Source organism: Grus americana, chromosome 1, assembly GCF_028858705.1.
Source record: "Grus americana isolate bGruAme1 chromosome 1, bGruAme1.mat, whole genome shotgun sequence".
NCBI lineage: Eukaryota > Metazoa > Chordata > Aves > Gruiformes > Gruidae > Grus > Grus americana.
The window spans coordinates 79,186,832-79,313,811 of NC_072852.1; the positions used below are offsets into that span (position 1 = coordinate 79,186,832).

A 126,980-nucleotide genomic window follows, 5' to 3' on the forward strand; every position below is an offset into this window, starting at 1 on the left:
ACATCTCCAGGAAGCCAAAGACATATCAAAGAGATGTCAGAACTGCACAATGGAACCAGGCCTCCATTTGGCCTTTGTGCAGCAGATCTTGTGAGACATGAATCTCCTACTGCCTTGAAGTGGAAAGACTGGGAAGACTTTGAGAGAGAGAAATGTCAGGAGAGGTATTTCACTTTGTTGTGGTTTAACCCGACCGGTAGCTAAAAAAACCATACAGGTCTAACTAACCAGGTGGCCTTTGCTAAATGTGTGTCCCAATGTTTGAAGGTCACAGAATCATAGAATCACAGAATGGTTTGGGTTGGAAGGGACCTTAAAGATCATCTAGTTCGAACACCCCTGCTGGGGGAAAGCAGGGACACCTTCCACTAGACCAGGTTGCCCAAAGCCCCATCCAACCTGGCCTTGAACACTTCCAGGGAGGGGCAGCCACAACTTCTGCGACCAACCTGGTCCAGTGCCTCACCACTCTAACAGTAAAGAATTTCTTCCTAACATCTAATCTAAATCTTCCCTCCTTCAGCTTAAAGCCATTACCCCTTGTCCTGTCACTTCACGCCCTTGTAAACAGTCCCTCTGCAGCTTTCCTGTAGGCCCCCTTTAGGTACTGGAAGGCTGCTAGAAGGTCTCCCTGGAGCCTTCTCTTCTCCAGGCTGAACAACCCCAACTCTCTCAGCGTGTTTTCATGGGAGAGGTGCTCCAGCCCTCTGATCATGTTTGTGGCCCTCCTCTGGACTTGCTCCACAGCTCAATGTCTTTCTCTGGGTTCTTGTCCCACCACCCATTGCTCTCAGTGTAGTCTTCAATGGCCCATTGTATCATTTGATTTTCCTGGAGGCTGGTGCATGACAGGGGATGTGATACACCCACTCAATGCCCAGGTGGCTCTTTGGCCCAGGTGTCTATGAGGTTGTTTCGGAAGCAAGTCCCATTGTCTGTCTTAGCTCTTTCTGGGGTGCCATGTCACCACAGGACTTGCTTTTCAAGGCCCAGGATAGTGTTCCGGGTGGTGGCATGGGGCACGGGATGTGTTTCCAGCCATCCAATCCTTGCTTCCACCGTTGTAAGTACATAGCACTTGCCTTGGCAGGTTTGTGGGAGTGTGATGCAATCAGTCTGCCAAGCCTCCCCATATTTATATTTCGGCCATCATCCCTCCATACCAGAGAGGCTTTAACCGCTTGGCTTGTTTGATTGCAGTGCCTGTTTCACATTCATGGGTGACCTGTGCAATAGTGTCCATGGTTAAGTCCACTCCTTGATCATGAGCCCATCTATATGTTGCGTCTCTTCCTTGATGGCCTGAGGTGTCATGGGCCCACCGAGCTATAAATAATTCACCCTTATGTTGCCAGTCCAGATCCACCTGAGCCACTTCAGTCTGATGGTTGTTTCGATGTTCCTCAGTGGCCCAGCTCTTGGGTACATGGGCAGCTACAAGATGTACTTTCACAACCAGCTTCTCTAGCCGGGCAGCAATATGTTGCCACAGTGGGGCAGCCCAGATGGGTTTGCCTCTGCGCTGCCAGTTGCTCTGCTTCCATTGCTGTAACTGCCCCACAGGGCATTGGCCACCATCCATGAGGCAGTACAGAGGTCGAGCATCGGCCACTTTTCTCTTTCAGCAACGTCTAAAGCCAGCTGGATTGGCTTTCACTTCCGCAGACTGGCTCCATTCACCTTCTCTTTCAGCAGCTTCTGCAGCTCATCATGTAGGACTCCATACAGCAGCCTTCCACCTCCGATGCTTTCCCACAACGCGACAGGACCCACCAGTGAACAGGGCATATGGCTTCTCATTTTCCCGCAGTTTATTATACAGTGGGGTCTCTGCAGCACGTGTCACCTCCTCTTCTGGTGATATTCTGAAATCTTTGCCTTCTGGCCAGTCCATGATCACTTCCAGAGCTCCTGGGCGACTGGGGTTTCCTTATTTGAGCCCGCTGTGTGATCAGCGCAACCCACTTACTCCATGTAGCATCAGTTACACAACGTGTAGAGGGGACCCTCCCTTTGAATATCCAGCCCAGCACTGCCAGTCGGGGTGCCAAGATGAGCTGTGCTTCAGTGCCAACCACCTCTGAAGCATCTCAAACCCCTTCATATGCTGCCAATCTCTCTTTTTCAGTTGGAGTGTGGCGGGCCTCGGATCCTCTGTATCCCTGACTCCAAAATCCCAGGGGTTGACCTGGTGCTTTCTGCCAGAGACTTCAGGTAGGGCCACTCTCCCCAGCTGGGTGTAGAGCACGTTTCTAACATTTGGTCCTGCCTGGACTGGCCCAAGGGCTACTGCATGAACTATTTCCTGTTTGATTTGTTTAAAGGATTGTTGCTGCTTGGCACCCCATTTGAAATCATTCTTCTTCCATGTCACTTCATAAAGAGGGCTTACAATTAGACTGCAACTTGGGATATGCATTCTTCAGAAATCCACAGTGCCTAAGAAAGCTCGTGTTTCCTTTTTGTTAGTTGGTGGAGACATGGCTGCTATTTTGTTGATCACATCCATTGGGATCTGACAGCATACATCTTGCCATTTTATTCCTAAAGACTGGATCTCCTGTGCAGGTCCCTTGACCTTACTTTGTTTTATGGCAAAATGGCCTTTCAGAAGAATTTGGATTATTTTCTTCCCTTTCTCGAAAACTTCTACTGATATGCTGCCCCATACAACAACAGAAGGGTCCTCTGAGATCACGGGCAAGGTAGACAGGTGTTTTATTTCCTCCATCTCCAAGGCAGCTATGCCAGAACCCCACCAGTACCCTTTTGGGTCCTTGAAATACCCTCTCCAGAGGTAGTCTATGCCCAGGATGCACGGAGCCTCTGGGCCAGTCACAGTGGGCTGCTTTTGCCACTCATTCCCAGTTAGACTCACTTTGGCCTCCAGTACAGTTAGCTATTGGGATCCCCCCGTCACTCCAAGAAATACAGATGGGTTCTGTCCCTTCATGGCTCAATGTCATTAGAGTACACTGTGCACTGGTGTCCACTAGAGCCTTATACTCCTGTGGATCTGATGTGCCGGGCCATTGGATCTACACAGTCCAATAAATGCAGTTGTCCCTTTCCTCAACCTGGCTGGAGACAGGGCCCTCTAATCGTGGTCATAGTATTTGTTACTTCTTGTAAAAATGACTTAGAAGTCCCTTCAAGAGCATCATAACTGTGATCAGGCCTTCCACTCTGTCTGGGGAACTGCCCACTGGAAACCGGAGCAATTTTTTCCTGGAAGAATCCCTTTTTGTAATTGTTTTCCCTTGCAACTCATGTACTCATGCCTGTAGGGTCAAGGTAGGTTTTCCATCCCACTTCCTCATGTCCTCTCTGTGGTCACGCAGGTAAAACCACAGAGTGCCTCGTGGTGTGTACCCTCTATCTCTTCTCTCTTGAGTGGAGGAATGTTTACTCCTAATAGCTGATACTGGTCTGTACAGGTGGGGAGTAGGACATATCCTCTCTGAATTGCTGGAACTCCTGGCACAGTTTCTCCACAGCCGAGATGAGGGAGGAAGAGAGACTTTCTTTGCATTGCTGGAGCTGGCCAGCCACTTCATCCACTGTTCGTGCCTCTTTGTCTTCCCAGTCCATCACTGCCAATCAGTTGGTGTACGACAATGATGTGCCCCGTACAAACTTTTGCCATGTGGGTCATGTGCACTGGACTTCATCAGGATCTGTGGGTAACTGCATGTTGTCTGGGTCATAATAAACCATCTCCTTCACGGCTAATTCCCTCAGGTACTGGATACCACCCTCTATGGTGGTCCACTTGCCTGAATGACATATAACATCTTCTTTGAAGGGATACCTTTCCTTCATGCCTGACAGAAGTCACCTCCAGAGGCTGAGGACTTGTGTCTTGTTTCTAATCACCTTGAAATGCCCGCTTCCCTAGACAAGGATCCCAGCTGCTTGGCTTCTAATTCCAGGCTACTGGCCCTGTTATCCCAGCATTGGAGCAGCCAGGTGACAATGGGCTTGCCTGGATGGCAGCTGAAATCCTTTCACATAGCTCGCAGCTCACTCAGGGATAGGGTGATTACCTCTGGTTTTGCCTCTTCTTCCTGTTTTCATGATGGTTCATCATCATCCCTTATTAAGCAAACTGATTTTTTGTGTCTTGCTTCTTCTGTACAGGGGCAAATGATACCAGCACAGGTTCATTTTTTGGTTCAGCCACAGTCCCTGTCACCAGGGTTGGAGTAACTGCAGTGCCTGTCATTTTGTTGTCAGATCCCCAGAGACCTTCTCTTCCCTTTGAGGATACTGAGTAATGTTGAACAGAGCTCGGTAGGCATGGACCAGGCCCCAGCACATCGCAGTGGTTTGTGTCTCTCTGGAATTGCCAGGGTGACACCATGCTTTTTCCAAATATTCGACTGGCTTTTCAGGATTCTGCACTTGGTCAGGGGTGAAGTTCCAAAACACTGGAGGTGCCTACCACCCTAGGCATTTGGTCATTCTATCCCACACACCTTGCCACTCATAACTATCCAGCCTCAGGGCAGATCTTTGGGTGATATTTTTAAATAGCTGTTTAACACTATACAAGACCTGAAACACATACAGGTTGCATAGCAATAGGAACATGCTGATCTGAACATCCCAAGGATATTCAAAATTCTCAAGAGCTATTGTAACCAGCCTGAAGGAGAAAGGGAAGGTGAAGGTGAAGGTGAAGGTGTTCCCCTCTGTCTCCCCCATAGATGGGTTCTCTGTGGAAAAAAATTAGAGACTGTGATTCCTAATAATTCCCGGGAGATAGCACCTAATGTATGGAAACGACAGCAATGTTGAATACACAGACCACATCATTCTCATGACCAATAATGTTATCTTATCATAAGCAACTAGTACACGGTACAGCAAAAGGAACATTCTCATTCACCTCCCAGAGGTGATAAACAGCACTGTAGGTAATACACAATGCAAGTAAAGACTTACATGACACAACCATGTGAACAAATAATACAACATTGTGTCCAGCAACTATTAAACTAACATAATGAATGGAAAACAAATTTGTTTTAACACTCTCTGGTCAGATCTGTCATTATCTCAACCCTTTGTGCTCCATGTTGGGTGCCAAAAGTACTCTTGTGGTTTAACCTGGCTGGCAACTAAAACAACCACACAGCTGTTTGCTCACTCCCCCTGCTCAGTGAGGTGGGGGAGAGAATCGAAAAGGAAAGAAAAAAAAGTAAGACTCATGGGTTGAGATAAAACCAGTTTAATAGGACAGAAAAGGAATAATAATAATAATATGCAAAATAAGTGATGAACAGCACAATTTCTCACCACTCGAAGCCAATGCTCAGCTAGTTCCTGAGCTGCCCTGCCTCCCAGCCAGCTCCCCAGTTATATACAGAGCATGATGTCATATGGTATGGAATGTCCCTTTGGCCAGTTTGGGTCAGCTGCCCTGGCTGTGTCCCCTCCCAGCTTCTTCGGCGCCTCACACCTTCTCGTTAGCAGGGCAGTGTGAGAAGCTGAAAAGTCCTCGACTCCTTGGCAACAACTAAAAACGTCAGTGTGTTATCAACATTATTCTTATCCTAAATCCAAAACACAGCACTAACCAGCTGCTAGGGAGCAAATTAACTCTATTCCAGCCAAAACCAGGACACACCTCCTGCTTCAGTGAGGAGTTTTATCCCTGGATAAATGGGAAAATTATCCCTTTTCTCTGTAGCCTTATGATATAAATACAGTGCAGTAGTGACTGAAAGTTACTTACCATTAGGTTAAAGTTTCCATTGCCGGGATAGCTTGGATTTCCAGACACTGCCTATGACAATCTGTTACTAATACCAGCCCCAGAACAAACACTTCTGAAGTCTGTAGTAGCTGACCAGTAACTTCTTTGCATAGATTTTTTGGTTTCAGTGCCACTCTCAGATGGACAGATGTTCTTATCATAACTGCAGTACTACAGCTGCTTCCCTTGTGATTAACATCTGCAGACCAGAAGAGGTGGTTATAGTTCCTGCCAGATCACATCTGAAGGACAGTGACTGGACAGGAGGAAAACCTTTTCCATTGTTTTTCAAATTGTCCTCACTTTCACAATATTTTATAATGCTGCATCTCTGTACTTCCTCATTTTTAACTGTCAGCTCTCCACCACTCTCCCAAACCTTGGTGACCTGGTTTATGACCTTTTTTTTAATCATCTCTGTGTTCTCTTCCAGATATTCCATATTCATGGAATGCTTTTAAAAAATTAATTCATAAAGCCATTAATCCTCTCCTCTTTCAGCTCATTCCTCAAGGTCTACACCCACGAGGCTCTCTGCAGGAAATTACAAGCTAATAATAGCTATGCAGTCAAAGCACTTTGAAATGGATTCTATGTTTTATTCGTCTTTCTCACCCTTTGGATTAGATTCTCTCTTGAATGGTAGATGTCACCACCAGTTTTTTTAATCTCTTTATTAAACACTGTAATGTCTCTCCATGGACCTGGGCTTGCAAGTTGCCCATAAATTTTAGCCCATGCAGTGGACCAGAGAGATGAAGCACAGCAGAGTATGGAGGGTTATCCCCACTAAGCCCACAGCCAAGCATGTAAAAAGGTTTGGACTTCAGATCCTGGAGGGTTCCATACATTTCACGGCCTTTCAGGACTTCAGGCTTCATCCTCCTCAAACCCTTATGGGCTTCCCCTAGCCCTGGAAAGCCAAGGCTATGGGCAAGTTTTGTTCTCACAGAGCCATCACTCCAAACTGACTCTGGAAGCTTCTATGAATTACTCCAAAATTGCCCACAAGGTAACACAGAGCAAGAAAATTGGTGTTGTTGCTTAAACGAAGACATAGGAATGTACACTGATTTCTTCTTTTGCGCTTCTTTCAGGAACACAGTAATTATACTGAGGTTAAGTTTGTTCATGGTAACATCCTTTAAATCCAGACCAGCTCCCCTGACTTCATTGGAGTTAATATGGATTTACACAAGTGTAAGCAAGGATGAGATCTGGTCCCAATTTAGGACACATCTGCTAGCACAGATGGGGCTGAGAGAGTTTGTTGTCATGTTAATTTTCTACCTTTGTTTGAGATTCTTCTGAGCATGAAACAAATCCAACAATTTTGAAATCTTGCAACACAGGCAATGTTATTCCCCCTTATTGTGGCTGGTGAATTCCACCACAGCACAAGATGGCCTTGTACTCAAAAAAATCATGATGGCTTAAAAAAATAGCCTCATGAAAAATAATGGCTAAAATTTTCATCCTATAACCATTCTGAAAGATGATTAACATTCTGTGATGAGCAGCTCTATTGACATACTCCTGGCTGTTGTAAAATTAATTGCCTGAGCAACAGTTTACATGACTCTAACCCAAGGAGCAGTTTACCACACTTCATCCAGGCAAGGCTCCAAGAAGGTCATGCAGAGTTTTGCCTGAGTAATAAGTGCTGAATTTATTGCTTGATGACTGTGAATAAAAAAAAAATAAAAAAAATAAAAAAATTGCTACCTTTAAATAAAAAATGTTGTTGTGAATCTGGGCCTTACTCTGTTGATTTTAAAATTTATACTCTTTTCTGTCATCTGTTTTGATGCTTTAGAAAGTGAATGAGGGAGCAGTGCTTTCTTATAAAACTTGGAACAGTATTCTGTAGCACATGCAAGTGGCTTTCTTTTACTCTGCTATCCAATATGTCCTGGTGTCTATTTTTTCTTAATTAGGCAAATAATGTCTCTATGTTCTGTCTTAAGGGAAAAAAAAAAAAACAAACCACTGCTGGTTGCTCTGGAAGGGTTACCTGTCTAAAGAATTCAGGATCTGATTTTACAGGAATCACTGTTTGGAGAAAGAATTTTTTATGATGGAGAAAGAGATCTTGTTGTTCTTAAGCTCTACTTTTACTGTGGAGTCAGAAACCTTACAGGTTTTGTGCATTATTATATTGCTTTAAGGGATAAAAACACTCTTGAACAGATCAGTACCAAGTTTGTACAACCCCTCTAGTGTAAATGTTAAAAATCAGATTCCTAGGAATAAAAGACAGAAGGGTAAGGTCTTTTCTGTCTTAATCTGATTTACCTGAGTATTTATGCCAGCACAGGCTTAGAGTGCACTGTAGAATGAGAAGAAATGATACAACTCACTCTTATTCTATAGCGGTCCAAATCTAGGGTAACTCCTGTATTCAATATTCTCCCTCAAAAACAGTGTGAGAAAAAAGTCAAACCAAACACACTGAAGATGACATGCAGAATTTGAAACACAATGAGACACATATGGGGAGGAAATTGCATTATAATCATTTGATTACATATTTCAAACAGATTTCTGGGACCCATGGCATATCCATAAAGGAGATGGATTCAGTAATGTAACCGTAGCAATATTAGTGTAAATCTGGAGTTGCTGCAGTGACATCATGTTAGCCCCATTAATTCTGTAAAATCTTCCTGATACTTATTTTTTCCCTTCAGCCTATTTTAAGTGGGTGATTAATACTTTTGTAATCTGAGCTCTTATGTAATAGCAATTACTCATCAAGAACATTCTCAGCTGAACAATTTGGTACAACAGGCCAGATTCAGATTTCCCAGTGGTTTGTTCTTCATGTAGTTGCCCCGAATCACATTAGGGTTAACCAGAAGCAGAAGGCTTATGTTTTTCAGGATGTAACCCAGGAAACACAATTCAGAAGGCAATTGTAACCTCTGTTAAGGCTGCCCAAATTTAGAGCTCTGAATCACAACCATCCATGATGCAGACTGGATGCAGGGTTCAGATATTCAGGCCCAAATTTTCCCTATATGAGAGATTTCAAAAGACTTTAGACAGAAGAAGGTAAAGAACAAATCAACAACACAGGTGGAAAAAAACCTCTTTTTACACCCATAGCACTGCAGTGAGCTACACTAGTGCCCAATATCAGGTGGAAATCAAAGCTAGAACACCCTTCCTCACCTGGGAGCAAATAATAGCTGGGGGGTGGTGGTGACACCTGAGCAGGAGGGGCAATAAGTATATAGGGAGGTGCTGAGGGGGTAGGCAACTCCTCACCATAGGGACCTTGTGGAAAAGAGCAAGTGTGTCTGACTTCAGGGAGGGAGTGGATGTGGGAGCTCTTCAGTGGGGGCTGCCTCCCAGAATTGTTTTTCCTTTTGTGGCAGGTTTCTGGAGGTCTCAAGCATGTGCAATTGTTGGGTTGTATTAGCCTTTTGCTGCTTGGGACAGCTGTGTGCAGGTAAGGGGCATCTATCTACAGTCTCTTTTTTTTTTTTTTTTTTTGTTGCTTGTCTCTTTGTATCTCTGCCCTTGCTGTTTCTCTTAGAGTTTTTTTGTTTTGTCATTGGTATCAGCTTTCTGCTCTAGGATTTGTATTGGAAGGGGAGTTTAATGCTTCAAACATATATTCTGCTGGAAGATTGCTAAAGTGTCTGTATTGCAGCTAGGCTGGGAAGGAGGAGGAGCTGCTGAATCTCTCTCTTAGTCTTCCCCAGGTGACTGGAGGTGAAATGAGCTTGTGTAGGGAGGGTGGCAGTGCCTGATACAAACTTTAAACTTTATCCTAATACCTCTTGCTCTCTCCAGGGCCTCTCCCAGACAGCTTTCCTCTCTGCTAAATCTCTCATGCTGTAACAAGCCTGGTCTTAAAACCCTTATTAAGGCTCCTTGCTGCTAAAGGATTCAAGAACTGACAGTACTGCTTCTGGTGCTGCCACTGGAGGGGGGAGGCTGTATGTGGGACCCTAAAGACAGAGGTTCGAGTTTCTCCTATAATGAGGCTTTGCCTTTGTCCTTCTGAGGTGATGTGACCAGTATGTTTGAGGAGCAACATTTCTTACCTCTCTCCCCAAATCCCTGCATTTTGTATTAAAGCAAAACCCCTAACTCTCAAACTTTCACAGGGTAGGTAGGCTATTTCCTGCTCAGCTGCAGTTCACATCCCTCTTTTATCTTTTAATGTTGTTTGTTAGCACTGCCAGATCCTCCCTTTTGAGTCAGAGCTTGCGGGGGGAGAGGTGAAAGATTTTATCATATGCTTTTTTGGTAACTTTCTCTTCTAGATCAAAACCTGAAGCCTCAGATTGCAGCCCCCCAGCTTGCTACAAACAATCCCACTCTCACTACAGTTGCTCTAGAAAAACCTTTCTGTATGTTTGACAGCTCACTGTCTCCAAAGAAATCTTATGTCATCTACTTGTACGCAATGAAGGAATCAGGTGAGTATCCAGCATTATACCTCTCTGAAAGATAACTACGAGATGTGTATGTTGCATGCAATTCTTCCAATTTGATGGGGTGGGCCCAAATGGGGGAAAAAAGAAAAATCTGTAGCTGTAAGCTATGTACAAGCTGAGCCTCTGGTCCCAGTTTTCTCCAGGGTATTATAAAATATAATATAAATAACCATATTTCCATGGGGCTAATTAACGATAGCCAGTGCTAGTACTGTGTTACCTGATGCCCAATAGGTGTGGAGCAGCACTATTAGCTATAAACACTTGCCCAAATCTTGCTAATGAAATCAAGTGGTCCACAGTCTGATACCTTATCTTTGTCTAAACACCAGTGTCTTGTCTAAAACCCTGAATTCCCCTAAGTAAACCTGCTGAGAGAAACTGGGTAACCCCTGCTGTTTGCTTCATAGTTAGGGTAGCCAGCCCTTGCAAGGACTACATTTCTTGTAGACAAAGGTAAGTCATGCTAGACTTGTAGTCAAAGATGCCTGGCCCATAGGTTCATTCATAAAACGAATTTCATAACTGCTTGGCAATGAAACATTGCTGGCAGTGACCAAGAGCTGCCTTCTCTGTTCCCTGCTGCTCTGGCAGACTGTTCTGAATGCCAGCTAGAGCTACTCTGTAAGCTGACAGAAATAAATTACTTCCTTATATCATGCCTTCTCCCCTGAAGGCTGTATGCAGCCTCCTTTTCTAAGAAGCACAGAGAAGAGAACTTGAGGGGGGGCCAGTAGAAAAATTGGCCAACAAACAAAATGATCTAAAACTTCCTCTGCTTATTGTTGCCACTTTGGATGAGGTGGAAGGAGGCGGCCTTGGACAGGTAGAAGCCATAACCAGAGACACCATTCCATGCAGCTAACACAGACAATTGTGAATGCATGGCCTTCTGAGAAAACATTCCATGACTGATGTGCACATCTTTATATGTCTAAACCAGACTATAAGTGCATTATAATTATATAAAAGGGTACTGATACTTAGTTATACCTGCAAATGTGATGTTCTGTGTTCTAAATTACATCAACTACCCCATCTTCTGCAGATTCTGTGGCAAAAACTTCCTATATAAATGGGTGAATCTCTACAAAAGGAGTTATATACGGACAAATCTCTTCTCCTTTTAAGGCAAGCAGATGCAAACTTGTTACTTGGCAGACTGGGAGGAATTTTGTTTGGATTTGTCTCTGGTCTGCAGAGAAGCACGTTGGCTCACCCTTGGATGCCTCTTAGAGCAGTGAGAAGGGAAATTTAAGTGAATTTAATTTTCTTAACACCTTACATTCAGCTCTGGTTGCAAAAACTCTGCTCCAGGAGCAGAGCAGAACACTTCCAAACTGCAGTAGTTACCAATGTACCACAGCTTTGGAAAAATTGGTATTCCTTTGCTGCTAACAGCACTGAACAGCTGCAAGGGGGTCCCCCCCTCAAAAAAACCCACAAAACTAACGCGCAGTTGCAGAGCTTGTGAGTATCTCTTGGGACTTGTGCCTTGGCTTTGCAGCAGGAAAGGTTTGAGAGCTGCAACTGATCTTCCAAACTATGCTGTAGGGCTGGGCACAGATCCACACTTTGCTTGAAGCTGTGAGGACTTTCAGACTTTGTGGCATGCTATTTGGAAGTACTGGCATGCCTGGCTGGCGAGACATGTAGATACTGCATCTGTTCATACAGCCCCTACACACTGGTCTGCATACTGTGCGGTCCTGGGAGGTCCAGCTGTTGCATGACCAGAGGTCTAAGGGTTTCTGCTCTGGGAGACAGGAGAGTTGTGGCTCTCTAGGAACTCAGCCTTGGCTATAGTATCAAAGCTGAAATGGCAGGATTTTGTGGATGTTTATTGGCATGGTGGAAGAGCAGCCTTTGCCACCCCTCTTCCCACTCCAGCAAATTCTCCTTGGAAAAGAGGAATTTGGGGAGCATGGTTACTAAAAAGTACTGCTCTGAGATACGCTGTGGATCCTTCACAGTTTCTGAGGGACAAGTGGCAAGAGCTTTATCAACAAATAAGGAGGAAGGAGTAGGATCACTACACGGCCAAAATGGTAGCAGATTTTTTATACTGGTGTTTTGGAGTAGAAAAGCAAGTTGCCAAGTAAATACAGGGTGAATGGAAAGGGCTGCACTACTAACAGCCTTGTTAAAAAGCATCTCTCCTGCAGCAAGTGCAGTAAGCTCCCTGGTGACTGACAACAGCAGCAAACCACTCAACAGCACGTTCCAACAAACAAGTGGGGGACAGCTTGGACCTTACAAGGCTGCCTTGTTCAACGTACCCAACTGTGCATCACCTCCCAAGCTTGCTGATGTAGGAGATGTCAACAAAGTTTCTGATGTCCTGAAACAATACCTCTTCAGAGTTGGGGATGATGGGACCTGTTTATATGACCCAAACTTCCTAGCTGTCTGTAACCCACCTCTTGCACCAGACACAACATACAGGTATAATTCTTATTTCTTACAAGGTGATTGCTGCTCTTAATCATAGAATCATAGAATTGTTTAGGTTGGAAAAGACCTTTAAGACCATCAAGTCTAACCATTACCTTAGCACTGCCAAGTCCACCACTAAACCATGTCCCTAAGCACCCCATCTACACCTATTTTAAATACCTCCAGGGATGGTGACTCCACCACTTCCCTGGGCAGCCTGTTCCAATGTTTGACAGCCCTTTTGGTGAAGAAATTTTTCCTAATGTCCAATCTAAACCTCCCCTGGCACAACTTGAGGCCATTTCCTCTCCTCTTATGGCTTGTTACTTGGGAGAAGAGACCAACCCCCACCTGGCTACATCCTCCTTTCAGGTAGTTGTAGAGAGCAATAAGGTCTCCCCTCAGCCTCCTTTTCTCCAGGCTAAACAATCCCATTTCCCTCAGCTGCTCCTCATAAGACCTGTTCTCTAGACCCTTCTCAGCTTCGTTGCCCTTCTTTGGACATGCTCCAGCACCTCAGTGTCTGTCTTATAGTGAGGGGCCCAAAACTGAACACAGTACTCGAGGTGCGGCCTCACCATTGCCGAGTACAGGGGGATGATCGTTTCCCTAGTCCTGCTGGCCACAGTATGTCTGATACAAGCCAGGATGCTGTTGGCCTTCTTGGCCACCTGGGCACACTGCTGGCTCATATTCAGCTGGCTGTTGACCAACACCCCCAGGTCCTTTTCTACCAGGCAGCTTTCCAGCCACTCTTCCCCAAGCCTGTAGCATTGCATGGGGTAAACACAAATAAAGCACAATAGGAAGCAAAATTGAGTCTGCAATAATTCTTTGTTAATTGTAGGATGTGAATTACCAGTCCCTAACTGAAGTCTCTATTGCAAGAGTAGCTATGAAGGTGGCTTGGCACTAGCATCCCACAGATGCTGCTCTAGCAATGGTGAGCAGGTTAAATTCATGGATCGGTAGGAAAATTCATGTATGAACTGCTGGATCTTTACGTATGTTGGAGTAGGTAACCCAGTGACAGCATCTGATTAGAAACTGCTGGAAGAACAGGATTTTGACTGGAAAATCGTGTTGAGATTATTCACCACGTATTTTGTGTTAGATGATTCTGCCAAATTGAAGACATGTACCTGGCTCTGCTTGCTTTGCGTTGATGGGATTCTGGGGAACCAAAGTTCTCCTTGGTCTCCAGCTCCAGGAAGCCCCTAATGTGACTGGAAACTTCCCAGTGAGGGCCAGATGGCTTGCAGACTTTTCTGAACCCTGTTGTCTGGGGAAGCTGACCATCTGGGGAATTTGGACAACCTGACAGCTGTTACCCAAAACACTTGTTTTACTGTTGCCAGCTATTTAAAAGTGGTAGTAAAAATGGCAATCACATGGAGCCATATCTACTCCTGAAACAAAATACTATGGGTTCTCAGTTTTGCAAAAACTGTCTTGCCTCTTCTGTCTCTTTAGGACATTTCTGAAAACTCAAACTATTGTGGAATGGAAACTTAATTTCTTTGCCAAATCCAATATAGATCTGTCTCTTTGGTGCTCTCCTCTAGCAGGGAAAGTGCCAAAGATCTCTATTGTTGGACAAAATCTTTGACTTCCATATGGAAATCAAAACCACTTGCTGTCCTAAATAATGAGGCTCTTCACAACTGGGAATAGCAAGCTTGGAAAAACTGTTGTTGGAAAGCTCACAAGAATGCTTTTCCATGATTAATTCTATTTGCTCTTCATAAGGTCTCTGGAAATAGTTACCTTTGACTGTCTCAATCTAATGCTTTGACAAAACCTGAAGTCTCACCAGCTAATCTAGTAGCTTAAAAATGCTAGTACAGTAGTACAAAGCTCTAATTTGAAATATCTAATTTAACACTTCTCCCCCACAGGTTTAAATACGTTTTGGTAGAAAGCACTGAAGGTATAATGAAAGCCCAAACTCTCTGGTCTGATCCAATCAAAACCAGAAGAGGTAAGTCCGTGGCTTTGCTCAGGTCTTCTGAGTAGCTGTGCTTGCCTTAGGACACTATTGCTCTATGAGCAACACTCAGTCTTTTCCTGAAGTTTTAACAGTTTTGTCAGCCTTTCAATACTGGAATAGCAGGCTTAAATATGGAATAATTCTCTAATTTTGTGTACTTCAAGTGAAGATGAATTTGTACATGTGGTTTCAGGTTTGATGCATGTTATGGTATCTGCTGCTGTTGACATTTCTCAGTAATACAGATACTTGTCATACTGTCTAACCTGCTGAGGAAAGCTTATAAACTCCAAATGCTGATACTGAGTCTTAAACATGTTTCCCATAAATCATCTAAAACTTCAGGTATAGACATAATCAGTTTGGCTCTCCTAAATCACCAGCTTTCTCCTATTTGGTGGATGTGTTCATAGTCAAAAATAGATCATAGGAACATTCTTTTTTTTTTAGTTAAACTTCCCCTGAAAATTGATACCTGGCCTGGTCGAAGGAGTGGAGGCATGATTGTCATTACATCGATTCAAAGCGTTCTTGTGTTCCTTCTGCTTGCTGGCCTTCTTGCTTCTGTGTCCTCTGCTGTCATGTAAGTACTGCTACACCTTACCACTTCCAGTAAGATTACTTAGTCCCTCAGTCACTAGACTTCTTTCCTGTGACTCCGAGGCACTGTTGCTGGTCTTGTTTGAGATGATAGACCCGATGGTATCCTCCAAATTTTGAAACTGGTAATGGGGAAAAGATTATTTTATCATAATCTTCCATAAGATGAGCAACTCTTGTAATTATTACACAGCCTTAAGTTTACTAGCTGCCAGACTTTTGTAAGGACTACTGAAAAAAAACCCAAAATGGTAGAGTTGCACGTACTTAAAGCCTGTATATTCTTACATATTGCAGCTTTTCATTCAGGAGGTTGGAAACTGTCTCAAGGAGTGCAGGCATTTGTAAAGATTACATAATGTCCTAATTAATGCCTTGATTTTAATTTATTTGCCTCCTCCCCAGGAGAAATAAGTTACCCCTTTGAATTAATAAGTGAGGCTTTGCTGGAGCTGCTTAACTGAACTAGTATAAGCATGTTCCGTAGTCTTCTATGCCCCTTGCCCTGGGAAAACAATGAGGCCTGACTGATTCCTGGTTGAACTTTTGAGGGAATGAACTGAATTTTAGAAATTGTGGGTATTAGGGCTGCTAAAACCCACTTCTTTCATTCATTGAAAATGATACAAGTGTTCTCTCTATTCAGTCAGCTCTGCCAGGCTTTCCTGGATTAAAGATGTGGAAAGCAAAAACTGCATTGCAAATGATTATTTTAAAAAAATCTAGGGGCTTCTCTGATGCTAAATGATTTAACCATCCTTTGCAAAATGTTGTGACAGTAGGCTCCACTCAGTCTCTACTGGAGCTTAATAAAACCTTTTACTTGCCCACCAGGGGATCAGAAGATTCTTCTGCAGAGACAAGGCACGTGTCTCAGACTATTCAACAAAGTGAACCGAGACCACAGTTAAGCTCTGAGTGAACAACCTGATTCAAGTCAAGGATGGAAATGCAACTGAATTGCTACATGTGCTACACCTACAGGACTGTCTCTTCTACTCAACCCTAGTCCAAAACACGCTATAGTACACAACCAGGCAACTGAAGATGAATGGAACAGATGAAATAAGAACATCTTTTCTGAAGTCTTGCAGTACACGATATTGTGTTTCGTCCTAATGAGATTTGATTTAGTTAATTGCCTTGTATAGCACAAATCTAATGTCTGGACTGAAGAAAGAATCTTTGAGATCCTTTAGCTTCAGTGGTGTGATCAGAGGTTGTCTAGTATATGCATCTCATCTGGAGTAAGCATTTCTGCAGACCTCTGATCTGCTGCTCACAATCAGATGAACATGATGCAGCCATTTGTGTCTCAACCTTTCTCTAGAGTATCCGATGGGGAATTAAAGAAGATCAGGCTGCTTTAGAAAACGATGTTCTTCGAGAAAACTAGGGATTAAAAGCTAGACAACAAGGAACCACTGCTGCTTCCTCAGGAGTCAGTGACAACTTGTGTCATAAGAATGCCCCTTTTTCCTCTCCTTCCCTAAAAGCAAGCAAGCAAGTTTCAATTGCCCTGTGTGTAGCAGAGTAATTCTGATCTCAAATACTTAAATACCCTCAAACAGCTTTGCAGGAATGAAAGCTAACAAAATTGCTTCAAAGAAGATGTGTTCTTTCCGAGCTCTGTATAATTTGTTGGTGGGCTAGTAAAGGGGAGATGCTGTTTTAGTGGCAAACATTAGTATATTCACTACTGTCAGGCTTAGCCTCATTTCTGACCTTTACCTTAGGCAGCAGCAAGCCAGCACTCTTTGCATCTTAGTATCTAGGTTGGTGAGGTTTTTCTGAGCTAATTCCCTTCCTTCATTTCATGGTCTCAGTTGGTGATTAGAAATAAATCTTTGCCCCAGATTTGAGTTATGTACTGCTTTTTTCCATTGATGCCAACTTCCATATACAGTTTTGTCTCTACAAAAGACTTGAGGAAGATCCAACTTCAAAGCCCAACCTTATACCTCTTGAGTGTGTGGAAGCAACTGTCCTACTGTAGCAAGCACTTGTGATGAGCACAGAGCTATCACTGGTTACTATTGATGTTTTCCTAGTTTATCAGTAAATTTGCTAAACTGTCTCAGATTATAAATAAGGATTCTGTTTTGACATAAGTAGTTCACTATCACTGTCACGACTAGATGATCTTGCACTGACACTTATTTCAGGGAGTGGGATTTACTCTCTTCAGATTATGAAAACTAAAAAGTTTTGTGTAAAGTCAAACATTGCCAGGATGGAGTGTTGAGACTGTAGCTTGGTGATTGCAAAGTTTGCCATTTTAAACTTCAGGACTTAGGTCCAAGAGATTTGTATGTAAACTCCCAGTGTTTTGGTATTCCAACTACAGCATGTTAAAGCTTGCCTGCTCCATCTTGGTTTCAGCTATGCAAGGGCTGGCAGAATGAAGAGAGAAAGTACTTTGAGAGATATGGGTGCTGCGCCTTCTGGCTAAAAATGGATGCTGAAGTACCTGGAATTGTATTTTTCTGGTTTTTGGCTATTGGTACCTTTCCTGTAATTTTCTGCCATACAGGCTGCTCCAAACACTGTTCCAAGGTGCTTTCTCAGTATTGGGTGCTAACTTGGAAGCAATAGATATCTGAAGAAAAAGGGAGTACTAATTATAAGTGTGCAGCGCAGAACATCAGAGTACATGAGAGTTCCTTGGAGTGTTTGCCTCCTTTATAAAGTCAGAGTAGTACTTCATTGTTATAGAGGGCTCTAATTCCTTGCTCTGGACTCAGTGGAAAAACAGGCTATGTAACAGTAGGAACAGTAAAATTAATAAAGCCAAATATGTATACTTTCAATTTCAGACAGTCAATACCTTATATTGGATGCCATATCAGTTAATTCTATTACAGGAATAAGTTCTCCTTCATTTTGTTTAAAGGAGTTGCTTTAGACTGTATATCAGCATATACAGCTATCATTTAAAATACAGCACTAGAATAATCCACTCTCTTTTCTACCAGTATCTATTAAGACATTCACATCAAGCAGTTTGTCTCTTCCCTCAACAGATAACTGATTTTAGCTTAACCCTGCTACTGGGTCTAGTTGAATAGCTTGTATTTCTTCTTGTACTTCTCTTACATCTTGTATTTAGAAGATCTTTATTTCTTTATGGAAAAATTCAGAATGGATTATTTTTAGGTTTGGGGGTTTTTTTCCCCCCCCCCCAAATGAAGCAGAATTAACTGTCTCAGTTGTTCCTATATCACCATGCATACAAGCTTTGTTTTTTTTTTCACTTTAGATTTTCAAAACTTCCTCAGTGTTCATAAAGTTTGTGTGAAAAATAATTCTCCCTTTCACCAGCTTCAGATCTTAGGATGTTTCTTTTTCAATGAACATGGAAAGGAAGAGAAACTCTAACATATTATGATTTTTATAAAAATTCCCTGTTGGCATATTGTGTTGAAAATGACAACTCAAATGACTTTTTCTGTGCAAGCCTGCTTTTAGACAGAGAAAACTATGCTTGGAACAGCTTTAGATTTTCACAAGATTTTACATGTCAGTACCTGTTCATTATGTTATGAACTGTATTTCAGGACTGTGCCCTGTTGAAACAGTCATGATAAATACCAGAACAGGGTCACAACTACTTTTGCCTCTCAATATTGTATTTTCATTGATCTAAATACTGACTTCTTTTTCTGCTCTGCTTTTGACTCCTTACTGAAGAAAGGGTGTGGAAATTCCTGTTTGGAGCCTATCAAAGGTATGTCCTGATTCTGATCCTGGTCATGCCGAAGAAATATAAAGTATCAATGATTAACAGCATTTCTTTAGTACATAGACTTAAACAGAAAGGTTGGGGGCACTGCTTAATTTTTGAAGGAATGGGGGTGCAAAAAGACTATATCAGGCTTTTTCAGGAGTTGTTGCAAATCTTGTCCGTATTTTTGTTCAGATACGCCTTTCACAGTCAGCCTGCCACACCGAAGGAAGGGAGTATGTATGGATAAAACAAAAAGTTCCTGAGCCTTATGTGTATTTACATTAAAAGCATCAACAGAAATGAGACAAAACTGAAATGTGATATTTGCTAGGTGTTTTCTAGATATTGTACATCTACTACTAGCTGTTGCTTTGGGTATTGAATGGTAGTTATCATTCCTTCAATGACCCCGAAAAATGTATTGAAAATGCTGGTTGCAAGTGCTGCTATGTGGTAGAAAATGAAGATAAAAATCACATCTATGGAAAGAGTCCAGGAACCACTACAGAAGTCCTGCTTACATGTAAGACTTCAAGGTTGTGCTTAGGTTTTATCAATGTTACATGTGATGATTGTGAACAGGTTGAATTTGAGATCTTTCTTCAAGAGAAGCTCTAAGATGACTTTGACCCAGGCCTGCTGGTCTGCACTGAGATGAATCTAGCCCTAATAGCGTTAAGTTGCCAAGAGTATAGTTGTATACTCCATTTCTGGTATGTTTTACTTGGGTCCTGGTATTTCTCTGGGCAGAAAATAGTAAATAATACAAACCGTGCTGTGGAAAAACTAGCGCTGGGATGAGGTTATTGCACATATTTTCACCTGTACTCTAGGTTAAGCTTCATATGCCTGGTCTCTAGGACTGAAAAAACAATTTGCATTCAATTCTCTTCGCATCGCTCATTACAGCGTGTTCTTAGCTGAGGCCCTGGCAGAAATGCTGCTTTAGGCCTGTTTAGCAGATGGACTGACTGCACTAAGATTCAGTACAGTTGAATGCTGAAGTTGTCCACTAGCAGCTACGTGACCAAACTTGTCTGTGGAGCTGCTTGAGCTTGGATGTAGAAGGAAAGTGGTAAAAAGAGTGAGAGCTAGACAAGATTTGTGTGGTTTCAAGCACTCTGTTGCTTGTGTGGTTTATTTGGTCCTGGGGCTGTCTGCTGCTTAAAACATGGCTATGCAAATCTTGAGTTGACTAAAAGATTCCTTTCTGTGCCAACTGTAATAACTTGTGTGAGGCATTTATAAGCATAGTGTTAAACTGTAGCATACCAAATAAACATAACTTTTTAATGAGGGATAAATGAGCACAAAGATTGTAAAGACATGAATATGGAGAGATGTTATGTTGCATTTTTTGAATATGGTGTGTTCATGAAGATAATGCCCTCTGCAACTTCAAGTCTTTTCTGCTCTACTTTCACCAGGACAAATGCATCATTAATCAGAATTAATACATGGGCAGGGTGAGGGAAGAGGTCATTTTCTTCATAACTACTTGTCTTTTATTCAGTAAGTGATTCTGCAGATTATTTAACTGACTGGTCATTAGTAACATTAGAGACTTTAAAAAAAATCCCTTCTTAGATAAAGGAGGAAGCAGCTCATTTGATTGTAACAGGTGATGTTTTGGGACAGCCTACAGAAAATTAGCCTTCTCAGAAGCTCCTGGTAAGAAACTACTATACTCTCAGTTGTATGAGAACTGGGCTGGGAACCTGGGACATGCAATATTTAATATTCTTTTTCAGTTAAGTTAGGGCACTTAACATTAGGTTGTCTGGATGCTGAAAGAACCACGGCCAGTTTACTGAATTAGCTTTGCTTTTGTTTAGTTCGGGCATATATGCAGATCACTTGCTAGATATATTTGGAACTGGGGAATGAACTTGAGGAAAAGGATGTTAGTGAGAGCCATACTGTAAAGCAGTCACAGTACTTTTTATCGATGTTTGTGATAGGTCTGGTCAGCTGTGATCAGGAAACCTACCTCAAGATCAGGACCAAATTGCAAAAGGCAGTTATCAATGCCTAATGGTACTGAGCATTGGTACAGTGCTGGATGTTTTTACTAACAAGTAAAGAACCTGACATTTCCTACTAGAAAGAATTTACAGTCTTGTTCACAAAAGAAAAACAATCAGACAACAGAGTTTTCCTCCTGTGGGAGGAAAACTTGCTCTAGAAATTACGTATCCAAAAATCAATAGCATGATTTTTGAAGCATTCTGAGCACTCAGGAGCTCTTAATTCCTTATGGTTTTACCAATGAAATGTAAAAACCCCTCCAAAATATTTTGGGGTTTTTTTGGTATATGGTACTTTCTCAGAAAAGTACTGACTTCTAAGCGGAGCCTGTTGTTTCCAAGACCCTTGTATATTTTTATCTTACTTAGATGCATGGGCCTATCTCTGGGAAAAAAAACTTAGTGCTGTTGCAATATAAACTATAACAGTGTGCTACGGAACTACTGGCACTAGTTTTTCTACTTGGTTACAGTTTAATTCTGTCTTTGCGAGGTCACAGTCTGATGAGAGAACAAGACATCTAGCAACTACAGAGAAAGTGTTAACAGTATAGCACCAACACCCTCCAAATTTAAATGCTAATCAACTGTAGAAATGAGGTTTGGACCTAAGTAAGCAGCTGTCTTCTCCCCTCCCTTCATGCACCTTGTCCTTTTTTTACATCATCTGCCTGGGTAAGCTTGACATTTAGCTGTCCTGGAGAAAAAAAGCATGCTGGATATTATCTGACTGTGAAAAATAGTAACAGGCTGGCAATTCTTTCATGTACAGCTCATGTATGGCTGAAGCTAATTGTGACCAAAAAATACAATCACCTGCCTGCTTTTCTGGGAAACAAGTTGGAGTTTCAAGCCATTCCCAGTTGAACAAGTGTGCATATACTACACATGCTCTCCTGTAATTAGTACCATTTTCCACTTTCACTGGCAAAAAGTTAAGGCGCTGGATAAGGAATAGGTTGGATGGTTGCACTCAATGGTTGTGGTCAATGGCTCGATGTCCAAGTGGAGACCAGTGACGAGTGGTGTCCCTCAGGGGCTGGTATTGGGACCGGCGCTGTTTAACATCTTTGGTGACATGGACAGCAGGATTGAGTGCACCCTCAGCAAGTTTGCCGATGACACCAAGCTGTATGGTGTGGTCGACATGCTGGAGGGAAGGGATGCCATCCAGAGGGACCTTGACGGGCTTGAGAGGTGGGCCCGTGCAAACCTCATGAAGTGCAACAAGGCCAAGTGCAAGGTCCTGCACGTGGGTTGGGACAATCCCAAGCACAACTACAGGTTGGGTGGAGAATGGACTGAGAGCAGCTCTGAGGAGGACTTGGGCGTGTTGGTGGATGAGAAGCTCAACATGAGCTGGCAGTGTGCACTTGCAGCCCAGAGAGCCAACTCTATCCTGCATCAAAAGAAGCGTGGCCAGGAGGTCGAGGGAGGTGATTCTGTCCCTCTACTCCGCTCTGGTGAGACCCCACCTGGAGTACTGCGTCCAGCTCTTGGGTCCCCAGTACAGGAGAGACATGGACCTATTGGAGCAAGTCCAGAGGTGGGCCATGAAGCTGATCAGAGGGCTGGAGCACCTCTCCTGTGAGGACAGGCTGAGAGAGTTGGGGCTGTTCAGCCTGGAGAAGAGAAGGCTCCAGGGAGACCTTCTAGCAGCCTTCCAGTATCTGAAGGGGGCCTACAGGAAAGATGGTGAGGGACTGTTTATCAGGGAGTGTAGTGACAGGACAAGGGGTAATGGGTTTAAGCTGAAGGAGGGAAGATTTAGATTAGATGTTAGGAAGAAATTCTTTACTGTTAGAGTGGTGAGGCACTGGAACAGGTTGGTCGCAGAAGTTGTGGCTGCCCCCTCCCTGGAAGTGTTCAAGGCCAGATTGCATGGGGCTTTGGGCAACCTGGTCTAGTGGAAGGTGTCCCTGCCGCCCTGGTAGGGGTGTTGGAACTAGGTGATCTTTAAGGTCCCTTCCAACCCAAACCATTCTATGATTCTATGAAAAGTCTCAGCAGAATGACCAACATTCAAATGATTTCTAAATGGCATTCAAACCTTCTTTGGCTATGCTTGGTAAAATGCACTGGCCTCCACGTATGATTTCTTACCAGTTGTGACTCTGACAAAGTCATATATGATAACTTTCAATTCTAATATTGACAGTGCTCCCTGAAGAAATGCTCTGACCTTTTACACATTTGCCTGCAGGGGCTACGTGCCTATCTAAGCAAAATAACTGAAGAGTGATCATATCTCACAGGGTGATTCAGCTTTCACAGTAGGTGAGTCAATATATAAACAGCTTTTGAAATTGGATTAAAAAACAAGTTTGGTGTAGGCTGAATGCTAGGTAGAGTTTTTTCCCCTTCATATATTATATAAATTCAGGGATAGAACTCTGGTTAAATTCAGCCTGTTCTGATTCCTTGTTCTAAAGGGAAGTTTGCAGCAAGCATCTCTATACTAAGCCAGTTAAGACTTAATGACAGAAAAAGGAGGGCAGTATCAACACACCAAGATCACAATTACTGTACATGTCCTTTGATCTGACATCATAAGGGTGATTTTAAGTCACGGTCTCATGTCTTGAAGTTAAAATGTATGAACAAACTTTGCCAACAGTATTCCAGATGTTATGTCTACACAAACTTTTTTGCTTTCCTGAGAGATATGACATGAACCACGTAATTAAAAGTTGCTCCAAATCTGGGAGGATGAAAGTTTACCCGGACAAGGGGAACAATCAGAATAAACTGTGGCCATCTGGATCTGTTAAACAGACCAGTTGCTCGCTCACTGTGTTCATCCACTCAGGGATACTGAGTGGAAGGCTTTGCATTAGAAAACAGTATAAAAAAAACCCCATAAAACAAATTTTCTTTCAGAGGCCCTTCACAGGGTATTGTAGAATGAGGTGCAATGTAGTAGACATTCCTTGTTGGCACCATTACAATGCATTGGACAGCAGCTTCCCAAGCATGCAAGACCTATAGAGTGAAACTACAAACCACTTTGCAATGAAAGATCATCAGGCTTAAATTTGCTGGTGTGATGTTTACCACATATAAAAATTACCCAAGCATTACCCTCCTCTGTGGGTTTGTTGACTCGTCTTCTATCAGGTTGTCACTTCCTCAGGATAAAGACTTTCGGTAGCATATTAGCACAATATACTGCCATTTCGCAACTGGGCATACCGTGATGCATAACTATAATGTTGTTAATACTGTCAACAAGTTTTAATACTCCCAGATGAATTTGCCTTAGCAGAACGTAAGTATTTAGGAGTTATCTGGTGAGGGCATTAGTTTTATGCTCCCATCCTGTGACATTATGTTCTATTTGACTGCAAATAATAGCATGTCATTTACCATCATTCACTTTCTCAACCTCCAGCACCAACGTTTTCATCTAATGCTTTGTCTGCACAGCTCTAGACCTAGCCAAGTTTTAGTAATGTTAATAAATAAGTCTGGAATGTCTGATTTTTATTTTCTGCTTTCCTTCCGTATAGATCTATTTTAGAAATCTATACTATTGCTTCCCATGCCTCCATCAGTATTTGAAGGCTGAAGTTATTTGCTATCTCCTCTTCCTCAAGCCTTCTAACATGCAACAATGTTCAAAGATGCCAGAAAACATGACTTTTCTCTAACAGAGTTGACTACATTATCTGCATTACTACTATAACCGAAAGCTGGATGTAAAAAAGAATGCAGAAAGTCTCCCTAGAAACTTTAATGTATCATATTTAGGAAAAACCTCCTGAATATTAGATGGATTTTGCCACATCTTTGGCTGATCCACTGATTGCTAACTATCTTCCACATGTGCATGTGGCAAATAAAACCGGAAGTATACAACCCTGATCAGAGGGTAATGGGTTGTTTTCTTATATCTAATTGATAAGGACCTTGTTATATTAGTCATCTTGTGATAACCCTGGTTCTTTCCAGGATAATATTCTTAATCCCTTCTTTGCGTAAATAGTGCACAATATTTGGAAAGAGAAAATGGATGCCATACTTCTACCAGAATATTATACTTCTTCCCTACAAACTGTACAGACTCAGCTCAAGTTTTCTTCAGTCAAAAAGTAGTAATCAGGGAACTACAGAATCTTTTACCTCTGTGTCTTGTCTTTTCCTTCCCATGAATGCACTTCTTGGTGAGATTTTTTTACTTCAGAATTTTGGATTGTCTGATTCTTGAAACTGGATGTGGCATCTTAAAAGCAAATGCTTTCTGTTAGGCTGAATTGGTTTCATTTTAAAAAGAAATGGGATTCTGGCTTCTGCTATGACATGGATCTGTTATTGGAGTATTGTTTACTGTGAATTATTGAACAAAAGTTTATTAATTTCTGAGTCAACCACCTTTAGCATTTAATATCAAAACTAAGTTTTCTGTTAAAGGCCTACATGTGATAAAAACTATTATCTTAACAAGTATGTACATCAGTATTTTCTCTTTCCCTTTTTTTAAAAATCTTCCTTCTTTACTTCTATCAATGAATGCAAATCTGTCCCTCTCTCCCATGATGCCAAGTCATCAGCCTCAGAACTACCTCTCAGCTGATGGACAAGCTGGACTACTTCCCCCACTGTGCCTTGGAATAGGAAGGGCTGTTCATTTTAGACAAAGTCTGCAGGTGTCCTTTTGTCATCTCAGCAGTAATAAATAACATTTGGGGTTTATACCGTACTATACACCAAAATACTATTTGGGAGTTTGTTAAAGAATGTGTTGTAACAGAATACTTGAAATCTAGAGAATGAGGAAATGGCAATACTTAGTTTTATATTCTGTAAACTTACATACCTAGTTCTGTTTGTGTCTATAGTTGTATAGACAGCTGTATTAGAAATTACAATTTATTTCCATTGAAAACACTTATTTGTAAGACAGGTTTGTATGCATTACAGATTTCACATACAACCAAATTCTAAGAAAATAGATCTGAAGTATTTCTACTGATGTCAAATTAACTAGCAAGCTGAAGAAGAAATTCTAGCATATATTTAAAAAGTAACTTGTACAATCATTTTCATGGTTGCTTCTGATGGTGTTAAAAATATAAATAGTATTCAATTAATTTAATTTTTCCAGCTACATCCAGCTAGAAGGCATATTGATCTTTCAAACTGCTAATAATAGCATACCCACTGAAGAATACAAAAGGACTGAGATGCCATCACATGTGACTAAAAAGAAACCATAAAAAAAATCTTGTACTTTCCTAATAACTATATTAATTTGGCCTGAATACAGGAATTTCTTCCTCCTGAGGTAGCTTGCAAGAGTAAGCCTGGGAAAAGCATGTGCTGCCACATAACCATTTTCCCCAGTTTGAGCAGAATTCAGCAGTAGAGATCTGAAGGTTTAAAAGCATTGGAGTAATTTTCCCCATGATGAAAGAAGGCAAAAAGGAAAGTTTACAATCCCTACTTCTAAGGATTCATCATGCATCAACAGGTTCAAGACTGAAAGTGCATACAGAGGTATATGGGCATAGCATGTAGGTTTGCTATTTCTATTCACCTGAATAGTTTTATTTGTGATTTTAATATGAGAGACACAGAGATGGTATTATATTCTAGAAGTGTGGTATTTTTGAGGGTAATGCTTTGTTTCCTCATTTATCCACAAGCTAGTATTCACAAGTAGGATCTTTCATTATTGCACTTAGTCATATGGTGCTTTATGGCTTAAATGAAACACCAGCTGAATTTAGTTAGTCTTTCCCTTGATTTTTTTTTTTAATAGCTCTTGTATCATGACTTTGGAAAATGATATATATTTTCTTCAAAACATTGTAAATTCTTTCTGGATGAAAGGAGTTATTTAAATACAATGGATTGTTATTATTTCCTTAATGGCATGAGTAACATTGGGATAGATTCTGTTCCACGTTTGCCAGCTTAATCCAAGCCAAATCCATTGAAGCCTGCCCATTTTCTCTGCGTTTACACAAGCATAGCTTAGCAGCAGAATGCATTCCAGGACTGCAGCCCTTTCTCAGGAAACATCCCACTGAGATTTGCCTAACGTTTGAAAGATTATGCACACTTGGAATCAGTTTATCGATACATGATTCCTCCCACGTCTCCTCCCACCCCCTGGCATCAGCACAACTGGCCAGAGCCCAGCTAGAGAGCATAAGGACTAGTCCCATAGAAGAACCATCACTCTGCAGTCACACTGAAATGGTGGATCTGCTCTTGGCAGCCATAGGAGAACCCTAGGGTTTATCTCAAATTTGGCGCAGGGGGAGGAATTCTCAGCTTAAATGTCAGTAAAAATTCATGCATTGCTGATTGCATATGAGGCAATTGCAAGAGAACATGATAGGGCTAATTCTACGTGTTCTTGTATCACTTTTAAACTCCAGTTTAATTGAGAGTTTGAGACTGAATCTAGTTTTAAGCATGTGAGTTATGGAAAAAGACTTTTCAATTCACAGGGTTCTAGCAAAAGATATAATCAGAAATGTGTTTTCACAGGGGAAAAAAACAAACTTGAAAAGTGTCAATGAACATCAAAACACTTTATCCATGTTGTTTGGGTTGTGGGGGGTTTTTTGTTGTTGGTTTTGGTATTTTTTGGAAGGGGGGCATAAATAATTTCCTAACCAGCTGAAACAGATGTTATACTCATCTTTTATTAGATTTCCCATCCATCACACATTTGTGTGGAAAAGAATTCGCTATAATGTCTCTTATTTTCTGTCCACTAATGAACAAAATTATAGCACCAAGAATGGTTATTTCTTACGTTGGTCATATTCCCAGGAGTATTTCCCCCCCCCTCTTCAGTTTATACCCAACACCATCAGCAGCAGTAGCTATTCTTGGAGATTCAATTGCTGCACCAAGTACCTCATGTTTGTCCTATTTATTTTTGGATTTGCAGGTGATTTTGCACTTGTTGGAGCATTGCTGATCAGAAAAATGGAAAAGTATTGCCACCCTCATAAACACATTTCTGATCTTCACTGAAAGTCAAGGCAATGGAAGTGTCATCTTTCTTCCTCATCTATGACTTCTAGCAGATCGCCTCTATACGGAAAAGGTTAGTTCAATGACTGTGTCCATCACACCTTGCTGCTTCAAAGGATTTAAGAGCTAGTTATAATTTGACAGATTTCTTGCATACAGTTTGCTGTCTGCCAGGAACACAATGAAAACTATTTAGATACTTTCAGACATTAATGCCTTCCCCTCGTTCCCAGTAGTATTCCCAGGCAAGCTTTAACTAAGAACATGCCCTTAAGACTCTAGTCACCTACAGTGTACTATTCTGAGGTATCTACAGCTAAAATCATCACACTCTGTAAGAAGACTGTGGGAGCATATCAAAGGCTAATGTCCTCATGTTTAACCCAGCCCTTTTTAATGTATTGGTCACCAGTCACCTCACCTTCCATCTTGGGATCAGAATAGGTCTGTCTATGTATGTCTCTTCTTCATTTTTAGCATTAAAATGCACAGTTAAACTAAGTTAACAGTTAACACCCTGCAATCTTTCAAAAAAAAAAAAAAGGAACAGATGGATGCTATCAGAACAACAGTGACTGTATGTCTTAACCTGTTGGAGCTGCAAGCAGATGACTAGATCACTTATTAGGTCCTGGCCTGAGGTTAAACTCACTCAACCAGATGTGAGAAGCTACTGAACATGACCTAAGAAATTGCTGGACAGATAATGACATGAGAAGCTGACAAATTTACAGGTACTTCTGTGAGGGGTGGCTGGATTTCACATGTGGTTAAAGGGGGAGTTATATATGAAATGGACAAGCTTCATTGGCGATTGGAGAGCAGTGCTGGGGACCTTTAGGGGAGCAGAACCTTGCAAGGTCATCTCAGTAATATCTTAAGGCCAAGATACCTAGGAAATCATACCAGAAATTACACATTTGGGTATATGTGTAGCAAAACTGGGACCAGTAGGGAAAAGTGAGACTACTTATTCAGGAGGGGGCTGAGCTGGAGAAAGGGATGGCTAAGAAATACAAAAAGGTCACTAAGGCACACAGATACTCTAACTAGGGCTGTCCATAGCTCACAGGCAGCATTGTGTTTGATCATCACAGCTTGAAGCAGGACAATAAACCAAAGCTGTTCTGATGTTCCCACACTTGTCAAGCCTGCTTCCACAGTTAGGAGGGCTGCAGCGCCTACCCTTGCTAGAAAGGAAACAGACAGATACAAGTTATCACTGTGTAGGAGCCCTTTCCAGGCCTGACAGCACCACCCTGATACTCACCGTCTGGATTACGCTTTTCCTGTGTCAGCAGGGATGTAACACGTGACAGCTATCTTCAGCTGGCTTCCCTCCTTGTGCCAATGCTTACTCAGGCTCTGTTTGTGTCTTGGAGGAAAAAAAAAAAATGTATCCCAAGGTACACTGCTTCCCCTCCTGCTTTGACACCCTCAGTGTCTACGCAAAAGACCTCTTCTTACAGCTGGCTTTTCCTGTCAGCTTCACTGCAATTTATGTTATGTTACATCCTGAGCTAATGCTTTCATAGTATAGTATAAATATTTTGTTGTGCCTCTCCAATTGCACAGTTAACACTTTTGTTTCCTGCTATTCTTTGCAAGCCATGAAGGATGTGAATCAGATCACATCTGTGCATAATTACTATACAAATATACTTTTGGGGAGAATCCTAGTGTCTGTGTTATAGCAGTTAGGGATTTTTTTTTTTTAAATGGACATTTGTGGCAACTATAAAGTGAGCTTATGACTTACAAGCTGTTAGGTGGGGCTCTTCCACAATCACATCCTTAAGTCATTATAATTTAAATGTATTGCATCAGCCAAATCAAATAATAATAATTGTTTCATTTAACTTGTTTAGAAGCTTTCACCTCTTAAAAAAATAACTCTTACGTTAGTACTGATGATAGGAAGGTACAAGGTTTTGTGGTAGAGTGGTGTTATCTACTTGCCTAAAACTAAAATGTCTTTTCCTGATTGCATTCAGTACTTACATAGAACTAGATGTACTAGAGAATTATAGGTACAATGAGTTCACAGGCAGTAACTTTAGCAAAACTAAAGAACTGATAGTGACAGAGATAGTTCATTCTTAAAATCAAACAGCTGTGTTCTTGCTCTACAGTCACCAATCTATATCTGAACACTCAGTGCTCATGTTTTACTATGTGACTAGGATATGCATTGTTTTTCATGTTGCACCATTGCAAGTAAGTCTAAATTCCATCCAGAATGTCATGCATCAGCTTCACAAACCTCTCACTTTTGTCAAATACCACAAGTAACAGTTTCCAATTTAAAGCGTGTGAGATTTACAGCCTAATTCCAAACACACTAAAGTCTATAGAAGTCCTTCTTATGATGGATGGCTTTAGACCAGACTCTGAAAGTATCTTGCTGGTAGAGTATGAAAGGGCTTCATTTAAATGGACAAAGCGAATATACTTAGGATAAACTCAAAAGCATAGGTACAGATTTAGGCTAAGTTTGAAAGTAAAACCAAGCATTTCTTAACAGGATAAGAAATAGTGACAAATCTAACCCAAATTCTGTTTCCTAAACTCTTTCCTCTGAACAATGGTAAATTGAATCCTGCGGAGGGCTTTGAACTAGTTTTTTCAAGTGACAGTATCACATGGTCCTGCCCTTTTCAGTCTTCCTCTATTAAAGCAATATTTATTACTGTTTGGACTGGAGCAACATAATATATAGAAAAAACATAATGCAGAGCTAATGAATAAAATAGAATATGTTAATTTCATAGGACTGTACTAAAGTGTACTCCTATTAGTCTTTCCCAGGGTTAAGTTTTTATTTTGGATGAAGGAGCTACAATAAGGAGCTACAACTAGTGCTCGCACAGATTGGCCAGTCTTCAGGACGATAATGTAATCTTTAGCTGTGCTCATCAATTCTCTTTATTTGCTCTTACCTTGCACTAACCCCTCCCACACAGTACTGAAACCTTTCTTTAAACAATAACCTTGCAAAATTTCTACCACTCTGTTACATTTCACTTTGCGTAACTGTTTACATGTGTACTATATCCAAATGGCAATATTTATTTACAAGTGGAGTCAGATCCCTGGCTACCTCCATACTGGTAAAATAAAACAGATCACAACTTTTTCTCTGGCCTTGAGGGTGAGACAGCACAGCTCACTTCCACATGGCTAAATGCTTTCCTCTTGAAATAGAGTGGCCTTGTCCATACTGCTGTTGGGAATGACACCTGGCTAGTGCTGTCCCCCAGATTCTGTCTGGGCATTGATTTTTTTTTTTTTTTTTTTTGAGAGTGTTAGTTGTCATAAGCCAAAACTCTGCTGGGAACTAGCCTGACCGTAGAACAGTATGGACAACCATGGGGCAGGGATTGGGTCCATAATTTGCTCCTGCTTATTAGGAAAGTCATAACTGGTAGTTATGACTGCATTTATATCCAGCATTGATTACTGCCCACCCAAGCTGGTATGAGCTAAATTAACATACTACAGACTGCGTCACAGCTCCTACTGCAGCTTAGATCAGATGCAGAGGCCTTTTAGGAGTCACTTTCTCTTTTCTGGCTGCCTTTGTTCACAGAAAATAGCCTCTGTGTCCAAGTTGTAAGGCCCAGCTACATCCTGCTTTATGTTGAGGTGAGACAAATACCCATCCACTCCTCCCATCTTTCATTTCTGCAGAAAAGCTGCAGTGTGCCTTGCCAGTTCACCAGTCTGTGGGATGAGAAACCATGAGTGTGTCCTGGAAAACACATCCTTCATGGCATAAATGTAGGCAGTGAGAGAAAAGCTGTGGAACAACATAAAAGGAAGGCAAGAGCTGGAGGACTTCACAGGCTCAAGAGGTGTCCCGTGCCCTGGAAAGCTGCAGACCCAAGACAGTGAAGAGCAGGACTGGAGAGTGAGCGCTAACAAAAATATATAGACATTCTGAACAGCTTCTGCATCTCGGCAAGATTGCTCCAAAGGATTGATATGAAGAGACTGAACTTGCAAGACACGCACAAAAAACCACACACACATATACATATGTATATACGTGGCAAACTTTTCTATCACAGTAGACTTCCCTTAGAAGTCTGTACTGTAATTGGTTTAAGAGATAATAAAACTCTGTTTTTCAATACGTTATTGATCTAACATTGTTCCCCAGACATCTAAAAGCTTACCTGCACGCAATATATTACATTGGCTTAATTATACAGATTTTAAAACTGACTTAGTCAATCAACTGCAAGATCTTAATGAATGTAGACTTAGATCAATTTACATCTAATTTTACTAAAATAGCCCTGAGTCCCTGCTGCATTGGCTGAGTTAAATCTTACTAAACTTAATTTCTGTAGCTGACGTAGCTCATTTAAAGACATACCTTCAGCTAAACTGTAATGAGTCTGAATGCATGAGTATTTAAATGCATATAAATCTTATATTTAGATTTTTAAATACTGTTCATATTCTTATGCTGAGATATAAACCAAAAAAAAAGGCAGCTTTGAACATCTGCTGCATCTTCTTTAATGTCTTCTAGTCTCAAGGGTTTGGGTTTTTTTCCTTTTTAGTGGCAAGTTTCACATAGATGGGTCATTTGAAGGGCAAGTGGCAAGAACATCAGAGAATGCTGTTCTGCTTTTTGTTGTTAGATGCATCCTGTTTGGCTTAATTGAAGCAACATTTCATGAATTTAAAAAAAAAACCCAACCATAAAGCAGTCAAATTATGATTTCCTTCCAGACAGTAGGAACTGCAAATAAAAAAGAACTGGTTTTGAAAATAATATGATGTGAGGAGTAGTATATCATGGAGGTAGCATAAAAAATTAGAAACAATGCAAACTGGGTAGTGAAGATATGCAGTTTATGGAGTGTGTGCAGTGACAGCATTTACCTGAATTCCTCATGGAAGAGATGAGCCAAATCAAATCTCTAGGCCCAAGATGAACAGTGATGATTACTTTGAACCTGAATTAAATGTCCTCTGGAGCATAATATAAAACTCACTGTTAATTGAGATATTAATATGGGAAAAGGCACAACTTCTAATTTTTTTGAAGTAGTATTTCTGACAGAGACAGACTGGACTTTGCATCTCAACACATACGATGTGTATTAGCCAACTATGAGCATATGCCCCTTTGACATTCTATTTAGAGCCTTGAGCCAGAGATCATCTGCTTCACAGATTCAGGTCTGCTATTTCATATCAGTAGGACAATTTATGATATATGGTAATGGTGTCCAATCTTTAACCGAACATCAGTTATTCTGCTGACTCAGCTCTGCACACTCCTAACTAATACTTGAGAGATGCAGGCCTCAGCCCATCTTCAAATCCAGACTTACACCCATGCCGTAGATGACCTGAGGAGCTGCCTGCTTCTTGTGCCAAATTACAGTATCATTTAAGCTCCTGTGCCCATTATTACTTGAAATCTTTTGGCTGAGGCTACTTAGGCCGCTCACGTAACTGATGAGTTTTCACCTGGAATAGTTTTTACTGCTTGTAGATCTGATCTCAGTGATTAGAATTTATTTTGATCTTATAATGGTTGCACTTGCACCTAAAAAGGTTCTGCTCTGATCTCAAGAAGGAAAGATGCTAAATAATTTTTGCAAAACAAAGCAGTGTTGAAAAATGTTACAGTGATGCCTGAGTGAATAAAATAGCAATACAGCAAGCCTCTGCAAAATTCTGTAATAGCTTTCATATAAAGTTTTGTCTACAATTAAGTAGCAAATTATAGAAGTCACCCTCAACTTAAATTTACCATTCTCAATAGAATTCTATTCCCAATCCAATCCATTGAATTCAATGGGACCTCACATGTTTAAGCACAAACAGACTATTACTTTGGAGTTGATCCAAAGTCTATTGAATTCTTACAGCAAACATTCTGTCACATGCAGTGGACTTAAAATTAATCTATTTCCAGTTTTTATCTTTCAGGAAATGAACTTTCCCAATACCTAAGAATTAGCTAAAGACAGTGACTGGTGATTACTTTCATAAAGTGACAATGATATATCAATGTACATGACAACTCACAATAAGAAATAAAAATTAATGATGATAATAGAAATGTAACTGTAGTTCTCAGATAACCCATACTGCGGAAAAGGATGCTCTTCTAGCTTATGCTGGGGGAAAAAAAAAGCTCTGCAGCACCCCATGGAACATACTGGCTGATTTAAAAGTAATAAATACAATGTGAATTTAGCTTGCACCTGAAATACATTAACAATGATCTATTAGCAAAGTTGTCTTGTATCTACTGATACCATTAATTACAATTCTATTACTCTTAGATTCTCACTAGGCATTGACATTTTCAGCTGAAAAATGCACAATCATTTACTTTTTATACTCTTGATAAATTATGATGTTTGGGCTTTCAACAAATGTGAATTCTTTTCCTACCTCTCTCACTCCAGTTTATTTTTCTCTATTCTGGCCATTGCTTTGAGTGTCAAATAAAAATGAGTGATGTTCATAATCTAAAGATAACCACAAATACATCCTGATTCAAACTGCAATAACACTGAATCTTGATTGAAAAGAAGACTGTTCTTAAAAAAAAAATCAAATTATTTCCTTGTAAAGGTGAATTATTAAAGAAGCCAAAAGCACATCATAAAACATTTAATAAGAAATTTTTAGTACTTTCTATATGCTTTCCAAATTCAGCTAGACCTGCTCAATACTTGAGTTACACCTACATTAAGGTGATTTTTTTTTTAAACTATGAACATATATTTACGAGCAAAAGCCCTTGTGTGGACATAACTGCACATGCACACTGTGGGTGACCCCAGTCAGTACCCTAGGAAGCATACTTGTTACGTGTGAGAGTATTTAGGAAAAGAGTGATTGAAAAGCAGCTTTGACAAGCACTGTATCCTGGCTGGTAGCATCTGCTGTAGCAGAAAGCTTGGCAAAGGCATGGGTGAAGCAGAAGCTGACTGTTATTAAAAATCTGCCATATAAATACGTTTTTAAAACATAGTATAGAGATCACCTGAACTCTCCTACAATGCAGTCAAACCACACACAGGTGATGGGTCAGTGTTAGCCACCTATGACAAGTCTTGACACTGCCTTCTACTTGATAAAGAAAACCTGAAGATTAAACCTGGAGTACCTAGATAATTCATTTCCTTGGAGGTGAGGGCAGGGAGGCCCATCCAAAGTCAAAGGTACAACTGACACTCAGAGCACTGATCAGGAATCAGAGGAGTGGTGGTACCTATGGATGGCAAAGCTTTACTCATATGTCACATAAAAAATATGATCCACTCAGGTGCATAAATATACATTTTAGAGTCTTCAGGGAGAGGTGCATTCTCTGTTTCTGAGACTCACTCAACATTCAGGTGTGGGAGATCCCAGCACAGGTAATTGGACATGACAGACCGACATCTGCACCAAGAGATGGAGCCAGCTTGTTACCTACTGGGGCCCTAGTTTGTGCACTGGGAGCTTGGGCACCTGCCCTAGGTAGTGTGACTGCTGCCACAAAGCAGAGATTTTGCAACACTGGTGCTGAATATAGCAGGGAAGGAGCATCTTGTTGGTTCTCACTCTGCTTAAAACCTAGGCTCAAGCTCCACTGTTCAATGGCTTAGTCACTTAAACTGCCATGGTTAGAATATGTGACTTTGCTGGAAAAACTGCAAAGCTGATGAAAAGAGAAGGCTTTCTCCCACAGAAGGCAAACAGAAATAGGGCACGGCAAAAGAAAAATAACTTAAGGTACGCTAACAAGATTACTATAGATAAGGAATGTATATGCAATAACATAAGGTAAATTTTTTTCCCCATGAGGAGGTCAAACATTGGGATAGGTGCCCAGAGAATATGTGGATTCTCCACCCTTGGACATATTCAGAACTTGACTGGACAAAACCACGAGCAGTCTGATGTAGTTCTGCTTTGAACAATGGACTAGATCTCCAGAGGCCCCTTCCAATCTAAATTTTATGACATTATACTGTTTGTATGCTCATATATACACCAGGAACCAAGTATATATTGATTTTGTAATACAGAAATAAACTATCCACATATGCACAATTATACAGTTAAAAATAAATATGGTTTGAATAGAGTACATAAGCTATATGCTAGAGCTGCCACACATATAAACTATAATACAAAGTACACCTTCCAAACAATTATTATTACAACACGATAGGTTTTACTTTGCTCTGAAGACCATCTGAAAGATGCCTCAGCTGCAGGGCCTTATGCCAAGCAATGCTTAAAATGTCCTAGAAGTCATGGAGCACTTCACACAGAATTCATCTCTAAAGGGAGTTATTTCTGCTTGAGTACACAGTTATGGTTCCTAGGAACTATTAAGATACACAAGGCATCAAGAGCTGAACTACCTGTGTATAGACTGTTGCCCTTATTTGCATTGTGCAACATTTAAGAGATCCTCTCTTGTAAAAACAAGAGCTCGTTGTGCTATCTGCTCTGCAAACAGAGAGCAAACCTGGGTCAGTGTATAGGATGGCCCAGTGCTGCTTTGGTACCACAGAATCTGTTCCACATAACAGAGAAAAGCTCCAGATCCCATTCCTGAAAAAGACTGATTTTTGCAAACTGCTGTAATTTTCTACAACGGGTTATTAGTACAGAATTAAATAACATAAATGGAACGCAGGATTCCCCTTATATTATTCAAGATACTTTACCTCAGGATTAAAAAGATACTTGCTTGAAGGTAAACGTTTATAGAATCATAGAATGGTTTGGGTTAGAGGGACATTTAAAGATCATCTAGTTCCATCCCCCCTGCAATGGGCAGGGACACCCTCCACTAGACCAGGTTGCCCAAAGCCCCTTCCAACCTGGCCTTGAATACTTCCAGGGAGGGGGCAGCCACAATTTCTCTGGGCAACCTGTTCCAGTGCCTCACCACCCTTTCTAATATCTAATCTAAATCGACCCTCTTCAGTTTAAAGCCGTTACCCTTCATCCTATCACTAGATGCCCTTGTAGAAAGTCCTGCTCCAGCTTTTTTTTATATCATACATTTTATTACTTCAAGCCCATATCTTCCTTTTTTTATTCCTCCACTGTGTTTGAAACCTGGGGTATTGCATATGCCTGGCATGTTCCCAATGTTATGCACCATTTTCTAAGAAATGGAATATTTACGTCATTATTTCCAAAGACTTATCTACACTCAGAACTGAATCATCTGTAGCTGAACCAGCGTATATTGTTACAGTTACAATGCCCCCGGGCACTCATCCCGCAACTCCTGGACTTGTGCCTAGAGAAGCAGTGGATTCTGTGAGAATTTTAAAACCACTTTTGAGCTGTTGGACAACAGACAACCAAGTAAAATTTTCAAATGCATTTAGTTAACAAGATAAAACTCCAGGAAATGTTCAAATTTATTTTTTCTACTGGTAGTGTTCTAGTTCGATTTGGTAAGTTACATCCTGCATCCACTTCATGTATTACCTACACCAAGCTTGCTCATGTACAACAGAAGCACACATTTTCAGTACACACTGCGTATTATTACTGGTAATCTGAAAATAGGCATCAGGTAAGATATCTTCCTGTTTCTTTATGACAGAAGTTTCTTCACAAGTAACCTGGATTTCTACCATGTCTCTATTCTGTGGGCTATCTTTTTTATAATAGCACTGATAATAACATATATGATTAAGTTTTCCCACCATTTTCCATTAAAGGAACAAGTCTTTAGCTAGTTTATGATCTTTGCAACACCTAACCATTCTGGCTGACACTTTGCAATAGGCTAAAAAATACTCCAGAAAATAGACTTAAACAAGTCATCACTTTCTAAGAACAAGGCTAAGGAAAATCACTCTGTCCCTGTGTTTTCCCCTTGAGTGTCTACAGCAATCCAGAGTTCTCTGCCAGGAGCTTGAAACTTCATGTGAGAGAGAAAGGGAGGGAAAAGGCATAGCATATGTGCAGAGTAGGAATTGCCTCACCTTCTTCTCCTCATAAAAGTAAACCATAACAAGCTAAAACATATCTAAAAAAGGTCTATGCGGAGAAGGCTAAGCAAGCCCCTAGTAAGATTCAGCAGACTCCCCTCCCATCTTCCAACCTTGCTCTTACCTTTCAAGTACCCTCTCTCCAAAACGGGGAAAGAAGTGCCAGCTGGAGACACCAGAGGGGCAGCAATGGCTACGGTGGCAGGGGCAGTATGGCTGTCACCTATAGTGCTGAGCCTAACAAATCCAGCAGCCCAGGGGGGCTGAAGGCGAGGTGGCACCAGCCTTGCTTTCCTCTATGGCCCCCATGCCTAGCTGCCACACACCCAGCTTCCACTTGATAGTATTGGGCAGGGGGCTCTTTTTCTGGTGTTTGGCATAAAACAGAGCTGAATATACAGGTGTCTCTTGGAGAAATGGGTGCAACACAGAGTTCAGGGGCTGCAGGGGAGGCTCACAGGGCAGCAGGGACCCTGGTTCCCAGGCAGGAAGGGATAGCTGAGGCAAGACGGCGCTGCTGTGGCTGTGTGGGGGGAAGATGGCTCCACCGGACCACCTGTGCGCACTGGTTCTCAGGCGGACCAGTACGGAAATAGTGAGAAGACTAATTTCATAAAATGCAGTTTTCTCCATTCAGGAAAAAACATTCCGAGCTACTTACTGCTCTGTAGCTTGCTGAAGCAACTGAGTCGTACTGACAGGAGAAGGGTTGAGTTTTCCTGAACTCAGGCAGGAGAGCCATGCAGGCCAACCTGGGCCCCAAGAGGCAGTTACCAGTTGTGGCTGGCAGCCATCAGGCAGGGAAAGCAAGCTTCAGACAGGCAAATCTCCCTGCAACCAGGCCCCAGCAGTGCCCCCGAGGGGCTGGCTGCTGGGGCCAGGCAGCTCAGGGCTGCCATGCCCACCCCTGCCTACAGTCTCCAGCTGGCAGCCAGTGGCTGCCATACCTGAAAACACACCAGTAAACAGCTAAACCCCACTAGGGTGAATGGTGTCTGCCAGTATGTGGGCCAAAAGCTTAAGCCCACCTTTATTTTTCAGCTTGGCCACCTGTGGAAATAGGGCACATACCATCACATCAGCTCCTCCAACAGCTCTTGAAACCACTGAGTACCTCCAGCCAAATCTAAGTGTGGTGATCTCAAAGATAATTACAATTCCACTTAATTAGCAGCTGTGCCAGCAGCTGGGTGGAGGAGGTAAGTGCTCTGCTATAGGGAAGGTAGGCAGAAACTGTTGCCTCTCCCTTGGCAGCAGAAGCTGCATGATCTGGCTTTAAACCAGTAGCTCCACTGGTATAACTAGTCATTGGAAAGACACTAATGTATAGGAGAGCATGTTTGTTAGTTTTGCTGATTAAGAAGTAATTTATTGCAATGTATTTTCATTTGGTGAATTGAAAAGGCTCTCCCTAGTGTTTCATTGTCCTGTGAGCTGCAGTGGTAGCTGCTTTCATTTGCCATTGCTCCCCGTGCTACAGACCAGGGTTTGCTGGTAGGTGGTTGCGTGGAAGGGTTTGGATGGGCTGTGCATGAGATGTCTCCCACAGGGCCTGCCTGATCTCCCAGCTGAGGCCGTGGCGGCAGTGGCTTTAGTGGCCTAGGTCCAGTGAATGCTGCCCTGCTAGACTGGGAGATTGTTCATGGCTGTGAAAGCCTGGCTCCTGCCTGCAGCAGGTGTCTGTGGGCCTTGTCCTGAGTGGGTTGCAAGCCACTGAGGGGGGCCTCGCATCCTGAGTACAGCTGGGAGGCTGCTCTTCCCTGCAATGATTGCTCAAGGGCTGAGGTTACACTTGCCAAGATTTCCTAGGGGTGATCTTGTCTCAGTAGCTACCTGACTGCAGAGGAGGGATGAAACCATTTGGTTTAAATGTCTCAAGGGGAAAAATGCATAATGGGAGAGAAATTAAGAGATAAGGGCAATACAGCCTGGTAAAGCTGGGATTGATTGGTAAAACTATGCTGAAGGGAAGTGGTTGTGAATGGGATTTGTGGAGCAAAAACACCAGAATTATGCAATGGGAAGAAAAGGAGGCTGGAACGTGTTGTGCAGGGTAACTAAGATGGGAAGAAACCATGAATTGGGGTGATGGCAGAGGAAGAGAAGAAGAGGGGATAGCCAGATCTAATTGTCTGTATGTAAAACAGAAGGAGAGACTCTGTGACTGTGAGGGAAGCAGGTGCCCATGATGGGCAATGAGCCCAGTGAAGTAATGACAAATCTGACAGGGAGCCAAGTCGCTCAAGGAAAAGGGGGTTGTTCAGCACAGAGCCAGAAAAGGGCCAAAGTAGGACTGCACCTCATTGTGCAAAGGAAGGACAAGAGCAGGGTAAGTGCTGAGGGATGAAGAAAGAGGAAACTAAACGTGACCTGGCGAAGAAACTATACTGAATGTACTGAGAATCAATGGCTCTTTCTCAAAATGAAAGTACAGCTGCCTGGGTAAAGAAATCAAGATTGGAATAGGAAGAACAAGGAACACAGAAGGAACTAGGGACAAAGGATCAACTTCAGATAGAGGCAGGACTCTCTAACAGATTGGCAGGAACAGAACAGAGGTGGTGCTGCATGCATAAAATTGGAAATGCAGAATATAAAATTCTTCCCTGCAAACCGGAACAGGAGCCCCCAGGGTTCCTGAATCTCACCATTCCTCTGCTGTTTCTGGTATCTGTGAAACCCACAGGAAAAGAGCTCCACCCATCACAGGTATCTGTGTATTTAGAGCATGTCAACTTTTCTCCTGTTATCAGTTCCTTTCTTCACTTAGGTGACAAAGGTCCTTGAATTGCTTCTAAAGTCTCTGGTCCTAAAAACACGTAATGGAATTTCATTTGTTTGTGTTTCACTAAACTTACACTCATAAGAGTGTTAAAAGAACACTATGGCTGCAAAGTCAAGTTAGTTAAGAGTGGCAATCTGTATTATGGATATTTCTGCAATATTAATTTAGTATCTTACTTATAGGTGTTATAGTACTTGAATTACACAGTCACAGATTATTTCCGCCACATGCTTCTATCTCTGTGGATGACTCAGGTCTGTATGCCAGGTAACACCAGTGCTTTGCATCAAACAAGGAATGAAAAGAAAATGACAATCTCAAAGTTCAGGCAGTCCACCCCTACTCAGATAGACTTAGTCTTTTCAACTGTCATAGAGCTCCTGTGCTAATCTGGACAAAACACCTCAATACATTTTTTTAGTGTGAACAGTAGTACTTTGTTCTTTGCTATCTGAGTACAAAGTTTGAGGATCTAGATCTGATTTGGACAAATACTTAACACTCTCAGTTACCACTGTAGTCAGTGGAAACTGTGCTTTGATTAAAGTACTATAAAATGCAAAGTAGTAGAATAAAACAGATTCTAGTAATCTAAAACTAGGCAACCAAATTAATAAATGTTATTTTACTTTAATTTCTACATGCATTTTTTTCCCATCGGTCAAACAGAGATAATATTTCCACTTCAACTCACAGGAAGTTTAAAAATAAATTACAAGACATTATATAAAGAGACTATTTCATTCAGTAACTTCATCTTTGGTGATGGTTTAGAGAATGTGCACTATATTAGGCACAAAGGTTGTACATTTGATGATAATGAGAAAAATTTTTGAAGCAAGCACCATCCATCCTATGTACTAAAAGACAGAGACTTAGAACAGGGGAAAGAAGTATGTGTTCCTATAAAGTAGCATCATAATGCAAATCCACGGTGATGCAAATCAGGGATGCACAGGCAATGTTTACTTTTCTATTTCCCGGCTTCTTAGCATTTGAGCTTGAACCTTACTGTGATGTTCTTTTAACACAGTTTTGCAAGGGATTTATTTAAATTTTCTTATATTAACACACAAACCTTGCAGTAGGTTTCTCCAAGTTAGTTTGCAATTCTCTTCAGTCTCTAGTTAAATAATTTATTCTGCTCACTTTCAGTCACTTAAATTACCCTCTTTATATTAAACATGAGTATATTTACATAATGCTTTCTCTCCGAAGCGTTTAAGCCGGGGAGTGACTTCAACTATGCCCACCAGTGCAACTCAGCTTCCTACTGCTTAATAACACAGCTAAAATAAAGAACTGGACTTGTAAACCCAAGGGATTCTTGCTAAACCTATTCACCATGTTTCTGTATAAAATCATGGAACGGTTTAAGCACATGGACAGGATGTATCCAATTAAAACTACTAGAGGAAGTTAAACAGAACTGAACTAATCAAATAGAGATTTAACTAAGTCACAAGTATTAATACTTATGTCAGTTAAGTTTTTGTGTCATCAGAAGCATAGCACAGTTTTTTGTTGTTGCCTTAGTTGAATTTTATTTTAGTACAGGCAAAAGAAAGATCTTATTGACTTACCTACGGGCAACAAATACAATATATATACTGTTAGTTTGGATCCCCTTGCCCAAATACCAATTTCTGTAGCTTGTGCTATGTAACAGGAACACAGCCCACAATAGGATGGCTGCGGGCTGAATTTCATCTTTCTGTGATTGTTAACAGCCTTGCATTACTACAACATACTCTGATGCCTTTACAAGAAGTATTTCTGGGATGCCAGTTTTTGCAACTATTCTTTATAATTGTTAACCAGACAGATATCTGTATTGAGTACCCTTATGCTGTCCAGTCTAGTGATGGTACTAATTTTCTTTTTAGTTTCTACAGATCTTTTGTTGCAGAAAAATCAAAAGACTGGCCGTTTAGTTTGCTGAGAAGTTCAAGAGTGAAAAAGAAAAGGCTATGGCCTTTTGTACTAAAACTCTTGAAAAGCTTTAATCACAGTGCTGGTTCACTTCAAGACACCAAATCAAATCTTAGCCTTTTATGTAGGAGAAATGGAATGTTATTGCACAGGATTTCTTCTGGCTCTGGCATCTCATGGTGTGCAGTGCAAGTATTAGCTCTAGGTAGCAGGTGAGGAGATACAGAATGAAAATGAACAATGAGCCTGAATGAGATTTGAAGTCTTGGGAAATTCCTGTTACTCAAACCTTTTAACTATCTTATCTTTCCACAAAAAGCAGGACTAACATCTAGGTGAAACTACCTGGAAGTATCTGGATTTTCTCACAAGGAAGTTTTTCAACCTGGAACACACTGCATAGGTAATTTAGTTTTGATATTCTTATTTTTATTTTTTTTCATCTCTACTGCTAAGAGTCGCTGTAAGGGATGTAGCAGGAGAAGGCAGCCATTTCTTAGAAAGCTGACATTTTAAAAGTTACCCACAAACTAACTGTCATTTGTTATAATCAAGATTGCATTAGTAGAATAAACCTAATTCTACTTTTATTGTTTCTTATTAAGAATGGAATTCTGGAGAGAGACATATTGCACTACAAGTCAGTACTGGAGTTGATAACTTGCACAATAAATCCAGTAAAACTGGAGATTATGGAGCCTTTTATGCCTCATCTAGTTAGAGAGACCTGGAGCCAGCTAACAAAATAACAGACGGAAAATTTCCCACAGAAATTTCTTATTGTAGTACATTCTAGTAAAATACTAAAACTCAAAAGTAACCTAATAGCTTTTTTCTTCTGTAGAATGCAGGACCTCCATGTTATAACTTTTCAAGCATTTATGGGTTACATACTATTCAAGTAGTTAAAGCTGACACCTAAAGACATTGCTATGACAATCCTGCCTGAATGTCATCTTTCTGTGCTACAGTACCTATAAGTTTCTGCACAAAGGTCCAGATTCTCAAATGAAAGAATGGAAGGTAAGTGTCCAAATATTCCTGGGCCTGGATCTGTAATGTTTTTTGGAATGACAGCATACATTCATAGCAAAACACTTTGTTACAACAAGTGTTAAATGAGATTTCTAACTGAGATCTCATACATGATACATAATATGGTTCTCATCTGTTGGTGATGTTAATCCAAGCAAGTGTAATGTAAATGTGGTATAAAGCTTCATTTCTCTTTAGGCGTGCTACAGGGTATAAGGCATGGCAGCTGGCTGGATCCAAAGAACTTTGCTTCTTAAGTAAGATTTCATTTGGCTTACATCCCTGGACTTAAGTGCTACATTTGCAGCTTCCCCTGTAGACTTGGTCCTGACTTGACAGGAATTACAAATATAGAAAACCTCAGCTATACCACAAATTAGGAGTTAGGCACAGCTATTTAAACTGCAGAAGAGATCATATTACCAACCACCTCAAAGCAAAAGCTTGTTTACTAGAAAATACATGAGATCTGGGCAATCAATAGCATTATTATGCAAACAATTCCCCAGTGATATCACGGGGTTCCTGTCCTCGGGGCTCCTTTTTGCTGCAGTTCAAGAGAAATCCAAAATCTTAACCAATGCTTCTCTACTGCAGTTCTGCACTGCGTACTGGACCCCTGTGCTGGTTGCCTTTATAGCTCTCTGCTTGCTGATCTGTGATTGTGTTTTTAAGCTTGTTAAATACATGCCTAGTTAGAAGAAGTAGCCACTGGACTGCAAAAGCCCAGTCAAGCAGAAAAAACCCTCTTATTACTTCGTACCGCATCTGATGTGTCCTCACAGAGCAGAGTAGCACCTCTATTTTTGTCCCTATTTTATATATTTTTTTATTTCTGCAAATATTTTGGCAAACATTTTCAACATCTGATATTTGACAACCAAGAAAGACCTTTATGCCAGTTCACCAACAAGTTCTTAAAATAATATTTCCAAGGTTCATTTCTCTGACCTAGTTCAGCTTTTCACCAAGCAGCAACGTATTCAAGCAAAATTTGAGTAGTTGCAACTTCCTGTCTAGCTTTCTCTCTGCCCATTCTTTACAGTAATATGCTTGATTTAAATCCATTCCTTCCAGCCTCTATAATGTTTTATTTCCTTTTACCTTTTTCATCTTTTTTTTTCTTTTACTGTCTTCTCTTTGGTTTTGCTTTTGCTCCTTTTTTTTCCTATTACAGTTCTGCCTCTCCTTCAGAATGACTTTTCTCCCTTTCACACTGCTTCATGCATTGTTGCTGTTTAGAACAGAGAAGGGCCTTGTGACAGAGCTCCTTTGTGTGTTTGTTGGTGGTTTTTTTTTTTTTTTAAGAAACATGCAGAAGACAACCTGTTTAATCAAAGGACATTCCAGTCAGTTACACTCCTTAGTTTTTCAAAGGAAACTCATATATTCAGACTTCGTTGTAAACAGTTCAAACTAAATTCAAGGTCAGAAAGACTGCAGCCAACAAAGCTAACTCTCCCCATCATTTACACTTTTTAATATATATTTTTTCCACATATGACTATGCTGAAATGACTACACTCTCACTGATGCTAATGTTACTAGACTCTAGAAAATGGATTTTAATTATAGGGTTTTCTTTATTGTTAATCATTAATTCAATAATTATTATTTTAATAATTATTAATTATTGGATTAATTTATTATTGGGGGGGAAGCCATGGTAAATGGATTGAACAGGTTGTGTTTGATCCTAAAAGGGTGCATACTATAAAATTATATACTGGCATTTTGTCCTGTATTTAGTGTAGAGTCAAATCTGTTATTAAAGCCTTTTACTATTAAAGCTTATACTGCTACTCAAAGCTTATCATCTCTTCCCTGTCTCATTGAAAGAATAGGACGGCAGCAGCAAATTGTACACGTTGAAGAACACTGACTACCATTCAGACTGCATGAGAGAGGTAGGTGCAAGGTAATGCAGAACTTGCATGTAGTTACACTCTGTTAAGTAAAAGTTGACTGTAGGGAGATCTTGTTGGAATCTGGCACTGCAGATGTGCTTATCACTTGGCAACTTTAAAAGTAAGCTCTAGTGTACACCTGCAGTTACAGCATTATTTTACAGATCATATCACAAAGGTTGCATTTGAAAATTAATCTGTATATTCAATCATAGGTAAACTCTAAGTGAACTGACACTGGCTTTTGAAAACATACTTTGAATTGCTGATAGTATCTTTCTTCCTCAAAGCATTTTATAAAGTATTCTGTTTACAAAGATGATGAACTAGTAAGATCCAGTCAGCTCCGAGGTAGAAAAAAGTAATCACCTGTCAAGGAGAAACTAGCAGTTCCATTGTGCATGTAGAAGGAATTTTATCTCCATCAACAGGGGAAAATTGGCTTCCTGCTATGAAAAAAATTAAGACACAAGTCAGTTGGTGTCTTAAAGATACTCTTCAGCAAGCTCAATAAACTTTCATTACAAGTTTTACTTGTTGGTTTTGTTTTTTTTTTTTCCAAACCAGCAGGTTCTGGCATAACATAAACTAGGATTTACTTTATCATAACTTATTAAACAGCAAGATGTCAAAATTAAATCAACGTTATGTCTCGGTTCATAAAACCACAGCTGAGTAATCAGATGCATTGCCTCTTCCAGCCAAAACCAACCAGCTGCATTTCTTATCCTGATTACATCACTTAGAGTAGTGTTTCCAGAGTCTGCAACAAAGCCCAAAATAAGCAAGTGACTTAACGTATTGTTTAGTACACTTGGATAAACATATGAATTTACTATAATAGGAAAGATAAATCTTAGGTTGAATTGACCGGTAAGGTTCTGTAGTTATTTCATTTAAAAGATGCATTCTACGTCTCAGAGTTTCTCAGTTGTAGCAACAGTACTTGCCTTTGTTGCTTCTTGAAAGAAACTCCTTCCTGTTTCAAAGCTCCTGGGTTTCAACACACTTCATCCTCTTCTCACTGTGACTTTTGCTACTGAACTTGATGCCAATTTTCTTGTAATGGTGTTTGTCTCTCTCATATACAGTTTGAATAATAACAAGGAAATATAATGAAAAATAATACATTGTTGACTCTTGTCGTAGCTTTGGAAAACTATACTAAATCTCCTTTTGATGGTATTTTATATGGCCACTTTTGGACTGTATTGGATTGAAAAGTATTGATATTCTTTGTCCTTAGTGACTTTCCTAACCCCTTGCAAGGGAATCCAGAGCTTATGTAATTTATTATTGTTGTGAGTACTGCTGGTGTTTTTAAATAATAGTTATTGTAGTCTAAAGACAAAAAAGGAGCAAGCCTTACAGGAAAAGGTAGTACCATTTATCAGATGAATTGATTCAGACTGAAAAATGGAAAAGCTTTCAAGGGCCTTTCTTGACAAATTTTTCCTCTCGTATTACTTTTTAAATGAATGTGAAACAAAGAATAATAATAGGCATTGTAATTCTACAGGATGGGTCTGACCTTGAGTCTCAATCTCAGGAAAATATTTAGCAAGTCTTTGTGACTCCTATCTACAGCTGACAAAATATTCTAAGATATTCAGCAAATTATTTAGTAATACATTCCAATGTTATTACAAGGCAGTGTCAAATGGCATTCCAAGCTGGATTTCCCACGTAGTTACTGGGGTCTAAGGAGCAGAATATCACCCAGTTCTTTTAAAACACAAGATATTTGACCTTCAGGGTTACTGAACCCTAAATATCAGCATGTTAAAATACTTTGCTGACTGACTGGCAGTAGTGAATGGTGAAAGGCAAAGAGCTGGAAGCATTGCAGAACTAACTCAACCAAACTTCAGTTCTCAGGTGAGACTGTAGTTACATTCTTTCTTCTCCTGCCCTGTCCTCTCTGATCCTATCCTCCATCTTCCTTACCACTGGGAACATGATTCTCCCAATATTTGTTAAGCCTTTCTAGGGTGACTGCAATACCATAATATAAAAAAAAAATAATTACAAAGTGAGAAGCGATGTCTAGGGAATATTACATGGACAGTTCACAAGGACACAATGTCCTTACACAAAATGAAAGTTAGTGAAGTCAGTGCCGTCGACACAATTATTCTTGCCAAAAGTAACACTGGATATGGAGTAAAAACAGTGGGTTTATGTTTCATCTGCAAAACTGGCCATCCTTACCAAAGTTCTTCCTAAAACTATACTAGAATATCAATACAACACTGACATTTAACGAACAAAAGAAAACGTTCAAATCTATCATATAGGCATCGAAAACCTGTGAATCCTGATTGCACCCCAAGACAATAGAAGTGACTGACTATAAAAACAAAGAAAGTCTGTTAAGACCTATATTTAGGAAGCTTATGCCAAGAAGTTCTTCCAAGTCTTCACAAATCTGTAAAATGGTATCATGAGTTTTGAAAACTCCGGTTATGAAATTAAAACCGGAGAATGACACATTTTCAACACAGTTTTGCAATTGAAATCTGGGGGCACAGATTGTCTGTAAGCATCCCTGGGCACAATTAGCAGCCTTTATGTACCTGACTGCCTGGTTTTCATGTATAGCTGATTCCTCTTCTGAGGTCATCTCACAAAACCCACAGCGTTGCAAAGAACGCCGGGCAATGCTGTTAGAAAACGCAATGGAACAGACCTTGGTATCGTTAATCAAGTGCCTTAATGAGCCATGGTGAAGGATGGCTTTAACAGATTAAAAACTAAAAAAAAAAAAAAAAAAAAAAAAAGAGGAGGAGAGCTTTGGCTGTTGGTTTTCAAACGTGACTAGCTGAGGCAACTAACGGGCTGCTTTGCTCTCACTGCGGACAGACGCCACATGCCACCTGCTGTTAAGGCATCACAGGATTATGGCTAATTATGTCTGTCGACACAGGCAGTCGAGCCCACCCTTCAGCAGAGCCGCGGAAGGTAACTCTACAGCCTCTCTCTGCTGGTCTTTGGTTGTTGTTTTGCTTTCTCCTCACCCTAATACTTTTAATCTTTAACGCTTCTACCGTCTCTCTTTCATGGCGCTAACCCCATTAATCTTCAAGTTCACCAGTTTCCTTTCTCCTGTAACTGATAATTGATTCTTCCGTGTCATACAGACTCATAGACTGCTGATTTGTATTTTTGCCTGTGAAGAATTTGAAGGATGTTTAGGGGTGCGTGCGTTTTTGTTTTCCATTTTATGAAGAAAACAAGGCGTAGGAGCGTGCACCGCCTCGCCCAGCAGCCCCCTAGCTTGCCGGGGGGAGGGTGTGGGGTGTGTGCAGAGCTCTTCAACTCCGCTGCCGCTCAACCGTTGCGCCGGTCTAAGTGAAACGGTTCGCGTTTTTGAAGTGGGCTGTAACCGGCACCAGCCGGCCTCCACCCGCCCGGGTGAGGGGCTCCCCGCCGGCGCCGGGCGGGAACCGTCCTCGGGCGGAATCCTGCTCCTAGGGCGGCTGTTTCCAGCCGGCAGGGAAAGCTTTGGGGAGCGGACGGTCCCGCCGGCGAGGGCGGCGGTCGCCAAGGGTGTGTGTGTGGGGGGAGCCTCGTGCCGCTGGCCCCGCCCTGGCGGAGCGCGGCGGGGGTGGGGCAGAGGGAGGCCGCTCCCATGAGGTAACGGCGCCGGAGCCCGGCCCTGTGCCGCCGGGGAGGGGGGGGGACGGACGGGGACACCGGTGTCACCGGTGTCACCTCTCGAGTCCGCGTCCGGCGTAGCTCCCCGTCTCCAGAGCCATCTCCCCTGGGGCGACAAGGCCGGGCCCGGCGGGGCGGGGGGGGATGGCGGCCGCAGGGCTCTGCGCGGCAGGTGGCCGGGGGGGGCGGTGCGTGCTGCTGAGCTGGACGGCCGCTCTGTCTGCCGTTAGGCACGGCCGTCTGGGCTGCAGGAGCGGGGCTGCGGGGCTGCGGGTCCCGGGCAGGTCAGGCGGCAGCAGGGCCTCCACAGGCGTTGCCGGGGGAGAGGGTCCCCTTCACTCGCAGGTGATGGAGGAGGAGGAGTAGTGCCGCCGGCCCGGGGGCCGGTGTGCGCCGGCAGGCTCTCGCCATGCCCGCTGGCTGCGCCAGGTGACGCCGGTTCAGTTACCAGAGGGAGACAGACAGGGAATTTAACTTAGCAGAGACCGCTGCCCTGTCCAGCCTGATGCGCTTGGGTTTATTCCAGAGAGAATCAGCGGGCAGGAGGGGTGGGTAAGGGAAAGAGGCTTTCCTTTGCCCCGTGTTTCCTTTGCGTTGAATACCTTGGGCTGTTTCCATGTATTAAACTGCTTGGAAAAATCGTTTGGTTCAATCGAAATGTTGACTTGAACTTCCAGTGAGTGAATAGAGCTCTTATGTCATCGATAGATCTTTAAATAAAACTTACTTTCCCGAGCAGGAAGAAAATAGGACATTAGAATTTGTTCTGATGGAACCCTCCTTGTGTTTGCAGTAAAGACCCAGCTCCCATTCAGCGCTTTTGGGCGTACCTGGATTGTAGCGGGGTCCGATTTCCAGGCTGCCATGAGGAAAGGTTGTTGAAAAGCAACTGTGCACGCCTTTGGTTAGTCCTGTGTGTCTTTTTAAAAGCAAACCAATGTTGAATGCTGGTGCCCAGGTCCTCTCTTTTTCTAGGTATGCTCATTGAAGAAGTGTTTGTTATGTCTAATAAGGGAATATTCGAGACTAGTTCACAATTACTTGGTACCTAAAGGTATTTGCAGCCATTTAGCTATTACAGGTTGGTGATAATTCCTGCCACTTATTTGCACAGCTGCTGCTTCCAGGAAGCAACTTTAAGGGATAGAAGGACACAATGAGGTCTAAAATGTTGGTTCTGAAAGCATCCTGTGGTGAGATGCTTATTTTATTAATTTGGGTAAGTTACTCATGTAATTATTAAAACTTTCTTGGGGATTCTTTCCCAATTACTTCACTGGATGGGGTTAAAAAATAATAGAACCTTTTTTGGAATACATAAGTTGCGCTTCCTTCATGTGTTGTTTTTGTATTGTGAACTCCTAACTTTTCCGTATATAAAGGAATCTTGTTCTTTAGATTTTGACGTGTTTTGCTCTAGATAGATAGATTATTGTTCTGGACTTTGAATGTGCTGACATTCTTCAGGTGATAGTGTAGCATCTTTGTAGGATACTGTCACTGAAGGAAGGGAGCATGGAGAAAATAAATATTACAACAAGAAATTTTTCCACTTAAAAAGACACCGTGGGTTGATTTGCAGAAGAGATCTGTGTGTTTTCCTCAGAAATGCTGAGTTCCTTCTATCACAGGGTGGGGCTTTTTTTGCTTTTGTTCTTTTCTTTGGTTTTGGGGTTTTGGGTTTTTTTTTTGGTCAAATGATCTCCAAACTTGGGTCTCTTGGTTCCAAATTAGCTTTCAGCATGTGAACCTGAGAGCTGGCAAGTGGCTTTATGAGCCATAGGGTCTGGCAGAATGCTTATTTGAGGGATTAGGGTCTGCAGTCTGCAATCTCCACAACCACAAACTAAGATGTGTTTCAAAGTCAAACAAAAATATATCCTTATAAAAACAAAACCAACAATTAACGTAATGAAACTTGGGGATTTCTGAGTGACGATACTGTAGCCAGATTCTCTTGCCGAGATGCAGTCCTTCTATATTGTCTTCTGTCTAAAGCATAAGGTGATACAGAAATGTTTTTCTTTAAAATACTTGCTGAGAAAAAAAATCTTTCATGTTACATGGTCTGGTAGAGTAGCCAGGTGGCTCGCAGAGGGCCTCTCATGATCAGGATGTGTTGCAGAAGTCTGGTTGATTCTGGTTGAATCAACTCATTATTGTGGAAAAAAAAATAAATTCAAGAAATGCATTTATTTACTTGATGAGAATGAACATTTTAGTGGGTCTGATAAATTTTATCTTGAATTTAGACACAAGTATTTTTCAGCAGCATGACTAGCTGTATCTCCATTAGCTTCAAAATGTCAATTAACTGAGCTTCCGTGGAGCTGTGGGAGGTTTATGCACTCGCACTTGGTCAGCTTTCTTTCTATCGGTGTGTTGCTTAACTGGAATGTGACATACGGAGTCTTGATTTTAAAATACTTGATAAGAATAAATAGAAAATGCTAACAGTAATACATCTGGGTTTAATTTTGGCCTTTTTTAAGGTAGAAGCATTAAGAATTATTTTACTTTTTGTTTTATTTAGGGCTCAGAGATGGATTCATCAGAACAATCAACAATCAGGAGTGAGCAGAAATCCAGGTAACTTGTGTGGCAAAGGTTATACCAAACTGTCTGTTTATGAAAATCTGAAAACATGGTGGAAATACATTCCTGAAAATTGGATAGGAGAACAACATCGTGCTTGAAAACTTGATCCCAGATAGGAGTTTCTCCACTGAGCAAGTGCTTCGTACTCAGTTAAGCTGTTTGTGAGGAATAAATGTATACTTGCTGCAAGGAAACCATTTGTGCTGAACTTCATTGCAGGAAGGCATGGGGATTATCAGCAATATATTCTTTGTAGGCATTAGCTAGCAACCTTATCTACATGTTGATTAATTGCTTTGCCTGAGGCCATCTCAAGTTAAATATCATTTTAGCTAGATAGTTTCAGATGATTGTGAAATAAGAGGTGTTAAACATCCGTATTACCAGATTAACAGGAATTAAAAACTCTGTAAAGGTAGTTTTGAATGCAAAGGGAATTCTAAGGTTCTGTGTTACTGAAATCCTTGTTTGTATACAGTGATTTCACTGTATGGTTTAAATGCATTTTCACTTCTGTGCAAAGTAATCATGAAAGCCAGACTTTCTCAAGTTTCTCATGCTGGCTTGTGCAGTGAATACTGATGTAGAACCAAATATGCCTTTGAGAGTAATCTGTGGTTAGTAACATCTGAAGAGTGGGATAGACGAACCCTTGATCTGAACAAGCATGACCCTTCTTATGTTCGTGTATCCTAAAGTGAGAATGAGAATAAAAGCGCTTTTTCCTAGAAAAACAAAAATTTGTTTCTTAGAAATATTGTGACTTGTCCCTTTGAAATAGTTCTATTTATTTTCTATCAGACATGTATTAAGTAAATCACTGGACAGTCCTTTGACTACTTTTTTCAAAATTTCATGTGAAATGGTGTTTGGCTAGCCCAGTGGACTGAAAATTGGTAATTGTCAGTTTGGATCTCAAGGACATTAGTCATTTGAAGTTGTTGTCATTTTTTTCATTTTAATTATGCACGCTTTCTTGTCTAAAATGACAAAAAGACTTAAAAGTACATTGTCAGTTTGGGGAGAGCTGTGAGCTGTTGCCAATTCCATTCTGCATAGAAACAGAGAACTCGGTTCCTTTTGGTTGGTTAGTATTTTGCATGTTAATAGTTCGTCTGGACTTCTTGAGTCAGTCATGGGATCTTCAGGCAAGTTAGAAAATGCACTGTAAAAAAATGAAGATTTTTGTTTTCTGTTTTCAAGAAAATTCTTAAAAAGTCTAATAAGAAAGCAGCCTCGGGACCTTCTTCTTGTGATTGGAACTGGGGTAAGTGCTGCTGTAGCGCCAGGAATCCCAGCGCTGTGCTCCTGGAGAAGCTGCATTGAGGCTGTAATTGAAGCAGCCGAACAACTGGAGGTGCTTCATCCAGGAGACGTGGCTGAATTTCGTAAAAAAGTAATCAAAGATAGAGACCTGCTTGTGGTTGCACATGATCTCATCAGGAAAATGTCACCAGTGAGTATGTTTAGAACTTACATTGATTTCTAAAATTATTATATACTTTTATTTTGTTATCAACAAAAATTCTGCTTTCTAAAAGTTGAAATTTTGATGGTGATCATATAGTACACCATAGGTTTTGGAGAGGCTAGAAAATCCATGGGTTTTCGTTTTAAGTAAGCTTTCATCATAATTAATGCAAGCAAGAGTCTCAGCTGTTAAATATTCTCTGTAATGTTTCCTGGAACTAAAAGAGGAATTTATAGCTCTGCTGGCTAAAACTAGAAGTTCCCTGAAAATACAGGTAGACCTTGACCCTGCTGATAGCCTTAGATCACACAGTCACTGCTGCAGCTCACACTTCACGGAAGACAGTCTGTATGTGCCCAGTCTCTCAGCCATTCATTTTTAGGTTCCAGAGATTTTCAGATTGTCTTAAGAGGTTTGCCAAGTCTTCCAATTGAAATAATTAGGGTGATGTATGTACTGCTAAGTTGTAGGATGTGGTGAGCTTCTCTGCAGGCAAAGTGTAATAACCACCTCTCTCTTTTGGGAGGAATCTGCATGTGTGGTTAGGCTTTGCAGCAGATGTAAGGATTAATACGTTTTTCTCAAGCAGGAAGCAAAACCAAACCTTTAATAGTATATCCCAGACTCTGAATCCAGGGAATGATAATCTTAGTACACGAACTGATTTTCAAAGCAGTACAAGCATACTGAGAAAGGTGAGGTTTCCATGAAGTTAGGCCAGTAACTATATTGGGCTTACGAACAGGCATTTGGTCTGTGTGCAATACTATTTATTGACTAAGAAGCCTGTCAGTTTTACAGAGTTGTTACATGTTCCTGTCAGTCTCGGCAGATACCGTGGGCAAATGCAGCCTTTCCTTTTAGGAAAGCGTACCTACCTGTTTGTTTAGAAGCGACGAGTGAGGATGTAACTGTGGCAAAATAGTTTTGGTTTATTGTACCTGTATTACAAGCCTCCTTGAGAAAACCAGACTATCATTTTGAGCTTCATTAAGCAGAGGGAAGAGCACCTGAAATTTGAGATTGTTTTTTATGATTTTGTACATTCAGACTTTTATGCTTTGTATACTATGTAAGCTCTCATTTAAAGAAATGCTTTGGCATTAAGCAGACAAATGGTGTGGGGTTTCTGTTGGAGGCATTTATAATGGTGCACGTGGTCCTTACAAAGTGTTCATCTTTCTTGTTCTTCAGCGTACAGGGGATACGAAGCCCAACTTCTTCCAAGATTGCTTAATGGAGGTGTTCGATAATTTAGAACACCACATTCAGAATCCTGTTGTTCTGCAATCAATCCTGAGGCTCATGGAGAGAGGCACGATGGTTCTGACTACAAACTATGATAATTTACTTGAAATATTTGGTCAGCAACAGAGTAAACCTATGGAATCTTTAGACTTGAAAGATAAGGATAAGGTATAATGAGAGCAGTAAAATTTTTAGACATTATGAAGGCAGCTCGTAAACTTCATTCAAAGATGTTTTCCTGTTTAAACACTGTCAAAGCTAAAACTTCTTATTGGTAAAGCATGTCTATAAGCTAACAGCAGATGCACAGACATTTATTTTCTGTATCTTTTTATTCTGAATTATCTGGTAACGATTACCAAACAGAATTTCAGTGACGCATTTATTAACCAATTCCCTCCCCCCAGTCCCTGGAAAAAACCCACACATTTATTTAACTTACATGAAGTAATTGTTACAGTCATAAATATGATTTTACTTAGCTGGTAGTTAATTTGCTGTTCATATCTTTTCTGTCAGCATTGCAGGAACTTGCTTCTTGGTTGAACGCTTGTTTAGACCAAAAAGTCAGAGATGCCTTCAGTATAAGCAGTTACCTCTTTATTATAATGTAAGCTGTGTAATTAGTAATTAAAATTATCTCGCTGCAGAAAAGTGTGAAAGAAGTTTTTTCTGCTTTAAGTGGTTTTATAGGTTAGGACAGCTGTGAATTTGTGCAGAATCTGAGTTCTAGTGTATTATGGTATAACAAAAGAATGTAACTTGTGTGATTTGCTTTAGGTTCTTCAGTGGGCGAGAGGTCATATAAAATATGGAGTTCTTCATATTCATGGCTTGTATACAGATCCCTGTGGGATGGTGCTAGATCCCTCGGGATATAAAGATGTTACTCAAGATCCTGAAGTCATGGTTTGTGTGATCTTTCAACATTTTTACTCTGTTTTGCCAAACTGTTTTATTGTAATCACCACATACACGTTACCTAAAGCTAGGGTTTTGTCAGATCATATAGATTAAATAATTGGGGCCTAGAAAAGTGGCAGTATTATTCAGAAAGCCAGCTATGTTGCTAGGGCAATGTATGATCTTTTATACTGCTGCTTTGTAAGTCACAGTTAGAACCCACAGCTGTATGTTATAGTTTTAGAGTTCTTTGTATTTATCTCATGAAAGAACATTAGCATAAAAATACTAGACACCAGTACAAGGATTCAGCAGCATTTGATTGCTTGGATTCATTTTTTAGGGGTTGAAGCTGTTATCAGCTCTGGATCCTGGACTTAATGTCATATCTTAGGTATTTTGCAAAGTCAGACATTTGGTTAAGAATATTAATTTTCCTTATTTACGGATTGACCTAACGGGAGCCCAATATTCTGCCATCAATTCCTTCAATTTAAAATTCCCTTACTGGAAATATTTACTTGTGTACTTAATTTTGTATGTTAACTTTGATTTTGAATATACATTTTTCTGTAGAAACGGCTTACAAAATGTCAGTTTGCCCAGATTCTAAAGCATATGCTTAATTCAGTTCAATAGTGATGTCTGCTCTGCTTCTCCTTTTAAGTCTGACATATTTTAAAAGTTCTTACCTTGGCCTTTTGACTACTGAAGTAAGTTTGCTCTTGTGTGTTTATATTTCTTGACAGGAAGTTCTTCAAAATTTGTATCGAACCAAGTCTTTTCTGTTTTTGGGCTGCGGAGAGACTCTGCGTGATCAGATATTCCAAGCTCTCTTTCTTTATACTGTAAAGAATAAAGTGGATTTAGAACATTATATGTTGGTGCTTAAAGAAAATGAAGACCACTTTTTTAAGCTCCAGGCAGATATGCTGCTGCATGGAATAAAAGTAGTATCCTACGGGGACTGCTTTAAACAATTCCCAGAGTATGTTCAAGATCTGACTGCTCAAATCTGCAAGCAGAGAAGTCCAGGTAATGTATCCTCTTTAATAAGAAAATTTTGAGTAGGTACATAGCAGGATGCTGTTTCTGAACAATCAGCAGTTGGTCTGAGGTGTTGACCTTGTGCATACGTAGTGTTAGGCCTCTGCAGCGTCTTTGTGAATGGTATGCAGAGTTGGAACACGTGACAAAATAGTAACTGAGTTTCTTTCTGTAAGGTCGGTGGATTTTTGCAAATTTAATCTTTAATTTTGAATTTGTCTTTTTGATAGCATTTGGTTGAGATGTTTACTTGGTGTATTATTTTGGCCTGAACTGCTCCAGTATATTGAATGTTGCATTATATGAAATAGAACATGTCAGTAAAAGAAACTAAAACCACTGAAGGCGTTAACTGGTGGGATAAGCTGGTTGAGCCACAGTATCTGATCAAGCATAGAACGAGAAATTAAATCAGTAGACCCAATGGTGTTTGGCTTAACACAGGGCGAATGGGAAGAAAACCTGAGTGTGAGGATAATGTTTTGTGACAATAAAATAGAAGAGGCTGTGGAATACTGCTCCATTTGTGAGAAGGAATGGCATTCTGTAGAGTGTTTAATGCTAAAACAGGAAACAAGTCCACACCTTTGCTGAAGGTAACAGTCCTGCAGTGACAGGGAGCTAAATTTTGCTAACTAGGTCTGTTCACCGACTCCCCTCCCTACCCCCTTCCATCCTGTTGTCTGTCAACTCATAAAATTCCTTAGCTGTAACAATAAAGAGCCTTTAAAAGTAGGGGAAAAACAACAACTGTACATTGAAGGAAAGAGATTTCTTTAATGTTTTCCAAACATAGAACAGTTCTACTATGGCTTATCCGTATTGAGGAAAATAACCAGAGTAAATGACCTTGGGAAGAAGACTGTTTCACAGCTCTTTTATTAATCATGTCAGTGAAACTGTTTTGTCTAAAATTATTCCCAAGTGGTGCATAGCAGGAACCTTCCCCTTGCCCTCCCTAAAGGAAAATTGCAGGTGTATGCCCAAATTAGGTAATGGGTTTTGTAACTGGATGAATATTACATTTAGACTGGATTAGATTTTTCTTTCCATGGAGGCTAGACAAAATAGTTAGCACAGCAGCATCTAGGTTTCAGGAAGTCTGTCTGCAGTGCAGACACCCAAAAATAAGCTGGGGTGCAATATCAGACACTGAACTAGCCTCAGTCTGCTAGATAGTTCTTTGACATGGTGCTGTTGGTGGATGGGATAGACGTACTTTTCATAGTCTGAGTGGTGTCTGGAGCCTGTTGAGTCTGGAGTATCCAATGTATTGCAAAGCAACCGCTGACACCAAACAGGGTGGGAGATACATTTACGTTAGCTCTAAATGGAAATGACTGCAAAATCAGACCGTAACGCTCCCCTTTTTGTTCGGTGGAATTACTGATTGGCATAATACTTTCAAGAAGGAGGGACCTTACTCTGACTTCAGAATCTTGTTGATCTCATTTACAAGTCAAGATCCCCAAAAAAACTTTTTTTCAAATGTGCGTAACTGCTCTTTACATTACTGTCAGGTTTCATGTTTTTCATGCTTTTTTACAAACTCTCTTTTAAAAAATAGCAGGAGGAGTTTGTTAAAAGGGTTAATTGAAAGAAAAGGGAAATGCAGGCCCTGATCCTGATAGGGGACTTCAGCCACCTGGACCTCTGCTGGAAAAGCAGCACAGCAAACTGCAAGCAGTCCAGGAAAATACTGGAGTGCCTCGAGGACAGCTTCCCAGTACAGGTGATGGAGAGCCCGACCAGAGGAGAGCCACTGCCGGACCTGTTGCTCACTATTGGAGAGGTAGCCTGGGCTGCAGCAATCATGCCCTGGTAGAATTCTCAAGCTACAGGTGAAACAGATGAAGTTGCTAAGCCACTAACCATATTTCAAAAGTCATCGCAGACTGGGGAAGTTCATGGAGCAGATCCTCCTAGAAACTGTGCTAAGGCACGTGGAAAATAAGGAGGTGGTTGGTGACAGCCAACACGGCTTCACTAAGGGCAAATCGTGCCTGACAAAATTGATGGCCTTCTATGATGGGGTTACAGCATTGGTGGATAAGGGAAGAGCAAGTGATGTCATCTACCTCTGCCTAGACTTGTGCAAAGCATTTGACACTGTCCCACACGACATCCTTGTCTCTAAATTGGAGCAACATGGATTCAACAGATGGACCGCTCAGTGGATAAGGAATTGGCCGGATGGTCGCACTCAATGGTTGTGGTCAACGGCTCGATGTCAAGTGGAGACCAGTGACGAGTGGTGTCCCTCAGGGGTCAGTACTAGGACCGGCACTGTTTAACATCTTTGGTGACATGGACAGCAGGATTGAGTGCACCCTCAGCAAGTCTGCAGACACCAAGCTGTGTGGTGCAGTTGACATGCTGGAGGGAAGGGATGCCATCCAGAGGGACCTTGACAGGCTTGAGAGGTGGGCCCGTGCAAACCGCATGAAGTGCAACAAGGCCAAGTGCAAGGTCCTGCACGTGGGTTGGGACAATCCCAAGCACAACTACAGGTTGGGTGGAGAATGGATTGAGAGCAGCTCTGAGGAGGACTTGGGCGTGTTGGTGGATGAGAAGCTCAACATGAGCTGGCAGTGTGCACTTGCAGCCCAGAGAGCCAACTCTATCCTGCATCAAAAGAAGCGTGGCCAGGAGGTCGAGGGAGGTGATTCTATCCCTCTACTCCGCTCTGGTGAGACCCCACCTGGAGTACTGCGTCCAGCTCTTGGGTCCCCAGTACAGGAGAGACATGGACCTATTGGAGCAAGTCCAGAGGTGGGCCATGAAGCTGATCAGAGGGCTGGAGCACCTCTCCTGTGAGGACAGGCTGAGAGAGTTGGGGCTGTTCAGCCTGGAGAAGAGAAGGCTCCAGGGAGACCTTCTAGCAGCCTTCCAGTATCTGAAGGGGGCCTACAGGAAAGCTGCAGAGGGACTGTTTACAAGGGCATGGAGTGACAGGGCAAGGGGTAATGGCCTTAAGCTGAAGGAGGGAAGATTTAGATTAGATGTTAGGTAGAAATTCTTCACTGTGATGGTAAATCTATGATTCTAAATACAACCTTGCTCGTTTGGGATGTTGCATAAAAGTAGAAAAACCTTTTGGATGCTAACGTGCTGTTGCTGTCTCTTACACTTTTCTAGACGCTGATCGAGTGGACAGCACAACACTCTTGGGTAAGTAATGTTCTTATTTTCACAGGCAGTTCTAAAATCCGTCAGAGAGAGAAAAATAAGTCTTATTTACAAAGTAATTAAAGTATTATTGTGCAGTGCTCTGATTTAGCTCTGAAAGTCTGATTAAAAGATTCTCCTTTTACCCTCTTTCTTTCTACATATTAGCAGCTAACTGCTGGCTTTCAGCTGTTAATAAAATGAGAAATGATAGAACAGAAAAGCTCTAGAAAATGTATGTACAAAAGTAGTTGTCTGATCAGAGTATTCTAAGATAATACAAACATCTCTGAGGTTTGGGCTTAAGTTTCCAGAGATAAGTTTGGCTATTTTGAGTCTTTCTTTAAGAAGGTATAGAAGAGTGAATCTCAAGCTTAAGCACATAGTACTGAAGGTGAATTTTTAGGTAAGCGTTGTTCAGTTATCTTTGTGATGCTTCTGTGAAAAAGCAGGGCAATAATACATTCCAATTTATGGTATAAAATAGCAAAACTTCCCTTTGAAACAACACTTTAACTTAAAAAGATTATACTTCTAAGATATTTGTGCAGCTGCTGCAAATAATATCAAAATTGTAAAAAAGTATCATTTAATTATTGCATATAAGGGTCTTAGACATTGCAGGAGATTAAAAATCCCCACTTTTCCACCATCAAAAAGTACACAAGGTCCAAGACACTTGAGGGCAGGTGTAAAGTCAGGGATTGCTTTTGTACTTCTGTCTTTCAGATGAGTTCATAAATCCCTTTTTCAGTCAAGTACAATTAGGCATCAGTGGAGAAGAAAGTAAAAACTTGAGCACAATTTATTCCGGTTCCACTTAATATAAAGCTCCTTTACTAACATATTAGCACCCTCCTTACACATCGTTTTAGCACCCATTTACTTGTATTTTGGAATACATAGCAAGGAAAAAATTTCCTTAACACAGATTTGTATAATACCCTGCAAAAAAATATATCCAGAGCTCTAAGTGATGGATGTCCTGAATTTGAAGGAAATTCCCTTCATTTTTACTGTCCAGCTACGCTGTTTATACTTTCAACGGTACCTCACACCACAAATTTTTTTCCTCTGAATAAGGGATCCAAACTGTTTAAAGAAGCTTCTCACCTGTGAACTCCCCAGGCATTATCACACAAAATCAAGAATTATTTTCTTTAAAAGGCAGCTGCATAATTAGCTACTTCCTGATTTAATGTTAATACCAGAGCTCGGTGTTAGATCACTGAACTGCTGCAGACTTTCAGTAGGGTTAGTGTTATAATTCAAAATCCAAATTCAAGAACCACAGTGGGACCAGTATTGTTTATCTTAATATTTGGTGCTTGTGATAAAAAGTATATAAAGCACATGTATGTAGCAATATTAAAATATTTCCTTTCCCCCCCTCCACAGGAACTTCGTGTGTGGACTGTGCTAAAAGGAAGTTAGGAGAAAATGGCACTGATTGTCCTAAGAGAATCAAGCAGCCAGATAATGGTATACCCACTATTTAATGAGGAAAAAACCCCAAAACCCAACCCAGAAGCTTTTTAACAGTAGGTGTTTTACATCTGCTGCATGGAAAGTTTTGAGCTGAGTATTTCCATGGTTTTAAGTGGAATAAAAATTGTGCATTTTAGCCTTTTCTCTTCTAGAGCTGTAAATGTGTAATGTATGCAGAGCTCAAGTCAGACTAGTTATTCTCCAGGCACTTCCATACTACTGTATCTGCAGGGTCATTTAGAAGCCAGGGCAAGTTTTCTTTGCCTGTGCCTCAAGCCAGTTGGACCAAGCTCTTACCAAGGTGAAGCCACAAGAGATGAGATGTTTGAATGTGTCAGAAATTACTTTTGGCATACCTGTGACTGTTAGTTGCCTTTAAAAATGACGGGGGGGTTATTCTTTTCTCAGCACGTGTACATGTCAGCTTACTGACCTATTTGCAGTGTACTTCTATGGAAACATTTTAGCAGTTGTTTAAATTGTAGAGTATGCTGCTAGTTCTCTCAGAAAGCAGATAATGGGTGGTTTTAATGCAGCGGAATTAAAACCAGTTAGTATCTATCTAAGGTATTTGTAGGCAATTTCTGGTGTGTAGGCACTGCATTAACTGTTTTTTTTCCTGAGGTGCTGTTACTTCTGAACCTACCTACCACTGACTTGTCTCAGCACTAAACTGACAAAGTTACTGGACCCAGTTGCTCACACTGGTCATCTGCAATTTTCTAGTCAGCTGCCTCTCACCTCAGTGTCTGCAGGAGAGCATGTTCAGGACCACTCTTTGTTCTGATACTGGCACATTCATACCTGGCAGTCCTGGAGGGTTGCTTCCATCAGGTTTCTCTGCTTATGTTCCCTGTGGATTTGATCTGTTATGCCTTCTGAGATCACATCCCACTATAATGAGGTTTTACAGGGAGTGGAAGCGATGGGTCTGTCAGATGACCTTTCTGTCTAAATTGTGGTACATCAACTCTTTACTTCCACCTCACAAAAAACAATTTCTGCTTGTTCTCTAGTACGTATGTGTGCAAAATGAAAAGCTTAAAAGTGAGGTGCGTGCTTCTTTCTAGACTAATAACTACTGAGATGGGTAGTTTTTGTGTTGTCCAAGTCTTTGTGCCTGTTCTGAAGTAGGTAAAGATCTGAAGACATTTTGCCTAGAAAAGCAATCTTAAACAACGCATGCGCACTGACTCTTGTCTCTTCTACCCCAGAAAAAAACACCTTTCATGACTGACAGTCTGGAAATCATACTTGGGTTTTAGTATGCAGTGTAACTGCCAAGGACCTCAAGTGTCAGTTCTCAAGGTTTCAGTTGTGTTTTTTTTTTTGAAAGGTAAAAATCAAAAGCAAAACCAGCCTGAATATAGACCATACTCATCTTCTCCCTTTGAGAGGTTGTACTTATGCATACATCCCTTTTGAAAATTAAGTCTTTTAGCATCACGTATAGCATTATCTGTATGACTTTAACCTCTCAAATTTGCTTCTCTAGTCAGCATGAGTTGGCTGTTTTGAAAAGTGATCAGTCACACTGTTTTGGATGCTGGTGTATCAACTTCGAACACTTTTATTGTTGCTTCAAGCTGCAGCAAAATTGATCAGATCAGCTGAGCTATTTATGACCCTAATGACTGCAATTATTTAAGCCTAACTCTAAAGTCATGTAGCTCCTTATCTTGTACCTGAAGTCACATCCTCATTAGGAAATCACATACCCTCACTTTGGTAAGGATCAACTTACACCTTCCCTTTTGTAGACACTGCTGGACTGCAACTTGTACAACAGCCTCCCCTCATTCAAGTGCCATTTATTTGTATCCTGAAAAGCAGATGAGTAATAAGGGGTTATTTTAAGTCTTAACACACATCATACTAAGGCAGAAACACCTAGTTTTGATTTTGTTCCCCCCATAATAAAGGATGTTATAGTCATCTCAGGGAGAGGATTGCCTTGAGCTACCTCAGGGTTTAAAATACAGTCAAAGGGGACAGAACCTGAAACTTGTCCGTTTCATTTATCTGTTAAGTGAAGGCATAACTTGTGTAAGGCCCTGGTCAAATTAATACCTGAGTACCGTGAAAGAACTAACCATACAAATTGGTATGTTAAATGATATTTGCCAATTCTATCGTAGATGGCTCTTTTTCTACTTAATATTTTTTTTAAGTAGGAGTAAGATATTTACTGAAAACAAACTTGACCATTTGTTATCCTGTTTTGCTCAACCTGTGTAATGAAATTGACAGAACATCTCTGATGACAGCGTACACTCTTGTAATAAAATATTTAAAGCCAAATAGACCATTCTTGTATAGTAGCTAAACAGTCTGAAGAATGCTGAAAGGTACACACTTTAATTCATTACTGTGGTTTTTTCTATTTCAGCCAGCTGTTCTTAGCAAATGGCTAAAAAACCCCAAAACCCAAACCTTCTGTATTTGCAATACACAGACTGATGTTGTTCAAAGACCTTTGAAAATCCTTCACACTATGTATTTCCACAACTGTCACTGGACTCTGAATTAAGGGACTGATGCCAACTCATGACTTAAACTCATAGTAAATAATTTTATTAAATAAGTGTGGCAGCAACATAAGTATTTGATAAACATCTGTCTACAGTATAAGCGGACACATTTATGTTGTTGAAATGTTCCCATAGGAATACACTATCTACTGCTCACATGTCATTCCTTCCTTATGCAGTAACCCCACATGTCCAGACATCATCAGTTGTGCGCAACAGGCACAGCATTAGCAACACATTACAAGGCAGACATGTGTAAGCAGCATGGTGGACAAAAGGAAGGTAGTATATGAACATAAGAAGATGATACAATAATTATGAGCAACCATAAACCAAATAAAAGCTCTTCAGCATACACTGAGGTGAAACATAAGCCAGGCAAAGTGATTCAAGTTCTCTCAGTGTTCTGTAACCAACTTCATTAACTTTGCTTCTTAGATGAAGCATGGGCATCAAAATAAACTTGACTTTACTGGGACAGCTACTGTATAACAATCTCAACTGTAAACCAATATATTTTTTTCTAAGGGTGCTACCTGACTCACACCTGTTTTATTCTTTCCACTTTTGTGTAGGGTAGATTACCTCAAAGGTAAATTTTTTCCAGGTTACATTATACCTATAGAGATATATCATGAGATTTTGTAAAGTTAATATTTTCATAAGGTTGCAGTGGAAGGCTGAAGTCTAACTGGGTGTCACAAAAGTCATGGAAGATAATAGCCAGATTCCAATAGCTTGTTTTAAAAACCAGGAAATAATCCTATCTGAAGGCAAACAGATGCAGCTGCAACACAAAGGAGAGAGATTATAAAGGTCTTGACCAGTGGTAGCATGCACCCAAACATTGCACTGGAGATACGGCTAAACACATTACTTTTCTTATGAAAAGTGAGAGGCTTATTCTTTGTAATCATGTGCTTACGTGAACCTGTAATTCTTCATCTTAAGACAACACCCTCACCCCTCCCAAACCACGTGAAGAGAAAGCTTTGCTGACCAGAATGTACACACTTCAGTAACCACCTCTGGCTATCTCTTACTTGTTAACAAAGTGTATCAAGGAGTAACAGTTTCTTCCTTCAGTATTTTAAAAAACTGCTTGGTCTGAAAGGTAAACATTTCTCTATCAACCTCTAATAGCAACATTCAAACTCGATTTGTAACAGTCCACTGCAGACACAGTTCTTGCTGTTGCCACCTGGCCCTGGAATCATCCGTGCTTTATTCTGAAGGAGAACTGCGTTTGTGCTTCTCTGTTCTTTCCTGGTCATCAATGTCTGGATACTCGGTAAGATCCAAAGTCAGTACTCGACTGAACATAATGTCATCGTGCTGAGAAGAGGAAGGATCGTACAATTTAAAAAATTTCTGTTATTTGAAATAAACATTTCACAAATGACTAGAGATACAATAATCAGCTTGAGTTACCAAAATGATCTTTTCATCGAGCCAGTACCTGCAGTTATTTCTGAACACAAAGTAGTTCAGATCCAGCAACACAATTCTGTACATGATTCACTGTAGTAACACTTAAGGTGTAAATCAGTACTTCAACAAAACCCAGCTTGTATTAATTAACAAAATTTGGTAATAATTAATTGTTACCTCTGGGCACACTCCAATCAAAGCATCTGCTTTGGAATAAAACTCTTCCTTTAGAGAAATAACTATCATTTGCAACCGTTCATGTGCCTGTTCTCTAATGAAACTTGATACCTTTGGAAAGAAGCCAAATATTTCAGTAAGTTAGTGCTGGCAGACTTAAACCATGCTATAATTAGGGAATGATGAGGAAAGAACTGAACTATGTTAGCTACAGAATTCAGTAATTCAGTTATGAAATAAGCCGGATAAAAATGAGAAAGAAACCAGTCTTTAGACAGATACTTTGCATGTTCTTAAGACAACTCCTCAGATTTGCTGCTTTTTGAAAACACTTAAGAAAATAATCATTCATATCAATGAATAAAGTTATAGAAAAAGGCCAGTGCCAATGAAAAATATCTTTCTTAATGTAACTACAGAGGAAGGTGGAAATTCCTGGGTAAGCAAAAAAGTGTGAAAAGGTTGTTACTGGCTGTATACTAAGATCTTAAATATGTATTAGTTCACTGCAGACGGCAACATTTTTTTCAATGGTCTGCAAAATAAAGGTATGAATATTAAGTTATAAATTGGTAACTGAACATGGCAGTAGCCCAATATATAAATTAAATGCTGAATAAAGGAAAAGCAGTACATTTTTAATTAGACTTTTGTCTGCGCACTTCTACGTGATAAGGTAGTAATTTTTTTAATGGAAGAACTGCCTTTAGTGAGTTACATAATTCACATTCATTTTACAGTATAATTACAAGTAAATTATTGCACGTCTACTTTAGGTAATCCTTAAACTGAAAGAATGGAAAGAAAAAAAACTTAGTTCTAAGCATAAAACCTGGATACCAGTGAGTACTAGCAACATACAATTTCCCATCTATCATTTTTGCTCGCTTGCAGTATTTCATTCCTCTGTGTGAAGGTTTTGGTGCTTTCCAGTAACTGCATCTTATGGATAAGGAAAGCGATATGAAAGACCCTGGGAGTAGGGAAACATGAGGTTAATTACACTTGCAGATCACTGCAAGCTTGCTTTTGCTCATTCTGCAGTTTAAGACCCTTCTCACACATGCTTCAAGAATAATCTAACTCTCCTTGTAACAGGTAGATGTTGAAGCCAATTAAAGGAATTTTCTAGGAAACCACTGTTTTGTCACCCTCTTCCTGCATTACGTGGGCAGCTGCTCTCCAAGCTATTATACATCAGAGCCTGTATCACAGGCTGCCTGTTTCGCGTTGCTTACGTGAAAAGAGCAGCCCTTTCAGTCATCCTGCCCCAAGCCTTTCCTCACTGCATCTAGTGACGGGAGCAGCAAGCAGGAGAAAGGCTGCAGAAGCGCAGAGCACTGAATGGGGGACTGGCATCTCCTGCCAGGAAGGTTACAAAACGGGTAGAAGCCCAAGTCAACTTCAAAGCAGGAAGCTCGGCGTAACTTCCCACCAGATTAGATGGGCCCCAAGGACTCAACTAAAGGCTTAATGTAGACTACTAAAGCAATTTCAGGGTTAACCCTAATGTGTAATGTAATCCAAGTTTAATAGCTCTTCGGTCATAAAGTGGTATTTCTGGATGTTATTTTTATAAATATACATTAGACCAGAACATACAATACTTAAACCCTCTGCATTAATGTTCTTTATTTTCTTGAATACACATTTTAAAAACATACGCTATTGTTGCTGATATGTCAGATGAAATATGATACTTTCAAACTGCAAAAATACTATCACTTGAACCTAGGAACCATTTGGCTAACAACTGTAAATAGGACCATCTTTTGAAAACACTGAGTGGGTTATGAATGTGATTTTTACCTGAAGAAAAGTAAACCAGTCAGATTTGAAATCCATTTGAACTGAGAAACCTAGTTGCATAAAAAAATGTCAGCTATTCTTTGGTTTTAGTGTTCTGAAGAAGAATGGTGCTTAGTATATTCTTAGGTATAAAGGGGCCATCTCTTCTGCCAGATGTGTCAGAATGAGCCTACTCACAAAGAAAGGCAAACTGTGGCAGCTGTGTTAATTCATCATTTGTAGTCTCTATGGAAAACTGATGATGCACCAGGAATCACCAGCTACATGGAATGTGTATGTAATTGAGGACTGCTACATCTGTAACAACTGCAACAGGAACTTACACGTATAAACTAAAGTCATCCAGGTAATGACCAGCAATTTTGTTAGGCAAGATCTGGGAGCCCTGCCCAGCTCCAGACAGAACCATGGAGAATTTTACACTTGTATCCAAAAGACCACCTCAGAAGTCTGCAGAGATAGGAAGGGCTTATCACCTAATACACTGCAGCTTTTGATCAAAGGCAAAAATGTGAAGTTTAGCATTAAATAGTGTAATAGCAGACAACAGAGACAGTAAAGGAGAACATGGAGGCAGTCTGGGTAACTCCAAGTCATCAGCCATGACACATTTGACTCCAGAATTAAGAATATCCAGAAAACACAATACTGGTTATTTAACCAGAGTACGTGATCTTCAACTGTTATGTGAAGTCAGTGGTCCCGAGTGAAAGACTGATAACTAGAAGAGGATCCTGTTAAAAAGCTTAGATCACAGAGGTGGTTTGTGATCACTTGATGTGTAACCATATTTCTAATCATGTCATTGAGAGCCAAACCCTAAAGCTTGCTTAGTTATTTTCATTGCAGTCCCATTACATCTAATGTGGTGTTGCTGAAACACAGCGGACTGAGTTAAAACAAACTCGGGGCATATCATCTGCTCGGAAGTAGTGGACAATGGGTATCCCTCATGGACTTGTATTCCAAGGAATGTTTAAGGAACTTGTGTTCAGGAAAATACTTTTCACAATGCTATGTGGAATCAGTAATCTCTGAAAAGGAATTCTCTCTGGCAGGCACAAGTAGTGGAGCCTCACCAGCTGTCTACTAACAGAGGTACCCTCCAAGCAGACTCTGGTGTACTTGGCACATCACAGTTAACTCCATTACCAGAAAGCTGGAGAGGGACTGTTTACAAGGGTATGGGGTGATAGGACAAGGGGTAATGGCCTTAGACTGAAGGAGGGTAGGTTTAGATTAGATATTGGGAAGAAATTCTTTACTGTGAGGGTGGTGAGGCACTGGACCAGGTTGCCCAGAGAGGTTGTGGCTGCCCCCTCCCTGGAAGTGTTCAAGGCCAGGTTGGATGGGGCTTTGGGCAATGTGGTCTAGTGGAGGGTGTCCCTGCCCCCCTGGCAGGGGGGGTGGAACTAGATGATCTTTGAGGTCCCTTCCAACCCAAACCATTCTGTGATTCTATGATTAGGAAATTAAGAGAGGGAAAAAAAAGAGGGAAAAAAGTTTGGTGTTTATAAAACTGCTTTTGTTTGTTAGGCTCTACCAGGACTGACATCGCTATTAATGCAAGGAGAAATATAGCTTGGTCCTACTTCATGTGGAAAGGCATGTTTGCATACAAGAGAATCCAGGCACATGCAGAGATCTTTTTGATCCCTCTCCTACATATTATCTCCTTGTATAGAGTCTCCTCCTCCCAGAGACTGACATCTACAGTTGACAATCTTTACTGTTTGTATTCTATTGTGAGTTTTTTGTTCTAGTGAATAGTTATTTGCAAAAGAGAAAGAGAAATTGAGGAGGACAGGAAGCTATTTTCATCAAGCAAGAATTCATGTGACTAAAACAATGGGAGTGATAGCCCTTAACTGGTGTTAGTGTAAAAATATTTAGTAAGCGAATTATACAAAATAAATACTCCAGTGATAGAATGCCTCGATTTTCAACACACAGACACACTCCTTTCTGCTTCTTAGAGGTAAGGGAACTCGCCTTAAAAATTCCAACCAAACAATTCACAAGTGACCTTCAAGTCAGACTGCACCTCATGTGGTCATGCAGCGTACTTTCACACTCCTGACCTATCTTCTCAATTTCACAGTTTGGGGACTGATTAAAACACACTTAGATTTATGAAGTTAAACCTAGCCCTAGCCTAACATCTCATACAACCATTATTTCAGTCCTAAACCCAGTATGTTTTAAAACAGGTTAAGACAGTGTAATCAATCTCTTTATCCCAACAACCTGTAATGAAAAGTAGCCATCCTTCTACAAAAGATATCATTATATTGTTGATAAAAGGGTGAGGTGAAAGGGACCAACTTACTTTATCAATGTTTGTGTTGTCCAGGGCAGCATCTATCTCATCCAAAATAAAAAAAGGTGCTGGCCGAAAACTGTAGAAGAAAGCACAGTATTTTGCATTTAGATGCAAAAATGTTAATAAACATTCTAATTACTTTTGAGATTCACTTACTCTATCAAAAAGTTTTGATAGAAAGTAATGACAGGTAAAGAATAAAGGACTTTAGTAAGTGTTTGGATACTCTATTAAGCACATTATTTTTTTTTTTTTTAACATGTTTATAAGTATGACACTATCTTCCTGCCACTCACTCAGCCACATACTTGGCTAATACCACAATATTTTTTACCTGTGTATAGAAAACACAAGAGCCAGAGCTGCCACAGATTTTTCACCTCCTGATAAACTGTCCATTGGCATAAAGCGTTTTCCTGGAGCCACGCAGTTAAAGCCAATGCCTTCTAGATAAGGCTCCTCAGGATTTTCAGGACTAAGGAATGCCTGGAAACGCACACATTTCATTATTAATAGTGACATTTATAAAATTATCAAGATGGATATTTTTCACATTTAAATACTGAGCTGGTGTTGAAACTGGTTACTTGGCTTCATTTGTGGGAAACACCTGTTCATCTGTCCTGAAGAACAGCACTATAAAATTTCCCAGTGAATATGCCTTTGTTAATGAACCATGAGCTAGGAGGCTAACTAGCAACACCATTTTGGAAATGGCTCTACATATCTGTTATTTATCAGCTTTCAACTACTAACCTAACTTGATTTGATCACCTTTTATGTAATTGCTTTTAATTTTTTTTTAATTATTAAAATTTTAGACTTTGAAAGCAGTTTTCTTTTTTGTTTGGAAGCAAATATACTTCCGAAATTATACTTTTTTTGTGAAAGGTTAGTTTTACAAAATCTAGCTTTGAGCTGGAGAAAGATTTTAATATAGGTAAGCTTCCTCTGTACTTTGTATCCTGGTTCCCCGGTTCAAAAATTAAAAGCACTATTTTAAAGGAATGGCCATTTTACTAAAGCATTAAAAAGTATGGTGGATAAGGTAATTGCTACATGGGGGTTTTTTCCCATTAAATAGAAGAGACAATAAAATAATAGACTCTCTTCTCCTCTGCTCAAATGGATACAGATAAAAGAAAAATTTCCATAGTTGACTGTAATTTCACATGGCTTCTCTCAGATCACAGACACAGTGGAAGAAAAACAAAACACTACATGTACTTTGATTTAAAATAATTTCTGTGGTAAAATAGTCCTGGAAGAAAGATAAAGTGCTTTGTTTTGTTGGAGATATGCATATTTCTCTTTCTCTGCTGAGAGAATGCCTGTCATTCAGGCTGTAAATGTGTCACATATCTTGCAATGCAACTGCCAGTTCTATGCCATTGCATGTATCTATGCAAAAGGAAGTTTTCAGATGTATGGACACTGTTAGCGAAAATCATCTTGTAGCTTACTAGGGTACATCTATTACTTGCTCAAGATATGAAAGGAATGACATTTCTCTCTGCACAGAAGAGTGGAAGAGAACTGGTGGTGAAACCAGCAGTGAATCTGTTTACATACTATTTCTTGGGCAGTAGTTTCTTTTAAAGTACTTTTAACACACAATGTGCTGATGAAATAAATTTTACTGAGCCATATATTCAGTGCACAAGTGTTCCAAATCCAGAATCTCTGTTAGTTAAACTCAATCTTTTTTGGACTGGATAGTAAAGCATTATTAACACATGTTATTAATAAAATACTATTAAGAGATATTAATTTTAAGAAATGTTGTTAAAAATTGTTAAGGTTGCTTAAAAAGCATCTATTCAAGCTGCAACCTACCTCCTCTGATGGCAAAACTCAGAGCTAACCCTTTCCTTAGCTAACCAGAGCAATCACTACACACAGAGCAATCATTTCTCTTCCAAAGCAATTACACCAGGCTCCTTCAGCTACTATGTTAGTATCTAGTAAGCAGTTTTAGTTTCCCAGCTAACCACAGGATAATCTCTCAGCCATGTTACCACTATGGCTCAAATCAAGGCATAGCATCACAGACCTCAGAAAGCAAGCACCCAACTACTTATTTTTGGCAATGCATCTGGAAAATACTGGTTGTTTCAGAGTGATGCAAAGTCAAGACCTGCCTAATGTTTAGTCTAGGGCAGAAGGTATGTGTCCAGTAATCACGAAGAAAGAAATGCTTTATTACCCTGTCCAACCTAGAAGCAGAAAGGATATAAAGGTATTTAAGGTGTTCACTGAATATCTGACTCTGAGGAAAAACACAAAATCTGAAGTTTAAGACAGAAAAGAGTTGAAGCCCGAGTCCTTTAAACATTCAACCATCTGCAGAATTTGATGTAAACAAAGCATTTGGGAGTTTCCTCTTTACTTTTGGCATTAATACTAGAACACTAGCAAAGATTAATACAATTGTGACACCATTTTTCTGCAGGTTTCTTAAGATGCGTACATATTAAGTCTACTGGGGTATAAGAAGCTTCAAAACCTCATACAAAACACTAACAATGAAACAGTGATTTATGATTTTTAGATTTATCTATATTAATGATTAAGTGTTTTTAATTACTTACTATTGGTATCACCAGATCTGTAAACCAATGTTATTTTTAAATGAAGTACTTGAATATATTCCACACTTGTATCATGATAATTTACATGTCTGCTAAATATAAAAGAGTAAAACTAACCCAAAGTAGTTCCCAATTTTGTTAACACTTTATATAACACTTCCCTGTCTAACGTCAAGCCCACTTTGACATATTACCTATTTCTCCTCTGACCCTAAAATTCTGAAGTCCTTATTATCTGTGTAATTTTCTTCTTCAGGACTGAAACTGTCTTTGGAAAGTAGAAGTTACTAAGTTGTTGTATTCTAGATAACAAAGCATCAAGTAGTCCTTTTAAGCCAAGCATCTAGGAACATGACACACCTGAGCACTACTGTTTCTGCAAAGCTTCTTGTAGATCTGATCAATAGCTACAGAGGCATGCTCAAAACACCGGCTAAAAAGCTCGTATCTCTTTTTCTTCACTTGTTCAAATTCTTGCTTGCATGTTCTGGCCTTCTTTCTGCTGGTCTCAAAAGCTATGAAACAAATGACTGAAATTACTCCATAAGAAGCCTCTAAGCAAATACACAGAACAAGTATCTATTGTGTACCATAACAAGCATCACGGAAAATATTTATTGCAGAAAAAGGTTCTAGTGCACATACAAGGAGCATACCAATATTGTTAGTTTCCCTCCAGATTTCAAATGTAGGCCCCAAAATCTGAAAAGCTGGGATTTATCTAATCTACTCTATGCCACATTCGTCTGGAGCGATAAACAAAATTCTTCTTATAATTCCTTCTGTAAGCTGGGTAGCCTCAAGCAGCACCAGCATTTACCTGTTACAGCTTCAGAACTCCTTGGTTTTCTTAGTATGTTAATGTCTACAATGCTCTTTGAGCACAATAATAATTTTGCAGTAATACTCATGTCTGAGTTCTGGACAACATATGTATGTTCCTTCGATTATTTAAGAAAAAGTAAAGCATTTTATTATTAAAGTAAGAATACTGTATGATGTCATTTGGCCAACAATGTATCTTTCTAATCATTCAAACAGTATTTCAGTACAGTAAAGTATATGTTACTAAGTTGTTTACATACAATTAAAAAGACAACTGAGGATAAACACTTGAGCACAAAAAATACCTCGTATCTGAAAGAAGCAAAGCCAGCAGGACCAAGCCCAGAAAGAGGAATTTCAATTAGGGTGAAAACTCTCACAGTCGGAAAAGAGATTAATAAGAAAGACTCAGTGTTACCATCTATTGATTCTTGGAACTTGTCCCGAGCTAACTGTAGTTTCTCTACTGCTCTCAGGTTTGGAGCAGCTGTCTTCATTAAAGTATTCTCTTTAGATTTTATTTCCTGCTGCATCTGGTTCAGATGATGCTCTATATCTTTATCGGACTCTAGGTCCTAAAAAAAAAGATAAAAATACTAGGGCAATAAAATTTGCTTTGAGGCCAAGGTATTTCAACATATACAGCAAGCACTCATGGTTTCTGGAAGAAGTAACCCACTCATCTAATCACTTTAACTGGAAACACAACAAAACAAAAAACTCCACCCACAGTCTTAGTTCTCCGAATAAATTTACTAGGTCCTAAGCACTGTTCCACAAGACCTTTAAAAACAGACAATAAATTCACTTCAGCCTAGAAGTCCGGGTTAAAATATAACACAGGAGGAAGATTAGCTGACTTCACTACTTGATTTGTTAAGAAAACCTTTGAGACAGGTTCTTGATGAGTTCTTTGAGACAAGGTCCAATGATGACAGATTCATCCCTTGCTCTGTAGCTAGACTCTGACAATTATTTTCCTTATGATTAAAAAGGGAAAAAAATTACAAAAAGCTGCTGAGAAAACATGACCTAATATAATGTTACAGGGAAGGATGGCAAGTCTCAGTCTCTGAAAATACTACAGAGAGAAAGTGGTACAACCCACCCAGCAGCCAATCACTGGTTTCTAGAGTTTTGAGTCATAACCTATAGTGTTGGAACTTAAAGGCAGAAGGTAAAGGAGGAAGGAAAAATAAGAGTTACATTTACTGTCTCTCCATTCTATTTTTATGGCTTAAGTAAGCACTACATTAAATTTAGTTACAGGGGAAACTGACCTATCTAGAAATCCCATACATTCGTGCTATGTATGATTGCAAAACCAAAACACACACACACGCTCTTAAGCTTAACTGGTTTTATTAAGTTTCATTTAAAGACTAGGAGGAAGAATAAATAATTTCAACAAGTATTTTAAATAAAAATAAAAAACTCAATCTGTAATAATTTCAAACAAAAAGATTACCTTCAGGTCTTCTGCTAGGCTGCTGTAGTCTATCTGAATTGCTGCCTCCCTTTCATAGATACTTGATGTAGTCTGAGTGCCTTCTGTTTCAGTTCCCAGCTATAAACATGAAGGACATTCCAGTTCAGAAATCAGACACAGTTAACTTTTAAACTGTTAAAACAATACATTAAAAGGATATAAAATGAGGACACAGTAATAACATAGTATGAGGTAAACTTATTCCACTGCTCCCCTCCTAGACAAAATGGAATTAACAGCTGGTTAAGATCCTATGAGTCTAATTAAAAAATGCACCTTTTGTATGAAAATGAAAACGAAAACATCCGCTAATTTCAGTTTGAAGCTAAGAAAGCAGCAGTAATTTGTTTATAATACATTTAAAAAAAAGTGCACAATGTAAATCTCCTGATTGGAAAGGATTTACATTCCCATGACAATTCATTCCCTTTTCAAGGAAAAGCTCTGAAGTGTGTAAATCAAGGCATTTCTTCCACTCAGCTGGCCTCAGAAGAAATGCTTCTCTTGAATGGATGAGGCCTGATCATGTTAAAAAAAAAAAAAATTAACATTACTATGTAAGACAAACAGTCCTGTAAGAAAAAAGAAATATCTTTAAATTCAAGACTGAGTAATTGCTCCTCCATGACATCCATCTTCTGTAAACATTTTAAGTACCTCTACTTCACTGATGTCATCCAGTGATCCAGACAGGAGCTTTATTTTCAAGTCCTGCACCTTGCATTCAAGAAGAATATTATGTCGTCTTAATCTTTTCTCTTCCAGAGAGGTTTCTATAGCTGTAGCTTCCTTTTGTAATTTCGTGCTTTCCCTACATACACAAAAGGCACAAAACTATTAAAGAGCAGCAGCATCACCGCCAACAGCATCCACAGCCATACAGCATGAAAAACAGTTACCAAGTAGAGAGCGAGCTTTTTCCTCTATAACCTCCATCAAACATAGAAGAAAATGGTACTTCTTCCAGCCCCTTCATTCTCCCAAATTACTCAAGAGGGAGCTGGGAACCACACATTATTCTAACAAGCAAGCTAACACCCTGCTACTCTGTACTAACTCTTAACTCTATCACAAGGTAAATGCTAATAGCACAGACATAGTTTCAATATATTGCAAGTTCACACTATAGCACATTCAAATATCCACTTTTCCTAACTACAACTCAACTCTGTTATATTCGGCTCTGCTGAACACGAACGGAGATTTCATCCTTTTAAAATCTAATCAAGTATCTTTTATCATTACTCTACTTGAATTACATCTTAATTATTGTTAAAATTACACACTATGAAATGAATTACTAAGCATACAGTCTATGAGTTTTTATAAAATTCCACAAGTTTACCTAGCCATACTGTGCCAATAAGTTGGTTTTTTTAAAACATAAAGACGACTCCTGATTAAGAGATGTTAAACACATCAATAATAAACAAGTGCAAGAAAATTGAAATATAAACTGTCCCAAAAACAGTTGATTTAGAAGAACAGTAAGGACAAAATAGTGACCTAAAATTAATATTAGTTTAAGGTACCCAACACTTGAAAGGCCTGGAGAAAATAAGAACACTGAAATCAGAAAAAAAAAATTCTCATTAATTGAGCCAACTGTACAATTAAAAAAAAAAAAAAGAGAGAGAAACTACCAGCAAACTTAATACATTGTAAGCTAATATGTACTTATCAGAAATCACAAGATCTAACACTAGGTAGATAATAAGATAATGTTATTACATATGGTTTATGAGATGGCTTTCATGAAATAATCATCTGGTTCACATTACTTTTGGGAACCACGTACTGAATTAGAAACACTTTTTAACTAATGCATACTGCAAATGCAAATTACCTTGTCTCTAATGAATCTTCCACAAGAAAACAGAACAAGAGAAATTCAAACACCTGATCACTAAAACTCTTCTAAATATTATCACGTTAATAATTTTCCCAGGAGTACAATTAGTAATTACCTATTAAGAGTTAACAACGTCTTTCTGAACTCTTCAACTTCATTTTGGGTTTTTGTCACCTCAGATTTATGAGCACTTAATCTATTCTTAAGACGTTGCTGCTCCTCCACAATTTCATTCACTTTTTTTAGAAGCTTTTCCTCATCCTGCATAGAAATATTTACATTTTTAACCTTTCACCAAAAAGCTTGATATGGAACCTTTATCATACAGAAAGAAAGAGTTAAAAGTTTAAATCTGTTAGAATACATTCAAATGTGTTACAGCCCAAAATCCAAAAGGCACTGAGAAAACAGCCTGTCTTACACATAGGAAGATCCAGTTATTTTGTATACAGAGGCGCTGCCAGCTCCGGATTTGTGACTGTACCGGACTAAACTATAAAGCCATCAAACAAGGCAGGGATCCTAGGACACTCGAGATCTGCAGGCTACTCCCTTTTCCTCGATTAATCACTCAGCCCTGCAAGAAGGATCCCATCTACTGTACATCTACAACGTATTTAGCAACACCTAAGGCAACCTGACATCCTTTAAAAAGTATTGTTCATTAAAGATAAATCCCAGGTAATCCACACAGAACAAAGAATCTGCGGAGGTACTCTAGAAGAGTCTTCCACTATATAACCCATATTACTGCCAAATTGCTAAAAACAAAGTGCTAGAATATAGTAAACCTAATGCTACATGCATGAAGATATGGTCCTTATGAGACTAATATTATGGCAACTTAATCAAGACACACTGCTGCTGCAGTATCCGAACAAAGTACCTTCAGAATGTAATACAAAACAATCCTTCTCCAGGACAAAAATACCTGAATTTACTGTCATATTTCAGAAGAATTATGCACACGGGCATGAAGTTAGACATGTTTTTGTGCATGACTGAGCAAGGGTCTATTGTTTTTCCTCAGTATCAGAAATACACGTCTTCTAATGTTAAAATACAGAGTTCAAATGATGCATGTGGGGGTTTTCGCCCACTTTGGGGTAGTTCTACATTTCAGTTTTGTTTTTTATTCAGAGCACTATTACCCATCTTTTCTCCTTCACTTTCCAGTGCACCACAAGCAGTTTATTTAACAAGCAGCATTAAAACAATAAAAAATTACTCATGAATAAAGAACACTATGAAGGAGGAATCCATACATATCACTTCAACTAAAAGTCTAAATTACTTTTCACATAATTATTTTAAATTTTATTAGTGGCTGTGAAGCACCTTATAAGGATGCAAAGCACCAGAGTTGTTTACTATTACGCAGAAAACCTTCTAAAGAATCTCAGGCATACGCTACTAGTTTTATCTGTAGTCATATGCTGCCCTTTCATATAAACTAAACACAATATAACACTGTACATACAGTAATCCCAAATTTGATTTTTGGTAATCTTATTTTTAGTAAGTACCCCAATATGACAGGTTATTCCAAGATTAAAATGACAATATGCAACCGCATCTTTTCAACATTTACAAAGTCAACACTGAATTAAGCCCTAGAAGAATTACTCAACAGCATCAACTACGTTTATTCAAAATTGTAATTCAATGCGTTCTTTCCTCTCAGTCCCAGATAAAGATATATATACATATATATATTTTACAGTTACCTTCTGTAGCCCAATAATCTCAGCTTCATCTTTACGAATGGTCTCCGTCAACTTGCTGACTCCATTTGTTAGTTTTTGTAGATGATCACGACTATATTCCAGCTGAATGTTTAGCCGTGTCTTCTGATTTTCAAACTCCAGTCTAATCAAAGTACAGTATTTCAAACCAACACTTACAAAGCAGGCTAGTAACTGTGATTTTAAGTTATTCCAAGATACATTTTCGCTTTGACTATTTCGGTAGCATTTTTACATCTTCTACATGAACACAAAAACTTGCATACATTAGGATTATTGATTCCACTACACCACATCCTGTAGATATACTGGAACTTATAAAAATACAGGGATAATAGTTCAAAAAATATAAAGATACGCTATGGTCACATTTAATATGGGAAGTAACACTAGAAGTTCAAGTATCTCAGTATGAATAATATACCTGTAAATGATGCAGATATGAGTTGGAAAAAACTACACTGATGCTGTGTATTTATCCAATGCCTGCACTCCCTGCTCTGCCTCCACAAGGCTCCTAGTCAGCTGGCATGTGTGTTTTTACCTGAATGCTAGAAGGAACCCATCTCAGTTGGGAGATGACAATTAAGAGGCCTGAGATCAGAGCTTTTTAAGCCATATTCAGCCTTGGTTATCATCTCTCAACTGAGACCTGTAGTTGTGTGTAGGGGTACAATGGCAGAAACTTCTTCACATGCTGCCTTGAGAAAGGACTGAAGTAAAACTAAGTGGCTGTTCACAGGAAAGTCTCCTCTCAGCTGGTACTGTCTGCCTCTGAGCTTTGAGCTTCCCAAATGACTTACTACTAGTGCTGCATCTCTTGATCAGGCAAAAGGGTTGGCACACCACCAGCTACAGGCTCTTTAGCAAGAAGGCACCATAGCACAGGCTTACAGGACTACTGATAGCAAGCTAGGGCACAAGCAAGGCCAAGGCTGTACGTACAGTGTAGCGTAAGACTATGCAAAAAGCTCCTCTTTTCATTGTTCTATGACTAACTTCTTACCCTTCACCAGACTTAAGTTCTTACAAACATAAATAAATGATCAAATCACTTCAGCCAGCAGGTGCTTTAACTCCAACTGAATGCGCTGCACTATTACCTCACTGCAGCCCTAGCCAAAAACATACATTTGGACCAGTTTCTGAAAACCAGAGAGTCTCTTAGCAGCTGAAGAGATAGCTTAAAAGAAAATGGACTTCAGTGCTAGCCATTACACTAGTCATGCAGAAAAGGTGTATTTTCTATAAATAATGTAGGAAATGCACAAATTATCATCTGCCTCAAAAAGCCTGTAGTACAAGCAGACAGTTCCTTTCAACATTCTCATTCTTTAGATACAAATGTGTGGTCCTGTGACATGTGCCTGTTTGAGGGGAATACCAGTTGAGGTTGCCTGTGAGAAAGTTAAGATCCTGTTTTCCTTGATAGTGTGTTCCTATACCAAATCACTTACACCCAGTTCTCCTTTAAGATTTTTGATACACGAGTGAGCCTTCATGTCATCCTCAATTTGTGATAAAGTCACTTTTCAATGTGGATTTTAGAAAACTATTCTTTGCTTTATTTTTCTACACTAGTGCTACAAAAGTAGTAAATTTTACCTTTCAAGTTTGTAGCAAAATGTCATTGACTAACTGTCCAATAAACCCAAACCAAAGCAGTGCAACCACTAAATAATCTTTGTAGTGATAATATAACCTTTTACAGTCTTCTATGTTTTTGTGGTATTTCCTGTGATGGTGTTACACATTTAGCAGCGTGCCCAATTTAATACAAACCACTTTTTTACATTTCAATTACAAATATCACCTTCTCTTATCAATCTCCTCTTGTTGTCTCACATGTTCTTGTTCATACACACGAATATTTTCTATACCAATTTCTTCACAGAACTCCTGGAAAACAGCATCTTCAGCCTTTGAATAAAGAGAAGTGGAGCAAAACATGTTTATACTATCTTGGCACTTTTTTACAGAAGTAAAACATTTAGACAATCACTTTGTGCTACAGGCCGGATTTTCAAGGTACTTCAAGAAACAGCAAACTGAACTACTAAGAAGTAATCTGTACTTGACATTTTCAAGTAACACTTTCAGTGCAAGTGCTAGATGCAAGGCATATGATCTGCAAAAGGTAACTATTACCTAAGCTCTTACTGACAGAACCTCATCACTCCAAAGACAATTAAAGTCATCACAGTGTAACCAACTTCCCTGGTTCTGCCTGTGGTTCCCAGTCAACTGAAGAAGAAAAAGTAGAATGGTACAGAAGACACTAATCAGATACACCAAGTTTCTTGAGGTAGCTCAGGTCTTCATTTTAATCCTTTCAAGTGATCCATAAATATTAACTGCTATGTTCCACTTATAGCAAGGCCACAGCAAAAAAACTGCTACAGTGTCTTTCATTTTCTAATTATACAGTATATACTATCAAAAGCTTCAGACAAAAACAGTCTGAAAATTTTAACGGAAAATTTAAGCAGGCAAATGGGTACTCTGCATATGGCAGGACTGAACAAAGAAATAGCAACAGCCTACAGCATTTAAAAGGAAACCCAATTTTAAGAGAACTTTGCAGGTCAAAACCTAATATAGTTCATATTGTTTTGGTATGCAGGCTTGTTTAATCAGGTATCAAATACTACATCAAATCAAGTTATACTATTCAAGTAACACTATTCTTCAGAAACTGATGACCAGCCTCCATTTGTGTTTTCTGTTTTGTTTTGTTCTGTTTTTTTTCTTTTCTTTTTTTTTTTTTTTTTCTTCAGAACAAGCAAAAGTTCCCTGGATTTGGAATTCTTATGACCTAAACATCTATGACTTTCTCAGTGTTTGCAGGTGACACACATCTGCACTCCCTTGTGCCTGTACCACAAATAAGACAGAGAACATGCAGCAATTTTGGCTTTTTTTACATGCAGAATTCCACAGATTCATCCAAGACAGACTGATGAGAATGGGTCAGAGGCCGGGAACTAAGTTGCACATGTACTATACACCTCAAGTAACTCAAGAAAGTGGTGAGAAATCTCTCTTTCCCTAAGAATCTACATTTACACAAACACCTAGGTGCAGGGCTGTCAATTTTCCAGATAAAATTGCAGCACCACTTTTCCATAGTTTGTACCAGATTCGTGTGGCAAGAGTAGGAACAAGGCAGCTTCCAGAGAGAAGCAGAGATGAGGTGCCTATTTCTCAGAGAGGCCAGAGTTATTGTCCACCCTAGTGGAACACAGTATGAAACCCCTCTTAGTACTAGATGAGGCTTCACTACCATTCACTTCACTGAATGCCTTCAGCCTTTCCACAATAACCAAGCTTTTGAATTTGCCAGCAGTCTGTATGAACTGTTCTGGGGACCATCTGAAGATTAGAGAATGACAGGAAAAATGAAGTCTAAGATGGCAGAGCAGTCTACAGAAAAAACAGCTGGGAAACCTAACTGTTGGATCACATATCATAGAGAACTTTTCCTGTTGCTGATAAAAAGAAGAAAGAAGCAGGTTCTAACAACAGAAGCTGTTTAGTACCATAACAAGTAATGAATTTGGACAGGTAGGGATAGTACACGGTCCCTAAGCTCTGCATCAGCTATCCCTGAAAACAGACAGAGAGCAAAAGGAGTCTCAGCTGTATCACAGGCTAGCTCCGTCTTCCATGAACTGGCCTCCAAATGAATGTAGGCATACAACAGTCTTGAAAACAGAACCAAAACCCAAAACAAATCCCAAAACCACAACATCCAAAAAACCCCAAACCCAAAACATCCCTTTCCCCCAAAAAAACACCCACCCACCCAAACAAACCCAAAACAGTGGAATGAGGAATTTGCTGATAAACATCATGCACACCTCAACCATTCTCCGAGGGTAATCAGAGTGCACAGAAAGTAAAGCACGGATATTGGTTAATTCCTAGGAAGAGAAAGGAATCTTCACACAATGCTGCTCTTTATCCATTGTTCTAGCACATAGTGGTGTAACAGGTCATCACCTAGCTATGACACCTGTAGAGTTCAGAACCAAGCACTCCAGCAGTGCTGAGGACTGTTCTCAGCTCTAGAAAACTGATACAGAGCTTGCTTCCTAATGGCATGAGTATGCCTGATCTATTCTGCCTATGGGTTGCAGAAGTGGTGGATCTTCTCCAGGTGAGAAGATATTGATAGAGCATTTCCATGTAGATACTGAACAGATCCTGCTATGACTGCATGAGAATGCATGGGTGACTATTCTCCTGAAAATCAGAAGCTGTCTACCCAGTGGGTGCACTTCTTACTGAGAGATCTGCAAATCTTGTGGGTGTATATAGACTTCAGTGTACGTACATGCTGCCACAGATTCACAACGGCCAGGAAGACTTCATGCCAAAAGAAACTTACAGTCTAGTCATGCAGTCACACTGCGTAATTATCCCTCCACAAAAAGGAAAGCTCCTGTAACTACAGTTTCTTACAAAGGACGTGGACGTTACAGTCTGAGAAAGAATAAGCTGAGACTTACCAAATTTCACCCTCAGGCCATGAAGGACCTAGACAGTATTTTACTGGGATTTGATCTACAGTGAAAGTTTGCACTGAGAGCTCTAAAGCTGTGAACTTTGTAGTATTGAGCAGGGACAATCCATCAAAGAGTAAATCATATTTATTAGCAGAGCAGGAAAAGGTGGGGGAAAATCAACTCAAAAATTTTCTTCTATGTCAAATGAAATTACAGTGTAAATATTAAGTAAAGCTTCACCTAATATTCAAGAAGGAGATGGATTTGGTTGTTTGTGTTTGGCACATAAAAGTCACATAATTTTGATTTTAAGGAAAATGATTTGCAAAGCTATGATACATATATACTAACATCCAAGTGCATTTCTGTTCACAGTTACCTTGGTAAGAAAGGCAGAGAACATGGGAAGATTGCTGAACTTACTTATAACTCTTGTCAACAAAGTAGTTTACAAAGTTAAAAGTTGTCCAAGTTCTGGAAGTCAGTAGGAACAGAAAAGTTTCTGTAGTACAACAGCATCAGCTGTTATATATGACTATGACAGAAGGCATTACCTCATTAATTTTTTTCTGAAATTCTTGTATTTTTTCTTTTTTTTGTGCTACTCCTTCATTCAGCATATCATGCTGAGATTCAATATTTACCAGTTCACTTTCCAGTTTTGATTTTTCCTAGATAGAAAAAAAGGAATAAGATGGTAATTTTTCTTAATAGGATGGTCATCTTTCTAGAAATTGACAGTTCTGTTCCAGATTAACTGTATTTTTCTGATTAAAAACATTAAATATTTTCTTCCCAAATGGCACTTACCCATTATTATTGTTGATTTGCATGCAATGATTAGTTTTAATAAACAGAAAAGCAAATTACTTAGTAAGTATAATTTAAAAGTGCACTTTCACCCACAGACCTCTGAAGGTTACTAAATGATAAACTAAGCTTACCAGAAATTCAAATTTAAAACCTAAAATAGAAAAAGCCTCATGTAAATTACTCTGTAATCTTGGGTTTTTTATATTTTGTATTTTATTAATTCCTCAGTCAAAACTGCAGTATATAAAACAAACTGAATTAAAAAAAAAGTACATAATGAAGTAGTATTTACTTCAGCTTAGGTAAAAAAAATACAGTAATTAAACATGAATATTATAAAGAGTTCGTACTATACCGTGTAGAGATTGGCGAGATGTTTCTTTTTAATAAGTTCTAATTCACTCTGTGAATATTTAAGTCGTGTCTGAATTCCGTGGCATTGAGCGTGCAACTGCTTCAAGTCAGCCTCCTTACGTTTGATCTTCATTAAAACCTGGAAAAATATTACAATGGGAGGAAAAGCATTTTAAACAAAAGACGACTTATTTGGAAATCACTCATTTTTCAGATTCATACAGTACATAAAGCTAGCCGCACTGACATAGCCTCCATTCAAGGTAAATGTTGATAGCATTGGTCACATTCAATAGTCAACAGATTTATTTCTCAAAAGAAAGCACATGCTTGCAAATTCCTAAATTCCTACTCTATGCCTCCTCCAAAATAACTAGAGGTATGACTAATCATTTTACACTGACAGGTTTTAGTCCATGCAAATATTTTCATGTTGACAGAATGTATTCACCTTTTTCACTAAAAATCTTCACATACTTTGAACAACAGCTCTTTTTCCTTGAAGGAACTTGTATCAACAGTGTTGTCCTGGTTCCCCACCTCTGTGATATGTGTACCAACCCACCAGCTAAAGACAGAGACCTCAAGTTGATTAAGTAGAAGAGGATAAACATCTGTTATGTCTGCATCTTCTGTAAGTTTTCAAAAATTACCTTTTTAGAAAATCCTCTTCCCATAGCTAAATTAAGTTAGCTACAACTTTAACTCCTTCATGTCTTTTGCAGTTAAGTGCTTTTTAAGAGACCTACCTTTAATTCGTGAATCAAGCTATCTCTTCTTTCTTTCATTTTATTCATTTCTTTATCATCCCAACATCTAGCTTTAAATCTTAAATCACTTGATCCTCCAGAAATCACTCCAGATTTCAAAAATAAAGTTCCATCAAGAGCCACTGTCTGGAAGAAAAAAAAAAAATTAAAACCAAATAAATCTGAACACAAAGCAGCCAAAATATCCCATGAACTAGTCACCAAGATACGGTAGTTAAACAAGTGACAACCACATTTTAGTTGGACTCCAATATTTTCTCCTGTTCCAAACCTGCTAAAATGATACATGAAGTCACAAAAAAGTCTGTTGTTTCTTGGCACTAGTCACATTTTGGTATTATTGCAACTGATCCGAAAAGGAAATGAAATTGTATAATTTTCTTGTATTTAGGAAATTACTATGAGACATTTGTGTCTACACTGGCAACTAAGACAGTTACGTCTGGCTCAGTAGAGCAAACCAAGCAACATGATAATGGAGTGAAGGAAAACAGCTCGTTTGTAAACAGAAGGTGTAAATTTTAGTAAAGAATGTAGGTGTTTTTGTGACTTAACTGGATTCCAAGTAAACATGATTTCACAGTCAACTTCAATTTAAAGCTGTTTCAATCAAGATTTTAAAAGGTTTAATAAGTGCATGAAAGGGCTCTACAGACTGTGACAGCAATAGAGATATGGATAAGAAGAAAGAAATGCAGGAAGAGACAGAGAAGCTTCCAGTCCCCAACACAGTCTACATCTACAACTAAGAGATTCTGTCAGATATTTTAAAGGATTTTTGAAAACATTTCTTCACAGAAAAGCTAGCAAGATGAAGTTTGTATTTTTAAATCAGACAGTTTTAAGAACAGCATTATCCCTCCTTCCTCCTCCTCAAGAGGACCATAGCAAGAAACATATTCGGACACTAACTGTCCTCTAATTTGCCTCCTTTCCCCAGGAAATCACTTAAACATACTGCCATACAAAGGAAAATAAAACCATGTGAAATATCTGGGGGTTTATTTGTGTGGGAATAGACTAGGCAGTGTAGTACCATTCTGTGTTTATCTGCAATACTTCATGGGATGTTTACAGAAGAATTATTTAAATGGCATCAAATACATAACTGCAATAAAAAAACCACATGCAACAAAATTCAGCTTCTTACTTTCAACCTCACTGGTCCATCAAACGCTATTTGTTTTGCTTCTTTAACTGTTTCACAGACCAAGCCATTCCCACTCACAAACTGAATCACTTTTTTCAGTGGAGCAAACGGGGTTTGTACAACATCGACCATCATTTTAGCTCCTTTTATCTCCCTTAATTTTTCATTGATTGGTTTAACCTGTAAAACAAATAAGCTGTGTTTAGAATCAATGTTATACTAGCAAAGCGTGTCCAAATCCAAGTAGTCTGGGGACAGGACGTACAAATAAACAGAATAAGGGTCTCAGTCGCTACAAGACTAAGAATAGATCTGGTTTTCATATTCTGCATATACTAAAGTCCTTAAATCTGTATAACCTATTTCACTGTGTGTGAAACACAAGTATGCTAATGCATGTAGCATGGGGGATAAACAAGATGAGTTAAAGATCTGTGAGCAGCTGCAGGGCTACAATTTTCTTGGGATCATGGAGACATGGTGGGATGGCTCCCACAACTGGAGTGTTGCAATGGAGTGACAGAGGCTCTTTAGGAAGGACAGGCTGGGAAGACGAGGAGGTGGAGTTGCCCTGTATGTGAGAACAGCTGGAATGCATGGAGCTCTGCCTAGGGAAGGACCACGAGCCAGCTGAGAGCTCATGGGTAAGGACTGAAGAAAGAACTGGTAAAGCAACGTTTTAGTGGGTGTCTGCTACAGGCCGCCTGACCAGGAAGAACAAGTGGATGAGGCCTTCTACAGACAGCTAAAACCACCATCACATTCACAGGCCCTGGTCCTCACGCAGTGCTTGACCCACTCCAATATCTGCTACAGGGACAACACAGCAGGACATAAGCAATCCAGGTGGTTCATGGGAAGCATCGATGACAACTTCCTCACCCAAGTGACAGAGAAGCCAAATGAGCAGACGTGCTCTGCTAGACCTCACAGTCACCAACAAGAGGCTTGCTGGGGATGGGAAGGTCAAAGGCAGCCCTGGCTGCAGTGAGCACGAGAGAGCTCAGGGTCCTGAGAGGAGGGAGCAGGGCAAAAGGCAAACTCACAATCCTGGACCGCAGGAGAACAGACTATGGCTTCTTCAAACATCTGCTTGGTAGAGTCCCATGGAATAAAGCCCCAGAGTAAAGAAGAAGAGGGACCCAATAACGCTGGTTAATATTCATGGACCACCTATTCCAGCCTTAAGAGCTATCATCCCAACGAGCAGGAAATCAGGCAAAAATGCCAGGAGGCCTGCATGGATAAACAAATAGCTCCTGGCAAAACTCAAACACAAAAAAAGAAGCATACAGAAGATGGAGGCAGGGACAGGTAACCTGGGAGGAATAAAGAGGCACTGTCCAAGCATGCAGGTAAGGGGTTAAGAAAGCCAAAGCCCAACTGGAATTGAATCTGGCAAGGGACATCAAAGAAATGCCTTCTGTAAGTACACAGGTGACAAAAGGAAGGCTAGGGAAAATGTGGGCCTGCTGCTGAGGCAGGGGACCTGGTGATACAGGATATGAAAGAAACCGATGTACTGAATTTCTTCATCACCTCAGTCTTAACTAGCGAGATGGCCTCTAAGAATCCCAGGTTCCAGAGACCAGGGGGAAAGTCTAGAACAAGGAAGACATACCCTTGATGGAAGGGGATCAGGTCAGGGAATGCTTATGCAAACTGGACATACATAAATACATGGGCTCTGATGTGATGTAACCACCAATGCTGAAGGAGTTGGCTGATGTCATTGCAAGGCCACTCTCAATAATCTGTGAATGATCGTGGCAACTGAAAGAGGTGCCTAAGGACTGGAGAAAAACAAGCGTCACTCGTGTGTTCAAAAAGGGGCAAGAAAGAGGACCCAAGGAACTACAGGACAGTCAGCCTCACCTTGATCACTGGGAACATGAAGGAGCAACTAATCCTAGCAACCATTCCCAGGCACATGAACAACAATAAAGTCTTGGAGGAGTAGTCAGCATGGATTCACCAAGTTGGTCATACTTGATCAACATAATAGCCTTCTACAATGAAATGACTGGCCTGGTAGACAAGGGGAGAGCAGTGGATGTTGTCTACTTAGACTTCAGTAAGTATTTCAAGTATTTCAACACTGTCTCCCCTAAGATCCTCATAGAGAAGCTGATGAAATATGGGCTGGATGAACAGACATGAGGTAGACTGAAAACTGGCTGAACAGACAGGCCCACAAGGTGGTGACTGGTGGCACAAAGTCCAGTTGGACGCCAGTAACTAGCCATGTCAATACTGGGACCAATCCCGTTTAACATCTTTATTAATTATCTGGATGATGGGGCAGAGTATACCCTCAGCAAGTTTGCTGATGACACAAAACTGGGAGGAATAGCTGGTATGCCAGATGGTCATGCTGCCAAGCCAGAGGGACCTCAGAAGGCTGGAGAAATGAGTCAACAGGAAGCTCATGAAGTTCACCACATAAGTGCTTTGCCTTAACACTTAAGCCTATTTTAGTTAAGCTTAAATAATCCAATATTGAGATTTTCAAGCGTATTAACCCGCTGATGACAGGAAAAAGAAAAATGTACTTACATCGAGGTAATCCAAAGCAAGAAAAGTTTCAGGTTCAGCTCGTTCTTGTTTTAGGAACCGAATACAATCTCTTGCTGTTTTTTCAGTGGCAACAACAATAGCAGTCATGTATTTGCTGAATACCTTGGTAACAGCAAGCTGGTATTTTTTATGAATAGGATGACACAGGTCAAGCAGTCTTCCAAACTGAAAATAAAAATACAGAGAAATATTAACATGTTACTTTAGATATCAAATAGTATTTCTTCATACAAGATACCGAAGTAGTAAGAGGAAAATGTGTCACCTATCTACCAGCTGCACTCTCTTACAATGGCTGTACATCAGAAAAAAGAAGTTGTAGCTGTCATCAATCCAAATTGCAAAGCATGCCCTCAAAATCTGAAGGGATTTAATTTTTTCCCTGAGGTTACAGTTATGTATCTCAATGTTTTAATCAGACTCCCTAGCATACACTTCTAGAAGTATGACAGAGTGACAACAGCAAAGTTAGCTAAGCATCGTTTTTGGAGAGAAAGTATCTAACACACAGCAAGATCTTTGAATGACAATAAGGTCTTAAAAAACCAGAACTGTTGACTGGAAAATGGCAGCAAGAGAGGCACTATTCCAGTTTCAACCCAAAAAAAGAAGTATCTGCTTACTTTAGTAGCATGAAAAGAATAAAACCTGCTTTTCTTGTACTGCATAGTCCAAATAATCAAGCCTGTTTTGCCATATATTCAGGTAACACCTCCGTAGATAAAACTGATCAGGTCTTTGTTGTACATGCTCCCTAAAGATCTTTTGTTCCATTTCTGTAATTATAGGTACAGTTGAGCTTTTCCTGAGTGATTAAAGCTACTAATGCACATTCTGAACATTATAACCTGTGAATTCACGCAAGAACAATTTTTCTGCTTGTTGACATATAGCTACTGGTCTCCTCTTGCATATCTACGGTTTTATCCTTATCAAATTTAAACAAATGAGAAAAGGAAGACAACTGGTAAGAGTTGTATGATAGGTCATCCACAGTATTATCTCATGAATGATATAATTGAGATAATTTCCAGTAGATCAAATCATCGCCTACTATGATCTACTTTCCTACCCTTCTCTTGACAAATGTTTTCCCTTTTCTGAAAAACAGTGGAAGCGAGGATAACATCCGACACCACAAAGGTCGTTCTTTAGTTTCCTGGTTTTCTCATACAGTGTCATCTACTTGGATGTTTCTATGCAGCTCAGACACATGATGTTTCAGACATGCAAAATTATACAGAGGATATGTACTTTCAGATAGAGGCATTTAAGTCCAGATGGAATGTGAGATTTCTGTGAAAACAAATATTGACAGCCCAACTAAATCTGTAACAATAGCAATCTTGCCAATTAAAACTACCAATATAGGAATGCTGTTTTGAAAATTAAATTGTAAAAACTGTCATCAGCTGCAAAATTCACTTTGTTGATGAGACAAATCCATGAAAATGCATGTATCACTTATACAATGGAAATCACATTACTGCATGGCTATGACAGCACCTGGAATGTTCACCAACCATTACTTTAGTAGCAAGAAAAGAATAAAACCTGCTTTTCTTGTACTGCATAGTCCAAATAATCAAGCCATGTTTTAAAAGAAGAACAGAAGCTTTAAAATGGACATAAAAACTAAACATTTAGCAGCAGTATGCTATTTTTTGCCTTTGAAATCCAGCAGATTGACACCAAGATTTCCTCCAGTTCTGCCCAAGTACTTAGTGGACTACCAGAAGATAAAATGCGTCATGACCCTTCCATCCTGAGACTTTCATTTGGATTGTGTTCAGTAATCTGGAGTTAGTACACTGGAGTGTAAGGAGCAGCTCAGAAGCGACTCTGTTCCCTCATACGCTGGTGTTGGGAAAAACTATTGCAGGAACAAGGGTAACTGAAGCAGATATCATTAAGACCTTCTGTAATGGGATAGTTTATGTAACCAATTGGACTTAGCAAGTTTTCATTTGTTAGAAGCCATCACATCTGTAAGTACTCTTAAGCTTGCAGCTCCTGAAGCTAAACAACAGAGAACACCCTGAACACCAGCTCTCCCCAAAGCCAGCATGGTTATCACCAGTCTGATCCAGTTCTTTCCAAATAGGGATACCATGCAAAGAGTGAGCAAAAAGAGATATACCAATAATCTCTGATTTTTTTGAAACACCTTCTTAACATGGATGAAAACATTCTGAAGAACAGCTGAAAAGCAAAGTTCTTAATGTCTTGAGAAAACAACAGGATCAGACACTTGCCATATTCTGAGGAGGTTTTGGAAAAGACCAAGAAGCAAAGAACAACGGAAAACATTTTATTCTTTATGTTCTTATGGCAGCAATAGGAAGCAGAGATATGTCACCTTCTAAACATTAAAAAAAAAAAAAATTCCCAGTTTGTACATCTCAACTGCCTATGTGTATCAAAAAGGACTGATTATACTGACACATGCTCAGAAGCCAACTATTCCATTGATTAGATTTAAATAAAAGTTATTTGGAATGGCTGCCAATGTTAGAGTAAATATTTTTAAGCGTCAATGAAAAGGTGTAAATCTGCCTCATAAAACAATGTCTGCTGACAATTCAGAATCAATACACAAAATGCTTAAATTACTCTTCAGTAATGCCATTAAGTAAAATATGGTAACTGATAAGCAAAGACAGGCCACTTGGTAACATAAAAATCTCATGTATCTAAGCAAAATTGTCCTTTGGAAGAAGTATTCTTTCTGGAATAAACGGTCTTACAGCTAACCTTCCTGTTCATTTGTTCAAAATAAGAAGGTCAAAAATATGTTTCAGGACAGAAGTAAACAAAACCAAAAAGAAAAAAAAATAAATCAAACACCATAAAATCACACAAGAGATCAAAATTATTCTTTGCTGCAAGTAGTAATCTGTCTAGTTCTGGAAAGCGAAAAATGACAGTATATGCTACTATTCTTTCAGTAATACTATTTCACCAAATACACTCAAGCAAGCATAAAAATTTAAAATAATATTCAAGACAGTCCAATTTACTCTAGCTGCTTACTCAGTATAAGGCAAAACTCTTAAATCTTAATTCTAAAATAAAGCATTTAAATGAGGTCATTCAATTACCACAGAATCCGGATATAGTCTTTTGAGACTTTCCAGAATCTCTGCTCTCATTTGCTGACGCCTTCCCTCATGGTAATCAATTTTGGCATTCTGCAGTTCACCAACTATTTTGTTCAATTCTTCATTCACTTCAGCCATTCGTATTGTTGAGTTTTCAATTTCCTTAGTTAGCACTTCCTCTTGCTGTTTTTTCTCTGCTAAAGATTCACTTTGAACAGAAGCAAAAATAGGAAAGCAATTTACCCTTTCCTTTAGACAAGCTTTTAGCTTATAAAATTAAAGTCATTCTACAGTCACAGACTATGAGAATCATTAAAGATTTTACGTATCTATAAGAAGCTACTTCTTACACAAGTTGCATTCTATAGTATAAGCTATTTTTAAGGTTTCAAAAGTGAGTTAGAGTTTCCGCCTGTGTAACACGCAACCATACTGTTTTATCTTCCATCAAGAAAAGGTCTAATTTTGTAAAGCTAAGAAGGACTGAGAATTCTCATGCAAAGTTATGACTCACTTTACACACTTACTGAAGTCACTAAAGCTCTACCACACTCTACTACAACTACTTATTTAAAGCAATTTTGCATCACACCAATCACAAGGGGTCTGCTGCTCCCTGTCCATGGCAGAACTTTGTTCAGTACACAAACAGCATTAAGCCAAAGCACACATTACAGACGTATAGGAAAAGATAGGTTGGGAAGAGAAAAAAAACCCTCTGGAGATCACCTACTCTGACCTCCTGTACCAAACACAGGCTAATGTCAAAGTTAGTTCAGGTTGCTCAATGAAGGGCTTGTATACCTTATTTCACAATGAGTAAAAATCAGGTAGAAGACAAGACCCAGGAAGCAAGAACTGAGCTGTGCTAATAGCCAATGTAAATATTAACTGCTTTCTAAAGCAGCACAACTGCAGAACTGCCCTGTTCTCTCACTTAGAATTTGTACACTAATAGACCCATACCCCATCTGTAGGTGTGGAAATTATGTCACTACAAGAAATCAGAAGCAATTATAAAACTGTTTCAAACAACAGATGGATGAGTCATCATACTTCCTACTTTATTCTGACAGCTAAAGTAACTAAACTGTTAGAATTAGTAAGAATTCTTATTAAAATTAGAAAGAATAAAAAACAATTAGAAAGAATTAGAAACCGTCTACGTTAATTTGAAGATACATAATATGCAAGAAATCCAATTAACCATACGTGCATATCTTGGCATATTCTTCCAACTTCTCTATTCGTTTTTTATGCTCTTCTATCTGTTCCACAGTTTGTTTTATGTTTTCCTATGCAATCACAAATAGAATGTGTTAAAAACAAGCCAGAGGAAAACAACAGTTTTATAGCACAATATAAAGCTCTTCATTCCAAGCAAGATCTTTTCTTCCTTGTTGGTATTTCATGCTGAAGTAATAGCATCTCCTTTTCAATAGTACATGCCAAATTGCACCATGAATAAGAAAGGAAAATTATTTTATCAAGGCCATTACTGGATTTTTCACGTTCGGCTACAGTTGAGAGAAAGCCTCTTCAGCACAAAGAATCACAACGCCATCAAAGAAAATAACTTTAAACATAGTGTTAGTAAATTATAGGTGTTAAAACAAAACCAGTGCTTTCCTTAGTCCAAGATTAATAGAAGCTTTTTCCTAAGGATACATGAAAAAGTTGACATAGAAGTTCCAAACTGACACAAAAGCAATGTACTAAAAACCAAACCAACAGTGAAACAAGTATTTTCAATTATTCAAATTGAATAAAAATACACTAACTGAAGCAAATTAAAGGAAAAAAAATTGTTACCTACATATATTATTAAGCCTTAATTTAACTTCTGAAATCTTTGTGACCTTTTGAATAGCTCTAGGGATGGAAAGTCCACAACCTCTTTGTGCGTCCGCTTCAATGTTTGACTATCCTGGAGGTGAAATAGTTTACCTAACAGCTATCCGGAGTTTCCCACATTCCAAGTTGTGCCTGCTATCTCCCATCCTAACACTGTGCAATTCTAGAAAGAGTGTGGCTCTGTCTTATTCATATCCTTCCATTAGGTAACTGCAGAGTGCAGTAAGGTCTCCTCTTCTTCTCCAGGCTGAACAGATCCAGTTCTCTCAGCCTCTCCTCATAAGCCAGGTGCTCCAGCCCCAGCCAGCTTGGCGGCTCTCTGCTGGACACACTCCAGTATTTTTCTTGTACTGGGGAGCCCAGAACTGGACAGAGCATGCTAGATGTGGTCACATACACGCTGAATTGTGAGGAGCGATCACCAAATGTTACTAGTACAGATAAATAATGCCAACTCTGAATGGTCAGACATACATTCTATGAACTCTCAAGTATCCCTCAGTTCTTTCGCAACAATACGATAGGACTTGCAGAGTTTTAGAAGCACAAGCAATAGAATTTATTTCACTTCTTGATACTAGCTAGGTTTTCCTGGTAACTAGTACTTCAAAAAAGAAAAAGTAGCATTGTATTAGGAGCAAATGGTTGTACAAGTATTAACTTAGGTATCATGGCAAGGATGACTTTACATCCTTGTAGATATACAATGAAATATACGCTTCGTCATACAAGCAAGTTTATATGTACAAGAATGAGGTGTTGGGAGCTCTAGAACTGGTAAAGTCTCATCTGATGGACTTTTAAGTTTTCTGAACATATGAAGCCTCCTCCAAACCTTGACCCCGTAACTAAATGGTGAAGAAATGCATGCTGGCTCTCCAGTTTCTTAGCAGGTGACAAAACTGCGAGGTTAGCGTAGTTTGGGAAAAAAACCAAAAACAACAACAAAAAAAACCCCCAAACCCAACCAACCAAAACCCCACAAAGCAAAAACCCCAAAACACTTAATAGGGCAAAGTTTCCAGCAAAAGACAGATCATCAGCTGAGCTTCTGTCCTTTCTACTTTTATCAGAAGCGTCATGCAAAGTTGAACAATTAATTGGAGAATAGTTTTTCTAAAATAGAACATGGTGACCAATTTATAGCAAAAAACACAAGTATTTTATTGTTGCATGTTTGGATCTGCAACGATAAAAGAAATCAGAAACAAAGTGACAGCAATGATCTGTATTCACACCAAACACCCTGCCTCTGAAGTGCAATAGAAGAGTGGACACCAAGGAGACCGGTCCTTAAAAACATCTCAGTAAAAAGGTAGCTGTGATCAAAATAAAACTCTAAAGGGTGTAAGCATCATACAACAGCAGTAGGACATCTCAGAAAGAAAAACTACACTTAAAAAACCAGAACTGATTACAGTTTAACCGTATGTTCAGTAAAATATTAGAGCCAAAGCTTTCAAAACCAAATCCTCAATGTGGGCCCACACAACCATTCTCTGAACAAATTTAGAAACCATTTTGCTAAACATGTCGCAATACGAAAACTGAACTAACACTTGCAATCTATCTCCATTGCTGAGGATTTATGTCAAAGTATTTAACACATTCATATAGACATTTATACCAGAGGGAGGGGTAGAGAAACATTTTTCTCCTTAAAATGTAATTCTAGCATGATACAAATACCTCAACTTCTTTTTTCTTCCTCCGATTAAGTTTCAGCCTTTCTTGATCTGCTTTTTCTTCCCAACGAAGTTTTTCTAGCTGCTGGGTTAGTGTAGCTACTTTCTTTCTTGCTATTTCCTTTAGCTCTTTATAGCGTTCCAACTGGACAAATAATGAAAAAAAAAAATTTCACTCCACTGAAAGTGGGAAGACTCATGTTGCTACAGCCTCAATTAGTAATTGCCTACTTTATCATAACTAAGATTATGAAACCCACCCAATTCCCAGAAGATCTTTCTAGCTACTAATTGCATTATAAGAAGTTATATTTTATTAGAGAAAGATTCAACCCAAAGCTTACACTTAATAGTTCTTGCCTGCAGTCTTGTTCTAGGCTTCTAATAAGTCTTATTTTTCAGGAAAGTTTATAAAGTTGACAGTACTTTACAGTCAATCTTAAGGTTAACACTAAGTGTTTTCCCATTTTCACAGCCCAAAATTAGTGCAAGTTTTGATATTTATAAATACAGCATTTTCATATTATCAAATAACTTTTAAAAGGTAAATATAAACATTTTAAACAGTCTTGCAAAATTATGACTGACCAAATGTCTCTAAAGTGCAGAGTAGCAAGTTTCATAAACTAAAAGAATAACCCTGCAGGTTCTCCACTAACTGATCGTAAACTATTTTAAGGAAGAGACAGTAGAGAAAAAGCAGCTAGCATTTAGTTTTAAAACCGTTTCTGGCCATACGGTTGCAAAAATAGCCTCCTCAAATGTGAATTTACTATAAAGTAATGCAGTCCCTTCCTTCCAAAATAACTTAAAATAGCTCACAAGCTCACCAGCAGATGGTATGTATACTACCAAGTCCTGTGTGCGTTGTTGTTGTCTTTTTTTTTTTCCTAATTGAAGACATATTTCTGTACCTCAGCTGACAAGCCATTTCTCAAAAATTACCCTCTCACCTTGACACCCTACTGGAATAATTACATGTAACTATAATCCTAATCCACAGCTGGCAGTCCCTGTGTACGATCCTTCCGAAGTTTCCATCAAACTGTTCTCAGCTTCTTTTTCACAATAAATTCACTGCTTCCTTTAATAAGGTATCTTCTCACATTGCTTAGATGTACTTCACACCCTAGGAGAGATGCTCACCATTTCCAGTCTCACAATGGTGAGTATTTAAATCTCTATGCAACTTAGATTTACTTCCTAGAAATGTTCCACATTTGGAACTTCTGCAAGACCTTTTTTTCCCCTCCACCTCTCCAAGAAAGGAGACAGCCCACTCCCTCAAGAGGCTCTATCATCACTTCTCTTCATATGATGAAAGTCTCTAAATAAAAGTTACAATTTTCCTTTTGTTTGACCTCAACAGCAAAAAAGATCATTAGAAATTACAAGTTATTGGTGAAACAATGGTTTCTCTATTATCTGTGGGGATTTTTGGACTTCACTAGTAAACAGTACTTTCTAGCTTCCCAATTCACCTGACTTTCTCTCAGCTCAATAACTGCTGCTCTCTGCAACATCTCTTCAGCTTTCTTCTCAAATGCTCTCCACGCCTTCTCAATATCATTCAATTCTATTTCTAGTTCTTTTATGTTCTGCTTTTCCTTATCACAGGATTTCTCCTTGTCCCTTAGAGCTTTTTTAGACATTTCTACTTTCTTGATTTGGTATGAAGTGTTTTCCTTTGCTTTTATATAGAGGGGTTTCTGCTGAATAAGTGATGCTTCCAGAGTCCTAAAAAAAAAAAACAAACAAAAAAACCCCAAAAACACAAACCCAAACAACAAACCCACAAAAACAAACAAAACCCATCCAAACCAACATAACAACTAAAAAGAAAAAAGGAAAAGAACCACCCCTTCCTAAACACACATGCAAACAAATAATCAGTTGTCAACTGCATGGTTACATACACACAGGTGATTTTTTTTTTTAAATATCCACTGAAAATAGCAATTTAAGAAGCGTAACTTTCTAAAAAATTTAATAGCAAACAAGTATTTATACAATAAAATAACTGACAACCTGGGCGTGGTGGTGGAGGTGAAATCAATGTCTGGATATTACTTTAGTAAACTGCTACAAACTGACTTCCATAGTGTTGGGATATCACCCAACTGCTTTAACAGGAAATGCACATCTGCCAAGCAATTCCCAGTGCAGACTATGCTATAACTCAGCTACCAGAGAATCTGATTGGAAAACCTACTTCATTTCTCTTTCCATGTGCTGTTGCTCTCTGTTTAGTACACCAAGCGCTTTTTTCTTGGCTCTAAATGAATCTTCTGCAGTAGAAAGAGACTCTTTCTTGATACTAGTCTCCATGTTCTTCTCATCCAAACTTTTTTTCAGAATGTCAATGTTTTTTTCATTGTGATAAAGCCGGAAAAGCTTCAGCTGTAGCCTTTCTTCATCCAGTTCCTTGAGAAGCATCTGGTAATGCTCTGCCTACCAACATTAAAATTTTATTTATGGTTTTATAAAATTCAAGTCCAAAGTGATGTAAGATGATGTACCAGTAGCTGTAATTCCAGTAATGTGCACTAATCATAAAATGCAAACATGTAAGTCAACACTTAAATTAATTATACTGGCAAACTTACACTTTCATTTATTTAGGTTTTATAATATGTATTCCTCTACCCTTTAAAATTATACTGAATTATTATATAGTATACCACACTGAAAAAATACCAGATGAAAACCAACAATTTATTTTTTAAGTTCATAAAAGGTGCAAAATCTGAGATCTTAACATGCAAAAAAAGGAATAACTTTGAGTTACCTCCTCTTTCTCTATCTTCGCTTGTTTGCGTTCTGCTGCAACACTTTTTTTCTTGTTATAATTAAACTGTGCATCCTCTTCTGCTTGCTGCATTTTCTTCTTTTTTCGTTCATAGTCTTCAGCATATTCCCATGAATTACTGATTTGTTCAAAGAGTTGAGTTCTCTCCTTTGGTTTCTTCATTGCAATTGATTCTACTGTTCCCTAAAACAAAATTACAAAAATATGCAGCACTGTAGATCCTTATATTGTCTAATGAATTCCTTTAAGAGCTAATAGTACAGATTTATCTCCAGATGTATTTATGGTTAAGAAAATTAGATGGAAAAACTTTTAGATTCAAACCCAAGGAAAAGTTTAGTACCAAAAGGAGTTATCACCTAGCCACCTCACCTAATGAGATGACATCACTGAAAGTTTTAGAATGTCAGATATGGTCTATGAAAAACACCTTCAAACTAAATCAACCTGCACAAATCGGTGAGCAGTATCAGAATGAGCAATCTTCTTAGCCTCCTTTAAGGAACTGAAACTAATTTTCAGTGAAAAATAAACTACCCACCACCGCCACCATTTAGCAAAAGCAAAACAACTGAAATCAACATGCTAGACGATTACATGGATTCCCAGAGCTAATGGGCACACAGTTTTTGTCCATGTGTTAGCTGCTCAAATCTTCACTGATCTGAAGGAATTACTATTTTCAGTAAAATGCAGAAAATAAAGTTTGTGATTTTTATTCTATTTGTATAGTGGGCAAATGCCCTTATCATAGAAACTATTATCACAATAAGAATCCATATATAGGGTTTCCATAAAAGGGAAAAATCAGTTCTTCCTTGGGAATTTTCCTCAGCAACTGTAAGGAAGACAATCCTGAGAGATACACTCATTGTAAGTATATGGCACTGCTGATCTATATCATTAAATACTTGTGAACTAATAACCCAGCAGGACTTTTAATCCCTCAATCTTAACAAAAATCCTATCAATTTTCAAGCCTCTTGACTAATAGGAGTGTCTTAAGATGGTATTATCTTTTCTTATTTACAACACTCCTAGAATTTAATACGCTAAACATACTTGTAAATAGAGACCCACATTTTCTTATATATTCAGAATAATACAAGTACTCAATTTCTTCCAGATTAGCTTCTTTCTTACCAGTGTACTCATGTACAAACAAACCCATTATTCCCATTTTGCAGTCTTGCAATTCTTGGCCTAGGTCAGGAAATAACATATTGGCTTGAAACTAGCTAAGGCTGCCCTCTTTTCTAGTAAACAGATAACTGTTTATTCCTACGAAATAATCTCAGAAGCTTTCATTTTCTTTATGAAGTATCTCAAATGCTCACCTGAAAAATAAGACAATTCCTAGCTTTGACAAGTATGCCTACTTTTTCAAGCTCAGATATGTAAGTAGATCGGCTGACAGATTTATCATTGAAAAGAAATTCAGAACAATTACCTAAAGGAGGAAAGAAAAAAAATTACTATAAGATGGCTACAACACAAAATCTATTGGAAAAGAACTAAACTAGTGGAACAATTTAACTGAGCAATTTCCTCAAAGAAGAAAACAGATTTCAATTACTCCCTTAGTCATTTCAGTAATTTCATTATTCTGCATGAAAATTCTAGTTGCATACTTCCAAAAGATATTGACAGATGCTTAAGTGCTCATGCCTGCAGCAAGGTGCCAGATCCCACTTTCTAGAGCCTACACCACCTACATATTCCAAGTGAATACCTACAGATCAAAGTACAGCACAAAAAAACACATATTAATTTAAACTTTTTAACATTGCCCCAGTATGTTTTTTCAGTTGTAACACTTGACTATCAAAATGCTACTGAAGGGCTCTAAGAAGTATTGCAATTCTCATGGGTTTAATCCACCCAAATATGAAAGAATATTAAGCATCTGAAATCCAAAGGTGAATACTCTTGGTTTCCATTTTTTACACATCAGACAACAGAAAGTACGTGCAACAGAATCTACTACCTACCACGAATAACTCTTGAAAATGTTTTTTCTTCCCCGTCTTCTTCACAATATACTATCTTCACACTAGCTGTAGAAGAAACTGGTTTTCCAACATGTGCTCCATGAATAAGTTCTCGAATATTTTTAACTCTCAAGTTAGATATCTTTTCACACATCACAAAACTAACAGCATCCATTATGTTAGATTTTCCTTAAAAAATTTAAAAAAAAAAAATTGCTTGACATGGCAGAAAGGAGGCATTTGATTAAAAATTAACTAAAAAACATATACATAAATGCAAAAGTCTTTATTAATTCAATTTCTAATTCTGTATTTCATTAAGGAAAAAATATTGCACATAATAAAGAAATAGATTTCTAAGATGTAACACCCTGGTAGCAGATAGTAAGCCTGTCTGTAATAAAAATCATCACAAAACTGATTTACTATTTGCTCAGCTTTGTTCAACAAGTTTTTCTTACACAGGCATCTCTAGAGGTCATTACTTAAACTGAGTGAGCAACATCATAATCCTTACTTGGTAGTTTCCTTTACATAACGCAGTCAGTGAGGTTTGCTGCATAAGCACTCTACCACATAACTAAAACTTTACCCCTAGAACTCCAGTGTTCTAAAAAACACAAGTACTTTCCCAGATCCATTCACCACAGAAAAGTTCTCTGATCATATTCCTTAGACAAAAATTCTCTTAATGGAATCCTCTTTTTGTTTTTCCCCTTTAGTCTTGAGCATGTCTGTTGACAGCTTCATTATTTTCTGCCTTCAACCTTGCTATATCCGCAATATCTTGACCTACTCTCCAAAATATTGTGAAAGGAAGAATACTAGAGTGGAAAAAGCTAAATAAAAAACTCAATTCAGAGATTACACAATATTCACAATTTGTGTCCCTGGATTCATCTATAAAATGTATTCAGATTTAACTGGAAGAGTACCTGGAAAAAGCATCCATAATTTTGAGTTTCCAATATGGAACAGTGGGGATAGGATGATAAAAAATACAATAATGCTGCTAAATAACAGTTACTTACATTCACAGATCTCACTTCAATTAGATAAGTGAAAAACTAACAAGATCTAAAAATCTAAATTATAAACTAAATCATTAACAGACTGGGAAAACTAAGACCAAATGCTAAGCCCATCCTTGTGGCTCATTGTTAGGACAACCCTCACCTCCTATCATACTGTTCTCTGGCAAATAGAAGATAAAATCCCATTTGTTGAATGGAGCTTTCAGAAGAAGCAAATAAAATTTTAAGAAGTTCCAGCACCCACAAGATAACAACATGGAGTCACATCTACAAACCAAGGCTACCATCCTGCTACCATCCTGCAAAGCTTCTCTTTCCCAGAGGCATTTACTTAGACGGCAAAGACCACAGACTCAAAACAAGAAGCAGCTTTCCATTTCTACAGTTTACAACCCAGAGTATTAAAGTAAAACCATCTTCCTGTGACCTTAGTAAGCTGAACCGTGAACTGGAACGGCAAAGGCAACGTGTGCTGTTTGCAAACCGCTCATCCTACCCGGGCTGAAAACTGTAAAAGGACAACTAGAAATGGAAATTCCTTCAACCACCCCTGTCCTTCCGTGTTGGAAAAAATCTACACTTTCAGTTAAAGAAGCAATGGCAGATTAGGAGCCTCCAAAACTTTGCTTGTGCTGCCACCTCCTCAGGTGCCTATGAAGAGACTTTAAGCAGGCCCATAAAAGTCTTTACTTCTCCTCCACAAAGCCCTACAACTCTTATCCCTCAACATGCAAGCTATCACCATCCTCACTCACCCACCCACTGCAGCCACGCTGGCCCCGTTCCTGGTCCTGCACCTGCATTGTTAGTTTCCTCCCCATCAGGCCCACTGTGTTCACAGAAAAGACCTGGCAAAGACCCAAAAGAAACTTCAATCCTAACAGCTACAGTGCAGAAGCAGGGCCATCAGCTGCCCACAGACTTCCCCTGCCCCCCAGCCTGCTACCTGATCCATTGGGCCCGATGATGCAGTTGAACCTCATGAAGGGGCCGATAACCTGCTGCCCCCGCCACGACTTGAAGTCCTTCATGACCAGCAGCTTCAGGTAACCCATCCCTGCAGCAGTGAGCAAGGAGGAGCTGAGGCCGTTAGCTCATGAATGTCCCACCCCCTTCCAATATTTAAATAATCAACGAGTATTATTTTCGCGTTTGTGTTCCGAGAGAGGGAAAAATCCCCTCTGCCTGCGCTCGGCCCCCAGCCGCTGACCCCAGCCTCTCCCCTCAGCTGGCGACCAGCGGCGCCGCCCACCACACGACCTCAATGGGCGCCCGCCTCGTGCTTGCAGCCACGTGGCTGCGCCACGTTGGGCGGTGACGGCGCGCGCGCGCGGAGGGGGCGGGGGGAAGAGGATGGGGCGGGGCTCCCGTTCCCATGGTGACGCCGTGTGTTGTTCTCCTGGCGGGAGGTTGTTTCTGTTCGCGCTTCGTTCCTGGCCGTCGCCCGCACAGCCCCGGTGGCTGATTCGTTTTTTCGGCATCATGAGCAGGCTGGGGCTGCAGCGAGACCTGCGGGAGGCTGCCGCCCTGGAGCGCCGGCGCCAGCGGGAGTTGCAGCGGCAGAGCCGCATCTTTAACGCGCGAGTCCGGACCATAGGGGTGAGGGCGCGGCCCAAGCCCCAGCCCGGGCCGCGGCGCAGCTGGGAGAGTTGGCGCCGCCCGCCCTGCTCCGATGTGTTCTGAGGAGATCGGTGTAAAGCGGGGAGCGAGGGGGGCAGCCCCCCTAAGACAGGGGGGCTGCTGTGCCGGCCTGGGCGGGCAAGGGGGGAGAGCTCGGCTCCGGAGGAGGGTGGGAGGCAGCCGCCCCAACGGCTGCGGGGAGCGCGCGCCCCCCTTCAGCGCCTCATAAGCGTCTGCGAGCACGCGTAGTTCTAGGTGGCGGTGGGGGGGGAACGAGGCAAAAACGCCCTGTTGCGTCTTTTAGAGGGCTTGAGGCTCTTGTAAAAAGTTGCTGGTGAAAGCGAGTTGATGCTAGGCATCGTCAATAGTTATTTTTGGCAGCTGCCGCTGGGGGGGGGGGGGTGTCTGAGGGAGTGTGAGGAGGACTTGGGTCTCACCACTATAAGGCTTCAAGAGCAAGATTTCATTTTTCCTTAATAGGGAAAGAGATCAAGCCTTGTGTTTCAGTGTCTGTGTAGGAGTTTAACTTGATGTAGTATGCTTTGCTTTGGGGTAAGCCAGAAGTCTGCAGAGTGAGCTCATGAAATGTGGTGTGAACAAATAAGTGTTTTTTACGTCTCTGCTCTACTGATACTTCCCTCATCTGCTTGATTCTGACCAGAAGCTACAATCTGTGAGAGATGTATTGCTGAAAGGCATCCTGCAGTTGGTCCCTATTTTGCATCAGGCAAAACTTGACAGATCCTTCAGGCCATGTTTATGTATAAGGAATTAACTGATGTGTCTGATTTTTCCTGGAGTGGATGTCAGAATGTGAATGCCCTTCAGTCTGCAAAGTTCTGTGGGGATGATAGCTTCAGTCTGGTGGGTTTTGTCTAGAGTCATCTATGCAATTTGCACCCTGGATGTTAGGAAACTATGTTGTATTTTATACCTATTTAAATTTTGGATGCAATAGTTCATTTAATCTTCCTATAATGTGTCCAAAGGCCTGTGTTAAGATTCCATGTGTGTGCATGGAGGGAGGGGGCTCTGAGGTGAAGTAAGTTTAAATTTGGCTTGTAAAGTATTTTGAGTACTCGATGCTGATGCATATATCACGTGTAAGTGCTGTAGCATTAACTAGTGTAGAACTAAATTTAGAATTAATGAAAATAAACCCATTCTGTTGACTTCATTTGAGTGGTAGAATTGCAATAGATGTCAATGTGATCCATTTTGTCTCGGGTACTGAAACACATCTCATATGTCAGTGTATGGATATCTTCACTGTATCTCTGACAGCGCCTTGGATTTATTCTTGTGACTCTTATGCAAGAGTCACTTTAGTTGCATAGCGAAGTAGCAGTTCCCACTCTAACAAACAGGACGGGTCGTCCACAGATAGCCAACGATATACTTAAGTGGAAGGAGCTAATAACCTTTTTGAACAGATGCAGGATGGGTATAGTAAGAGAGCTGAACTTTTTTCATCAGGAAACACATAATTTCTCTGCAAGATGGCTTTTCTAGAGCCTTAAAAATTAAATTTCAGCTAATGAAAATCAGCATATCTCTGTGTACTTTGTTGAGCAATACTGAAATATATCATTTGAAGATCTTTCTCAAATACTTTCACAGAACTGGCTATCAGACAGGTTTTGATAGACCCATTGACATGAGACAAACATCTAAAATGAAGGAGAGCCCATTGGAGGAATTTTGTAAATGTTTGATTAACATCATTCAGCATACCTTATTGATTGGCTGAACAATGACAGAAAGGGCTGTTCTTGTGCGTTGAAGTTAGGCCAAGTCCAAAGCATGAAAAGTCAACTAATATATAAGGAGATATATTAATCAGTATTTCCAATGTGATTTTTAGATTCTTTGTTTTCTCTCTCTCTCACCAGTTTAGCTGAGCATCTGTCTCTTAACACAATTTAAAAAATCAAGGTGATATTTTACTTAGACACCACAAATCCTTAAGCAGGGATTAAGTAGTTTAAAAACATGGAAATAATATACTGACTGAAAGCAGAATGGGAACTGAGATTTAAATTTTTTTCTTTATTATTACTTTGACTTCTGTATCTGTTTCCTCATCTGAGTAATGGAAAAGTGAGATACTGCTCTCTTCGCTTACAGATTTACTGAGGATAAATTCTTAATTACCCGAAAGAGTTCAGATGAGTAGTCCAAATGAAAAATTACTTTCCATTTGTATATGGACTATTATACATAAATACAAGTAGATTAGAAATTAGCTGTTTCAAACTGTTCATAGTAATGGATTTGTTATTTTAATGCTTAAAAGTCAAACCTGCAGCTTTATATGACTAGGAATGGTTGTTTTAGGGATGTAGTCTTGTCAAGCGAAAGCTGTTCTAATGGGAGAGCGCTGATAGTGTAAGTGAATTTGCACACACAAGTCAATACATTGACTTACCTGTATTATTGTCATAGAATCATAGAATGGTTTGGGTTGGAACGGACCTCAAAGATCATCTAGTTCCAACCCCCCTGCCACGGTCAGGGACACCCTCCACTAGACCAGGTTGCCCACAGCCCCATCCAGCCTGGCCTTGAACACTTCCAGGGAGGGGGCAGCCACAGCTTCTCTGGGTAACCTGTTCCAGTGCCTCGCCACCCTCACAGTAAAGAATTTCTTTCTAACATCTAATCTAAACCTACCCTCCTTTAGTTTAAAGCCATTACCCCTTGCCCTGTCACTCCATGCCCTTGTAAACAGTCCCTCTGCAGCTTTCCTGTAGGCCCCCTTCAGGTACTGGAAGGCTGCTAGAAGGTCTCCCTGGAGCCTTCTCTTCTCCAGGCTGAACAACCCCAACTCTCTCAGCGTTGTCACTACTACTGAAGTTGTATTGAATTTCTCTTAACAGTGTTTCCTATAGTTGTACTGGAAGTTTGGTTTCCCAATTGAGACCTCTAAATGAGTTGCTATTTAATGCCCACGACACCATTGTTTCTGGACAATGACACCCTGTAGAATTCTTTATGGTTTCACCCTTGCTTACAGATTTACCTCTTTGCCTGATTGGTATAGTCAGTAGCCCTTTACAGCAATAACGATATGTCTTTTTAGCCATGATCTGTTTAGGTCTTTGTGTCTTGATCTGAATAGTTTTTAGGCAAAGACTATCAAAATAGTTTGCTAGATTCTTGAAGAATTGTTGTTGTTTTTTGATAAATCTTATAAAGACTTGACCAGTAAAAAAAAAAATCCAGTTTTCTCCTTATTAATTTGCCAACTTCTGTCAACAAATATGGGATCTGATTCTTTTGCCTAAAATGTAGGTGGCTGCTACCATTTGATGATTTGCCTTAGGGTATTATGCCTTGCTCAGCTACCATTCTCCAGGGATGTGAATATTCTGTACCGTATCTGTCAGCTCATTGTAGATATCTGCATGTATCTCAAATGGCAGCCAATATTGCATTTTGGCACCTACAAGAATCTGCTCTTTATCAGATAAGACTGGAAAATTTCTTTCTATTCCCCATTATTTCTTAAATGTACTTTTAGTGAACTATCTATATTTTTTCACATCTGAACTATTAAAACTTCCTATCATCTTGACTGTCAAAATACTTACCTACTTTATAAATGAAAGCAGAAAAACTAAGTAGAAATGTCAGCTATAATGGGGAAAACATATTCTGTATAATGCAGCTTAAAATATTTATATTTATAGTTCTATATATCATGTAAATGTGATGTTTTGTTTTGATTTGGTGCAATAATATGCCTATCATTATTAAAATGAAGCAAACAAAAATATTGTTTCTGGATTTTCTTTTTATGTTACCTACATTAAATAGTGATGTGTATATACTCTGTTGGTAGTGGCTTTATATCTGTCTTGTACAACTGTGAATCAATATACCTTGACAATGCCTGTTTTTACTTGTTCAAACATAGTATCTCTTTAAGAGCTTTTTTCATTTTAATAGGTTGATAAAGATGCATTGGATACCCAGGTCAAGGATAGGAAAATTCAAGAAGCGGCTGAAAAAGCACGAAATGAAGAACTTGGTATATTCATAGATACTCTGATATTTCTGTGAACAGTTAAATGTAATTTACCATCTGTTTCCTGCTTTCTTTTTCTCTTCATGTATTTCAAACTGCCATACTTATTTCCAAACGGACCCTATCTCCTTGAATCTTGCTATATAGCTCTCTCTATATAAATCTATCAATCAAGATATATTAGCACAGTTGTAGGCTTTTCTCTAAATTCAGGCATAAAAACTGAATACTATAATGTGTAGTCCTATTTGTGTTCATACATTTGCATTGGTACAGTATGTGTTTTCCTAAGTATCTGACATTTATATTGACATGATTAAACTAGTATACGTTTCCTCATAGGCCAGAATTTTCAGTCTTTGCTTTTATTTAATGTTGACAAATAACATTGTTTAGAGACCTGAACATATGGGAGTATTTTAAAAAACCTTTATTACTTAATACTGTTCTTTTCAGAATAGTAGTGGCAAATTTGTTTGCTTTCGTGTAGAGTAAGTCCATGTTCTGTCTGGCCCTTCTTACATAGAATCTATAGAATCCTCTATAGATTATTATTGCTAGAAGCATGAGTCATGTCCAGCAGGGCTGTAAGGAGGAACCATTGCTGAGTCAGAACACATAGCCACACAAATATTTCAGCCATGTCGCCTGAACTCAAAACCCTTTGTGGCCCTCTGTGTTTGGAATGCTTTCCTGTGGTATCATGTGAAAAGGTCCCACAGACTGAGCTCTCTGTGGGTTTCAAGAACAGCTAGGATTGAGCTGCCAACTGCCATGCTGTGCCGCTACAGCTGCTTGTGATTTTCCTGGCAGAATACCTGTCAGACTCTGACTCCTAGGAAACTGCTAGAAGCAATGTGTATTCTGGCAGCAGAGATCATTTCTTGTGAATTATATTTAAGTGGCTAGTTTTGGGTGGATTTGTGTGTGTTTGTTTGTTTGTTTTTCTTTTTCTTTAAAACTAACTCAATTACAGCATTTTGATTAAATGGGCAAGAGCTTTTAAGCTCCTTAAAAACTGTTAGTGCCAGCCAGTTCTTTTAGTGCTATGGGTAAAAAAAATCGTTGGAACTAATGAAACATCTATATTCCTTTCCTTGGGAGCCTAATTTTAATTTTTTTCTTAATGTATTTCAGTTGTAACTGTAAACTACATGGGAAGAATTAGTGTACCATACATTTCATGTGTTATTGCAAGTTTTAATCAAATGAAACCTCATAGTTCTAGAAGTATTTATTATTGTCTTTGTTTCACATGCATATATTTCATTGTAACATTAATAAGAGAATTGATTCCTAAAAAAACTGAAAGTATTTTATAAGTAAATATTACTAACAGTAAAGTGTTTGCTGGGCTGGTACTCATAAATCAAATAGTGTTTCCTAGGGTATAAAAGTTTGAAGACTTATATTCTATTTATTCTTCTTCAAAATTTTATTTTCCATCTTACATGTGCACGTCCATGATACATGTGCATTTCTAAGAGTTGTGTTTTCATTGGGTTCATTTTTCTCTAGCAAATGAAATGAAGCAAAATGACAAGATCATGTGTATGTTAGAGGAACGACAGAAAAATGATATCAGAAACATAAATAAGGCTATAAATGAATTTCAGAAGAATTTTCAGAAGCCAGAAACAAGACGTGAATTTGACCTGTCTGATCCGCAAGCCCTAAAGAAGGATAAACCTGCTCGGCTTTCAGACAATGATCCTCGATGTACTGTATCTGGCTTGCAGAAGTTTATGGGTGAAGACTTAAACTATGATCAGAGGATGAAATTTCAAAAGGAGCAGTTAAGAGAGTGGTCTCTTCAGCAGCAGAGAGAATGGAAGAATGCATTAGCTGATCAAAAATTTGCAGGTAACAACAGAAGATAATAAGGTTTTAATCTGCTTTTTTCTGAAATTCTGGTGTATCTGACAAAACTATGGTATAGCCTATTGTGTCAGATTCTGACATAGCAGTATTTTAGTATATTCAGTATTCAGCTTTTAGAAATACTGCAGCAGTTTTTACTTTGCAAGCTTCAATGTATTCAATATCTCACTTAAGAAATCTGTATTTAAGTAACATATAATGATTGTAATATTACCTAGGTTTCATTTCTGGTTTATGCCTCAAATGAAGTATCAGAGCATTCTGGAAAAACCATCTATGTTTTGCATGCTAGATGGTATGTTTATTTTATCAGACCAAATTGTCTGATCTTTACTGTTCTAAAGCACACAAAATAATACTGATTTTTCTTTTTTTTACCTTATCATGAAACTTTTTTTCTGCAGTACTTAACAGATTTTTTTCATTTAACTTTGTCAAACTGTTAAGACAAGATAGGTTACATAATAAACTGATTTCATGAGTCACGTTAAATTCCAAAATGGAAAGCTTCAGTGGTAGGATTTGGAAATAGTTATGTAATTCAGCTTACTGTATCTGTAGCTCCTCTGTCTGTCTCTCTCACTCTGTCTCTCTGTTATAGTGGCTTACTCATATGGCACATCATGTCCGTGAATATTGACTAAACTTCATTTTAATCTAATTTAGATGATCTGTATGACAAGAATAGGATTGAACTTGACCAAAAGACTATGGAGCAACAACGAAAGGAAGAAGAAAACAGGCGTGCTGTTTGTGCAGCTACTAAAGATTTCAATAGAACCCAGGTAAATTAAGGTTGGATTTGTCTGTTTTTTTCAAAAAAAACAAAAACCAGAGACACAGAAGGAAAATAAGATGATGTCATGGTTTAACCTCAGCTGGCAACTAAGCATCACACAGTGGTCTTTCACTCCCTCCCCCACAGTGGGATGGAGGAAGGAATCGGAAGAGTGGAAGTGAGAAAACTTGTGGGTTGACAGTTTAACAGGTAAAGCAAAAGCTGTGCACACAAGCAAAGCAAAACAAGGAATTAATTCACCTCTTCCCATGGGCAGGCAGGTGTTCAGCCATCTCCAGGAAAGCAGGGTTCCATCACATGTAATGTTTGGGAAGACAAACACCATCACTCTGAATGTTTCCCCCTTCCTTCTCCCTCCAGCTTTATATGCTGAGCATGATGCCATAAGATATGGAATATCCTTTTGGTCAGTTGGGGTCAGCTGTCCCAGCTATGTCCCCTCCCAACTTCTTGTGCACCCCCAGCCTCCTCACTGGTGGAGTGGTGTGAGAAGCGGAAAAGGCCTTGGCTCTGTGTGAGCACTGCTCAGCAATAACAAAAACATCCCTGCGTTATCAACACTGTTTTCAGCACAAATCCAAAACATAGCCTCATACTAGCTACTATGAAGAAAATTAGCTCTATCCCAGCCAAATCCAGCACAGATGAGCAAAAGTACAAAGAGTAATGATGTTTTCCCAGAGCTTTTTTAGCAGCTAACTTTCAAGGTTGTTTCAGTAATTGGAAGAAAGAATTTATTCACTTTGTCCTCTGCAGGAATCTAGCTATCCTCTATCTAGTTACCCTCTGTCAAAATTCTCCCTCTGGGATCTCAGCTTGCTGACTAGAGGGCAGCCACAACTCCCCAGTCTCTCAGGGACTTTTAGTCTCTAAACTGGGGTACAGCAGACACCTCCCGTGCTTCCTTCTGGTTTTACGTCAGTCATCAGATAATCTTAGCTGTGTCATCCTGTTTTTCTATTTGCTTGTGTAGAAACATTACTACCAGTAGCTTTTTGTCTTTATTGCTTATGTTAATTCCCCACAACCACTGTTTTTGGCACTTTGGCTGCTTCCCTGGTATTTGTGTACAAATCTCTTGGTTGTTTACTCACCATGACTTGGAATGTATTGAAATATGACATGAACCTTTCTGTACCTGTCTTAATATCATTATCTGTCATACTCCAGTTCTTTATCTTACTGCACAGAATTTTGCTGTTCAGCTTATACATACAGCTCAAAGGTCTACATGCACACTATTAATTTGGTTAAACTAAATTTAGTGTGAATTAGCATTAAATTTATTTAGTCACATCAAAATAAGATACACTTAAATTACCTACATCAAGTATGGTATCTTTTTGGTTAATTATATAAGTGTGCAAGTATTTGTGTAAGTGTTGCTCAAGCTCTTCAGGGCACATTTGGCATATAATTTTGTTTATAGATAGCCCAAGGTAATTGAAAAGGCTTTTACTGCTTGAAGTCATGGCTACTGAACAGTATTTTGTATAAATAGCCACAAAAGTACCCAAAGCGGCTGGTGCACTTAGGGTGGCAGTAGTATCCCAAATAATTTTTTGTCATACCAATTGATTCCACATAGAAGTTAGTGAATTTTTGACAGGGTTTGGGGATAGGGTGGGAGGTTTGTGTGTGGTGTGGTTTTTAATATTTTGGCATATACATTCTACTTGATTTGTGTGTGTATTAAATATATAAACATTTTTTTGTTTTTTCTAACATAAAGGCATGATAATGGAAGTTGGGGCAACAGTCTCCTCTTAGTTCTTACTGTCCCTTGCTATGTTGTGTAGATAGGAGTTACAGCTTGCAGCTCTTTCTTTCTGTTCGAAGTAGTTAAGTTTACTTTTTTTTTTTCTTCCCCAGACCATGATACTGTTTTTAGCATTTCCTTTTTATGATGAATGGTTGAAAAAAGCTATTTTTTTTTCCCCTGAAATGATGTACTGGCACACAGTTGCTGCTTTTCTTTATTAAGCATGCAAGCCAGAGGTTTCAGGTTGCCAGGCCTTTTGGTGATGTTGTTTTTAAAAGAAAGCTATCATACAGAGGGGTTTTCTCCAAGAGAGAAAACCAAGGCATTCAGCCTGAGAATGAGCTTCACAGAAGAAACCTGTATGTGACTTCAAATGTATTGAAAAGGAGTCTCCAGCAGTTTCAGCGTTCGGAGTAACTGGTTTGAAGACCTTAACCTCTCAAGGGTGCAGTCTCACACTGCATTTTGCTCTACACGCATCTGCTCTACCTGTCAGTGACTGCCAAAAGAGGAATTCCATTTTCCCATTCGCTAAGTTTCATTTTTTTTCTGCTGTCTCTCTTGCAGCGGATCTAGTGATCATGAAGCTTCAGGATGTGTTAGATAATTTCTCAAATCCAAAAGAAAATGAGCTCTGGTCTAGAATGAGTGACTGCTAGATCTGACTGGGAGGAGTGAATACATACTCTGAGGTGACAGTAAAGGAAGGGAGAAAGCAAACCCATCCTTTCTAAGGCAACCCTCAGTTACTGTCCTTTGGATAAAGTATAATCTAGGAATGCATCTTCATAGAGGAAGAAATTTCCTAGCATTTGGCTGTGGATCAATCATTGTCTCTATGGCCATCATCTGTAGTCCTTACAGTTGCCAGTATCTTTAAGGGATCTGAAGAATAAAATAATTTTTTTTTAAAAAAATCCACTCAACAAACCCAAACAAAAAACCAACATAAAACCCAGCAAGTCATGTACTCCAGGAGAAACATGTTTTGCTCAGACTGGTCAATTAGTAAAGATTCCTAGCAGATTACTGAAGGTAGGGTATCTCAGTTCATCACAGGATGAACTGCCTTCATTACAGGATTTAATGTTGCTGCCCCCGTGACAGTGGTTCAGCTTCCTCCACTTACCACAATACTCTTGCCAGTGACTTTATTGCTGACAAGCTTATTACTAATGGTTCTTTTTGTCTTTCTGGAATTAATTAGTGGGACAATGAATTGATGATATGTTGGTACCATATTTCCCAGTGGCAAAGGATCCTGTACTGTAAACATTTTAAGTGTGTATAGTGTCTAGAAAATGAATGCTATCCTTCCTCTCAGATTCTCTCTCACCTAGGTATATGTTAACCAGAAACACCCGTATTGCTTTTGTCCTTGACATGAGAAGACTTCTGCTAGCTTAAACTGTCAGTTATTCCTGCTCAAATCATTCATATGTAAATAGTAATCATTTTAATTTGGCAAGCCAGGTAACAGAAATGAAGGCTATGCAGAGTCCTAACTAGAATATATATTTTTCACTTGTGTGATTCCATAGCAGAATCTTAATGTGGTAGACAGAGGTTCCTCACTAAGGATAGTAACACTTGGGAGTGTGCAGTTTAGCAGTACAGTGATAGATATACCAAGTGTGTTCTTGAAATCAGAAAGAAAGGGACTTCTTGCTTTTCTTGCACAGGACTTGAATCCTTTCCAAGACATTTGTAGGTAATGCTAGGAAAATGATTACAGAGGATCTCTGATTTAATGACCTCATATTTATAGATTTGTTAACAATCTTATAGACCTTATGTCCTTAGACTTTATTCCTGGGCATACCACAACAGCTTGATAGTTTTCCCAATAATGTTGTTATCATGGACATTACATGGCATTATTCTGGTCCCTTATTCACTCAACATTATGCTGTTAAGAGCCAGCAGCCACTTCAGAGAAATAGCTTTTCAGGCTTTGAGTATATTATGTATTGTATTAACTGTGAAGCCTTTTTTTTCCACCTGAAACGAAATATTTAAGTACCTAAACGTAGAAGAAGAATGGTAACTTCTTATCATTCTGTGAAATGTGCTGTGCAATTATCTTTTATCTCTTACATCCTATTCTTGATATTCAATGTCTAGAACCATCAATATTTCAACATTTTTACCACGCTTTCAGCATGAGGAGTCATAGTGCATGTACTGATTTTTTAACAGACCTTGCTAAGCATAAGTTCCTAGCTTGAATGTGCTGTATGTGCAATTCTTCACTATGAGATAAGTATCTGGATAACAGAGACAAAGGAATTGTATTTACTATACAGGTTAATCATACTTCTTTCTCAAGCTCCTAGGACCCTGGATTGGTCACTGGTCATCTGTGAGCTTTGTGACTTAGCGATAAGGACTTCAGAAGCTGCGCGCTCCTTTAGTCCTGTGTTGGCAGCAGTTAGTTCCTCAGACACTCAAAGCTTGGTGCTATTCTAAGCATGTGAAGTCCTGCCCTTGTAACGCTTCTATGTGCATTTCTTATTTTGCTTTGACTTGAATCAACAGCAACAGGAAGCATTTTGTATTAGGGAAGATACATAATGTTGGATCACAAATCAACATAAATGAAGGAGCATGTATTTGTGCATCTGTTTGTTTTGGTTTTCTTCGTGCTACACCAATGGATTATGTCTTATTAAGGATTTCATTTGATAGGTTAAATCTGATGCATTTTCTGAGTTTAAAATCTTTCTTTTGCAGTGTCATTAATCATTGCATAATAGTGCTACATGCATGGCTATGCATAGAGTTAGGAGTTTCTTCCAGCAGGATTCCCAGGCAGCTTACAAGTTTTAGGCTCTGCCCCTTACTGAGAAGGTTAGGGTTAGAACGTCAAAATGCCTTTTCTGGATCTATTGCTAGATCACAGTGGAGTGGCATTAATAAAGTCATATTTATCTAAATAAAAATTACACATTTTAAGCTTCAATAATTCTTCATCATAGGCCAGTAACTATGTGAGGTCCATCCAAAATTACTTTCTGTTAAATGTGATTTGCTCTAGAACATTTTCAGAACGAAAAATAATTGCTCGATTCACAGTATTAACAAGCTAAAAGTACATACCTAGATATTCTGGTTCAGTGTCCCAAAAATATCAGTTGATTGAGAATCTTTGGGTTTTTCCTTTTTTCTTGGAAATGGTAATATTGTAGTTCTTCTCAAGTTATTGACTCTTCTGGAGGAAAAAAAACTTACAGAAAACACATTTTGGATTAAAAAAATTGCTTTAAACTTCTGGTAAAAATTGTACTCACTGACTTCAGTGAGATGAAAAAGTGGCCTTTGGTTTCCAACATATTATTTGATGTTATGATGGCAGAGTCGGTAGTTACTAGATCTGAAGTTGATGTTTTGCTACTTGAAATTTGATTTGCTTGAGTTTTTCCATTTCTCTGAAAGTGCACACTTCTATTCTTGCTCTAGAGTGTACATTCCTATTATATGGCTAGTATTTTTAAATATGAGGTTTTCTGCATCATCTAAGTTGTGGCTTGGCTAATTTTTAACTCTGAAAAAGAGTTTATCTTTTATTAGTTTGTTTGCACATCAAATACTTCTGTTATTTTAATGAAAACCACAAGGCTGTTTTCAGCCATGGAATTTATTAATCTAGGATATAGAACTTAATGTTATTTGTTGTTTCTTCTGTTTGATCCCTGACAGGTGGTTGTCCATGTTTGCTTGGAGCAAATAGAAGTCACTCTTTGACAGTCTCCAGGCCTGATGCTTGAGAGAACTGCTGTCATCCAAACTTGAAGTCCATAAATATAAATGTAGGGATAAACCCAGGTTAGCAGTATCCTCTGGTGGCATAGATCACTGTGCTTAATGAGTTAGGATTCTTCTCCATAACATTTGCAAAGGAATAGGTTCCCACATGTGTGACTAAATAGTCCTGTCATTCGCAGTTATGTTATCTAGTTGGTCTGCCTACTAATTTTCAACTTCACCTTATATGCCACAAAAGACTATTTTACCACCTATGACTTTCTTGCTGCGTAACCCTTCATTTTTCATTTGTCTTCATCCACTTTCTAAATGTGTGTGTGCCGACCAGGTAACTACTAATCAGCAAGAAAAGTACAGAGCTGTTCTACTTGTCAAGTGAATATTCTCAAACTAGTGATTTTTGAACAGAACATGAGGCAATCTTGTACAGACTGGAGAGATGGGTATCCACTGGTCTGTTGCAGTCAAGATACATGTTTAAAGCTACGTATGTGAGAGACAGATCTGGCAACCTGTGCTCTTTGTGCCCTAGTGAGAAGGGGATTACCTGTCCTCTCTCCAGATGGAAGTTGGCACTGTACGTTGTTCCAGATGGTTTAGTGTATGCATTACAGAAGAACAAGGCAGGATTAGAAATGGATGATGCATAGCATTATCATCTAGTTTGAATTAATTTACTTAGTGTAATTCTTCTTTGGAAGGTTATTACTTTAAGGTAAAATCATCATATTTGCTTTCTAGAGTTTTGGAAGGGGAAAATTTCCTCTGAATAGGAGACTATGACCTTATAGTGGACTTTAGGAACAGTGATTTCTATAGGAAATTCATATTATGATCTCTAATACTACAGATATATTCATGTAATATGATTCAAGTTTGCATTTGGTATCAGCAAAGGGAACAGATTCAAGGCTGCATCTTCAGGCTTAACATATGCATCTCCTGTCTGTTTATTTTGAGTGCTTAACCACGCTCCCCATATAGATTTAATATGTAATATATATCAAGGCTAGTGAGTCAAGATTGTAAATTTTTATTGTAAAATTCTTCCATATTGTGTCTGGCCTCCAAATATCAACTGGTATTTGCTTGTGGATAACTGTGAAATTATTTTTTATTTAATTCTGGCTTTTCTTATAAAACAAAAATATTTTTCCCCAAATTACTTGCTGTATATTATATGACAACATAAAAGAAATGTATACTATTAGATTTTCAATCTTAGCCAATAGGACCCTGATAGTATTTGTACGTTGACAACTGTATGCAAGTTGGAAAGAAACCTGTTATGATGTGCTAACTTTGTTGCATCACTTAGTTAATATTTTCTCTTGGAAAAAGGATCAGTTCTCTCTCCTTTCACTGAATTTAGGCAGCTGAACTAGCTGACAGAAAGAAGATGGAAAAGCATCAAAAAATGAAAGATGACATGGATGAAATTTCTAGCCTCCTTCAAGGAGACTTACTTTCCGAAAACCCTGAACAAGCAGTCAGTTCGTTTGGTAGACATCGTGTGATCACAGATCGATGGAAGGGAATGAATCAGGATCAGCTGATGGCAATCCGGTACTCTCAACAGCAACAAGTTCTGGAGAAACTGGTATTTAAGCTTACGTACACATTCTGTATTCCTGGTTGTAATGATATAGACAATGTTTGTAGAAGAAGATATTATTGTTTGCCCTGCATATCCCGTTATAAGATTGTTTTTTCCATTTATCTGAATTTTACCCAAACTTTAATCATTCAAACTGAACAGTGCCTCTGATGCAGCTGGGACATGTCACGGAGCAGCAGGAGTGGGCTGGAGCCCTGGAGCTGGGCTGAGAGGATGGTTGCTGTGGACCCCAGGGCCAAGAGGCCTGGGGGATCTTGGGGCATGGTCCATAGCGGCCCAGCTGAGTAGCAAGATCCTGCACAGCCCGAGAGCCAGGCTTCATGGTGCAGTTTAGGACTTGAGGCTGCATGAGCTGCCTGCACGGGATGAGCAGGAGCAGGCTGCTCCATAGGGGAAGAAGAGCCAGGAACTGAAGGTGAGATCAGGGCAGGCCAGAGCACTGTTCTCATGGTTAAGGGTACTCCAGCAAGACAAATAGAGCAGGTCCATGGATCCTGCTTATGCATGTTGCATAGCTTTAAAAGTTCACGAATGCAAGAGTTTCCTTTTTAGCATCCCACACAACTATGACCTATTCTCTGGGATAGAATTACAATAGAAAAACTAAATATTGGTAATAATTGCTGCTCTAAAGGTGGATGGAAGTAGGCAGTCAAAATGAAGAAATCTACCCTTCCTAGGCAGTCATGAGTGTACAGGCCTAGGTATTGTGAAGTAGGAAGCTACTTATCTCATTCAGTGCAGAGGCTGGATTCATAACAGCCAATGAATAGCTGTTCAGTTCTATTTTTTAATCCCTACAATACTGTATGTTATGCTGTGTCTTATCTACTACTGTTATTAAAGCTGAAGACAGAATTGTCATTCTCCTGGCTTTCCTATGACCTTAAAGTGAACCCATTCAGGTAATTAAGCTGGCAGAAAATGAGCCCCACCAAGTAAAGTGAGTTTTTTGCAGACCTAGTTTCTTGAATCAGTTCAATGGGATGTCAGACAAGAAGTGAGGAAGTGGTAGTATAACAAGGCCAGAGGAAAAAACAGTTTGGGTCTATTCGTCTGGTGTCAGTGGCTCAGTTATTACACTGAGTTAGACATATTATAAGCCATACTGATGACTAACGTCTGAACTCAACAAGTTACAACTCTTGCTAACAAGAACTTAAAAACTAAAACAAAACACCAAAACCAAAAACTAAAAAACAAACCTGTTTTGCTTCTCTGGGTTTTTAGAGAGCGCTAATATGTCAGAGAGAAATAGTCATCTACTGATTAACTTCTGCCAGGCAGCAGATCCTAATTTTCTTACCTTGTGCAGAGGTAGGAATTTGTCTTGCTCGCTGGGAAAGGATAGCTTTCTCACCTGCAGTATCTTACTTCTGCCTAATGCATGGACTTCTACCTAGTTTGGAAGTGCTTACTTTTTCTCCATATTTCAAATGCTACTCCTAGTGTTCAGTAAAGGCAAGCAAGTTTGTTTGGATGAATTTACCAAAGTTTCTATATACCATTTCATCTTTGAACAAAGAGAAAATGAAGCATTTTTTCACTCCTGTAGAGACTAAAAGAGGAAGAACGCCGAAGAGATGCTGAATGGGACAGGCAAAGTATACAGGTTGCAAGAGCACAGTTGGTTTTAGAGCGGCATCAACAACGACAGAATCAGGAACGACGCCGAGCTTTAGATAACATAAATGCAAAGCTATCTCAGGAGCAGAAATCAAAGTAAGTACCAAAAGAATTTTCTTCTTTTCAAATAAAACTCTTTACCGTTAACACAGTAGCTTGGTTTTCAAAGAGCTTTTTTACTTGTATTGTTTGTTACTTTAATACAATTGTTAAAAGTTTATACTTTTTTAAAAAATTAACAATTCGGCTTAAGCGTGTTTTTCAGTACTATTTGAACAATCTTCAGAGTAGGTTATAAGTGTTACTGACAATTGTTACATATATGGATCAGTAGCTGGAATTCTTAAGTGTTCCACTGACAACAGATGGTTTATATAGATAGCAAAATAGAGAATAAATAAGATTAACTATGCAGAAAATTATATTATCAGGTGTAAACCAGTATGTGTTTCTTAAATTTATCTTAGTTTTTTGAAACAAAAAAGGATGGGTATCCACTGACTTCAGTAGAACTGCCAGTTTCCAGTAGCTCAGGGTTAAGCTAATGGCACAAGCCAAGCTTTTCCATTATGTATGACAAAACTAGGTGATTCTTTAACTAACCACTGGACATGTCTTGGTGGACAGGTCTTGTGTCTGCTCTAACAGGAAAGGAGGAAGATAATATATGAAGGAAAATAAAATCAAACCAAGTGATTTGGTGTTCTAGTCTTCCATAGTCTTGCAGTCTTTTTTTTTTTTTTTAATTTTTCATTATGCATGCATACATACATTTTGCATACATACATTTTGGAAAAGAATTTCCAGTACCTAATCCTTTCCTATTATGAAAGCAGAAATTCAGAATTGTGTTAATTTAGTTTTTCACTGCGAGATTTTTTGGAAGGTTATATTAGGATGAAAAAGTTTGCTATATCGAGATGTGGCATATATTTTGGAGGTAAAGATCTAGTTATATTTAATTCCATTTCTAATAATTCTGAATTTTATGAGCATTTATGAGTGTTTATGCCTTACATTTCTTTAGGTTTCTCAGGTTACTTCTGCATTACAATGAGAAAACATTTACTAACTGATTTTTTTTTTATTTCTTGCTAGGAACATTTATCTTAAAGAAGAAGCATATTCAAATTTTCCAACAAGCCAATATTACGCACAGTTTAATACAACCAGCCGATGACATTCTTGATACATCAATCTGAAATACACACAAGTATGTAGTCATATTAAAATTTTTAATTGAGGAATTCCATGTTTAATTATTTTTATCTGTTCCCTACCCCATTCAAACAGTGCGCTCAAACTAAACGACAGTCTGCTAGGCCACATCTGTGCTAAGAGGAAAATATTGTAATAATGTTTTGAACTTGATTGTTCTTCTAAAAAATACTAGTAGATTCAGTAGTAGGTTGTTTGACTATTGTGTCTCAGGCGTAACTGTAATATTTACATTATCCATGCCTTTAGAAATCAATTTCTGGAAAGGAATCACAATTTAAAATATAATGCTACTTACTGCAACTTGGTCAGAAGGGAATGCTGCCTGACATAGATCACAGGTGATGCACACTTAGTGGATTCTATAGGAGAGAAGAGAGATGACCTAGGTAGCAAGTTTTGTGTTTGGGTTTTTTGGGGGGTTGTGTTTGAGTTTTTTTTAAAAAGCAAAAAAAAAAAAAAAGCAGGACATAAAAGCAAGCAGAGAAGAAATGTTGCTTTTATTTCCTGAATAGTAGGGATAAGAAGAGAAGATGTGGATGTTTACCAACATGATTATAGCAATGAGGTATGACACAGAAATGGAACGTGTGTGACAGTAAATGGGGAAAAGTATGGGGAAAGTATTCTGTCCTGATTTTTGGCTGGGATAGAATTAATTTTCACAGGATGCCGGGAAGGGACACAGCCAGGACAGCTGACCCCAACTAGCCAAAGGGATATTCTATACCATATGATGTCATGCTTAGTATATAAAAGAAGCTGGCCAGGGAGGAGGAGCTGCTGCTCGGGGATGGGCTGGGCCTTGAGGTCTGGGTGGAGAGCAAATTGCATTGTGTATCACCTGCTTTGTATATTCTGTTATTAGTACTGCTGCTGCTGTTGTTTTCCTCTCCCTTTGCCATCCCAGTAACCTTTCCTTACCCCAACCCACATGTTTTACCTTTTTCTTCCGATTCTCCTCCCCATCCCACCAGGGGTGGGGTGTGGTGGTGTGAACGAGCAGCCACGTGATGCTTAGCTGCCAGCTGGGGCTAAACCATGACAAGTTCCTACGTACACCATCACTCATTAGAAATAATGGAGAAAATTTAAGGGCAGTGTGCTTCTGAAGGACAGCGTAGGAAGAGTTTACAGATGTGATGGAAGGGCGAGGGGGAAGCAGGGATGCACCAAACAAAATCAAGGAGAAAGATCTCATCTTGTGCAGGTAATTCAGGGAAACAGTTTGCTTCCTGTCCTTATGGTTACAGAATTGGCTTAGCAATGGAAGAGCCAGTCAATGATATTTGAAAAATGGGCAAGTGAAACCCATGAGAAGAAAATATGGAGAAGCAATGTAAGAAACTAACTGCACAAGAGAAGTGGATGATGGAGATGTCCAGAAGGGAAAGAGGTGACATACAAATGACTGTAGAAAGGGTTAGAAAACTCAATCATTAAAACAGAAGAAAGAATGAGAGAGAAATGACCAGAGATTCAGCTAAACGTCCCAAGACCTCTAAGAGATTGTGAACCCTTAATAAAAATAGAGGCTTTTTTACGAGAATAGGTCTTGAAATAAGTATGTGTAGCTCGCCAGAATCTGGGATGTAAACTTGGAGTAAAAACATCCTGATCATATTTGGCATGGAGTCCTCTGATCACAGGATAAGCAATAGCCTTGAAGTCTGATGAAACAGGTTGAAGATAACCACACCAAGCGAAGCAGGAAAGATGTTTAAAGAAACTGAGGCTGAGGTAAACTCAGATGAGTTATTCTCATCTTTGTGAAAATAGTGAAGAATGCATGGTTCTTAAGATGGCTATTACCAGGAGGATTTTGAGATGTTTGAAGGAAGAATCCCTTGAAAGAGGGCTGTTCAAACAGGTCTGTTTGCATTCCTTGAAAGGGGACTCTTTTCACACAGGTCTGCTCAGCTGAATTAGTGGCCCTGTGGGATCAGGCTGGTATGACTAATTACCATTTTGAACCAGGTAATAACAATGGAAGTTTGGAAAATACCATCATGTTAATCCTTATAGATCGAGAAGAGGAAGAAAATCAAGTAAGGAGAATATAAAAATGGGTGAAGAAGTGTCTTGGGACAGGATAACCCCTAGCAAAAAGATATGTCTCAGTTCTAGTTTATCAATGCAACTGGAACTAATTGCAGTATGGATAGAAACTAGGTAGAAAAGCAGTATAGCTGGAAAACAGGAACTGAAGAATGTGCTGTTTGGAAAAGTTGGAAAATAAAGCTGAGAGAGGATCGCACTTGCACCATTAATGATGAGCTGGACTACAAAGAAGTAAGAAGGGATGCTATTCAACAGATTCTAATGTGATAGCATTTGGAGATTCATTTATTTGTCAGGCTGGGATTCACACATGGCTGGATGTCTTTGTAGTATTACCAAATACTGTATTAAATTGACAATCTCAGGATTGCTGGTACTTGTCTTAGAATAGAAAGGCTATCAATTGGAGTGGGAGGATAAAACAGTAGGCCATCTATAGTAGTTTTCATTTAACTAAAGCTGGTTTTGATCTGTGTTGACTATTTTGGGCTCTGACCTTTTTTTTTTTTTAACTAAAGTTTTAGTTACCTGACAGAAAAATTAATAAAGTGTTGAAAAGTTCATGAAGTTGTCTTTGTTTGTCCAACTTGTGTCAGTAGCTGTTTACAGACTTTGACAGCTGTACAGTTTAACTAAAATATACTGGATCTAGTCAGATGACAGTTGGGCTTCCTTAAGGAAGGACTATATGACTAAAGCCTTTTTGTATTTACCTGATCACTTGCTTGAAAACTTTTTATATGAAGTTACAAAAAGGATAGGTTTCTCAGTTATACTACAAATAAGCCTTTAGATAGAAATTGAAATAAGAAGACTCTGATAATTTAGTGGCTGGGTAGTATCAGGCATCACTAAATTCCCTGCAAAACTTTCAGCATCATCAATCATATTTGTGAGAACAACTGTGCTACAGTCTACCTGTTTCAGAATACAAAACCTGAAATTTATTTTAGATCTTAAAAAAAGAAGCACAATCAAATTGTAGAGAACATTCTTAATGTAACATAAAAAAGGTCTGATTAATTGTTGATATCTTATACTAACTTATTTTATTTTGCACTGAAACAAGCCAAGTTTTCAGTAGGCAATATCTCAACTGAGTAGGTGATAAAAAAGAGTTGAGGTGCAGGAACTTCTTAAAGCTGTGTGGTGGGTTGACCCTGGCTGGGGGCCAGGTTCCCACCAGAGCCACTGTATCACTCCCTTCATTCACTAGACAGGGGAGAAAAGGCATAACAAAAAGCTTGTGGGTCGAGATAAGGTCAAGGAGAGATCATTCACTAATTATCATCACGAGCAAAACAGATGAACTTAGAGGGGGAATTCATCTAATTCATTACCAAGCAAAACAGAGTAGAGGAATGAGAAATAAAATCAACTCTTAAAACACCTCCTCCCACCCCTCCCATCTTCCCGGGCTCAACTTCACTCCTGGCTTCAACCTCCTCCCCCCTCAGCGGCACAGGGGGACGGGGAATGGGGGTTACGGTCAGTTCATCACACGGTGTTTCTGCCGCTTCTTCATCCTCAGGGGGAGGACTCCTCTCATCGTTCCCCTGCTCCAGCATGGAGTCCCTCTCACGGGGTGCAGACCTTCAGGAGCAAACTGCTCCAGCGTGGGGTCCCCCACGGGGTCACAAGTCCTGCCAGCAAACCTGCTCTGGTGTGGGCTCCTCTCTCCATGGGTCCGCAGTTTCTGCCAGGAACTTGCTCCAGTGTGGGCTTCCCACAGGCCACAGCCTCCTTCAGGTGCCTCCACCTGGTCCAGCGTGGGGTCCTCCACGGGCTGCAGGTGGAATCTCTACACCCCCTCATCCATCCTCCATGGGCTGCAGGGGGACAGCCTGCCTCACCATGGTCTTCACCATGGGCTGCAGGGGGATCTCTGCTCCGGCACCTGGAGCACCTCCTCCCCCTCCTTCTTCACTGCCCTGGGTGTCTGCAGAGTTTCTTGCATCTTCTCACTCCTCTCTCTGGCTGCAAAAGCTCTCTCTAACTGGTTTTTTCCTTCTTAACTATGTTATCACAGAGGCGCTGATTGGCTTGGCCTTGGCCAGGGGCGGATCCATCTTGGAGCCGGCTGGCATTGGCTCTGTCAGACACAGGGGAAGCTTCCAGCAGCTTCTCACAGAAGCCACCCCTGTAGCCCCCCCCGCTACCAAAACCTTGCCACGCAAACCCAGCACAAGCTGTATGGCTATATAACAAACAAGATGTGGACTGGTATCTTCAGCTTTTGAAATGTCACTCTCTTAACTTTTACTACTGAGTATTGAAATAAGTAGACGAGCATTAACTGATTATAGGTACTGTCTGAAAATGTTTGTTGGATTACTGAGGTCATCTTTTCTTTGTGATAATTGTAGGTATTTTTAATAAATACAGCAGTGAAAAACACAGTATCTTCCGTATGAGGATCTGGACAGCTGATTGGAATAAGTACAAATCACAGCTGTTGGAAGTAGGGCTAGCAACTATATCTTTATTAAAAATATATTTATTTTCCATTTTAAAAAAAATTTAAAAACTGTGAGTACTGCATAAAAAATTGCTAACGTTTATCAGTTCCTATTACTGTTCTTACAGTTAGCCAACCTAATTAGATGCAGGTACTACAAAATTGGCCACATGTTAAATGGTCTTCATGGAACATCACTAAAGTAAAGTAAAGATGTATGTGGTAGGATCTGATTTCAGGGAGGAAAATGGTGATCAGTAGCTATCATGTTTAAATTTGTGTTTTAAATGTTTTGAATTTTGCTTTTATCACAGTTTTCTGCATTACTGATACTTACTTTGGATAAATCTGGGAGAAGGTATGTATGTAAAAAAGAAGTTACAGTGGTTGAACTGAGTCCAGTATTCTACTTTTTTCTTGGGATTTTTTACACTTATATTTTTAATAATTTCATACAGCATATGCGCAAAAGCTTTTCATTTATTCCTAGAAGGACTCTTGAAGAGTAAGTAATTTCATATTAGAGGCATTTTCTTATTAAGCTACATTTCTTTGAATATTGTATATTATGAGATAGCTGAACTTTTATTTCCTCCTCTGAAGAGAAGTTAGCATAAAATTGATCTTTTTATAGAGACATTAAATAACAAAAAAAAAGGTTTGAACACTATTCATGGATGTTAATGACAGCAAAATTTGCCTAGCTAATACTAATGATGTTCCCTTCCTGGTCCATTCATTCTCTCACCTGCTTTCATCTAATGTTGCTGTATACTTCCTGAGTTATGTCTGGGACATCCTTTTAACAATATCTATTTGCTTTTAATTTTTGAAGTTCATACTTCTATAACATTGCATATTAAACATCCCATATTAAACGTTGTCAGTATTATTTCCACACTGAAAAGGCAAGTATTAACTTTCATGAGCAGGTCACTGCCTATACCTCATAACACAATTTTACTCATAGAATTGTATTTCCTTTTAGTTTTACTGTAAGCAAGATTTATGTATCAGAAAGAAGATTGGCTCTACAGATGAACATGAACAGGCAAGTAAAGGGGTGAAGAGTGAAAGTGGTATTGATATAATTTACATGCACCTTAGAAAAATGGAAGTCCATGATGCTGTTGAGCAGGATAATGGTGACTTCTTTTAGGGAAAGAAAACACAAAATTACTCTGGCTGTTGTAGACGCCATCAATGTGTTTTAAGTGACCTTGCTCCCTGCTGTGGGGCATTTCTCCATCCTAAATCTGGAGTAAAGCTCTGATCCAAGGAAATTCTTGGTTAGTGGAAAAGATTCTCATGGCAATCAGTGGTTTTGGATGTTTGTAGTTGTGTGCTGTTTTAATTGGAATGGTATAAATCTTTCTGTGTTTCATTGGAATATAAACTAGTTAATTATATACGTAACTGAGATGTATTTTTCACTGCATCTCACTATTTGTGACATACGTAGTGCAAAGTACATTGTTAAGTCTTAGAAATGATAGTAATTGGTATCGGCAAGTAAGTTTGAAATTTTGGCTATGATTTACCCTTCTTCCATTCCTTTCCCTGAAGAGGGACTAAGCAATGTGACAGAAAAAGTATCCAACTAAGTCATCGTTCTCTCTTTGATGGAGGAATAGTAGCTTCCAGTAAACTGTCTCAGGGACTGCCAGAGCTATACGTGGTTATTACTACATTTATTAACTGATAGAAAAGTCTTACACTTTTTCAGTCCACATACATTTATCATCCAGGATGTATTGTTGCAGATTCCATACTGTTTGTTTTTGAACATGACATACTGAAGCTTTGTTTGGTGCTTGTTAATCTTTTTATGAAAATATTTTAAAAAGATGAACAGCTGTTCCCTGTACTCTTCACAGTTTTTTAGACTTCTGTCACATCACCATTTTTCTCGGCTGAAGAGTCCTTAGTTGGTTCAGTTATTCCACATTAAAAAGCTGTCACATAGATTTCTCAGTACCTATTTCTGTACTTTTAAAAATTTGACTATATAACCTTTTTGAGATGAAGGTGTCAAAAGATTGTGTAATAATGACATTTTCTGTTTTATTCTGTATTTTCCATAGTGTATATATATGTATAATTCCATATCTTCACAACATCTGTTTTGTTTTCTTGGCCATTGTTGAACACTGAGATGCATTTTGGTAGAACTCTATATTGTAACTCGGAGATCTTTTTCCTCAGTGGTATCAGCTAGTTCAAGGCCACCAAAATATGTATAAAATAGGGTCATAGATTTTGGTGGTTTGGTTGTGGGGGGTTTTTTGTATGCACCACTTCTGGGGTTTTTTTGTATCAAACTTCACCTACCGTTTTGTCTCTCCATCACTTAGTATCACTAAGTTCTTGTGCAGCTCTTCTCACCATCTTTTTGCTACACAGGTAGGTTACTATGATCAGTAAAGTACATGATCACAATGTTTACCTCCTTTTTCAGTATGTTGAATAGCATTTTACCTAGGACAAGGGCTTGTGGGACTCCATTAGTTATTTCCCTTCAAAGCAGACCATTCATTATGGCAACCTGTTACTGTCCATTGTGGTAATGCTGTTCTGTAATCTCTGTAGTCAACATAATGGCTTGAGACACCTACCAATATGTTCCACATAATAAAGGATTCTGGTTCGGAAACTTCCCTACTCTCCTCCACTGTGAAGACACAAAAAACTTCTTAAATCTGTTTGCAATGACCTTATTTCTTCTGACTGCTGCTCTTACAAATTTCATCTCCTACAGGCTTCTCTTTCAGATTACCTGCTACTGAGAGATTCAGAAATGAATACAAATGGTATGCCTTTACTTTAGAGATCCGTCAACTTTTTTTTAGTCTGTTTTGTTAAGTTTTACATTTAACTTGCCAGAGTTTGGAGTTTTTTTCCGCTGCTTCTGACATTGACCAACGGAGGTAAGATGGCATCCTTGAAAAAGTTCATTTTGTTGCCTAATGATGGTTGGGTAAGTTTTGTTCTCTTTAAGATCTTGATAATGTTTAATTTTGCTTATTTTTTTAGTAGTTATTTTCTTAACTAGGAATTTTCATAATCTCTAGCAAATGAATTTAAAAGATCATGTTGTTAAAAATATTTCAAATAGTTTGATTTTACTCCATAGGTGAGAGAGGCAAAATAAATGAAACACCACCACACACACACACACACACACACCCCCCTTATGCCAGTGGGCAGTTTATTTTCTTGCAAGAATATATAAATTTTCCAGTTTTATCAGTTAATTAAAAGTTTAAAGAAAAATAAGTCTGCTGTTTTATTTGCTGTTTTGCAAGAAGAGATGTCCGGGTTACTAAGTTGTGATAATGTGATGCCTCTCTTTTTCCAACTTATAAAACTCAGAAAAGCCTAGTAAGACTCTTGAGGGTATTAGTGAGCTTTGAAAGAAGTGAGTAGGCAAGGTTCAGCTCTCTTTTGTTAAAAAATCAGAAATTACTGCAGTTAAACATCACAGTAGCTAATGAAAGACAGCTTTGA

General features: G+C 39.4%; 4 protein-coding genes across 10 annotated transcripts; 3 read left to right on the plus strand and 1 right to left on the minus strand.

Moving 5' to 3' along the window:
• The first annotated feature begins 9,145 nt into the window (after positions 1-9,145).
• UPK3A (uroplakin 3A) lies at positions 9,146-16,160 on the plus strand. Its single transcript, XM_054804857.1, has 6 exons — positions 9,146-9,215; positions 10,039-10,194; positions 12,378-12,657; positions 14,547-14,629; positions 15,089-15,221; positions 16,073-16,160. Exons 1-6 carry the CDS (start codon positions 9,161-9,163, stop codon positions 16,158-16,160), a joined length of 795 nt encoding a protein of 264 aa, XP_054660832.1. The 5' UTR covers positions 9,146-9,160.
• Positions 16,161-48,450: 32,290 nt separating this feature from the next.
• Positions 48,451-65,516, plus strand: FAM118A (family with sequence similarity 118 member A). Of its 5 annotated transcripts, XM_054812532.1 has the most exons (10): positions 49,390-49,465; positions 50,087-50,197; positions 50,408-50,512; positions 51,827-51,882; positions 53,095-53,347; positions 54,557-54,778; positions 55,391-55,519; positions 56,263-56,548; positions 59,699-59,731; positions 61,127-65,516. In XM_054812532.1, exons 3-10 carry the CDS (start codon positions 50,450-50,452, stop codon positions 61,225-61,227), a joined length of 1,143 nt encoding a protein of 380 aa, XP_054668507.1. In that variant the 5' UTR covers positions 49,390-49,465; positions 50,087-50,197; positions 50,408-50,449; the 3' UTR covers positions 61,228-65,516. The 5 variants fall into 5 exon arrangements, with proteins under 5 accessions (XP_054668508.1, XP_054668509.1, XP_054668511.1 ...); XM_054812534.1 differs by lacking the exons at positions 49,390-49,465; positions 50,408-50,512 and adding an exon at positions 49,168-49,185 and having other exon boundaries at positions 61,127-65,515; XM_054812533.1 differs by lacking the exons at positions 49,390-49,465; positions 50,087-50,197; positions 50,408-50,512 and adding an exon at positions 48,451-48,597.
• Positions 64,841-101,690, minus strand: SMC1B (structural maintenance of chromosomes 1B). Of its 2 annotated transcripts, XM_054812530.1 has the most exons (25): positions 101,582-101,690; positions 99,602-99,790; positions 98,948-99,060; positions 97,590-97,793; positions 97,014-97,252; positions 96,283-96,538; positions 94,806-94,946; positions 92,475-92,557; positions 91,263-91,470; positions 88,141-88,326; positions 85,585-85,764; positions 84,414-84,560; positions 83,666-83,803; positions 83,052-83,168; positions 79,803-79,909; positions 77,972-78,113; positions 76,360-76,505; positions 75,050-75,203; positions 74,372-74,470; positions 73,322-73,478; positions 72,439-72,593; positions 69,822-69,973; positions 69,494-69,563; positions 65,356-65,466; positions 64,841-65,082 (listed from the first exon to the last, which is right to left on the minus strand). In XM_054812530.1, exons 1-25 carry the CDS (start codon positions 101,688-101,690, stop codon positions 64,972-64,974), a joined length of 3,714 nt encoding a protein of 1,237 aa, XP_054668505.1. In that variant the 3' UTR covers positions 64,841-64,971. The 2 variants fall into 2 exon arrangements, with proteins under 2 accessions (XP_054668505.1, XP_054668506.1); XM_054812531.1 differs by lacking the exons at positions 69,494-69,563; positions 69,822-69,973.
• A 347-nt stretch (positions 101,691-102,037) lies between these two features.
• On the plus strand, positions 102,038-121,575 carry RIBC2 (RIB43A domain with coiled-coils 2). 2 transcript variants are annotated; one of them, XM_054839545.1, is made up of 7 exons: positions 102,038-102,234; positions 106,207-106,288; positions 107,804-108,148; positions 108,833-108,951; positions 115,865-116,092; positions 117,666-117,832; positions 118,835-121,575. In XM_054839545.1, exons 1-7 carry the CDS (start codon positions 102,118-102,120, stop codon positions 118,914-118,916), a joined length of 1,140 nt encoding a protein of 379 aa, XP_054695520.1. In that variant the 5' UTR covers positions 102,038-102,117; the 3' UTR covers positions 118,917-121,575. The 2 variants fall into 2 exon arrangements, with proteins under 2 accessions (XP_054695520.1, XP_054695530.1); XM_054839555.1 differs by lacking the exon at positions 102,038-102,234 and adding an exon at positions 102,975-103,119.
• The last annotated feature ends 5,405 nt before the right edge of the window (positions 121,576-126,980 follow it).

Coding starts and splice junctions, on each gene's coding strand:
- RIBC2 (XM_054839545.1), top strand. CDS start 102,118: ATGAGCAGGCTGGGGCTGCAGCGAGACCTGCGGGAGGCTGCCGCCCTG. Junction 106,289..107,803: donor AGCACGAAATGAAGAACTTG/GTATATTCATAG, acceptor ATTTTTCTCTAG/CAAATGAAATGAAGCAAAAT. Junction 108,952..115,864: donor AAGATTTCAATAGAACCCAG/GTAAATTAAGGT, acceptor CACTGAATTTAG/GCAGCTGAACTAGCTGACAG.
- UPK3A (XM_054804857.1), top strand. CDS start 9,161: ATGTGCAATTGTTGGGTTGTATTAGCCTTTTGCTGCTTGGGACAGCTG. Junction 10,195..12,377: donor GTACGCAATGAAGGAATCAG/GTGAGTATCCAG, acceptor TCTCTCCTGCAG/CAAGTGCAGTAAGCTCCCTG. Junction 12,658..14,546: donor GCACCAGACACAACATACAG/GTATAATTCTTA, acceptor TCTCCCCCACAG/GTTTAAATACGTTTTGGTAG.
- SMC1B (XM_054812530.1), bottom strand. CDS start 101,690: ATGGGTTACCTGAAGCTGCTGGTCATGAAGGACTTCAAGTCGTGGCGG. Junction 97,253..97,589: donor CGAAGATAGAGAAAGAGGAG/GTAACTCAAAGT, acceptor TAATGTTGGTAG/GCAGAGCATTACCAGATGCT. Junction 96,539..97,013: donor CACATGGAAAGAGAAATGAA/GTAGGTTTTCCA, acceptor TTTTTTTTTTAG/GACTCTGGAAGCATCACTTA.
- FAM118A (XM_054812532.1), top strand. CDS start 50,450: ATGAGGTCTAAAATGTTGGTTCTGAAAGCATCCTGTGGTGAGATGCTT. Junction 53,348..54,556: donor TCATCAGGAAAATGTCACCA/GTGAGTATGTTT, acceptor CTTGTTCTTCAG/CGTACAGGGGATACGAAGCC. Junction 55,520..56,262: donor CTCAAGATCCTGAAGTCATG/GTTTGTGTGATC, acceptor ATTTCTTGACAG/GAAGTTCTTCAAAATTTGTA.